Consider the following 144179-nt stretch of genomic DNA (forward strand, 5'->3'; position numbering starts at 1 on the left):
CGGATAATATCCAACACCTTCAAGGCCACGCTTACTAGCAGAAGCGGCAAAAATAGCAAAAGCAGGGTTTTCACCCCACTCTGCCTTCCAAAGCTCTAGGGAATGTGTTTGATTATAAGTTAACTTGCTGAATTCCCTCCAGTACCCAAGGGACTGTTTTCACCTCCTAGCCTCTGCACACAGGAAAAAGAGTGGGAAGGATGCTGAGTGCTAATCCATAGGAATCTTTCCTTATTGCTAAGAATTAGGAACCTGCCCTCTAAAGGAGCAAAAACATTGGAGAGTTAAGACTCATGAAAATATACCATCAGTTACGGAGTAAAGCAATGCTTAGAGATCTCAGCCTTAAAAACAGTCGCTTATTTGGAATAACTTGCATAGAAAGTGTTCCATATATTTAACTGAAAACAAAGTTTCCATTTGTAGGCATATGAAGATTTTACCTTTTAATCTTATTGTAATTATTACTCTATAATAAATGTGTGAATTTGGAAAAACAGAAAAAAGCGGGGGGGGGGGACCTGTATGGACCTGAAGTTTTATGAATTAAAGTTGTTTAAAACTCTTAGTTTATTTTTATAGGAAAGGCTTGGACTCAAGAAGAAATACCTTTGGAGCTGATAAGAACTGATTATAAACAATGAAACAGATACAACAGGCTTAATTTTTTTTCAAAGGCTGCAATTTAAAGCAAGGGGGGGAGCAGTTTTGAAGCCCAATTTTGAGTCCTAGCTTTTGAATAGCCCCAAAAGGGAGGATGGTAAACCCCCTCTCCTCTCAAGTTAAAACATTTATTTTTAAAAGAGTATTTTTAATTTGGGGCCTCCTATATTAACCATCATTCAATTCAAAAGGGGATTAAAAAAAATAGATGATCTAATAGAATGGAGAAATTTAATATTTGCATTGAAGTTTTTGAGTATTTTCTTTAAAACTATATCATGGTAATCCCATTCCTGCAGAGCTCATTGAATGCAAGCTTGGGAATTTCAGACACAGCACATTTTTATTTCAGTTAAGGGGTTGGCTTTCAGTACCCAAGATGGGGGGAAGACTTGAGGTAACTACAAAGTGAACATGAGACGACAGTTAAAAGATGTTACAACTAACATTTACTACAAGTGTAAAACAAGCGTCTTCCATAAATTGTTTCACCTGAAATCTGAAGAACTTTTTGAAATTCTGTTTTCTCTTTCCTAGAGACAGCAAGCTGTTTCCTGTCTTCAGGGTGCTGTGAGGAGCTGAGTTACTGTGAGGCCACCCGAGGGAACAGGACAGGGGTGGCTGGGCAACCCCTCTAATTAGATTGGGCTCACCTCTGGCCAGCCAAACCTCAAACTTCTGGGAGGCCACGTCAAGTGGCCAAAGTCTTTGATCTTGTCAGTATTTGGTCTGGGAAGGGATTGGAGCAGTGTCAGCATTTCGGTTCACTTTTGGCACCAACCACTGGGCAAACGAATGCTCCAGAAAGCTTCCCAGTACTTCTCCTCTGCCCTTTCTCAGCACAATTCTGGGCGTGAGGCAGCAATCGCCGGGCTACATGATTTGTTAATTTTTAAATTTGGGGCTCTTCCAGATTCCAGTACAGCCTGCCAGCCCACACTGGAAACTATAAAAGCTTGGCTGTTTGTCCTAGCCCCCTCCCCCAAGTGGCCTTACAGTGCCAGGCAAGGCCCCTCCTCTGCCCTCCCACCCAGCTCAGACACTTGTCCAGGAATGCGAGCTGCTATGCCTGGCTGCTCATCCCTGACAGAGGCACGTCCCTCTCTGGAATTCCCTCTATCACCAGGGCTTCCCTGCGGTCACCACTCCTGGATAGCACCACAGGATGAATTTGGTTTGTGCACGCACCGTCATGTGCGACAGGATTTAGTATGTATGGGGACTTTAGAGTGTCCCAACGTGCTATGGCCGGATCCAGAATCCTCAGACTCATTCTGTGTCAGAAGCAGAGCCAGAGTCTCCTGTGGAGGAAGCGTTAAAGCTCCGGGATACCTAATGTTTAAAAGAATTAACAGAATAATTGAATTATCTCATATTTGGTTACATTTATTCAAAAGCCACTGAAGACTTGCAAAATGACTGAGCTATTTGCACTTAATACCAAGAATAGAAAACAGTATATGTGTACAGAAATAAGGTCAGAATTATGGCCTTATAAGTTAAAAGAATTTTTCTGACAAAACCTAAAAAATCTGCATTGGTATATATCCTTCCTTGCCAACAGTATTTCATTTTCATACATATATGTATATATATGCATATTCTAATACATAGAATATGTATACATATATATAGAATACATATAGAATACATACATACAATCTATACATATATATGTATATGTGTGTGTGTGTGTGTAAATCCCACACATGTAACAATGCTATGAGTCATTGTAGGTGAGCCAGACAGTGACCAAATGAAAGGTTCAGTACGGTTTGAAGATTGAACCGTTACAGTATCTCTATTTACCTTGATGAAGAGAACTAGCAAAGCTGACTTAACCTTTGGCCAGGGGCTGAATACAGCCGCAAAGTAGAAAGTAGAAGTTAAAATCCTAAGCACTCAAAATGGTCAAATGCTGACCCCTTTCAAACTGAAAATGAACGGAAACATTTGGACAAAATCTCCATAACCCACAGAGTGAGAAATTATTTCAGAGTTTTCTAGAGCCAAGTAATTTTCTGCTCTGGCCTAGGTGTACCCTAAGGACAAAAGCATGTACAAATAAAAATTTGAATTTCATTTGCTTCATAATTAGTTAGTACTGGTATCACTATTTTGAATCTGTTTCTTTTACTGGCAAGTAAAATAAATAAGCTATTATGGTAGCTTTGTTATAAATTAAGAGCTTCAGAGTGACAATTATATGAATTATTTATTACAAAAAGAGGTATAATTATAGTTTGAATATAGGATTAAGAACTTAAATATTGGGGTTGTGAAGTCATCTTAGGACTACAATGAAAATGGCTATGAAGTTATTACATAAGTGTGTGTGTATATGTACATATTGTTCCATCTCTGTCCACTGAAATAGCCTACAAGTCACATTACCCCAGTAGTACCAAGTCAGATAAGCACCCTTAGTGTTCACAGTTTGGTCTCTAATATCAATTTCCCCTGAAAGGAATTGGGGCTTAGAATATAAGCTGGGCCTGGGATGTCATTACCAGAAAGCAAAGACACTTTTAAAAATTTATGTATTTTTTGGCGAAAGGCTATATGGGCCCGTTAAAGGATTCCTTTGGCTAAATTGTGACATTTTGATCACCAGAAAAGAACTAAAGACCACAAATAATGGAAACAAATTAAGTCAATGAAAAGCCATTGGTCCATCACAGTATTCAAACAGAAAATAAAAAAACATATGCTATAAAAAGAATATGCCTATGAAAAACTATATTATTTTTAATATCATTTTAATATCTCTCGGCCCTGTTAGATTTACACAATATGAAAAGAAGGTAGGATTCCACCAAGTTCCAGAAACTTTAGGAAAGCATTACATTTGGATATGAGGGATCCAACGGAATGGAATTAGGTGCCTTTGTAGCCAGAGGGAAAGACATTTACATAACCCAAGAGAATCAAAAATTTGCAAAATCCAACTTAAGTAGTGAAGGACGTGAGCCTCAAATTCGTGACTAGGGAGAAGAAACAAGACAAGCTACTCATTACATCTAGGGGATGTGTGGGCCAGAGACCAAGCACTTTGTGGGGGGAGGGAGGGTCACTGGGGTGTGTGTTGTGTAGACAGGTTTGTAGGTTCCAATCTTTGTGGGTGGTAGCCTGGGAGCATTGCATCCTGGACAGCGTTTTTCTCTGACCTCTAGTGGTTCTGTCTGGTAATAACTGGAACTAACAACAATTTCAATGTGTCCAAAGTTTAAAACAAATGGTGTGGCCTTTCTGTGCTTTTGGCTGGAATTCTAACCAATCTGGTAGCAGGACTGTCTCACACGGACCAGAATCTATCATTGATGAAGGCATTATGACTTAAGGGCAGCTCGACAGACCAAAGTTCTAAAATTGAGGCCACAAAGAGAAAGGTAAAAGGGATTGTTTTTGATGACTACATAGCATGGAAAATACTAGCTGCTGGGGTTCCAGAACCTTCCTGGGCCAGACTTTGGACCAAATCACTTACATCTTTGAATCCAGTTTCCTCAGTAAAGAAATGAGGGTGTGAATGAAATATGGTTTCTCAGGCCACATCTGTTCTTGATTTTCTGAAAAGACAAAGTGTAGAATAGTTTAAAGATGTGAACCGATTTCTGTCTGGATTCATTTCTTCCCATACTCAGGTAACAAACAGGGTTACACTTTTAAAAGAAAGAAAACATTACTGCTCATGTTTGAGAACCCATTTTGCACTTACCCTCTGAAACAAAGGGCTTGCATCAGTGCACCCTTTCTAGCCCCTTTACAAACAGCTGAGGGGAAAAAAACAAACGTCTGCTGTATGCCTATTTTGCGGCCATTTAATGTTCAAATAATAATAATAATAAAAATGCATTTTTCATTTGATGGGAAGAAGGGCTGCAAGAAAGCAGTAGGAAAAATGAAAAGGGGAACTGTCTTTTTACAGCAAGAACTGAGGTGACATTGATGCTAGATACCAAAATGCCATCAGGAAAGACATCTCCAGCTTCGTGCTTCCTAGTAGTACTTGTCAGGTATTCTTTCCCCAAATGAGTTCACTCTAAATGGAGAGAAACAGGAGCCAGTGAGATTCCAAGTCACCCAAAAGCATACACATCTGGAATCGCCCATCTTGCAAGGAGAACAGCGGGTGAGTCCCACTAAATGAATAGGTACTGAGTTTTATGTGCTGATTCTAGAAAACAATAGTGATTCGGAAGAACGTGTGTCTACCTAGGGCATGACTCCTGGGAGCTGGGGTTCCTTCTGCCTTTGCTGTTTTGTTTTTTTCTTTAAACTGTGGTAAAGTATACATACAAAATTAACCATCTTAACCGTTTATAAGTCAATGCACAGTTCAGTGCTGTTGAGTATATTCACACTATTGTGCAACCCATCTCCAGAATTTTTTTCATCTTATAAAACTGAAACTCTGTACCCAGGAAACAACTCTCCATTTCCTCTGCCTTCAGCCCCTGGCAACCACCATTCTTTCTGTCTCTATGAAACTGGCTGCTACTTAGCTACCTCATACAGCATTTTTCTTTTCGTGACTGACTGGCTGCATTTGGCATAATATCCTTCCAGGTTCATCCATGTTGTAGTATGTTCGAATTTTCCTGTTGAAGGTTGAATATTGTTCCATTATATATCCACTCCATTTTATTTATCCATTCATCTGCCAAGGGACACTTGGGTTGCTTCCAACTTTGGGCTCTTGTAAATAATGCTGCAGTGAACGTGTGTGCGAATATCCATTTGAGTCCATTTTCAATTCTTTTGAGTATATACCTAGGAGTGGCATTGCTGGATCATATGGTAATTCCATTTTTTTTTTATTTTTTCCCCCAGCTTTTTGAGGTATAATTGACAAAATTGTAACATTTTAAGTGTACATGATTTGATATATGTATAAGGATTCCCACCACCAAGTCGATTAACATATCCATTACCTCACATACATTTTTTTGATGAGAATACTTAAGATCTACTCACTTAGCAAATTTCAATCACATAACACAGTATCGTCAATTATAGTCACCATGCTATACATTAGATCCTCAGATGTTATTCATCTTATAAATCAAAGTTCGTACCTTTTTACCAACTGCTCCCCATTTTTCCCACCTCCCAGGCCCTGGCCACCACCGTTTCACTTTGTTTCTATGAGTTTGGCTTTTTTTCTTTTTTTTCTTTCCAATTTCACATATAAGTGGTAATATGCAGCATTTGTCTTTCTCTGTCTGGCTTATTTCATTTAGCATCATGCTCTCCAGATTCATTTATATTGTCACAAATGGCAAGATGTCTTTTAAGGCTGAATAATATTCCATTGTATATATAAATACCACATTTCCTTCATTTATTGATTCCTACTTGTACACTTGTTTCCATATCTTGGCTGTTGTGAATAATGCTGCAATGAATGTAGGAAAGCAGCAGGTCTCTGTTCAAAATAGCGATTTCATTTCCTTTGGAAATAGAACCAGAAGTGGGATTGCTGGGTCATAGGTAGTTTGATTTTTAATTTGTTCCTGAGGAATCTCCACACTGTTTTCCATAGTGGCTGCACCAATTTACATTCCCACCAAGAGGGCGCAAGGCTTTCCTTTCTCCAAATCCTCACTAGCATTTGTTCTCTCTCATCTTCTTGGTGATAGGTCATTGTGACAGATGTGAGGTGGTATCTCATTGGTGTTTTGATGTGCATTTCCCTGATTAGTGATGTTGAGTGCCTGTTCATTTACCTGTTATCCACCCATATGTCTTCTTTGGAAAAATGTCTATTCAAGTCCTTAGCTCATTTTTAAATTGCGTTATTTTATTTGCTATTGATTTGCATGAGTTTCTTGTATATTTTGGATATTAACCTCTTACATATGGTTTGCAATATTGCTCCCATCTATAGGTTGCCATTTCATATTGTTGATGGCTTCCTTCGCTGTGCAGAAAGTTTTCAGTTTGATGTATTTATTTTGGCTTTTGTTTCCTTTGCTTTTGGTGTCAAATCCAAAATATCATTGCCAAGACTGACGTTAAGGAACTTACCTCTAATGTTTTCTTCAGATGTTTTACAGTTTCAGGTCTTACGTTCAAGTCCTTAACCCACTTTGAGTTGATTTTCTGTATGGCGTAAGATACGGGTCTAGTGCCATGCTTTTGCATGTGGATATCGTTTTCACACCACCATTTACTGAAGAGAGTATCCTCTCTCCATTGGGTTCTTGTCAAAAATTGACCATATATGCATGGGATTATTACTGGGCTCCACATTCTGTTTCATTGGTCTACATACCTGTTTTTATTCCAGTATCATACTGTTTTGATTACTATAGCTTTGTAATATAGCTTGAAGTCAGAAAGCACGTTGCCTCTAGCCCTGTTCTTTTTTCTGAAGGTTGCTTCAGTTATTCAGGTCTTTTGTGGTTCTATACTAAGTTCAGGCTTGTTCTATTAATATGCAAATTGCCGTTGGAATTTTAATCGGGATTGCATTGAATCTGTAGTACGGATAGTTTAGTTGGGTAGTACGGATACCATATGAATTGTTCCAATCCACGAGCATGGAATACCTTACCTTTCCATTTATTTGTGCCTCCTAATTGCTCCCCTCTAACCACAGATGAAGTCTGCGCTCAGGCTGCCAATCGGTGCTTTACATAATCTGCTCTTCATTAACCTGTGTGAACCCTGCCATCCCCTAAAACAAGTGGTTCATTTTCAACACGTATCTTACAACCATGACTACTTCAGGCCTTTCTCACGTATTCCCTCCATCTACAGGGTCTTTCCCATTCTGCCTCTTAAACTTTATCCACCTTCAAATCACTCAGAAGGCCTTCCTTTCTCATGCTCACACAGAACTAACTCTTCTCTGAAGTCCTCTACCACTTACCTGTCGCCTGTGCTTGAACACATTCGTCCCTTCCTATTTGGATGTGGTTTTTGTTATTGTGTTTATGCTTTGTCTTCCCAAATCTTGGAGAAGAAGGAACCACCTTTGACAACTCCTGTATATGTCTTAAGCTGCAGTAGGCATCTCAACAGGTGTTTTAAAAATGAAGTTCATCTTGATTTAAAACAGACCATCTAGATTAATTTACATACGCTGATGGAATCACTTATTTACAGTAAATTGGTGTCTCACTCATCACAAATTTTTTGTTGCCCACATTGTAAAATGGTACTGTTGGTGAAAATCACTTCAGAATAAAGCCTTTTGGATTTTACATCAAATTCTACCTTAGAGAATATACAGGGCCAAGGTTCTGGAATATATTTCATATTATTTATCAAATTTTAATTTTTCATATTAGTACTGTGCCCCAGTCTCTACATGGTAATTAATTTAACATTAGGCATGTCCTATCAAATAATATTTAAACAGAAACCAAGGAAATCTGATCTCATATAGCCAACGAACATAAACTGGTATTTATTTATGCAAATACTGTAAAACTCCTTTAAATCTTCAAGTATTATGTTTTTATGAATATATGAAATGGGAAATCTAAAGTGACTCTCAAGATTTCATTTGTAGTTCATAAAAAATATTGAAGTAAAATTCCTTGCTACAAACACAGAAGAGTAGATCAGAGTGAGACAATGTAAAAAAAAAAAAAATCAGTTTCTACCTTGGAAAAGACATGATGTCTGTTTTCTTCAAAAAGTATTTCAATAGTAGGAATTTCTATAAAAAGATTAAGTCTTTCTTGTCATAATGACATCTTGAAAGCCTACATAGCTTCATCCCCTGCCATCTATATTTAGAACACATGAAATAACCTCCCCGTACAGAATACTTTTGTTCTAGAAAACAGATACTGCACATTCTGATAAAGAGCAAAAGACAAGGGCTTTATTATGAGAACTGTTCAAGTAAAATTTCCGTGTGCACCAGTGGAAGTGAAAAGATTTGCATCAATTTTCTTTGAATGAACACTAGGTTAAAAAGGGGCTACACAGCTGTTGTTTTCACCCCAAACACCACCCTTTGCTAAGGCAAACATACACTTCATTTTAGAACAGAATTGGTACAGAAGAAAGCTACACGACAGTACAGCACAGAATGGAAAAGTCCTCCTAGCCTGGAAGCCATTATGAAATGGCATCCCCTACACGTCGAGCGTTCTAATGTAGGTAGGAATTACAGTCTTTATCACAGCTTTTTCTTTAAACTGACAAAATTTGAATATACTTTCTATTTCTCAGGAGTGTGCAGATGGGGCCCATATGTAGATATTACAGTAATTACAACATTCAATAACATTGCACAGTCACCCTCCAAGGCTAATTCAGTATAAAATAACAAGTATTAAAGTGTACCTTTACTAGTGGTTTTACATCGCCTATGTCACTAGTTATGAAAGGAAAGTAGGCAAATGCCCAGTTTTACAAAGCCGCACATTACAGGCATAACGATGTGGAATAAATACAAGAAATCTGGCAAAATAGTAAAAACAAACAGGTTACAGGGGAACAAACCGAACAACCACGTAAGCGTAAATCAATAATATACTGTTATAAACAGGATGTTTTGCTCAAAAGTCTCTTAAGTGCTTACAGATATTACTGGGTTGGGGGTGGGGGAAGTGGAGGGGAGGAGAGCGAGGCAGACGTTCCCAGCGCCAGTTAATTCCTGAGTGGCATTATTTCTTAACTGACGCATTGATCAACACTGGAAAGATGACTCTGTGCTATGAGACACTCCGGATGTTCTTATATTCCCGCAATGACACTGGGAGTCGGAAGCCAGCAAACCTAAGTGACAGTTTACATTATAACAGCCGGACAAAGTATTGATTATTTTTCATTGTGCTGCTACAATTAGCAGTGGGCCAGAAAACACTCGAAAGTCCAAAAGAAATTTGGTGTAGGTTTTACTTTCCCCCAGGATTTCTTAGGAAGCTCAAGGCAAAGCTATTATTTATTTTCATGGACTTTATTTTAAAAACTCTAAGTGCCGACACTGTAAACATTGTGTATCTTCTCAACTTAACCTCCTCTGGTAACCAGGGTAAGAGCAAAGATAAACAGGTATAATTCTATGTATAATAAAGCTGATCTGTGGGTCAGCTTCTGCTTTAAATTTAAATACGACTTTCAAATAACTTGTAAAAGTCCATGCTACAATCATAAAGACGATTTCTGTGCACTTTTAATTCTGGACAGTTTTCAAAATTGCAGGATGGAGGTAAGAATTTAAAAAACCCACCAGAATGTAAATAACAGCGAAGAATATTTTCAACTCAAAGACTCAAACGTACATTTATGTGCAGAAATCTAGACAACTATACAAGTTTTTGAGCAATCATCTGTTTTATTATACAACTCGAAAATGAACAGAAATACACAATATACTTACCTGTACATGTGAACCTACTTTTTTAGCTACAGATATTTATTATAGTTCACACTGACTTTAATTTTACAGTTCATAACTATGTATAACCTTATTGCATTAAGGGCAAATTCTACATGGGGAGATTCACAGGCCAATCACATTAGGCATTACCAGTACATTCAAAAACTGTACCCCATACTATGGTTATATCTTCCCTGATCCTGTAAATTTGAGTTTCTTTACAGTTTAAGCTCATTTGCTATTTTAGATGCAATGTTCTTAAAGGCAATAGACGTTCCAGATATTCGCTTGAAGCGGACCCCATTGAGTGACAGCCGCGGCAACTTGCAGACTTCCATCTCCCACTGCACGAGGCTGTCCTGTCTGGCATCTCCGTGGACACAGAAAAGCAAAAACCTCTCTTTCTGTTCATAATCACAGTTATTCGCATCTAGCACTTTCCGGATTTCTCTCATCATGTCATTGGGGTCCATGGAACTAGTGGTCTTCATACTCCAGGTGAACCGCAGAGAACGGGGTTTGGAGTCTCTACTCTCTTCCTTGTCTCTTTCTTTTGGTTCCCCGGATGTACTTCTGAAAGAAGAGGGCAAAGGGAAAGGATGGAAACAAAAATTCCATTCAGCTAGGAAATCAAGACACACATAAAATCTAAGTGCTTAATAAAACTACCTACTCTGCAGACTACCTGCAGGGTAGATGCAACGATTTATGCCATTTGCTGTTACAAAAACAGACCCCAGGTGGCCATCTGTTTTGACTATTAATATCTTGAATCTAAAACAGCATATTTTCTTAAATATATTTGTTTGTGGGAAACAAGTTTGCAGCTGGAAGTGAAGAACTTAGTACTTTTTCAGTTCCTTCCGGATTTTTCTGTTTAAGCTTGCAAAAGCAGATTCTCGACTTTCTGGGCATTTGGACAAAAAAAGAAACCACTAGCATTCTGCTTGTAAATACACATTTTTGAAATACAAAGAAAATGCTACCTTTCTTGGGGTAGGAGAGACTGGGGACACGGATAGCAGTAATGGCTGCAGAGGGCTATTTACCCCTGAAAGTGCTGAGTGAGGATGTGGTTCAGCAATGAGGGGAAGATATCAGGCGACGCCACACACCACAGTGCAGACACCGGGACCTCTAACGGTGTCAGCGTTTTGCTGAAACGTCCTTAAATAGTCTACACTCCAACTCCTCCCCCCAACCCCGCATCACCTATTACTGTCCCCCTCACTCACTCCTCTTGAGACACACTGGCCTCCACACTATTCCTCGAACACACAGGGTACGGTCTGGCCTTAAGGCTTTTGCACAGGCTGTTCCCTTTGCCAGGAATGCTTTTCCCTCTGACGGCGGCATGACTAACTCCCTTACATCTTTCAAATCTTTGCTCACTTTCTCCACGTGATGTACACTGACCTTCCGATTGTTCCCTTTACTCCTACCCTGGCATGGCCAGCCTCCCTCACCCTGCTCCACTTTTACCTCCATAGCATTTATCCCATTCTAATAAATTATTTAATTCTTTTATTTATTACGTTTATTAGTCATCGGAATCTACCATGGGACTGTACATTGTGGGAGGCCCAGGAGCTTTGCCTGTCATGTTCCCTGCCGTTCGCAGGCCTCTAGACCTGTGCTGGGCACACAGCAGATGAGTAACACATATCTGTTAAGTGCATCATCAGCCGTACGGAACTTTCCTGACTGCAGGCCTCCCATAAATAATAGAGAGCCAGAAAACGTAGTTCACACAATCAGAGGAAGATGAAATTAGTAGATTATTTGTGATTCAGAAGACGCTGTAATTAAAGTTATTGAGCAATTATCCAGATATAGGTTAACTTGTTAACCTATCTCACATACTTTGAAAGTTCATAATCTACTATATATTTCATATCAATATTATCATATACTGTACATTCCTGTATACATTTACATATATGAATTTTTATGTATACATGTGTATTTGTTTCCCCCTCATTCCCAAGTATCTGAGCCTCCAAAGCTGTATAAACTATGCAAACTTGAGAAAATAAGGAAAGAAATAAGTAGAGAAAATAAATTTCCAAAGACTATTAAATAAGTATGGGGAGTGTTTCTTCCAATGTTTTCTCTTTCTTTTTCTTTTTCCTCATCACTCTAAGCCACAGGCCTCTCTGGGTGTGTAGATCGGACCAGGGTCATTTATCAGGACCACATGTGCAACTCAGGTTATGGAATGAGCATGCTGGGGCTGCGAGGGACCTAAGAGACCACTGGCTCAAGCACTCATTTTAAAAACAGAACTGACGGCTAGGAAACTTAAATCACTCTTTTAAAGGGCGTAGAGCTAATGAGTTGAAAAGTGAAGACTAGAAATTGGGTGTCTTTATTCCAAGTCTACTTTTCCGTGCATCCCAAGGAAACCTGGTGACTTAAGACAACGGGCACATACGAGACGTTTTGCTACAAGTATCTCAGAGGCATCAGCAATGGTAAGATTAACTGTAGAAAGGCCCTGGGAATGCCGATGCTAATAGCAACAGCTAACATCTGCTAAGCACTTAGTAGGTGCCAGAAACTGTTCGAAGCACCCAGCCTGTGTCACTTCCTCTTCACTGACCCTTCACAACAATCCCAGGAGAGAGTCAGAGTGAGGAACTGGGGACCCGAAGAGTGAAAGTAACTGTCCCACAGTCACCCAGTTACGTAAGCGGTAGAACACAGCTGAAACCAGGGTGGGGGGGGTCTGGCTCCAGAGCCCATGCTTTCCCCCATCATGTCCCATCATCTCTCTGGAAAGACAGAACCTCATTAGAATTGGTTTGGCCCTACATATGTTCCTTATTGTTTCTTCTTCTCTAAGATGGATGCTTTTCACCTGGTTGTGAGGATGAAACGGCCAGCAAGTACCTTCTAGGTAGTAGGTATTCAATAAGTTTGTTCAAAAGCCAAAAAAAAAAAAAGGCCCGACAAGGACCAAACAAAAAGGACAGGTAGTCACCTTAAAAGGATGAAATGCATGCAGATTAACTGTGGTGTTAGCAGCCACTAGTGACACGGCACACTGTTAAGTGTCCCAGGGAGAAATTTAGTAGGAAGGATGAGATGCAAGAAGGGGGCTCAAGAATGATGACCCAGTGAGGGAGGGGCTTAAAACAAAAGTCCCTCATGTTCATTTCACAGGCAGAAGTGCGTTCAAAACATTTGTCCTGCCTGCTTGGCTCCCTACCATGGTGACTCAGGAACCGACCTCAATAAGCAAACATTTCAGCTATTATGATTAAACATAAACACAGCACAGTCTGTAGAAAGGACTGCACGGGAATGCTTAATGAACTTTTCCCAAAGCTCTTCATGTTTTATATTTCAAATGATTTTAAAAACTAGAAATTAGACTGAGGCTCGTGCTGAGCTGAAGGGAGTGGGGGTATTTGTCCTGAGGAGCGAGCTGCTTGTCAAGGTTCCGAGGTTTATAGGGGCTTTAATGCCTGTTCTTAGACTTCCCATTTATAAATAGGAACACAAGTACTAGCTCGTCATTAACGTGGTTGCTAGATGTCCAAGCGCCCCCAATCACAGGCCCTGAGGGCGGGGCTCAGCCATCTCTTTGCTCTACCCACCCCCCGCCCTCCTCGCGCCCCCCCCCCCACTTACTCTGACTGTGCTCAAGTTTGAGCCCCATCGCCAGAACAAGTCCACAACCAGTGCTAAATGTCAAAACCATAAAGTACGGCAGGGCGAGAGTTACCGAATTTCCCTCCACACTCGGTTATCTGTGGTTATCAGGTGTTTTGTGTCATCTGACTAAGACTAATTTTAGTTACATCATTTTAGTGAGAAAAGGATCAGGCCGTTTAATCTATTAATTCTTCTGCTAAGACATATTGGATAGGACAGACAGGTGATTTCTCTACAAAGCATACAGTGCAAAATAATGTTTAGAAAACACAACCTTACAGTGAAGGTAATTAAATGCTAGGCAACACTAGGAAAACCCATCCCAATATAAAAATGTAAAACACACAATACTATCTACTGATTAGTTCTACTCGTGTCTATTAAGAGCTGTCAGGATTTCAAAAGCATGTTTGCATCACAGGGTCCTGGCAGCGAAGTATTAATAGTGGCTCCTCACCTTGAGGTGTCGGTTCTGCCACTGGCTTCGCCTTCACTTGGATCCCTCAAAACAAAGTGAAGGTTGAGATTTAATGATAAGAGTGAAAAATATATCAAGAAAATCTACATCTGAAATGATTTTAAAATTAACTCAAGCAAACTTTTAGCATGACAGTTTTCTACTACTAGGCAGTCTAGTACTATTTCTCATGTTTTTCAACATAACCACACTTAACTGTCATTTATTTATTGAGCGTCTACTGGGTATTGTCATAGAGGAGAGGCCAGGTGACAGTTTAGGATTATTTTTTTTTTTTATGTGATCTTCCAATTTTCAGACATGTTTTTAAAGTTACCGTTTTGGTTGAGTTTAGTTCAATCTAAAGTTAAAACTGTTTAATAATTATCAACAGCAAGATTCAACTTTATACTTGTTATTAAACAGAATTCTAGTAGTCGCTCAATTTAGAAAATATACAAATTAACCTTGCAATTAGAAATAAAGCTCAACACATACAACTATTTCTAAAAATAAATATCGATTTTTAAATAAGCAATTAACTTATTTCATAAGTTATGCTAATGAGTCATGAACATGACAAAACGTTAACAGCAAACCAACAGCCTATCCAAGCAGGTGAGTCTAAAAACATGAATTCACTCTTAAACAGAAATAGTGATCTTACCTGGATATCCACCTGTGAAATAAAACCAGGAAAACTACTAACTGTCCTTTTGTTGAATGTAATTAATATTTTTTAAGTCTACCAAGATTTTAAGTTTGTCATTTTCAAAGGTAATTTTAAATATCTATATAGGAGTATCAAGTTATAAACCAGTTTAAATATATGAAGAGATGGCTTGTGATAGCCAAACACTGTTAAATAGTTGGGAAACATTAACAACTTGAACCCTTCTGTCAATGTTTTCTTACTGTTTTAGCCACACCAGATACACATATTATTTATGTAAAATGACAGCAACAGAAATAAAATCGGTGCCACTTTCCTCATCCCACAAATTAATAAGACACATCCATCCACTAAGCTCTAAAACTCGAAGGCATTTTAACCGGGTGGTTAAAAATAGGGACGTCTTATGCTTCTCAGGGTCTCTAACTACAGGCCTTTCTTGACTAACACATTGTGTAACAATTATTTTCCTATCTGAGTTAAAAAGGATAATAAGAGACATTCTCACATTCAATGGGGGTTTCTTAAATTTCTATGTTTAATCACTGGCATTTTCACTGGGAAGCATAACGAAAATTCAATTTCATCTACACAAACCTATTTTTATTACAGCACGCTGAAGTAACTAAAACATGATTTGAGGAAGTGCAAAGGGAAACGCACAAGCTCAGGTGCACGTGGATGAACGGGTAAGTGCTGAAGGGCACGTCTGTCAGCTGAGCAACAAAGGCCGTCAAGCTGTGGGTTCCTGCCGCGAGGACACAGCTCCTTTAGGAGGAAAGCGCATGCGTCTCCCTGGATTTTTCGGTCCTGTTTATGCTTTGCCTCATAAATTGCTGCGAGCAGGCAGACACCTGCCCCCACCGCCGAACTTTCAGCGTTAGGAATGAAACGCCCCTTCAATGGTACTTCCCCTGCTACAACTGTGGAAATAGCAACCGACTTGTCGCATCGTTTCCCATACCCTGCTCCTGCCTTCCTGGGTACCACTAGGAACAGGGCTGGAAGAATTTCCGTGCTTGGCAATGATTTTAAATAGTCCAGTAAGCCAGCCGTAGGCACCCACATGGGAGGCAGGTGGGGGTATAGAGAGCACAGTGGGCAGTAACAGCATATGCCGTGAAGCATGGCTCTCCAACACTTAAATGTTTAAAAACAAGCCAAATATCTTATATATAGCAACATAATCAAGTAACTAATTAGGTTATTCCCTATATAAGAGTCAGCTAGGGTTAAAAAAATCATCGGGTTTGATATAATCCCCAGAGGAGAGACCAGTTACATGGAACTTACCCAGAGCAAATGGGTATAAAAGCTATTTAATAAAGACTTTTGAAAGAGTGCGTCTACAGCCTCCCTCGATAGATGGTCCTAGTGTAAATCGCTTTCCTAATTGGTAAACAACCCTCTCACATGGTCACTTTAGTGTACAGTCTTCTTACTGGCCAAGAACTAACTGGCTTCCTCGCCGTAATAATGGTTTTCAAGTACATGAATGATTAAGTCATTCTCTATCCTGCCCTTCGTAAAGCTTTACAACCCAAATGCCTTTACTTTTTTCCCCCTATAAAATCATATTCTGAAGCGTTTAGTGCCATATCCACTTGACTGGTCTCAAAGTTTGTAAGGTGTCTTGGCTCCCAAGTTGTAAAGTCAGCCCTGCCCCTGAGCACACTCAGGTCCAGGGCTGGGCACACGGGGTGTCAGCGTGTGGGTTCCACTTCTCCAGGCTTTAGGTACATGAAGTGAAGAAGGCAAAGGGGACAGAGAGGAAAGGCCGGGCCTGAGCCCCGGATGGACTGAAGAAGAGACAAGTGAGAAGAACGGATAACCTGAGAAATGAGTGGAGAATAGTAAATAATAAGGCTCTAGTTTGTCTCCAAGCCTCCAACCATCCCCAAAGTTCAATATGCTGTGAATACAGAAAGAGCAACTGTTATTTCCAGTCTGGCACTTGCTAAAGAACTTAGCAGGTTCATTCCTGGGACTGAAACCAATGCTTTGCTTGTCTCCCTGCATTAAATCATTTGTGGTACATTATACAGCCCAACCTCAAGCTACAAAATGCTACGTAAGGGCAGACCTCATGCCCTGTAGTGAACGCAGACACAGTTGTAAAGCCAAAGCTGTTCACATGGTGACAAGTGACCTTGGAGGAGAATTGAGATTTTTTTGTTCTCTTCTCCAACCAATCCAGAATTAATTAAAATGTGTTAAAAATCAAGACATTGAAAAACCTTACCAAATTGCTGATGACAAAGGATCGCACACGACCTCCCTACTCCCCCTGCCCAAAAATCCCTCTCCTAAAGGACATTGTTCAAAATTTAATCAGAGCATTGGTGAAACAGGAAGTTTCCTGCCAGCTCCCCACAGAGGCTAGTTCTGAACACCCCGATCCCCCCAACTCATTCTCTACTTCAGGACCTGCTTTCTTCACAGCACTTACCAGAATTAATTATAACCTTATTTCTTTGTTTGCTTTTTACATTGTCTTCCACACGATTCATACATTCATTCAATAATGTTTACTGAATGCCTCTTTGTGTATCATAGTCGGCACTCAATAGTCGGCAGAAGATTCAGCACAGAACAAAGCAAACAAACAAACAAGTGCCTATTCTCATGGAGATCACCTCCTAGGGGGGAGAGACAGGCAACTAACAACGAACCTGGAAACTTATACATTATGTCAGGGAGCATTAGTGCCGTGGAGAAAAATAAAGCAGGGAAGTGGGCGTCGGGAGGAAGAGGCTACGATTCTAAATGGGGGGCCGGGGAAGGCCTCGCTGAGGAGGACACTGAGCAGAGCTCTGAGGGACGCGTAGAAGTTGCCCTGCAGGCGCCGGGTGCAGGACTGCAGGCAGAAGGAATGCTGACCAGGTGGTGAGGACACACGGCAGGTGCCCTTGGGGCTGGTGTGGAATTAGCAAGGGAAGAGTGGGAGCAGATGAGGTCGGAGCAGAAATGGGCGCCGCGCCAGATGACAGAGGGCCTCGGAGGCTACCGTCAGGGCTCTGAGTGGTATTCTGAGCAAGTCGGAAGCAAGCTGAGGGCTTTAAATCGAGGACTTACATCGTTGGAAACAGGAGGATAAGAACAGAAGCTAGGAGACCTGTGAGGAGTTAGGAAGCGGCAGATTAATAGTGGTTTAGATTATGAAGGCAGAGGCGGGACTGAGGAAGCAGCTAAATTCTGGAAGAACTGTGAAGGCAGAGCCAACACAACGTGCTAATGGAACTGATGTGCGGAATGAGAAAAGGAGGCGTCAAGGATAAGTCAAGGGTCATGGTCTGAGCAACGAGAAGAATGGTGTTGCCATTACCCACAATGGTGGAGAATGAGGGTCGGGTTTGTGGAAGAGGAGAGGGAGGAGAATTCTGACACTCTCTGTTTGAGAGTCCATGACAGATCCAAGTGGAGAGGCTAAGCAGCTATTGGACATATGGGTCTGCAGTTCAGAGGAGAGATCTGGGCTAAAGACATACATTTGGGATTTGCTAATGGAAGATGGAATTCAATGTCATGGGCCTGAATGGGATCACCCAGAGAGCGAGGACGAGCAGAGAAGACGTGTCCAGACTGAGCCCTGGGCCAGTCTGATGTGTAGAGGTCAGGGGGAAAGGCAAAGGGATCTGAAAAGAACCAGCAACGGAGCCTGGGAAGGGACAGCTAGTTTGAGCGGCAGGAGGAAAACCAGAAGCCAAGTGAGGATAGTCCCGGCTGTGTCGAACATTGTAAGAGAGTAAGGTGCACACAGGAAGAGAGTGGCCCCGGTCAGTCTCATTGCTGATCAACAGCACCTAGCAAAGTGCCAAGCACGTAGTAGGTCTTCACGTATTTGTGAAATGACTATATGGCACTCCTTTATCCTAACCTACAAGACTATCTCTATAGCACTTTCTCACTCTAATAGTCTGTGCTGACTTCTTTCTTGTCTCTTGCTCCTAATTTCCCTCTGGAATCTACATATTCATTGCAAAGAGAAATATTGTGCACAATGTTTAATGCACAATTAGTAATCACGCATTAAACTCAAAAGCTTTTTTATCTTCAATTTAAAATTAATCATCACATAACCATGAGCTAGTACTGGCTTTTAAAAATGGCTTTACATTAGGAATAGAGACAGTGGAAATGTAATGGCTGTGTGTGATGCCAGAGGGGTAGTGGATGGGGGGAGGGGGGTTGTCACTGTGTGAGGGATATAATATAAATGATAAATGTCTAACTATTGCATTGTTTTGTGCACCTGAAATTAATAAAAAAATGTTAAAAAAAAATCACATACTGAAAAAAAAAACCCACATAAAACCCCATTGGGCTTGGAGACATCACCTTAGATTCAAACTGTTTTCCTACACTAGGACTTTGGCGGTGGGGGTAATGGGCAGGGGATATTGTCAATGTTTCTGTCTTTTGGGGGCTTTATTATAAACCCAGTTACCATAAAAAAAATGGCTTTAAATAGTCAGCCCAATTCCAACAGCAGGAATTCCTAGTAATCTCACTAGTGCCCAGCAGATAGTCAGCCAGCAGCACCGTCTCACTGTCATGCTGACTCTGTTGGGAGCTTCTAGGTCTTTCTCTAGCAAGGTGTCATGCTGCCTGGTAATTGCCCAAAGGGTACGAAATCGTTGAGTGATCTGGTTAGAAAGCGATGTTACATTTGAGTATTTCAAGTTTTAAATCCAGCTGTGTGATCCTGGACAAACTGGTCCATGAGCTGAGTCCATAAAGAGCTCCGTGAAAAGGGCGAGAGACAGGAGCTGCCTATTCTCTTTTCCACATCCCTTGTTTGAAATGCTGGGGACACTAATAACACTGGAAATCAAGTATTTAATTAATATTTTTTGAAAGCGAGCATAATGATTTCTTACCCGTATTTTCTTGTCTGCTCAAGTAACTACATGGTCAGGAGTCTTAAGTTTCTTCCCAGATGGGAACAGTGTGCCTTCTTCTGGACGCCCAGCACGCTGCCCACGTGACTTGTTCAGAACATACTCGGTTTTACACCGCGGCTGGCTGTTTACAGGCCTGCTTCTTTCAGGACTGTGTGACTCTGGAGGACAGAGATGCTGCCTCCTTCGTCTTTGCACCCAGCCTAGCACCTAGCACAGCGCTCTGTACATGCAGGACTTCAGGAGGCTTTTGGTGGGACCTGGTAACAAGACCAAGTTCACATCCACCTGCATTGTGTTCAGCAACTTGTACCATCATTGTGTATCGATATATGCGTATGTTTTAGAAAAGAGTGCAATCTTACTATTTTGTTACATTAGTTTACTATACCTGTATTCATTTTGTGTTTACTATGCTTTGCTGTTAAGATTTTATGATGTTAAATTATAGAAGTAATCTATATGATGCAGTATATAGGCTTTTTACAAGAAAGAAAAAAGGAAAACTATATATTATTAGTGAGCAATTTAAAGGTATTCTTAAGAAATATTATTTGAAAGATACATGTAAACTAGTTTATTCCTTTTTCTAAATCAAGGCTTTTAAGTCGGGGTGAAACTTTTTATTAAAACACATTTCTGATGTCAAGTTTTGCTCTTTCCACTCTATTTTATAGAATTTTTAAATTCTCATGCTGTCCATTTTCCCCCCCCTTTCTCTTGAGGAGAAAGACTTTGTCTTCCTTGGTTTTTCCTTCAAACTTCTATAAAACATACAGCTCTAATAAAAGGTCATGAAACCATTTTGGAAAAAATCACTGTCAAGATTAAAGAAAAAAACCCAGTTGCCTTTATAATTCCCAGAGGACACCAAACACCACTGTATATTGGAACTGACCTGCGAACGAATCTGGATGTAATTTTGCTTATGATGCCAGTTGACGTCCCCCTTCTGGCATGTGCAAATGCACCTGTTTCATGGGACGGTGACGCGGGGGGCCCATTGTAAGCCGCGCTGCGTCGCTCCCGGAGCTGTTCCCCATGGAAAGTGCTTCGGCTTGAACTTCCCCGGGGGAAGCGGGTCCGGTCTGGAGTGGTGGCACTAATACTGTGAGCAGATGGGGAAGCAGCAGGCACTCTCTGGGTTGTACTGTGGGGACAAATGAAGATGCATTATTCAGGATAATGATGGGGAGAGCTGTCACTCAGGCTAAACACGAGAATCACATCACACAGTGGGCAACGTGGAACATGAATTGCACGGCTTGTCCAAAAGCCTTTCCATGGGACCGTTTCCCATGTATAATTTCCACCTCAGTGACAACACAATGCTCCACCAATGTGATTAACAAACCTAACAATCAAAGATGTTCCTGAAGTCGAGAAACCCTAACATAGGCAAATACTAGAAAAATAGTCATATAATTTTATACCTGAAAGGGCTCTTTGGAAGCATCTGCTTCATCGACAGGGAAACGAAAAGGCCACTTTTATTAAGAACAAGTACCTGGCAGGAGCCAGGACGACTGCACAGAGGGCTCAACTCCCAGTGTCATTTTCTTTTTCCTTTTTAAACCATAAGAAACTCAATTTACCTAAATGACAAATTAGGCAGTAATACTTCACTTTTAAGAATGGGTTTAAAATAAAATCCTTCAAGAAAGTTACTCTAGAAAATGATTTAAGTCATAAACAATATTTTTGACAACAGCTAGGAGATATAGTAAGTTTATGTTACAATCCAACTTTTCCCCTGCCACAAACACTGCATTTTTTCACAAAGCTCTAAATGGCATATGGCCTAGCGTTGTCTTTTCACACAGTGCCATATTTTTTAACAACTCCTAACAACAAACAAAACGAAATGCAACCAGCATGTTACCCGGGTCGGTAAGCTTCAGAGCTGTCTTTAATGGTTGGCAGTGTAACTTTTATAGGGTGACCAGAAGTGGACAGGGATTTCTGGTGGCGGGGTCGCGCTGAGGGGACAGCAGGAGCCACAGCAGAGCCAGCAGAAGATAAGCTACTCGCGGACATCTCCGTAAGGCTTTCGACACAACACGGTTGAGAAGACCATGGAAATGCAAGACAGAAGAAGAGATGCAGTTCACTAAAGTTTCAGGACTAGATTTTTAAGAATCTAAGTTGACTAACACCTCTCATGATGGAAACACAAGAAATTAACCTCAGTGGCACTGTTAGTGATTAACAAAACAATGTTCTTGTTAAAAACATACACGGTAAATGTACCACCACCTTCCGTGGAAAGGATGTCACACACACTTGTCCTCTCTGTGTGAACCTGAGAGGGTTTTTGTGGATCAATGATTATGACTGGAGACATTGGTCACTTTCCAAAAAATAACAGTTTGTTGTGACGTGTTGCTGTGGTTCATTGTTCATGATACAATAATTCACAACTATAGCAAAAATACCATCACTGGAAACATTATTAAAACACTTTTAGCTCATATCATTAATCGATGGGTTAACCGTTTCAGATGAAAGGAATTGCAGCTTAGGAATTGCAGTATAGGAAAAATAGCAAATTGGAAATCAATTTCCAATTATTTTTCTAGCCTAAAGGATCTTATGTGCAAGGAAGATACTGTTCTAGCCTTGTAATAACACTTATTTTACGTGTCTATTAATGGAGAGGAAATAAATGGAAGAATGGTCTGTCCAGTCTACTGACAGGACTAGGGATGGACCTAAGAATAGACTTTTATTAGAATTCTATTTTATTAGAATTCTAGGCCCCCTGTTCTTTTGTACTATATTGATAAGTAGTCCTGTGTTACAAGTCATGATGAAAAAAAGCTCAAATTTTAAAATCATAAAAATAATATAGTTTAACATTGTTTAAAATGAAATACTTTTGATAACTTTATCGTTCTCAAGGGTCACCTGAGCTGGCCTCGTTTCTTTAGGGGAAGAAAAATCAAACCTTTGCTATTTGGATACAGTAATGAGTTGGTGGGAGGGGGAAAGGAAAGCAGGTAAGAAGGAAGTAGCAGGTAGTTAAGAGAGTGAGATTCAAATTACGAAGATCAGACTAGGATGGTATGATCTGCTTTGTTATAGGGAAAGAAGAAAGAACTGCACAAAAAAGCTTTTATTTGGAACTTCTCAGGTTAAGACATTTGCCTCCTGCTTTCCCTAGATATTTTCCCACCCATCCCCTCTGGTACAGAAGGAGACGCCCCAGTAAGAAGGTTGGCTGCATCTTACTCCTTTGTGTTTCCTTTCCTCCTGACCCATCAGCACAGGAGTTTTAACAAGAGCACTCAGCAGGACGAGAACAGAGGCAGGGCTTGCTGGCGCTCCCACGTTTACCTGCTGTCCTTCCCATTCTGCAGCGCCGTGTACCGATCTGTGGTCCGTTCACAGACATACGTATTCCTTCTTGCCATGCTACCTCCAGCGTACACATTGTTCTTTAAGAAGGAAAAAAAAAGCCATTTTCAAACTCTAACTGTAGTTATGAAAGTCAAAGAAATGAATTTAAGCTGCAAGTGAATGAAAAAACCCCTGGTAGCATTCTACTTTACCAACCAGAATCTTATTGCTAACTAGCTCTCTTAGCACTTGTCTCCGAGTGTAGGAGTGACAGGCAGAGCACAACAAGGTCACGACACTTTAGCTCCCTGTCTCCCAGCAGCTCAATGTCCTACCTCAGCAGCGAACAGTGGTTTGAAAGAAAGCTGAAAGCTGCGTTTTTTATTCTCTCCTTTGTAAGCTGGGGCGAAGAGCAGGCGAGTTGTACGGGTGGCTTTTACGGGACTAGGAGCGAGAGACCACGCCACAGAAATATTATCACAAACAGAAAACCCGGGGCGGTGAGGATGGTGGGTGCTTCGGGAAGACCCTGCTTCCCTTGCTTGGGAAGTGCCACAGCCAAGGGTAACACTAAGGAGAATAAAGGTTCAGGGTCAAAGGCATGAGGCCATCAACAGAGGTGCAAGCACTGCACTCTGAGAGTATTTCCTCATTTCGGGTTTTAGCCAGGAGGCAAGCCAAGTCAGAGAAGCTCTGGAGAAAAGAGAAACAATAAGCCAAAGGGGGTCAATTCTTACCATGGGTCAGGCTCTCCTTACCAAACGCCGACCCCTGCTGTGTGCCTCCACAATCTTGACTAGTTGTTAGTAAGTACTAAACTATGCAGGAATGGTTTTCAGAAGGGATAAGGTACTCTTCTGCTCAATCCTTACTCCAACAGACAAAAATTTCCCCTTTTCACTAACCCAGCTTTCTCAATGCTTTAAGATACGTAATTAAAGTCTATTTAATCACAAGGGTTAGACAGTTAACACTATGTTTCCCCAAAACTAAGACCTAGCCAGACAATCAGCGCTAATGCGTCTTTTGGAGCAAAAAATTAACATAAGACCTGGTCTTATTTTACAACAATATAAGACTGGGTCTTATCTAACATAAGAACAGATCTTGTATTAATTTTTGCTCCAAAAGATGCATTAGAGCTGATTGTCCGGCTAGGTCTTATTTTCAGGGAAACACGGTAGATAATATGCCTGAATTAAGTTTGGAGAAGGCAAAAAGCCTCATCTATACAAAATGTGTAAGGCAGGTTCCAAATCTTTCATTAGTTCAGGATCCTAGGTGGAAAGAATTTTGTCACCAGCTACAAACAAAACATAAATTAAAAACTATAGAAGTATGGTAGCAAAACAGGCTAAGATTATTAAAAACATTTTTCAGGTAAGACTTGGCCCAGGCTGAGTTGAACGACAGGTTAATTTGAGGGTGTGGCAGAAACTAAGGGACTAAATTATTTCTTCCTGTTATATACTGGTAGGTGATGATGCTCTGGAATCTGTCCTCTAGCTGATATTTAGATGAGGGAAAATGATGGCTGACCTAGGAAAATTACTTTTAAAAACAAGGTACTAAGCCCTATTATAGTTACATCACTTCCAAACACATCAGTTGAAAAGGTAAGTGCTTATGTCCACTAATTCTCGAAGAGGTTATGCCCATGTATTCCATAGTCTAGGAGGTGATCATCGAATCGCATTTTAAAAAGCTGTGATTCCCATAAACTATACAAAACAATGGGTACAGGGGCTATAACCCACCTGCAATTAAGGTTATGTGGGGCTTTTTGGTATCTTATTTCATGTTTCTATTTTAAATACTTTAAAATTTTTTTTCTCTCTTTTCCTACATTCCACAGGCTAGATCAATTTCTTTTGCCTTTGTTAGTTTAAAAGTCATAAATTCTATTTCTGTTCTTATATTGTTTGCCCTGAAGTTTCTGAACTCATGTTTGCTTACTACTATTGCTTTCTTAAACTCATCCCTATTTCCTGTCTTCTGCAGACAAATGCATGTTTCCATTTTCCTTTAATCTCCACCCCATCCTCACCTCCTGGGTATCGTCCAGAACTTTGGTTCTGGATTTTCATTTGTTTGTTTTTGGATGTTACCACATGTACGCATACACTTTAATAAGCTAGTTGATCATTTTCAACTCCCATACATTACGCAGCAAATTTCTAGATACGGCTCTTACACTTCCTCTAATGGTACAGAGTTTTCAAATGGGGTCACTCACTGGGTAGCAAGAGAGTTGAGATATTTTATGCCTAAGAACTTGCCTACCATACCTTCACATTTAAATGACAATTCAGCTAGATATAAATTTCTGGGTCAATGTGCTTTTCTTTCAATATTTAAAAAAAAAAAGTATTTTAAAAAGATCTATTTATCTTCCTGCATCCATGTAACTATTGAGAAATCTGATGTCAGTCTCAATCTTATTCCTTTTGAGGTTATCTGCTGCCTCATTTTGGGACCTTGTAAACATTCTGCATTTTGTTTTTGGTTCTATACATTGCACATTCCTGAGTCCAAGAGTAGGTTTTTCCTTCTGGCCTCTCTTTGCTTTTCTGAGTCCTTTTAATATGGAGTTTTCTTTCTTCCTTTAGTCTTTATTATTTCTTCAAATATTTCTTACGCTCATTTTACTCCCTTTCCTTTCTAAACTCCTCTTATCTATATGTCACCAATTCTACTTTTACCCTGTGTATATCTTAGTTTTCTTCTATATTTTCTATCCCTTTCTTCTTTCCTGCTACCTTACAGGAGAACGTCTCAATCTCTCTTCTAGCTCCCATTATATAATTTTTTTTTTTATTGCTGTTTTAAGTGAATTATGGGAGCTAATTTTATAAAGTAAGTAGTAACAGTCTGCCTTCATCAGACAGCTTATTTGTAAATGTAAAATTAAATGCACCAATATAATAATAAGTAAATATTAGAAACAGAAAAAATGAGGCGGTCAAGTTTAATGTACGATTCTGTGGTGAAGTTAAGTGTGATTTAAAGAATTCTTAGTTTATTTTTTGTTCTTAAACTGCATTGATGAGAAGCTTGGCCCCTTTGGCAGGTTCTTTAAATGTATGAGTCACTTTAAAATTTTGAAACTTTTCTTTAAAAAGATAAAGATTTTTTAAAAAAACTTCTCAGAACAAATACCCACCCCAAATGGCAGTAGACCAGAATATTTACTCACACTTGGGATAGTTGAAGACTTCTTCCTTTCTGGCCCTACAAGAGGGCTGGCAGTCATCTCGCTTTTTGATCCAACTGTCGTGCTGCCAAGTTTACGAGCTGTGACATCTTTGTCCCATTCCTCTTTCTGTTCACTTTCCACGCTGTTAGCCTGAGGCCTTTTTGTATATGATACGGCAGGGGGAATGGATGGACCAGCTATGATAATAATGAAAAAAGCACAATTAGCTACAAAACAACCGAAATATTTTCTCCTTACAAGCAAACACTGTACTAAAACATCTCTTTACTTGCATATGGTACACTCTGAAGTAAGATTAAACTGTTTAATCACACAAATTAGGTCAGTCCCTGTAAAAGGGATTATAGTTATCATTCAGCAATAGAAATCTGTGGTAACTGGCATGACACAAGCACATAACGATGTGAATGGATAACGCTTAAAAAAAAAAACACAAGTGTGGGCAGACTCGGTCCGTCTTTTCACTTATTTGACTTTCCCCCACCATGATCACTAAAACGCCGCTGCTTCTGATTTGCTGAGATGCTTCGCTGAACCTTCAGGTGAGCAGGGGACTGGAGAGTGCTGTTGTTTAAGTCACTACTGGGCCGTGACCTCTGACTCAAGTTTCCGCTGGATAATGACTCACCGCCTTCAAACTGTAAGAAGAAGAAAGACGACCCGGATTGGAAACCCGAAAATGTTTATGCAAACAATAGGCACTCTTGATTTTCCAACCTATTCCAAGCCATACAAGGAATAATCAGAACTTAAAAAAAGTTTAGATACAGAACTGCAAGCTGGCAAACAGGATGGGAAGGGACAGGACAATGTACATCGGTGAGCACGTGTGACCTTCTGTTACCTTGTCCACAGGCTCTGCAGCCTTGGTTTTGTCCAAACACCAAAGAACTGGTACGATTATTGAATGGTTATTATGTCCTTGGCACTGTGCTAAGCTCTTTCTACAAATTACTTATTTAGTCATTATAGAAGCCTGTGCTTTATTAACCTGCACTTGCTAGATGGAAAAACTGAGGAGTCATGGGACATCTCTGGATTCAAACTCAAGATAAAACCTAAAGTTTTAACTTTGGACACACACGTATGTGCACATATTTTTTGTTTTGTTTTGTTTCCTCCACCATATTTACAGAACGATATTTGGTTTATTGGCTCTGATTGAGAAACTGCACCGACTTAGAACTAAGCAGGGTACATTGGGAATGGGTGCACCGTCATTCCGTCTGTGATATAAAAGGTGTTTGCTGCCCGCAAGCTTTTGACTGAATCACTGGCATCCCAATGGGAAACCCAAATTCATATGTAAGATGTTAATGGCAAATAGCAGAATAATACAGATGGTGAAAATTATAACAGACAATAGCTAACACAGAGCACATAGGAACTGTTCCAAGAACCTTAGAAGTATTAATTCATTCAACCCTCAGTGACCCTAAGAGGTAGGTACTATTATTCTCATTTTCTAGACCAGGAGGCACAGAGAAATTAAGTAAATTGCCTAAGTCACACAGTTAGTGGCTGGCTGGGTTCGGGGAGGGAGGGAGAGGGGATTGCGATCCATTGAACGTGGCTCCGAAGTTCAGGCCCTTACTACGTACAGTAACCTCCTTAGTTTATATTCAGGATGGTTCAAACTTCATTTTAATTCATGCAGGGGCTGGATAATATACTTGTAAAATCAGTGCTTCCTTTATATTTAAATTAATAGGAAAACTAAAGATCTCAGGAAACCCAAAATCTCAGCAGAAACACTTCAAAGACTTGGGAGATAACTGTTTGTACAATTTCCCACTTCTTGTAATTCTCTTGACTCGGCTTCTCTGATGCCACTTCTCCAGTGAGTCTCCTCGCCTCCACTATAATAAGAGCACCTGCTAGCAGGGTGGTGGAGGGAACTAGATGAGTTAATACTCGTGAAGTCCTTAGAACAGTTCCTGGCACATGACTGTGTGCTCCATTGATGGTAACTCCCAAATCTACTAATGTTATTCAAATCACTCCCTCAAGACCCAGCTCTTTATATCCAAATGTCTACCAGACCACTCCATCCAACAGCAATCTCAAATTCAACCACCCCAAACTGAACAAACTTCCTATTTTACCCCTGAAATCCACTCTTTTCCTGTCTTGGCAGTGGACCTTACAAAACCAGCCACCTAAGCTAGAAATCTGAGGGTCTCTTACCCTCATTTCCGACAGGGGCCCAAGTGCTGTTAATTCTGCCTCTAACAAGTCTTAACCTGTTGTAGCTACCCATCCTTCTCTGAGCTCCCAGATTCCCTGTACCCTCCCCCAATCACACACACACCACATTGCTCCCTGCTTATCTTCCCACTTGACTCAGGGCTCCTGTGAAAGCAGATACTTTCTCATCTTTCTATTCATAGCACCAAGCATAGCTTCTGGTCCCGAGTGGGTTCAACAAATGTCAGCTGAATGTACTGCTTCACTAAGAGTTACTATCTAATTATAAATAATTTCAGCGTATTCTATAAAATGCTTCCCACAGATGTCAAATTTTCAACAAGTTGTCAGTGTGCTGGGCTCTGTTCTTGACTCTCAATTTATACCTTTGTATTTGCTGTCCCAAAGGATCATTAGCTTTTATGGTTCAATCACCATTTGCATCCAGTTATTTCCTGAATCGATCTCCTTATTACAGATTTGTCCTGGCCTTGAGAATTCCCCACTGAACGTATCAAAGCCACTAGACACTGTATAAGGTAAAATATCACCAATCTTTTCCTGGCTTCCCACCTATATAAATCACTTGAGACATACACTTTCTTGTAAACGCTGTCACTTCCTATTGTTTCGGACACTGTCTTTCCTGCAAACCCAGAATAACCCAATTTCCTTGGGCAGCACTGCTACATTTGGACACACAACTCCGGGGGACGCCATCCTCAAAGACTAGACTGAATGGCGCCTTCTCAGAGCTAAGGCACGACCGTGGCACAGCTCTTTCATGACAAACCCTCTTCTAGTGGTCGGAAATGAAGTCCGTTCACAACTTAGCATCCGGAGCTTTGAATTCTAGTAAGTGAGAATGTTTGGGTTTTTATATTATTTTTGCTTCCATGTAGAATACGTTTGCTAACATTGCCTCTTGCACTTAGCAATCACCAGCATAAGAAATGATTTACATTAATCTGAAAAGGTGAACACTTACTTCAGGTGATTTTCTACCTAGAAGAATATAAGTAGCCATAACTTCATCATACTTCTGATTTATTAAGGCGTCATTTATCTCATCTCGTGCAAAACCCATGGTGACCATGACATCTAGAAATAAAAAATAAATAAAATGCAAATTTTCTGCAAATGGGTTTATTTTAGTAAACAAACCAACAAAAATGGGCAAGTTTGCCAACATTAGATATGAAAACTAAGTTCTTAAGTTTTAAAGTGTAACTAATTATATAACTTCTGGATTATTGACATACCATAATATACCATATATTCAGATACTGTACATTCACAATTTTCCTACAGAAAGTTCATAAGTTATTATTATATATTCATGGACTCACTCCATTTCTCATTGCCTAGCACATTCCTGCGCTGAGTTCCTATGTGCAGCCAGAGACACAATATCTGTCTCTCTGTGACACACACAAAATCCCTTCTCTCTCCCTCTCTCTCTCTGTCTGTCTGTCTCTCAACACACCCTCAGCCACTCATAGAGTGGTTTCTCTCATCTCAACCACCTCTGCTTTCTGATCTGAGGGCAGCTTGGTTCTTCCCTGGGAGGCTTGAATGCCACAGTTGTCCTGACCAGATTCCTAACACCCTAGAATGCGCCTCCCTCTGCCTTCAGCCTGGGAGGAGCAGAGTTGAGATGACTCAGTTGTGCGTTTCTGATGGCTTTGGGAAGGAAGAGGGACATGTGAAGGGAACAGGTGGGAAGCAGAGCGCTGGATGGGCCTGGGAGGATGGGCCCTGCTGAGGAACAGAAAGTGGAAAACAGAGAGAACTAATGCGTTCCTCCCTATGAACTCAGGGCCTCTCCATTTCTGGTTGAAATACATGCTATTTCGCTGGTAATTATCAGTCTATCAGTGTGGATACCTAAATCAATCATTGCCCCGTTACAAATTGCTAAAAGGAAAGAATGAGTTCTATACATAATTTTAATTTTTAGACCACTGTTGTCAACAGTTGAATTAGATAAGAATATATAATACATGAGAACAATCTAAGGAACTTGAAATTTGTAATGTTCAGTGTGTATTCAGAGAAAGAAAAGATGAGAATGCAAGTATTTTTCAATTGTTTCCTATGTATGCTTTGAAACTCTACTTTGTAGAATAAAGGACTTGTATACCTAGGGACAGCACCTCTCACAATGTTTAAATACTTACCTATTCTTTTCGTGTCATTGAAATCTGGCTCAGGCTCAGTGTATGGCTTTAGTTCTTCTTCTTCATGACCAACATTCATCCACCGATCTTTCATTATTTGCTAGGAAATAAATTCTACATTATGTTCGGCCTACCAGAACGTTCAAACACTTAAGTGAGCTCTATTTTAGTAAATGTGACATTTATTGGTTCACTCATCAAGAATCACATGACGTTTTCAAACTAAAGTTACTGTTTCCAGCTTGATTAGCAAGCCAATAAGAGGTGCAGGACTTTGGGACACACTTACATATCCTATGACAATAATGACTACTGTCTCACACACTCACCAAACCTATTGATTCAAAATAGCCAGGTGTCCATGTTCCTCCAAAGGTACTATTTTCACACTTGAAAGTTTTAATGTGAGAACCTACTGATTTTAACCTCCGCTTCATATTTTTACATTTAAGGTTAATGAAGAGATTATCATTTTTTTCCTGGTGTTCCACCAAAAATACACCTGCATTTTAAAACCACCACTACTAAAACGTTAGAAGAGATCATGGAGAATGAAAATCAGCATAAGTCAGGAAAGGTAGTTCAGAGAGCATGGGATGAGAGAGTGACCAACATTTAAGTCTGGAGTCAGGAATTGGTAAGAATCAGAGTGAAACGGGTTGGTATGAATTACCAGAGTCAAATGTCAGCTGAGGCTGTGAAATAGCTGTCAGTGCTGGGCTGTTAAAGGGCAGCCTGGTGGGGGCATCTTACGGCATGAGGGAAATAGCTGCCAACTGTACATCAGATAGAAGATTAATATCCAGAACACATGAAGCACTCCTACAACTCAATAACAGCAAAAGCTGCCTGATTTTAAAATGGGCAAGGGACTTGAATAGCTATTTCTTCAAAGAATATCTACAAACAGCCAACAAGCCTCTGGAAAGATGCTCAACATCACTGATCATCAGGGAGATCAAACCCACAGCGAGATATCACTTCACATCTGTTACGATGGCCACATTGAAAAACATGAAAACGACAAGTGTTGGCGAGGATGTGGAGAAACTGGAACCCTTGTGCACTGTTGGTAGGAACGTAAAATGGTGTCGCTGCTGTGGAAAACAGTACGCAGGTTCCTCCAAAAATTAAAAATAGAACTACCATGTGACCCAGCAATCCCTCTTCTGGGTATTTATCCCAAAGAATTGAAAACAGGATTTTGAAGAGATATCTGTGCCCCAGGGTCACTGCAGCATTATTGACAAGAGTCAAGACATGGAAGCAGCCGGATGTCCATCGGCAGATGAATGGATAAGGGAGACGTGCTGTACATATACGTACAATGGAATATTATGCAGCCGTAACTTATTTCTTATAACCGCTTTGAGCAATGGTAATTTAAGTACATTATCCAACTAATTTAAGTAAAAGTAGACCCACTACAAATTTAAACGAGAAGAATGCTGCTGCTAAGTCTTGAGTGATTATTCATCAATAAAGAAAAAGTGCTGAGGAAAGTCCGCAGCAGAATAAAAAAAAACAAAGGACAAAGGAGAGCTGCACATTCCCACCACATGAGTTTCCAGAATTGGAAGGTTCTTCCTGCCCTTCATCTCCTCCTTCTCACACAGGACGCCTGGCAGAAGCCTAGACAACAGCCAGGCGCCAACATCTGCAGAAGCAAAATTTTGTTGTTGGCAGAATTTCCTGGTTGGAAGGTAAATAAAAATCTTCAAAGAATAGAATGTACTCCATAAGGACAGCTACACAGCACCTATAATCCGTCCTGTACTTGTCAAGCTTTAATCTAGCCCATCTGCTCCTTGGACCTTAATTTACCTCCTTTTCCACCTGGACTGCACAGATGCTGCAACCAAGGGAGGCGTACGGAGAGGGCAGCTCAGGTGCTTAAAAACGAAAGCCTTTACACATGTTTAAAATAAATGTGTGACAAATCCCAGCTCTCCACACACATGCATCAGTGCCAACAAAGGAATCTGGTTTTTTACCAACGTGTTACTTTTTCATGGGAGCTCGTTGGATGTTTGTTGTTATGATGATGAGTGAGATGGGGCAAACAAGAAAACTAACAAACATAAGCTAGACATAAATACGTCTGGTTTTTCAAATTAAGTCCTTAGTGATGTTCTCAAATTTAAGATTACAAACCTAAGAGTTTGAAAATAATAACTAAGGGAATGAGATTTCTAAATAGTAGAATCCTAAGTGAAAGTTGATTCTGGAAGAGTCATTAAGAGTTAATCACGCAACAAAGATTTGGGAGGGAGGCAAAAAAACCGGTGAGGACCCAGGTAGAGGCAATGGCAGGTGTGGAGGCCACGCGCAAACCACAGCAGGCCACGTGTGGGGGGTTCAGTCTGACTAGACAGCAGAGTATGACATGCGCTGTGGAGCAAGACTCGGGTGGAAAAGCAACAGGGACCAAATCCTGAAGGTTTCTTTCAATCATGTAAGGGATAGCTTGGAAGAGTGTGATTTTGAAAAGCCTCCCTGGCCAGTGTGTGGAGAGTGGATTGAGGGGCTAGAGGCACAGAACCAACTAAGAGGCATTATTAGCTGGAATCCAGAAGAGAGATGATGCCAGTCTGAATTAAAGGTAGGCAGTGGCAACAGAAGAAAAAGAAATTGTCAATATATGGCTGGTAAAAACCAACAAAATTTCATGATTGGATATGGGGCGTGGGGTGGGGGGAGGTGAAAGAGCTCAGAGAAATCGATGATCCCGGTTTCTGGATTCGACACCTGAGTTGAGGCTGCTAGCATTTCCTGAGAAATGAAATTCAGGAAGAGAAGCAGCCCGGATGGGGGAAGATGGAGCTCAGTTTCAGACAAGGTGAGTTTGAGGTGCTATGGGAGGGTCAGGCAGCCATTTTCTGGAAACACTCCTGAAGCTCAAGAGAAATCTGGGCTAGGGATGGAGACTTAGGAATCAGCCGGCAAATGATGACAGACGCTGAGGGAGCGGTGGGATTCTCCAAGAGGAAAGAATAAAGAAGGAAGAGAAAAGTGCTCAGGGGAGAGCCTCAAGGAACACCAGCATTGAAGGGTTAGAAATACAAGTAACCCAAAAAGTAAAGGGAGGCGGAAAATCTGCACAGAGTGACATTGACGGTGGCAAGGCAAGAGTTTTTCAAAGAGGAGACAGTGGTGTCCTGTCCGTCAAATAAGGTGATAACTAAAAAAGTAACTTATTGTTACTTTGGTGTTTAGCAACCAAGGACAGGTGACTCCACTGAGGGCAGTTTCAGTGGAGTTGGGAGCCAGAGGCAATGCTTGGAGTCACATGGATAGGCAAAGAATTGGTGACTACGTGGAGATGCCTTTTAAAATGTCTGGCCAGAAAGGGAGGCACGAGAAGGCAATACTGGACGAGGACAGTGAGGTGGAAGATGCCTTTTTTCCAACGGGAGATATTTCAGCACGTGTGAAGGTGGAGGGAAAGAAGTCAGGAGAGGGGAGGTTGGGATGGCACAGGAGAGAAAGCTTTACTGAAGGAGTGAGGTACCCAGCACAGGAAGGAATGGGTGGGTCCTGGACAAGAGAAAAGTCCCCTCTCCACTGTGACAAGGGACCCAAGGAGATGGGGGGAGGGGACGTCCAGACAGCCACGTTCGGAGTATGGCAGCGGGCGATGAAGAGGTCATGACTCCTGGTTGGGATTTCTTAGTGGCGAAAAGGACAAGGGTGTCTGTCTGGAAGGTTTCCCCGTATTTTTTCCATCTAAGTTCCTTTTTACCTTACAAGGGCCACACCAACTCGGGCCCCTTCTGCTACCACTCTCTTTCATGGCACTCTGATCTTTATCGACAATGAATGCAACATGTCATGAGGTAAATATTTTGGGTTTACCTGTTAATTATCTATCTTCACTATTAGACCATAAACCCAAACAAAGAATGACCTAGGTCTGATTTGTTCAGTCATGCATACCCACTCCTTAAGTGCTCGATATATATTTATAGACTCAATGAATAAAGCCTCTTGTCTGCATTACTCATCCGTCCTTCCTCTGTGTCCCCTGGAACTGTTTATGTCCTATTGTCACTATTATTACATTCTCCCTTTTATTCCAGTTAGTCGTGTACAGCTATCTCCCTCACTGGATTTAAGGACCTTGAGGATAAAAAGTGTGCTTTGTACTATCTTCCTCAGCACAATTGCTTGTTGTTACTTTTGAACCAGGTAGTATTTTAAAATGAGGCCTGCGTAAAATAAAACACAGAGAAGAGACTGACAATAAGAAGACAGCTTAGGAGGCTGGTAAAATGTCCAGGAGACAGACAACAAAGGACTGAACTGGACATGGGGAAATGGATGGAAAAAAACCTGCAGAGGTGACAAAATTCATTCTGGGAAGGAAGGAAAAGATGAAATCTGGGTGGGTTTTGAGGATTTTACCTCAGGGGCCTGGCAGACTAGGGTAACCATGAATTAAGTAAGAAATACAGGAACAATAATTGCAGATTAGCTGGAAGGTAAGCAATTAAAAGCACACTTAAGATAATCCAAAACTCCTGATGTTTCTAAGACTGTTTATTTGGTGCTCATCTCAAAATCACTATGTATTTGTCCACTTCAAGGGAAAACTATACACGTGGACCAAACCCTCACGTGGTTTGTCTTTTATATGGGTTATAAGATTCACTCATGAAACCTGAAAATATTTGAATACACGATAGAATTAACTACTGGAAATGGAGCTCTTAACAGTGAGTTTTACTCAAGACCAAAAGGAACAACTTGCAGTGTGGAATGGAGCTTTCAGGAAGGAACCCCATGGAGATAGGACTTGAACAGACTAGTGAACTGTAAGCAGTATGTGGGCTGGTGCAAAAGTCAAGGCAGAGGGATGTGACGGGGAACGGGGAGGGTATGCTCCACGCTGACTTGGGACAAACGCAATGGAAGAATGGGAGATACAGTTGTCCGCACATAAGGAACGCACATGTGATCTGACAGGCAGTGGAGAAGCGCTGTATTTCATCAACAAGGACAATCAGCGACATTTTAGAAACAGCCCTGGGAAAGGAACACTCTGAGGACACACAGAAGGAGCCCTGACTCTGCTGGTCCTCACACAAAATGAGATTTGAGGCAAGGCTGATTCAGGGAAAGTGGAAAATCAGTGATACTGAAAGGCTATCGGGTACAAGCAGAGAAAAACACGGCTTTGCTTTGCTTTCTTATTATTTTCGTCATTGGGGAGCTCCAAGAGTCCACTCAGCGAAGTTGGTCTCTCAAAAACAGCTGTATGTCAAAGCAAAGTAAAGTTAATCTGAGAAAAATTTTCCTTTGATGAAAGGAATGGAAGGTAAAGGTGGGAAGAAAGATCTGCTTAAGGGAACATGTAGGGGAGTTAATTCTATTAACTCTGAATTCAAAGGTCTTTTCCTTTGAACTTAGAATAAGGCACAGAAAGCAACACAAATATGGATAAAGGAAAGAGAAGAAGGTGGAAGTACCCGTCCCTCAGCTGTGTGAACCTCATGCTGATACAAAATTCTTCGATGGGAACCCGAGTTCATTAAAAGCCCAGGAGAAATGTCCGCAGGAAACGGAGGTGCTGTGTGACAGCAGAGTGATTAGGGAACCCTAGCTGGGTGGTTTCAGGCAGGGTATAAATCACCGGGCCAAAAACTGCACTAGACCAGTTAAATGAATCCATTTCTGATTTCTTTTAGGTATCTCAAAACAAGAAGCAAGAGGTCAAACAAGATTCCAAACTTAACAAAAGAAAGTTTACTCTAGCCATCACTCCAGCCAATGAACACAAATGACTACTTGCTGAGAAATTCAAACAAAATAATTGACTCAGATGGACTATAAGGAATTAAACAAATTAACACTGGAAATACACACCCTACACTTAGAGGTGCACGTAAAAACATTATGGATTATAGAATGGGCAGATGGAAATAATTTTTCTTAAATGGTTTCAACCTTTGTAAAGTACACCATACGCTTCTGAGTTTGCACTTAGAAATCTTTCATTTTTTAAATAAAAGGTTATTATTATTTGTTTTGCTTTACTCTCACTTGTAGTGGCCGGACTTCAACAAGATATTTAAGAGTATCTTAGCAGCAGCTGAAAAGTAAAAATAAATACTTTTTGAGGAGGACCAAAGATGACAGACAAAGGTCAATAAGAAGGAGCTTTGCTTTAGCTCAAATTTTGCATTATTTTGAAAGGTAACACTGCCCATCCTGGTTAAGCACTGGAAAAATGAAAGAAGATATATGTAGAGGGGCTAGCAGAAAAGTTTTTGAGTTTCTTTCTAATAAAAAAAAAAAAAATCTACACATAGCAATAGTCCAATACATAGGAAAAAATATTAGTTTCATTATTAGTGCAATTAGGAAGAGCATTTACAGTATATAGATATTTATATAGGTATATAGACTGAAAAAATTATAAAACTGCTTAGATCTAGAAAGAACTATACATCAAGCAAGTTGAACGTGAAATTAATCTCATTAGTTTTTATGGGAAGATAAATAAGGTAGTTTATTGATAAGGCTTTAAGAAATACTTGAATAAAGTATGCAGTCATATCTGAGAAGCAACAGGAAGGTGTTACAAAAGTGAAATAAGTTTAGTAAAACAATAAATAGCCATACCAGATTCTCTAAATCGATTTCAATATTAACAAATTACATAGTGAAGAAAGACTAGTATTTTATTCTATTCAATAACTCATGATCCTCAAGTAACACCTGAAAAAAATAAAGTTCCATTTTTTTTAAATATGAGAATTACCAGCAAATACTTCATATGAACATGCACAGAGGTGATACAAACACACAAGGCTGATTAACCAGCCCCCTTTGGACAAGCAGTTAAGGGGCACAGAGAGCGTGTACGTTAAGAAGTACTGTTAACCTATTCATTAAAAATATCTAGCATTATCTCTACTGCAATAAATACAAATTAGAGAAATTATGGCAAACTATATACTTTTATTTTTGACTACTATTTTTATCATAGTTGACTATCATACAGGTATCCAATACTAGAAATTATTATATCCAACACTGAATCAAGCTGTGGAGAATGCTTTATTTTCAAAGGCCTTGGGTCACACACGACAATGATGCACAAGGACCTATCAGACTGTTTGTACCCTCTGAGCCAGTGATTACGTTCTGGTGAATTTGTCTAACCACATATCCCAAAAGGAAAAAAGTATATCACATTACTTATTGCAAAAACAATGAAAACAACTTAAATGTACAATAAGTAGGGAATACTTAAATCAATTATGACATGACCCAAGGACGACAACCTTGCTATTGATTAGGAAGGCGCTCACTCGTACAACAAAGCAAAAAGTACATACTAAAACTTTGATGTTAAAAAAATAAACAACTTACTGGGGGATAAAATAACACAGAAACACTACTGTATAAAATTTTATGTTTATACACTAATGATCGGTGTTTAGAAAACAGCTATTTTTTTAATAGTTCATGAATTTTTTTGTTGTAAAATTGATAATAAAGTTGGTATGAATAATAAAAGTGAAGACTAATATAAATTTCAACATATTTCAAGGGCAATGTCTTAAGTGCTAGAGTAAGAAATCTTTCTTTCTTTTTTTTTTTTTAAGGGTGTCAGGTTCCTCTGGAAAGTCATTTCTGGGAACTATGAAGCAGACCAGCCTTTGTATGGTAATATCTGCAATATTATGATAATATTTCCAATGCAGACTCATGGTTCCACGGCTGAAAAACTTAGTTTTGATAAGCTGGAACAGGAGGTTCCACACTATATTCAAATATATCAAGTTGAGCTTCTGATGACCAAATGTTTTCATAATAACCATTTGGCTTTTAAATTAAGCTCAGAATTCTAATACTTTAATCATTCAAATTTTAATGCTAAGGATGAAAGACTTAAATATTTGGCTACTGTCAATGAATCATCTTTAAGAGGCTAAGCACATCTTATCCCCTGTCCATAGAGATTTGTAACATCCTATACAATAATTTTTGTATGGTCTTTTTGCTCTGCTTATTAGCTGAGTTGATGCCTCAACTCTGGACATTTTATTAAGTGACATTCAGGTAAACCAGGCTCCCATGATAAAAGTGAGTCATAAAGCAGGATTAAAACTTTAGAACTGATATGAGAGTCAACAATTTTAACTTCACAGAAGTTTCTATGAATAATGGTTGAAAGTAAGTTTAGAAAAACAAAAGTGGGCTTCTCTATTGCACAGGTTTCTCTTTTAAAACATTATTAACATATCCTTTGCCACCCCAGAGGAAAATGAAAAATACAAAAATCATAGGAAGGAACTAACCACATTTAAACAAATAATTCAGTAAAAAAATATCTGATAATTGATTCAGTGATATAAAGCATTTAAAATAATTTCCCAGTGGAAGTCACCATCCCTTAACTTCCATCAAAACATACTTTTCGTGAAAAATACTTGTGGAAATAAAATGACAAAGCCCAAACTAACCTGAGAGCTCTGTACACAGGGATGGTTCACTATAAGGCGGCCTCCTAACCAGCATGGAGTCCGTGCCAGAAAGCCTCATTGCTACACTAAAAAAGTACAGTTTAAATGAGGTTAATGCTCTGAGTTTTTCTATCCTAGCTATTCAGGCAAATAAATAAAGACAAAAAAGTACTAGTGAACAATGCACGCTGAATCTCTGAAATTACGTTAGCACAGGCTGAAATATCACCTGTCAAAAAGAGATGGGCAAAAATAAGTGGTACTCATTGCAGTATCAGGATGTTATTCTGCTGTAATATACTTTGTACATTTATAATAGTGTCTATTATGAAAAATAACCTCACATATGGAACTTAAGGAAGCAATCCAACAGTGTTTTAAATGAAATACCTGCTTCCAATATGTTCAACATTTTTAAATATTTGTAAATTTTCTGTACTGATGTTGAGAGATTTCTATTGATTTTCTTTTTTTTACATCAGATACTAACTTCAGATACAGACATGAAGTACTTATTGGATTAGAATTTTCATTGTCTTCTTTTATCTTTGAAATATGTGTACTTCCTAAATACAAGGTTTCTGTATTGGATCAAGCAATTCTGCCAGAGGCTAGTTTTCCTCCTTTGCTAACTAAAAGTCAACTTTATCCCTATTTTTATGTTGTTTGAATTCCATACTTCACTCACTTCAGGACAAAGAAGAAACAGCAGTATTTAGAGGAACCTTTCTGCGAGAACTTTTTGAGTAGTGAAAGAATCATGTTACTTTTCTTTAGCTGTCAACACAGACAAATTGGATGATTTGGCAATTTCTCTAAAAACACAGAAGGGAAAAAAAATAGTAAAAATGCTCTTCGGTTCCTGGAATATTTTAATTGTGAAACTTTAAACCTGGAGAACAGGACACTACTTACTTCCAAGCTGCCTCTCTTAATCGGATTCAGCACTAATAATTTCTTCAGCAGATTTTCACAGTCGGTGGACATGTAGAAGGGAATACGATACTTCCCTCGTAAGACTCGCTCCCGCAGTTCCTTAGAAAAGCAAAAGAAAGCACGGATAACTGGCTTTCAAAACGACTGTGCTTGTGGATAAATCCTGAGTATCAAATGTAGCTGATACCTTCAAATTCTGGCCATCGAACGGCAGGGAGCCACTGACCAGTGTGTACAGAATGACGCCCAGGCTCCACACATCCACCTCGGGGCCGTCGTACTTCTTTCCTTGGAAAAGCTCAGGAGCAGCGTAGGGGGGGCTTCCACAAAATGTGTCCAATTTGTTCCCGACTGTAAATTCATTACTAAAACCAAAGTCAGCAATTTTAATATTCATATCAGCATCAAGGAGAAGGTTTTCAGCCTAAGAGGAAAATCATAAAAAGGACAATGTAAAGAACCTACATACCGGAAAATATTCATTATAATTGTTTCAGATCCCAAACGTGTGTTTCTTGCCCCTCATTTTTAAAGGTAATACCAAGTTTAGAGGGCCAGCATGGTACTTCAGCACATACCCATTCAGAATTACATCTACAGAAGATTAAATGTTAACACTGCAAAAACTCTCATTTAGATGCATAGCTGCAACTGTTTAAGAAAAGTTATTTAAAACTCATTTTGTTCCATAGGTTATTTTAAACCCACGTTTTTCTTCAATGTAAGAAACATCCTGGAACTGTATGTTTTGTGTTTTCTTTTAATTTTTATTGGGGAATTTTGGGGAACAGTGTGTTTCTCCAGGCCCATCAGCTCCAAGTCATTGTCTTTCAATCTAGTTGTGGAGGGAGCAGCTCACTGGCCCATGCGGGAATCGAACCAGCAACCCTGCTGTTCAGAACTCTCACTCTAACCAACTGAGTCATCTGGCCACTCCCTGGAACTGTATCTTAATATGACCTATTCTGAAGAACAGAAGTCAACATAACACTAATCTGTCTTGGGCTTAAAACTACCAAGTTTACCCAAAGGTGCTCTATTTATTTTAATAGAGTATCATTGGTGAATGCAAGGCTAAAGTAACTGCCAGTCAGGGCTTCTGTGACCCCTGAATTCAATCCTTTGTCCTCTCTTACAGAATGCTTCCTCGTGCTCTGTTCTTTCAATAAAACAATACACCGTAATACAGACTCCCTTAGATCTTGTCTGTTTTAAGCTTCCTTTTGCTGTTCTAAAACTAGATATTCTTCTGGTGGTATATGGTAGGAAGCAGTGTGACCCCCACCACCCCCATGTTTTGAAATGCTGGTTTTCCAAAATCCTAAATCAGGATCATTCGAAGAAAAAATTGTTCATGTGCCTTTTGTAAATGCAAGCAATTCAATAAAGGATTTGCTTTTGTACATGTTTTGTTTCAAACTGTTAACAACTGATAGATTAACAAAGTTACAGGTTACGTTGTAGATGTGTTTTATCAGGTTCCAAGAAAGAGTACAATTGGACCAAAATGAACATCAGAGTTCTGTGTCACTGGACCGTCCAATGGTCACCAGTCAGGCACTCTGCACATCAGGGCGTCCCCCCACCCCTTCTTCTTTTCTTTCCTTAAGGTATCCTAGTTTAGGATATTTGTTTTGGAAAATGGAGATATATCGAGCACCCAAAAATATATAAAAATGTGGTGTGATTTATGACATACTTATGATACCAGCAAATAAATTTGGGAGATTTAGATTAAATCATAACATATCCGGACTGCATGACAAAACCAGGTTATTCTGATGTCTTGGTGTAAGGGCTTGGTCATTGTAAACGTCCAAGGCCATCTGGGAGCAAGCTGGACTTTTCTTGGTCTGTTGAAAGATGTCTGGATGGACATCAAAGTACCCAGGCTGCCTTAGAAGGGCAGAGCGGGTGGGGGGCTTCTGAGAGCTGGGGGGTTTCTGCTCCTTCCAGGAGCACACGGAAACTCCCTGCACTGAACTAGAGGGAGGACACAGGGTGTTGAACATGATTTTTTGCATATTTTTTGTTTTCAAATAAGAAATGAGGTGATAAACTGGAAGTCAAACACACAGGCAAGAGAATAGTCCTTTCTCCTCCTCTGTAGAAGTGATTTCCCCTTAAAATAGCTGAAGGAGGACAGAACTAGAAAAATCTGGAGAACTGGAAAATCCAAGTTCAGAAAAATGGAGCCAAAATACAGGAGTAGACGTACTGTCTAAAACAGAATTTTCAATAAAACACAAACTAGTGCTAGTAATTAATAGAAACCGTTGGAAAAGAAGCAAAAAGAAGAACAGACTCCTAGGTAAGGGACAATTTGGGAGAAAGGAAAAAAAGACAAATGTTTTAGCCCAGAGACTTTCTACCTTTATAGTTACCTGTGTGTGTGTGTGTGTGTGTGTGTGTGTGTGTGTGTGTGTGTGTGGAGAGCTTCTGAAATTTCCAGTGTTCAACACAATACTATAAACTTTTTGGATATGGTATCAAAAGCTCAGGCAATCAAAGTGAAAATAAACAAGTGGACTTCATCCAACTAAAAAGCTTCTGTACAGCAAAGGAAACCATCAACAAAATAAGAAGGGAACATATGGATTGGGAGAAGATATTTGCGAACCATGGGTCTGATAAAGGGCTACTATCCAAACTATACAAGGAACTCATACAACTCAATAGCAACAATAAAACAACTCAAGAAGCTGAACAATAATGTCAACTACAATTTTATATATATATATATATATAAAACATTGTTTTGTGTACCTGATCTAATAAAAAAAATGTTTAAAAAAATGGCCAAAGCCATTTTTCCAAAGAGGACATACAAATGGTCAACAGGTACATGAGAAGGGGCTCAAAATCACTAATTATCAGGGAAGGGCACATCAAAATCATAGTATCACCTACTACCTGTTAGGATAACTATCATCCAAAACATAAAAGTGTTGGCGAGGTTGTAGAGAAAAGGGAAACCTTGTACACCATTGATGGGAATGGAAATTGGTACAGACACTATGGAAAAGGGTATGGAGGTTCCTCAAAAATCTAAAAATAGAACTATCACATGATCCAGCAATCCCTCTTCTGGATTTATACCCAAAGGAAATGAAATCGGTACCTCAATGTGATATGTGTGCTTCCATGTTCATTACCACAAACATTTCTTGGCTATCATACATTTCTTATTCCAAAGTATGCTGGTTTATACTATTCACACACATTTGATGTTCATAAAAACATTTGAATAATTTCCTTATTACTTTGGGCTTTAATATAAACAATAAGCACTGACTCTTACATCAAACAAACCTGGATATGTGCCCTGACCTTGCTTCTGATTGAATGAAACCTCAGGCATTTTCAGTTTGAGACAAAGTCCCACATTTATCAATCAATATAAGCTTATTCATGGCAAATCAAATCCTCTAGCCTTTAATGCTAGATAACTTCCCAATTATCGTTTCTTCACTTTCTCAGTGAGACTATTGCTTTTTATAAAGTTGCTGTCAGGATTAAATAAAAAGTAATTTCCTTGTCTAATGCCTGACACAATTAGGCAGGCGATCAAAGATAGTTCTAATATTCTAAAATATCTGTTAATAATTAAGAATTTTATGTTATGAAATCAGTGGCTTACCTTAAGATCCCGGTGAACAATGCACTTTTGATGGCAATACTGTACAGCAGATACAATCTGAAATAGTGGATAAAAGAGTAAAAATTACTTTATGGTAAAAAAAAAAAAAAATCACAACTTTCTCCAATTATCACCTCTAATTTAGATAAATTACTAAGTTAGATTTCCAAGTAATATTCAATAATTTCACTGCTCCTTTTAGTTCAGGAATCTATATATATTAAAGTGATGAAACTTTCACTGTTAAATGTGGAAAAGTAGTATTCTCTTACTAAAATTCACTATTTTTTTGTCAGAGTCCATGAAGATTTTTATGCGTTGTTATATTTCTCTGTTTACATGATCAAATGTGTATGAGATATAGTTTTGGCCAAATGGTTTATTTATTCCAGTGTTGGAATAAGAGCTTTAGCAAATATGAATCAGTATTCCAAGATGGTTCAAGTTCAAAATGCAAAACTCTGTCTTAGGAATTACATCGAATGTATTCAAGGCATGTTTCTTTAATGAGGCCAATTTATAATACTAAGAACTTGTCAGTGGGGTATTTAGCAATATCTTATATTTGTCTGTTCATATACAAAGAAATGGGAAAATTTTTGTGCCTTAAAAAGAAAATCAATTATCAAAGAAAAGAAGGGAAAATGAAATTTAATCTTAAACCTGTGACTAATTCAGCTGGGCCAAGTAATTTACACCTGTAACTAGATTTCGTATGTCGTCAACCATTACAGAGGGCTCTTTGGCGACACAGGTTAAACAGGGAGGAAGTGAACAGATTAAGAGCCAAAGGTACAAATGAGAAATAGGTTATAAACTTAGATAGTTCTTTACTACCTTAAATACAGAAACGGAAAGATTCTGACAGCCTTCAATAAGAGCTATTTTTTACATATAATTCTATCTGACGTAAAGGAAGACGACCATTTCAATGCACAGCAGAACATCCAATTCTGTGGTTTCGGTTAAATGTAAATACAGTGTGCATGTTGAATATTGGTCAGGCATTTACCAATGGAAAGAGAAATGAGATATTTAAAAGTCTGAAGGTGATATGAAGTATGACTATGGTAATAGGAATATGAGTTAAAAAAACAACTTCCAAGTAGAAGTGAAACTAATAGTTTAATAGTATAAAATTATTCTAATGTATATAAATGGTTCAAAGACAGAGAAGACATGAATTCAAAACAAAATCAATACACAATGAATAAGATGTCCATCAATTAAATTTATTTTGATTCAACAGTCAGTTTATTGAGTACCTGCTATGTGCAAGAAAATGTGCTGGTTGTAGGGGAATGCAAAACCTAACACTACATGGACCCTGCCCTTAAGGAGCTCAAAGTTGATCAGGAGGAAAAAACAAGTACATAAGTAACTATAATACGAGGCAGAATCATAGAAGCAGAAGTGCAAAGAAGTAAGGGCATCATAAAAACCAGAGAATCAATTCAGTCAGAAATGCTTCCCGGAGTTGGTGCAATTTGATCTAAGCCATCCCTGAAGGATGGTAATGTTTTGAAACGCAAAGATCTGGTGATGGGGAGGTAGGAGGTAAGGTGGATTGAAATGTGTTCATGTCGAGGCAACACAAGGTATTTGAAAAGTGGGTGGGAAAACGGTAATGGTAAACCTTGACAGACAGATTGGCAAGTCTGAATTCTCAGCTAAGAAGGTACCACAGAACCACTCCATGTTTCTGAGCAGAGTGATTGTGAAGAATTATGATCAATATATAGCAGAATCTTACAATGAATATTTGTAGTATTCGTCTTCTTAAATAATATGCTTCAAAATTCTCATATCCAATTTTCATTAAAGTATGTTTATTGGCCAATAAACAAATTTATTTATATGTAAATATTAATATCTTATTGAACATAATATATGGGCTATAGATGTTCACATTATAAGGCTATTTTTGTATCATGGATGACAGAAATTTGCTGATAATGACATTCTCTTTGTCTTGATACAATGAAGAAGGCACTTTATAGATAATGATTTGGTTACCAAACATGCATTTCGCATTAGACAGAACGACTTCTGTGAAAGCAGCGCTACAAGCACTGCTGGAATAAAACCCCCTTGAGCCTTAAGAATGCAAAGATAATTAAAGAGAATGTTCCGTATTAAAAGCATTCATGTTCCCCAAATTCTACGACCTCTGACCTCTAGCAGTCAAACGTGGTGGTTTATAATATTACCAGACTTACGTAGCAGGGTACCAACCATTCCTGCTCTGGAAGAGAACTTCTGGTTTCTGACTCACTTCAAGATTCCTCACCCACCAGCCCAGGATTTACTGTGTTATTCTATGGCAGCCTCTCCCATCTCAAAACATTCTGCACCTCCATAAACAGGATGTAGGAACTTTCCTATGGTCCTTCTGTTATGCATCTTGAAACCATCATTTACAATCAGCCCTGCACTGCCCCTAAGACCAGACATGTCAGTGTTTTGGTGTGAGGTGCAATTGTTGGGGTTGCTTTGTAGTTACTTATAGGTGAGTCAGGAATTCCCAAGCTTGAAGTTGTAGCCTTGATATTGGAAAAGTTGAGTTAGTTTTGTAATTTTCTTGCACATCCTCAAATCCTAAGGAATGCAGAAGCATTGCATGTTCAGTGGCTGCTGAAGTGGTCTTACACTGTCCTAGTATCTAAGAGGAGGTATATATGTAAGACGTATATACATATAACCTTGCTAATATAGTACATTCTTGCACTGTTAAACATTTTTAAATAATTTCAGGGGTGGCCGGTTAGCTCAGCTGGTTAGAGTATGGTGCTGATAACACCAAGGTGGCCGGTTCGATCCCAGCATGGGCCACTGTGCAGTGCACCCTCCCAAAATAAATAAATAAATAAATAAATAAATAAATAAATAAATAAATAGTTAAAAAAAGTAATTTCATAAAATACGGAACAAAAAAAATAAAAGAAAATGTACATTTATTAATTCTTTAAGAGTTTTAATTTAATTTTATAAAGAAAAATAAGCTCCTCAAAAAAAATTTACAAACAAATATAACCTTTTGTGAAATAACTACAAAATGGTGTGTGTATGATCTGTATCCCTGGTTTTAAAACAAATGTTAGTTGGTTACCTTTTTTTTATTTGGGGGGAACATCGATAGACAGTAAATACATTTAATATTTATAATAAATAATAATTAGAAAATATTTCCCATTGTTTCACATTTTAAATAGCACACATTTGACACTCAACCTGTACAACGTAAAGAACATGAAGCTGATTTCAAAATAATTCCGACTTTATTTTTTTAAAAAGCCAATTCATGATTATTTGAATCTTTTTGAAAATATCTGTGCCCCAGCCTTATTCTGCTCCAACCCATCAGTAAAGACGTGCAGGCACCTTCACCTTCTCTAATTCAATATACTATAGTTTCTATACATTTTTCAATCAATAAATACAACCAGCTGACTAAAAAGAATAGAGTGACTGGGAACAGTCTTTAAAATATCCATTAAGATCCCAATGGGGATATTTAATGCCAACTGGAACTTTCTTGCTGGCCAGCTACTAACTAAAACTACCCTGACTGACAGTGAGACAATAATGATATTTAAGGTGATGTCGGCAGTGCTTTCCTTAAGGTAAGCCTGGCCATGGACGTCCATCCCAGGATGGGAAAGAATTTAACAGTATGTGGCTCAACACCATTCAGTTTCTCAACGTTTCCTCCTTATTACCGGTTGTGTTCAGATTCAGCTATTTTAAGATGAATGCTTCTAGGGATTTATTTGGACTAAAAGGGCTACGCATGTCTTTGGTATAAAGCATTTTGCAAATTGTGTTCCAAAAGTCACGAGTCTGTAAGATATTAACAGAGGTTTCACAACACAAAGTCACTCCATGATCAATTTGGAGAAGGCGATAACAAAAAAAAAAATTAAACAGGTTTTTTCTTCCCCTTCTTCAGGGCTTCTGCAGCTGTTTATATGTTAACATGCATGTAAAATCTCTTAGAGGAAAATCTGGTATCAGTGTTTCCCAAACTTACTGATTACAGGACCCTTTTAATTGTAGAATCAGTGTTCATGCTTATAGAATAGGTATTGGGCTATTTTTAAATGAAATATTTTAAATTCCAAATAATTAAAATCCCAAAGTTTTGGGTATAGTGAAGTTGTCTGCTGAAACTTGACCTCAATCAATTTTATAAACAATTTACAAGTCATTAACTTGTCATTTCTACAGTAATCTATATAGCATGCTAATTTTAATCCCTTTATTCCTAAAAATTAAAAATAAAATCCTAGCTAAACTTAAATTACTTTTTCTTGTTTTATCATGTCTGTAACAAATCACATTCAGGTTGACCTGCAAATATAAACATCTTACCACATTCTTCTGCTACATTTGCAAGGTTCCTTGCCTACCTGACTAAATAAAATTGACCATAGTCTTTACATCTACAAAAATATCAGTTCTAACACAAAGACATCTTTAATTATGAAAGAAAATAATACAATAACCTCTTTAAACAGTACACATACATGCTGTGTACACATAAAGCTAACAATACTTGATTACCATTATTGGATAAAGGATTAAGTATTTCTTTTCTATTGTAGTCTAGCCTATATTTCCAAGACTATCAAAGAGTTAATGAGTCTCACCTATCCACATTTCACTATTTATGGTCATCTAAAAATAACCATTTGCAACTCTTTTAAATTTAAATTCAGGAAGAACAGATTTCCTTTTCAATTTTCCATTCTTAAAAAGTATAAGAAAGCAGGAATTTTTCTTTTTAAAATACCATGTACCCTGAAGCCCAGATTGTGACACTGTCCATTGTACATCACTAAAAAAAAAAATCAGCAAAACAAAGTTGAAAACTACTTTCCATACCTGCCTAAATTTTGCACGGGCCTCTTTTTCTTTCATTCTTCCATGGGCAACTAAGTAATCAAATACTTCACCTGAATCAGAAAGGTAAAGCAGGCAGTAAAATATACATAGATTTTCAATTAACAATATACGCAATGTCGAGTTTTTGCCTTGTTTTTAAAGAAGCTTTGGCCCACAATTTTCTGATAGTTCTATATAAATCATAAACTATTACATGAATAGGGAAAAAAAAGAATTATACACAGAATTGAGTATCTATAGCACCTTTATGATTTAGCAAATCTCTTTAAAAAGAAGTCATAAAACATAACCAAGAAAACTTGCTTTCTGCTTTCAACTATTACGTTAAAAAAAAAAAAATACAGTCAACTCTTTATTATCCGTTCTAATAAAGGGAAGCCACAGCATGGGCAATCAAAAATTGTATTTGGTTTTGTATTTGGGGGTCTACATTTCAAATAATATAACAAAAGTCATATTATGTTGGCTCTCTCTCCTTTAAATGCTCCTGGTTATGGGTCTTAGTCAAATTCCATCTCACTACTTCCATACACATTGATTTCTTTCTTTTCCTTCTGATTCTCACCAGACTCACTACATCTATTCTGTACTTAATTATTTATTATACAGAATTAAATCGTCATTATGCTCATCTCCTGTTGCCCTCAACAAACTGCGAACTACTGGAACACCATTACCACAGCCATACTTGCTTTGTTGCCCCGTCCTCACGACAGAACACAAAGTGGACAGACAATACGTATTTGCTGAAATAATTTAAAGACAACTAGAAATGGTAGAAACTTTCCTCCACTAGATCCATTACTTCATGTGCCTGTAAGTGTCTTCATTTTTCTCTAGTCAAAAATAGTAAGAAAACCAAATTAATGTTTAGTTACAACATCAAAAATGAAATCTCTCAGTGTGAGGGAGAAATTTGTTTCTTGTGTTCTTACCATTACAATTTGCACCATATAGATATACATGCATATTTAAAAAAACTCACAAAATGGCTTAGAGGGTTCTTGTAAAGTACAGCACAGTGATTAAAAACTCAGGCTTTAGAATCAGACCGATTTGGGTATGAATCCTGGTTTAGCCATAAGTAGCTACTGGGAGACACTAGGAAGATTTCTTAATTTCATTAAGACCCAGTTTCTATCTATTGTCTATCTCACATGGCTTTTGTGAGGATTAAATGAAATAATGCACGTGCTTATTAGCACAGTGACTGGCATATAGTAAGCACTCAATAAATGGTACATTTGAATCTAGATATACAGATATGTTACATATACATATATGCAGTATCAATCTTAGAATATAAATATTAAAAATCGAATATCTTATGGTATATGTCAGATGAAACTAATACATCTACAATGTCAGATGGCATGTTATATCAGGCATATTCAAATGATTTAATGGGATGATGAAAACAGAGAAATGAATGCATGCTCTAGATGACCCAAGAGAGTAGTTAATTCTAGATATGTGTGGTTAGGCTGGGAAAGATATACACGACAGTTAAAAAATTTGGACTACTCTTAAGTTCTGCCTGGAACGCTCAGACCCCAAATGTTGACATGACTCAGTCCTTCACTTACTATGTATCGTTTGTTTATGGTTTGCGTCCCCAACTAAAACGTAACCTCTTGAGGGCAGGGACTTTCTTTGTTCACCCATGTGTTCCTAGAACCCAGAATATTAACTAGTACACAGGAAACATTTAGTAAATACTGTTTGCATGAACGAAAGAAGGAATAAACACACCAATCCAGAGCAGCCCTCGCACCTTCTTTTCATAGACTCTCAGACAAAACGTGGTTCAAAATGAAGAAGGAGTTCCTTGCCTTCCCATCACTGGGAATCTTTTGTCCCATTAAAGAACCAGAATCAACTGATCCACGCCTGGCAAAGAGGCCGTTTTGTGTGACCCCTCTTTGTTCATGCTAGATTTCTCTGTGCATGTCAGATTCAAACCTAAACTATCTAGAAACTTCGAAGGAAAAATATTCAGTGTTTTATTTTCCAGAGTCATCTTGCCATTTATAGATTAAAAGGGCAAGAAAATGATTCTAGATTTACTGCCAAAACCATGATGGTTTTGATACAGGACCGTTGACTGACAAGACGAAAGAAAACGTTATTAGTAGGAATCAGGATTGAATGAGAGACCATTCGGTTCAGGTTTGGGCTGAATTCCAGGACACGTCTCTCTCCAGTCCACTGCCCCTCCCAACTAGCTACTGAAGGAGAGCAGTGAGGACACCGGTGGTCTCTATTCCTGCAGCATTGCTCCCCTTCATTAGCACCAATAGAGAGTTGACTGTACTTACCATTCATTGTTAAAACCGGAGATGTATTCACACATACGTATTATGTGTGGTGGACGTTCATAAAAACAGAATGGTGTCCACAGATTTTTAGCAGTCTATAATTTCTCATATCAAAACATGTCTAGCCCCTTTCTCTAGACTTCAGATGACTAAAATGAAAAAAAGTCTAACTAAACTAAAAATAACACTCAGGGTTCCCACGCTGACAAACTGTTATATCAATCTAACTAAGGGATAGAAAAATAGAGTAATAGTTCATTATGTGGTATTTGTAGGTTCATTCGTATTATTATAGACCTACATTTTATATACATTTGCATGGCTGAGTAATTTTTTTAATCCAATAATAATAAACATTAATAACATAGGTTTTCAGGTTGAGCCAAAAAACCTACATTGAAATATTTTCAGGATGGAATAAAGCTTTGCAAAAATCTACTAAATCTACTAAAGCTTTTAATCTGCATAAAAATTGAAAAAGCAATGAAAACATATTAAATATTTGTAGTAAAAACTTTCTGAAATCTAAGAGTATAAAAATATGTAATTTAGATGCTATGGACTAGAATAAATCCTCTTTATTCTAGTTACACCAAATCTGAATCACCAGAAAAATCTATAAACTTTATCAGCCTAAAGGATACAACACTAAGTTTTTCTATTGATTAGCAAAAAAGTTAATTAGCCAAAGTGGTTTAAATAATTATAGCTGCCCTCCCTCTTTTTCAATTCCTTAAATTATCTGACCCTTTAAATTTTTCAAGTATTTCTTTTTTTACTTATTGAATGATTTAAATCCATGAGTTTTAAACCTGTTTCTAAGAAAATTAAGCCCTATCTCTGTCTGACAGAACTGTGATGTTTTAGCTGATGTATCTGTCATTTGAGGGAAAGTGCAGATGAAAATAACCAGTTTCTCTCTATGTATCAATGTTTAAAAATCATTCCTATTTTTGACACTATGTAGCCAAAACATATACTACATTCTAGTACAAATGCATCTTACTATTAACCTGTCAACTCAGTCTTCTAACTTAGAAAATATATAAATCAATACTTGCTTAAATTGAAACATTTCATGGATGATCTTGAAAATGCATGTATATTGAGAATCTGTCATATATGAACAATCAGTGAAATAAATATCTGACTTAGAATATGCTATTACCATACACTTTATTACATTCTGAATTTGAGATGTCCCGCCTACAGCCAAGAGCTTCTAGTCATCCTCACAATATGGTATGTTGCAATATTTAGATAACAGAATCGAAACATTCGTAGGTAGCAGTGCAAATTTAATTTTGAAAAATGTCCCTAAGTAATTTTTAAATAAGCCCCACATCCAACTTTTAAATATAGGATCATTAGGTCTTGAAAGCAAACACTGATTTTTCCTTAAGATATCGTTTAAAGGCATTTTAATAAAACTATAGATTCACTGACAACAATAAAGACATAAGTGTTAGGATGAACCTTTAGGTGTTGACAATTCTGTATGTCTCATCACAGATAGCTTTTCAATCCCCCTTATCCTTACCCCCACTTGCGTATTCCATGACTAAATAGAGGGTCTTCTCTGTTTCAATAACTTCAAACAATTTTACTGAAAAAGAAATCAGAGATACAACTCTGTAACTGTTAACACATATTGCATATGTTTTAATAAAATTTAAGGTAACACTAAACCAGTGGAAAACCTGAGTATTTATTACAGATTATTAACGATAATTTGAAATTTAAAAATTTTCCCAGGGATTATTACTACTGTGGAAGAAAACTACTTACCATGAAGTGAACCAATTGCTGGGTTAAAAGAGAGTTAGGTTTCTGGGATTGAAAAAACCATTACTTTTTCTAATTAGAATAAGGTAATAAAAGGAAAATCTTAAAAATCAGAAAAAAATTATTTTAAAATAAAATTTTAACTACAGCTTTAAAAGACACTATATTATCATCAGATTATCATAAAATGTTAAAAAATAGCACAGACACAAAAAATTCTATAATTATGTGACATTATAAAAGTTTCTGATTAAAAACTATTAAATCATCAGGCTGATACAGTTGAAATGATACACCACAAATGATCACATTAGTAATATTTCTAATAAACAAAAGATTTTTAAATGTGCAAGAAAGAAGTGTTTCAAAAATAAACAGATTAAAAGAAGAATTGCTCTCCCCTTCTTATAATCAAATGACTTCATATAACATATGTAATCAATAAATGTATTGGTAAATATGGGGGGAAACCAGAATTTATGGAAATAAATTCACTAAAATTGAAATCAGCTCTTTATTTTCTTAAATTTAAATTAGTTATTTTGCCTATAAACTATGATCAAACCACAATGCATAGTATTAAATTATCTAGAATTCATTTTTTAAGAAATACCTAAATGGCATGAACTCTCTTTTTAGAGAGAATGAGTAAGGAGATACAAAAAACATTTATATGCATAAACGTCAAGTCACATCCATCATTTTAGTGGAGAGAAGATAACAAACTAGTAGAAAACAGCAATTTGTAGCCTTCAGTTAACTTCTTTATAGTCTATTTTTACCCAAAGTATCAGTTTCTCATGTTACCACTTTTCTATTTCTATGAAAATCTTTAAAATTGTGACTTCAAATTCTCTCAGATGAAGGAAAATCATTAATTTACTTCATTAATTTACATATAAATTTCATACCTATGTTAGGATGATTCAGTATCTTCATTATTCGTACTTCTCGAAACAACTGTTAAAGAAAACAGGTAGACATACTTCTGTTAAAAAAGAACATTATACGCAATGGAATACTATTCGGCGGTAAGAAAAGATGATATAGGAACACTGGTGACAACATGGATGGATCTTGAGAGTGTAATGCTGAGCGAAATAAGTCAGACAGAAAAAGCAGAGAACCATGTGATTTCACTGATATGTGGTATATAAACCAAAAACAACAAAAGAACAAGACAAACAAATGAGAAACAGAAACTCATAGACACAAACAATAGTTTAGTGGTTACCAGAGGGTAAGGGGTTGGGGGGTGGGAGATGAGGGTAAGGGGGATCAAATATATGGTGATGGAAGGAGAACTGACTCTGGGTGGTGAACACACAATGGGATTTATAGATGATGTAATACAGAATTGTACACCTGAAATCTATGTAATTTTACTAACAATTGTCACCCCAATAAATTTAAAAAATAAATAAATAAAAAATAAAGAATAGCTGTAATGCAAAACTATGAAAAAAAAAGAACATTAAGCAGAGAACAAACAAAAACATCCATTTGAAGAAATTAATCTGCTTGTAATACACTACAGGATGAACTCGACACTGGTAGATGAATTCGAATGGGTGTGAGTGTGTGTGTGTGTGTGTGTGTGTGTGTGTGTGTGAAAAATACATACAATAAAACAATAAAATATATACAATAACTTCTTTCTGACTGCTCTTCATTAACTAGGAATAAAAGGAAAATACTGTGGAAATGATACTAAATGATCCTTCACATGATTTTTATCTAAAAACAACCTTCCTTAGGGGGTCTGACTCTCGTCACATCTATTGGTTGAGCAAATATTTTATGAAAGATCAAATGATATAAACCTATGTTTAAATACAACTTGACAAGGAAACGAACTATTTTCAGTAGCATTTTTAGGGAGATTTGTGCAATAATATTAAAGAATAAAAATATACTTACCACTTTATATAAAACCAAAATGAAATGAAAATAAGCCACTTGAAATATGAATGTTAAAATTGCCCTTCCTTTTCTTTTACTTTTAAACTATATAAGGCTCATTTTTAAAAGCATGATTTGGCGTTTCTGTCCTATACATTGCCTTTGAGTATGTGTTAAGATTCGAAATCAAGCAACTAATTCTAGAAAATAGAACCACTAACTGATATTCCAAAAGAAAAAGCGTAGATGCTACTGGAGGTGATGAGGGTGTTTTAACGGGTACACTGACTCAGGGTAATGAAATGCCAGAATCCTGACCCGTCCTCTCAAAAAAGCACTGAATTGTTAGCTAGATTTGTTTGGGTCACTGACGCTCCAAATCTAGAGAATTTGGGCCAACTGAACAGTAGCATGTGGATTCAGTAAAGGCCGAAGATGTCTCTTCCTCTCCATGTCTCCCCTTAACCCTTGCCCAAACTCTAGTATTCGAGTTGGCTATACAGAGGTGAGACTGGACTACTACCAGAGTTTTCTGCAACAGCTGCTTGCGTCAAAGGGAGCAGGGAGAGGGCGCAACAGTGACACACACACACACACACACACACACACACACACACACACACACACACGTGATCTTTTAACCCAGTGCAGACCTTTAGCAGCCAGGGGGCCAATCTTATCCATGTCTGCTCTTCCTTAGGGAAGGTGGAGCGGGTTGAGGGGAGCAGGAGAGCTGAACATTTAGACCATGATAAAAAGTCTACCCTGAAATGGAGTTATGATTTAAAAAGTCAATTACTGTATGGATCATATGTCCAGGCACAAGGAAGAAAAATAGAGGTTTGCAAATATGTTGATTTTCTAATTTTCTACTTTTCGTTTCTCATTTTCAAACGGTGACATCGTGATGTTTCTAGCATCCATAAATTTAAGAAGATATCTGAATTCATTTGTGCCCTTCAAACTTATGGTTTCAACTTTGTTGAGGGCTGGACAAAGAGTCTGCGTTTGTTGAACTTGTATGTTGAATTAGAGAAGTAAGTGTTGAGTGAAGACTTGAGACGGGTCGCCTATGACTGAAAGGCAGGTTCTGTACTGTTCGGACCTGGTGACAGCTTTGCTGGTTGTTCAGAGGCCTTTTTTCCTTCTTGGTCCTTGGCCTGGTTCCAGATAATGGAAGTCAGTAAACAACCCTCAGTTCTGTGCAGAGGTATTTTCTTTTCAATTCCTGCTTAGAGCTTAGGGTCAGGATTAGCCAAACTGCATCAGTGTTAATCAACATTTGCCTCGACTTTGAGCATTTTCCTTTTCTCCTCTCAACTACTGCTCCTTCCATGCCTTGGGCCTAAGGAGGCAAGTGAACACGATTTAGACCATCACCCATTGCATCATAGCCAGGGGCCGGTCGAACGTACATCATCTCTCCCCCAGGCCTGCTCGCTGTATTGCCCTTGGGCTCGTCAGTGTCACAGGGCTTCTTCCGCTGCTGGCTTGATCTGGATGCAGAAAACAACGTTGTGGCCATTCAGAACTTGACAAAGGCAGTGAGCAAGCTGGTTCCTACAGAGAGAGCTCGTCCAGGCCATCAGCAGAGTCACAGTAAACTGGGCTCAGAAGGAGGATGACATCCAGACCTCCTTGCGCCTTTCAACACAATCTCATCGGCCTTGCAAGTATTTGCTCTGATTTGGGTTTGCCTTCATTGTGAGCTTTGCAAAAATTCTGTCTGTATCTTCGACAGCACCTTACTGGCCTGTTAATGTAAAGTGTGGGTGCTGCTTTACCCTGCACGTGACATTCAGTTCCAAGAGACTGTTAGGACCTTGTTTAAACTCTCTCGGAAGTACCTTTCAATCAGGGATTTTAATATGTGATTTGCCTATATTAACATATCCCTTGAGATTAAAGTTTCTGCTTTTTAGTTTTTGGGATCATACTGCTCCTTTTTCAGCCTTCAGACATCTTATTCGGATATCAAATATTTTATAAAGTTATTGCTCATAGCAGTATAACAACTTAGGCTAACTTTTCCCATGAAATAGTAGTTCAGAAAAAGAGACCTGAATATATTAAATGAATCTATATGATTTCTAACTAAAACAAAATGATTGTTCAGTCGTACTTCCCACACTTGACAACCTGTAGTCAATTATACATTGCAAAGTAGTAGAAGAAAATACTCTTTAAATGATAGGCTGTTCTACTTTCCCAAAGTTTTATCTTCATAGACTATAAGATTCTAATTTTTTATGAACTAGTACCTGCTTTATATTGCTTAAGTCATTTCCAATGCCTTACACAACTATGGGCTCAAACTGGTGCTAAGTAAATGTAATTGTTTGAGATATCAAATCAAATAACTTCAGAGAGATGATATTAAACATAAAATAGGATTACATTTAAAATATGGCCAACCTCACTAGAAATCATAGAAATGAAAAAAAAGATACCATTTTGCGTCCACCAGGTTGGCAAAAATTAGTAATAGTGGAGCAAGAAAGTGGAGTAACAGTAATTCTCAGACGGTGTTAGCAGAAGTATAAATTGGTTCAACCACTTTGTAGAGCAGTATGACAATATCTAGCTAAGTTGAGAATATGCATACCCTTCAACTTGGCAACTCCACTTGAAGAGATATATTCTTCTATACATCTTCACAGAAACATGTACATAATAATGATAATTGCAGCATTGTAATAGCAAAAAACAAAATCTAACTAACTAGAATAAAAACCAAAATAAAACACAAAAAACACCAGGAACAATCTAAATATCCACTAACAGAAAAAGGGACAAACTGTAGTATATATATTAAAAGGAGAATGGGTAAATTGTGGCGTATTCACACAATAATAGTAGTAAAAATAAATGAGCTAAACTATATAGACTAACATGAATAAAACTGTAAGACAGTGTTATATGAAAAAAGCAAGTTGCAGAAGGATAGGAAGTTTAAAAATAAATGATATGTAGTATTTTATGTACGGATCCACGTGTAAAAAAAATTTTAAAGTTTAATGAGAATAAGAAAGATCAAATTTAGAATAGTACTTTTTCCTAGGGAGGAAAAGATAGAAATAGAACCAAGAAATGACACATATGTTTCAACTGTATGTGTAATGTTTTATTTCTCAAAAAAAAAAAAAAAAATCAGAAATGAAACATTTTAGTCCAAAAAAAAAAATCATGAGAAAGCAACTTTTTTAAAAATGGGAAAGACATTTTGAAGTCCCCATAGAAAAATTAAAAATAGACTAGTTTACTATGTCAACAAACTGCCCAACTTAGAAAAAAAATGTAACTATGACTCTTCAAATAACCATATGAGAACGTGACTTTTAGAACAGCCAGATGGTTAGTCTAAAATTCTTAGGTGATTTAAAGATTCCTAGCTTCCTCCATTTCCAAGAAAAAGATTCTTCCATATCTATTTCAGTAAATCTTATATAGTTTCTGGAGACTATAGAAATAGATGCATACTTTATAGCCAATAAAAGGTCAAGCAATTAGAGCAGAGGTTTTAAACATCAGAGGTAGAATACAAGTATCAAAAACAAAAACCAACAACACTACTACCAAACCCCAAACAAACCAAAGTGCTTCTTTATGTATAATTTTTGGTCATGAGTGCTTAATTTTAAGGAGGACAGAGGAATTTAACGTTGTAGAGGCAGGAAGGGTTTCCCTAAAGGAATGACTCCAATAACTAAAGAGGGCCAACAAGGTTTTAAAAAGTCAGATTTTTCGTCAGTAAACTGCTTAAAACACAGTTTGGTCTTTTCAGAAAATCTGGTTATCTTATCTTACATTTAAACTGCTGATATTTTAGCTAGACACCAACATTACTGGTGTCACCTTTTAAAAGAAACTTGTTTTAACACCTTTTCCCTCAAAATCTGTCATATTTCAGTGTGAAAGTTACACTTCCTGCCAATTCTTCACACTGTATGCTAAAGAGACACATCTTTCAATAGCTATGATTTTACGATAATCTCTGTTTTCAGCATTTCCCTCAAAATCAAGATCAGAGGCATGTTGCTGACCACTAACTTCATGCAGAATGAAGCAATGAGTGACTGGGCATTCGGTATCACCTTATTTATTCACATGGCAGTATGACTTCTTGCAGAGTACAAAACAGGGCCTCCTGATATTTCGTCATTACTGATTCAAAGACAGCTCTTACAGTCTACAGCCCAGCTCACAAAATGCTAACTCTTCTTTTATCACGTAGCTTTTCATTTGACCCATAAAAGAACTGGTCAAGACTATTCCTTCAAATGAGTTACACACATGAAAAGAGCTATATGGAAGGAGAGCTCGGCACATAAATGGTTTTGTTCCGCTGTAAAGTGAAACATGCTATAAAGCATGCACACGTGAGAGTAACTGATATTTTAACATATGTCCAACAGAGATATTGGTAAAGGAATATTGCCAGAGAGCCTTTTCTGCTTTCTCCTTGATCAAAATATTTGTCAATTTTGTGATTGGTTTTATATATTTGGTGTCTTGATAATTTGCTAAATTATTAATTTGAATATTGCTTTCAGTTCTCTCCTCTTCCTCTACCTTTAATGACCAAATTTATCAACATGACAAAGATGATTTTGCAGATGTTCTAGAAAACTTAACCAGCTTACTAGAGAGGCCTATTGGTTTTATCTGAAAATTCACCCAAGTTTAAGTGGCGTAGGTCACCACTTGACAACATTTTATGCAACAGGAAACACCAGATACTAGCAGTAAATGTCAATTATTGACATTTTTGATACTTTCCTGCTTATGCAAAATCACTATCCTAGTGCAGAGACTGACATTCTCTATGACTTCAACGCAATAGTCCTCTTTTATTTAACAACATAATTCTGAGTTGTCTCAATCTTGTTTCTATTTTCATTATGGTTTTACTACTCAGTAAATCATTTCTGAACCACTGAGCCATTTTTGTGAATTGGGAATATAACGTACATAGTAAAATAATAGAAAGTGCAAATTAATGAACAGTATACAGACAATAGATACACTGCACCTGGTGAGACAGGCTGAGCTGTCTGAGCTGAGACCGGCTGACACAAACTCTGTCATCTGTGTACACATTAAATGTGTCCAAGTTTCAAAACCTGGTGAAGTTTCTGAGAAAATGATAATGAATCTTACATTTCAAGTGTCTGAATTATGAATAAAAGTGCTTCATTGTTTTGCTTTTCCTCCAACATCACTAGGCGGCTTAAAAGATCCCCAGGAACCATTAGTAAAGTTGATAGCCTGCTCTAAAAAATACTAATATGTGAGGTGGGACCAGGGCTCCAAAGAGGAAGAAGCAAGAAGAGCATCTATGCAAATACTTTGAAAACGATGAAAACTTTTCAAGTCGGATTCCATGAAATCAAAATATGGAATACGAATGACAGCATATTAGGTGAACAATGTTGAAGACAAAGGTGCCTAACAATTCCAAAGACCAAACTGTTTTTAAGAACTTGACAGTTTAGAAGTTTTGAACAGTTGAGGTATCAACTTTAGATTACTCTCATCTATCATTGATGTTGGCAAAGAAAGTAATATTTCCTATAAATATGTTATACACAGAGGCCGATAAAGGAAAAACAGCTTAAATTCAGATCAAGTCCAGGACAAGATTTAACCAAACACTTGTGGGTGTAAGATGAAAATGAATCCTTAGTTCAAATATATGTGCTGGCATGATCGCCCTTTTAACCAGCATACCTAAGACCTGGGGAGCGCATTTTGCTATATTTTACGTATAGGACTTAAATGTCAATGCTAAGGAAAACAAGTGAGTTACTTTTCGTTCCATTATTTATTTTTAGATCTTTTATTTATTTTTAGATTTTTAGATCTGACTGACCGGGAAATGCTACTGGCATTTAACGGGTAAGGCCAAATGTTGCATGTTCCACAGTGCATGAGAACTAATCAAGCCTTTAGCTGTTTTTTTCCCAAAACTTTTAACGGAAACGAAATCGATGGACATAAATGAAAATTATTTAAAAGACAACATACACACAGTGGACTGGTTACATTTAGTGAATTTCCATGTTAGCTTTTATTTTCACAGATTAAAGAAAACAAAAATTTCATTCTTTATATGCCTGTTTAGAAAAGCAACACTATATCAGCAAGACTAGCACATTTGTAACAGAAATTTCTTGTCACCAATAAGAACATTTTTTAGTCATTCAGATAAATAAAGCACTGTTCAGCTTCATGTTTGCATGTTTCAACAAGCACTTGGGTTCTATGATCTCCCCTGGGCCCTCTTGGGAAAGACAGAGTGGGAGTTACATTACTGTGTATCCAACTAGCACAACAGGCCTGGAATCGTTCTAAACTTAAAATCCCTCAATTTAGCACAGTAAACCACAGCTTAATCCAGGAAGAGAGGAAAAGCTAAATGCACCATGGACAGGGCCACTGGGCAGAGTTCTGCAGTTCATGCCTTTAAAAGGATTCCTAGCAGAGGGGCTAGCAAAAATTAGCCCCACTGTGGCTCCAGCCTAGGAAAGAACAGTATCTTTGGAGAATTCATTCACCAAGGGAGCATGCCTGTTTATAACTGTTTCTACCGCATCGTGGTGAGCTGAAAGACTGGTGCTAGAAGGTTCTCCCTCAAGACATCCCTGAGGTATATTATCTCACACTCACAGAGAAACAAGAATCCAGCAAACCTTTTGCGTTCTCACTGACCAGAAATATCAATGCTATGAAGAGTTACATTGGTTGTCAAACTTAAAAGGAATCTCAGTTAAGTGCAAAGCCAGATATCTAAGGAGAAATATAAAACAAACTAAGCTATCTGGCACTAAACCAAGCGGAAAGCCTTGATATCACAGATACAAATTTTTAATTTAAATGTTAGAATCACAGCAGGTGTAGTTAAACACACGATACTAAAAATTTCTTATAAGGTTCGCTGTGTTTTAGGAATCCAAAGTTATTTATGTAACACTGACATACTCGTATGTGACTATCATCCTTTTATATTCTAAAACAATCACAATGTATATTATCTCACTATACACAAACTTAACATATATGGCAGAAATGTTAACATATCTGCTTCATTTATAAACAACTAAAATGTCTATCTGAGAAAATTTTCCCACATAAGCAATTAATAAAGCAACATGAAACACTTTACCAGGTTTACCAGGGCAACCCCCATTCTAACTGCTTTATATTCTCTCCCCCTGTTGTTTTATATTTTTATACTTTGAAGAAATGTTCATATCTTTTACTGTAAGTTAGCTGAAAGACTAGATCTTATGGGAGAAGGACAAAAAGCCAGTGAAGTAATTAAAAGGAAACCCATCTATGAACAATATTAACTTATAAATAGATTTTTAACAAAGCAGAATCCTGAATGCTTCAAAATATGACACAAAGTTTTATTCTACTGAATTGAAATACATGAACTCCTTTCATATCGTCCATGCATTTTAGTAGTAGATATTTTTCAGCCACTTGATAAATGTTAAATAGCAAATATAAATATTATGTTTTATCTCATGTCTTTTTTTCATATATTGATGAAGTATAGTAATGTACCTAATCAGAAATTTAGGATAAATGGCTTTATAGAACTCATACATTAATAAACTTACATTCTAATTACTTACTATTAAAAAAATTAAATACCTTTTGTAGACTGGTGGGATTTAGCTGAGTTTTATCTATTATTTTCACAGCAACCTGAAAAAGAGAATCATTAAACTATATTTCCAAATATATATATTTTAATGAACAAAAACTTATACAGAAAACGTCTTTTGTTTCATTCCTAACTGGGATGTAATGAAGCTACATTTGGTTCACATGATTGGATGGTAAAGTCTTGGTAATTTGGCAGCCTCAGAATATACTCCACTGATCCAAGTTTTTTACCTACTTCTTTCTGAGTCAAGGAAAATATGCTTCTGTTCTCTCTTCCAAGTTTCCCCTTGTAAAGTAAAAATCATTTGTATCTTCATCTTTTACTCATGATCCTGATAAGTTACAATTATCAAATGGTAGGGGCTTATACATTTTCAGTAACTTAAGTATTAAGTGAATAAAATGATTACATGAGTAGAAAAATTGGACACCCAAGCTTACTTACAGCAGACTAACAAAATGGATTTGAATGTCCTCTAAGTCTTTGCCTAATATAGCCTGTATTTGAACAGCTCCTGAGGTTAGAATGGAAGAGAGGATTCAATGTAACTGGAAGTGACAGTAATATTATGTAAAAAGCAAAATGAGAACCTCCTAAAAACATTTATGACAGATTTTTCATAATGTCCTAACTGGATCCAGTAAACATTATGTAATATAGAGCATTAGATTTCAACTATTTGTAATCTTTAACATATAATTTATGAAATATATCAATAATTATTCAACATATAAAATTTTGCTACATTACACAACTTAAAACACATGGGATTTTAGAAACCCAATTCTCTTATTACCTGAGAAAAACAACACTTGCTCAATGTGGTCTATAACTGGATAAAAATTAGTGGGTTACTTTCTACATATTTATATCTAATTTATCTTCTGCAGTAATTAATAAGAACTTACCCTAGCCCTGATCTTGGGGCTGGGTAGCAAAGGTAACCAGAAATATTTACAGAAACCATATAATTAAAGACAAGTCTGAGAAAAGCTCACTTGCATCAGACCTGATCTTTGAGACGCTGCTATGTACGGATGTTTCTTTTCTGCACGTTAAAAAGTCAATTTTTTATGCTATGATATAGCTCTGTGTGTGTGTTCCACTCACACATACTCCATTATTTACCATATTGAAACTGTCATCTATTTCCAGCATCAGCTATTGGAAAGGTTGTTAACAAGACTCTGGAAAGGTAGATATTCAATATTCAAGTAAATATTAAAACGCATCATAAAAACTTACCTCTCTACCAGTTAGAACATGTCTCGCCAATTTCACTTTGGCAAAATTTCCCTTCCCTATTGTTTTTTGTAAACGATAATTTCCAATGTGCGGCTGTTCGTCTGTAGCTGATGTAATGGAGTTTCTACACCGAGGGATGTTCTGTCTGCTACTCGATTTGGTAGACGGGATATGTGGTTCAGTATATCCATCCACAGATGTATGCTAAGAAAAAGGTTACAAGGTTTCATTGTTAGTTCAATTATAAAAGAACAGTTAAAAAGACTACAAATCATTTTCATTACTAATTCATCGTCAATGAAAATACATTGCACTACACAATTTTTAAATTTGAGCATTCTATTTATAATTTCTACTGGACTTTAGCTCTGTTTGCCAGGGGGAATATAACTATTTAAAATGAAATGCTCTGCATAGCTTTAGGTACATGCTTTGGATTACAAATGGTTAGACAGATAGAAGCCCCGTAGGCCATCACTCCTCTAAGGCTGTTGTTAGCCCTTCAGGTTGAAGGGGTAACAACCACAGTCCAGGATTTCTTCATTAAAACGTCTTTGATGCCAAGACAAAAACCTCCTGAGTACAGTTCTGTTTCTCGAAACTAGACCAAATCCTGGTCATGTCCACTCTTTCATTTACTGGCCATATAACTCGGCCATTGACCAACCAGCTGCCCACGTCAGCTGTGTGTCGAATCAGTTCCTGCTGACCCCCTCTCTCAGCCTCCTGTGCCCAAACAAGAGCCACTGACAGCCTTGGCTCCGTGACCAGATGGATGCCCACTGCACAGCTCCTCAGTGCGGTTCTGGCGCCGGTGTCGCTGTGTCTGTCGCACACTAGCCCACAAGGGCGACGGCCAGCATGGCCTCTCCCCCTGCAGGTCCAGCACCTAACCGCCCAGGGAAGCATTTCACCAGCTCCTGCTCACATCAGTTTTAGCTACATTCCTACATGCATAGCAGTTCTAGCTGCTTTTGTGAAAACAGAATCACATGTAACCAGAACGTCTTCCTCTAACTGGTACCTTTTTTTATTTTTTTTTTTAGTTTCAGGTGTACAAAACAACAGACATTTATACCCCTCACAAAGTGATAACCCTCCCCCTCCCAATCTACGACCCCTCTGACATCGTATACAGCTGTTACTGTTCCATTGACTCTACTCCCTATGCTCTATTCCACATCTCAATCATAAAGAAGAACGAAATGTCTTACCACTTGCAACAACATGGGTGGACCTAGAGAAAACAGTCTGCTAAGGGAAGTAAGCCAGATGGAGAAAGACAAATACCATATGATCTCACTTATACGTGGGATCAGAATAAGAATAAACGAACAAACAAAACAGAAACAGACTCAGAGATATAGTGGGGGAACCTGATGGTTGCTAGATGGGAGGGCGGCGGGGATGAGGACGACGGTAAAGCGATTAGAAAGGACAAATCAGTAGTCACAGTATAGCCACGGGATATGAAAGACAGTTTGGGGAATATAATTAATAATGTTGTAAAGATTATGCCGGGTGTCAGACGAGCACTTGTCTTGTTAAGGAGACCACTTCATAGCCTGTGTAGACGCCTGACCACTGCGCTGTGAATCGAAATGGCTTCTTAAAAAGAGCTGAAGGCGAGTAGAACAAATTAGCAAAAGAGGGGAATATCTTTGATTTGCAAAGTAACTAATTCTGACTCATGTTGTCCTATCTACACGACCAAAGCTTGCCTAAAAATTTGTGATCAGGAATTTCTTAAAGCCACTATAAAGATGACGATTCCATTACCAGTCTCATGCAAAGCATGGCTCACGTTCAGCCATTTTCCTATATGTCACTACTTTCTAATTTTTTAAACACTCAGCTCAGGATAAAATTAAGTACATGACCAGAAGGCAAAGTTAACTCTATACAAGAAAAATATTAGTTTATCACCTCAATTTGAAAATCATAGAGTAGCACTCAGTGATAAGCCATAAAAACAGAAACAAGATGAGAATAACCTATTAAACACTCTCATTCAATGTTATTGTAGTGCTAGATAGACCAGCAGTGCTTTATAAGAAGAAAAATAGACAGGGGAAAGATTTATTTGTATCATCTTTCCACCACTGGCATGAATATAAACCTAGAAAATGCAAGTACATCAATACAATCTTTTGGAAGCACTACTTGAGATCTACAAAGTTATAAGAGGGAAGAAACAGCATTATTAGTCAATTACATTCATAAAGAATAATTTGGTGAACTCTGAACTCACCCTTTCATATTCAGCTGAGACGTCACCACCCAGTAAAAGCCACACATATTATCAGTGCGTCTATTCCCCTCACCTAAGTTGGGTTCGGTGCCCATTTTTGGTTTTGCTATAGTTATTTCTAGCAATTCATTACCCCCAATTTTTAAATTAATTTTTATTAAAATGATATACACACATGGTCAATAGTATCAAGTAACTCTAACAGATTACTAAGAAAAAATGTCAGCCCCCTGGACCACCCTTCAGACTTCAAGCCTGCTCCCAGAGCCTTTTCCCTTCCTTTTGTTCTTCTAGCATTTGCTTAGATGTTTCTAAACAAAATGCTTTCATTGCTAATTCTTGGTTCACCGCTCTTAGACATTCTCTCAATTTCCTACGAGGGTCGACTAAGATTAAGATCTTTTAGCCCCCTTCCCTCTTCTCATCTTCCTAATGTAATTAAAACTTCAGTTAAAAAGTATCGTGTTTACATGATGACTTGTAAATACTAACTCACTGGAAGCCAAATAGTATAGTATGATGCTTCTATTAAACTTTGTCAGCTTCACTGTGGTATAAATAACACAAAATGAAATTCACCGGATTTCAGGATACAAACACATAAAGTCATGAAACACCATAACGACGTAAATGCGTGAAACGTTTCATGTCGCCAAAACGCTCCCTGTGCCCCTTTGTTGTTGATGCCCTCCTTTCACTAATCTGCTTTCTGAAACTACTGCTTTTCTAGAATGTTACATAACTAGATCACATCATATAGAGTTTAACCTGTTATGTTCATTGTAATCCCTGACATATGCGGTCTTATTTCTGCATTTTGTTTTGTGTTTTGTGTTTTCTGCTTTATTTTTCCTATATTTATCAGATTTTCTTTGTTCCTTTTTTTCTCCTATAGCAATTTAGGAGCTCCACCCCAAGGGTCTAACCTACTGGTGGTTATTTAAACAATTTTAAGGGTAAAAGTCAAGTGCAGTAGGTGGGGGAAAAGTGGAAAATGAGGAAATGGAGGTAGCGAGGGCAGATAATGCCCCTGGGAAGTCAGACTTTGAATAAGAGGCAACAGGTTGACAGGGGTACAGTGGGGAGGTTATTGTTCATTTGCTTGTTTTAAGATGGGTGAGACTTGAGCATGTTTAAATGCCAAGAGAAGGATCCAGTGGAGAGAGAGAAGCTATGGCGACAAGAGCGGCAAAAGTTGAGTACGTTTCCTGGGAAGGTAGAAAGTGAGAAGGTGCAGAGGAAAGATGGAGAGATTGTCCTAATGCAAGAAGAAAGACATCTCTTCTATAACAAACAGAAAGGAACAGAAATCAGGTCTAGATGTAGAAAGGTGCGTACATTTGACAGTAGGAAGCCCAGGTAGCTCCAATCTGATGGCTCGTACTTTCTCTACGTGGTTGGAAGGAAGGGCACCTGCTAAGAGTGAAGAGAGGCCACTGGTTTGCAGAGAGGAGCAGAGACCTGAAATGACTTCTGTAAAGGGAAAATGAGTTAACCGAAAAAGCCCAGAGGGCTACTGGGCAGTACTGGAAGTCTAGTTGAGGTTCGTGACCACGAATTTATTGTGGATCTAATCTGTCCAATCGCATCATTTTCCTCAGTAATACGCAAGCGCCCAGGGACAGATCTGAGGAAGCAGGTATATGAGTTTTTCCTGGTCTGAAGTTTGCCAAACAGGTGTACCCAACAACGAGAAAGTAGCAAAACATGTTAGTTTATTGGTGAGTTACTGAAATGATGGATCATAAAGTCTAATCTGGATAGTGAAAGAAATGAAGACAAAAAAAGCGTGGACGGATGGGGAGCAGTAAAGGCCCATATACTGGAGGGCCCGATGAGATGCAAGAATAATCCCAGCAAAACTAGCTGAGAAAGCTGCTAGACGGCGAAGTACTGGTAGTCAGAGATACGGGTGACACTACAAGACACGCACCAGATGCTACCAGTACTGGAGGCTTTGTTAAAACCACCAGACATTGTTCTGCATTTCCTCAGATTTTTTTAAACAAGCGCCTATTCTACTCTTAAAACTTTTTAAAGAATTGCATTAAACCTCATAGCCACATTAGAAATTATTTTTAATTAGCAATAATTTTCACTGGTTACATTATTCATGGTAGTTTCTTATATCCCTGCATTTCCCTTTCTTAGATTCACTTTTTCCAGTTTGCAAAAATGTTTCAGATAGGTATATGGTGTAGGTAATATACTGTCTGAATCACTGCAGCTAATTTTTCTTTATTTTAACTTCACATATAAACAATAATTCAGTTGGATATAGGAGAGGTACAAAGGAACATTTTCCCACTTATTTTTGGATTTGTTCCAGAAGGTTGAATTTTTTAGAATCATGACTTACTGAAAACCAGAAAATCATTACAATTAAATTGTGACTCATGAATGACAAAACAATAAAGGAAGAGGAAATTCTATGGAATTTCCAGGTGACGACAGTTTTATAAAATTTTATCTAAGGAATAGATGCAAATACAGGGAGAATTAGTGATATGCCAATATCAATGTTGTTAGTATCTCATATCAATGGGGAAATAATAGATTATTCAACAAATGGTATAATAACAACTAGAAAAAAAATTAAGTTAGATCTCTAAAAGTGATGTATCACTCCTTACACCAATATTAATTCTCAATGGATTAAGGACATAAACGTAAAAAAAAAAAAAAAAGACTAAGAAGCCATAAAAGTAAGGACTAGAAAAAATAAACAACAGGCTAGCAACTGTTTTTATAGTCTCAGCATGGGAAATGCTTTCCTAACTGTGACACACAACAAAAGCCATAAAAAATTTTGACATCATAAAAACAAACAAACACTGGATGTTTTTATAAAACTGCCCTTAAATCAAAGAAGATAAATAATAAACTGACAAAAATATCTGTAACAGGTAGCAAACGGTTGATTTTTTTAATATGCAAACCTTTGACAAATCAATAAAAAACTCTCAATGAGAAAGTAAGAACAAGCAAAGGTTAGGTACAGATAGTTCACAGAAAAGGACGTATCCATGACTTTGAAACATACAAAAGGATAGTCAATCATAATAAATTAAATACAAATTAAAGCTACACTGAAATGAATTTATCAGATTAGCAAAGATTAGAGTTTGACAGCATTAGTCGGTAAAGCTATCACAGAAACAGGCACACTCATATTATCATCAAGGGATCTTACAATATCTATCAAAGAAACTCCTATAGTCATTGGACTAGAAATTTTACTTCTAGTCATTTATTTTACAGACATAGTCACAAATGAGCTAAAACAATAATGGCATGCAGAGATAATTATTGCAGTCTTTTCTATAATAGCAAAAAATAAAACAAGCATAAATGTCCATCAACAGGAAATGGGTTACATGCAAGGTATATGTGTGTGTGCGCATGCTTTGATAAGCACAGACTATCTCCAGAAGATTACACCAGAGATAAAAAGTAAGTTCTCTCTAGGAACAGGAACTAAGGGGCTGGAAAATGGGAGCAGAGGGAACACTTTCTTCTTCTAATGTATTTTTATTAATATTGGGCCTGGTGCTCTAGATGCACATGTATTAACTCTTCAATATAATGTTTCATTATATTGAAGAGTTAATACATGAAGAGTTAACATAATGTTTCATTATATTGAAGAGTTAATACATGTTAAGATCATCTTAACTTTCTCCAGCTCAACTTCCTAACTAGTAAGAACTGTCAATCTGCTCATTCTGGAAAGGCAGGACAAAATCCAAGGTGCATTCCGCTATGGGCTAGATGGGCAAAACCCTTAATATTCAGTGAAACTGTTCTAAGAAAATGCACCTTACGTGAGGTTACCTGCACACCTTTACCTGAGGTCACCCGATCCCTTCTGCCCTAATCTCCCCTCACCACTCACCATTTACCTCAAGCTGAAGCTGCTGAGGAACTGAAAAGAGACTACAAACCTATGAACACTTATACCCACCGTCAGCTCAAGTTCTATTTCCACTGAATGGGGAGGTGAATCAAGGAGCATCCACCTACATTATCCTTGAGCAAAGAGCAAGTCTAGAGGAAACTCCCCATTCAGAGGATGAGCTATACGTAAGGGATTCCAACACGGCACATATGCTGCCACACTGGATGGTGGAGGGAGGGAGAACCAGATGAAGAAATCATGAATAAGAGCTACTCCAGGAAACAGGAAAGAAAAAAAACACTTTAGATGAATGTATTCTATAACATATATACATGTTGGCTTATATTTGCAACCCCCCCACCGCCCAACACACACACATTGTCTGGGGTAAACTGAAAACTAATGAAAATGGCTACGCGGATGGGAGGGAAGGAACAGGAATGAGAGACAGGCAGGGAAGTAAGACATCTCTGAATATACCTTGTTATATAGCTTCAATTTAAAATCATGTAAATAGTCTAAACATTCAAAACCTAAAATCAAAACTGAAAGAAAAAAGTAATCTTGAAATATTTAAAACAAAATGAAACAAATGAACTTAATTATATGCTAAATTAGTAACATAACCAGAAAATTATTTTAAGTGACATTAGAACTGTATTTTGCCTGTGTATCCTTAATGGAATATACTTATAGACAAAAACAAAGAACTCTTCAATATCATTCAGTAATCTGATCAACAGTGATATTATTTGGAGACTATTTTATATACGTATATAAGATAACGCAAATAATTATATATTAATGTTATTTAAAATTTTCAACATAAAATCAAAGCAAAAATCATACAATATTAAATTTGAAGGAAAAATATTAATATGAACTGGTGTTTTTTTACTTTAACAAAATGCCCATTTCCTGACTCTGTCCACAAAAAAGGCCTAGAAATACTAATAACCCAGTTACAATGGCACCCTCTTGAGAAAAATGGCTGATTCCAGGTCTGAGGGGGCAGAAGATTTACCAGACAAACCTGGGACATCCGGTGTGAGAAGCAAGAGAGTAGGCAATTATTAATGAAGTTGTGTCAAAAGGACACGGGAGCCAGCCTGACAGAGCTGCCAGTGCTCCTCAGCTACCTACTCAACAGCAGAGCTGGGATTGAATCCCCGGCAGTGTGAGTCCAACGTCTGTTAACAACGTCTGTTCCAGACGATGTCTCAAACAAGAGAGTGAAAATGGGGGGTGAGGAGGGGATGAAAACCAGAGACCAGAACAGAGGAAAAATATCTTACTTGACATACAAGCATCTTTTGAAATAGTTGATCCATTGTTCCTTCTTTAAACACTTTCTTTACTTGCCTCTCACATTCTCCTCCTGCGGATTGTACCTTCCCAGACCTTGTTGCTGGTTCCCCTTCTCCCTGACTTCCTAACAGTGAAGGGCCCCAGGAAGTCAGACTTGGTATTCCGCCTTCTCTGAGTACACTGTATTAACTCCCTTGGTGGTCCCATCGAGCCTCAGAGCTTTAAGTAATATGCACATGCGGACGGCTGCAAATTTCCTATCTCCGCCACCTTTCCCAAACTCCAGACGGCCACCTCAACATGTCACTTAGATGCCGCCTGTTGATCTCTCGGCCTCCACATGTCCCTACTTGATCTCCATCCCCAACTCCTGCAAAACCTGCTCCACCAGTCTCCTCCATCTCAGTTGACAGCAAATCCATCCTTCCAGGAGCTCAGACCAAACCCTGTGGGGTCATCCTTAACTCAGGCCCTTCCACCCCCCACCTCATCTCACATTCCATCTGTCAGGAAATCCTATTGGCTCTACCTTAAAAATATATCCGGAATCCAGCTACTCTCACCCTCCCTTTTGCTACCACCCAAGTCTGAACTACCTGGATTATTGCATTAGCCTCCGAACAGCCTCGTTTCATGTCTCCCTGATCTAACCTTGCCCTATTGTACTCAGGGTAAAAATCGAAGTCCTCATAAAGGCCTGTTAGGTAGGCCCGGCAAAATCTAGCCCGCTATTCTCTCAGGGAGGTTTAGTGTGACCTATTTGATACACATTCCCCTTTGCTCTACACATATACATACATATGTATCTCAAGATGAAATAGCCTCTATTTATGTCTTAAATGGTGGTTCTCTCATCTCGCCCCTCCTCCCTCATTTTCTCTTGCTATGACCAGAATACACGGACCATTAGCTGTACTCCTCGAAAACAGGAATAATGTTACCCACCAGTCCAATAATGATAATAATAGCAGCCATCATTTACTCAACACTGACAGTGTCCTCCATGGTAAGTGTTTTTTCAGACATGACTTTATTTAATCCTCAGTGTAAACTTGAGAAGCTATAACACTATTCATCTTATAGATGAGAAATCAGAGCTTGGCAAGTAAAACAAATTGCCAGTGGCCACACAACCAGTCAAGGTCAGTTCCAGGAGTCAAAGCCAGGTCTGTCTTATGCTAAAGCCTATGCTCTTCAGTAAATGTTACATTACCTCCCTAACCCTCCCTCCTCCCCAACATTCACCGGGTCTGGAAACACCGGAAGCCGTCTCCCTTTGGGAGCTGACTGTCCACAGGGAACATGTGCCCTCATCGGCTCTCATTCATGTGACGGGTGGGGCTCTGTTGTAACCAGAGGCCTGTAGTTGTCCACCCAGGTCTGCATATAACTGAAAACAAGATGGTAGAGGAGAGATCAAAGGTCTGATGAGAGAGTTCTCAGGTCACGGACAAGGAGAAACCCCCTGGCATCTCTCACCGGCCACCATGACACTGGCAGTCTCCGGCTGAGTCCATGGCCAGAGCTTCTGGGCTGGGAAGGCCTCTGCCTCCACCCACTCCCACTCATGCTCTGTGGCTCCTTAGATCCAGGATGAGGAGCTCACCACGTAGCCCACCTCCCAGAATCGTGCAAGCACAGCACACTCGCATCTCTTAGTGTTTCCTGCTCTTCCTCTAAAACATGGAAGACAACTTCAACAAGTCGGGATTATGGACCAGTTTACCCGAGCAAGTGTTAAAAAAGAATTCTCTGGATATTACCACTCCCAGAAGGACCTCACAGTATTGGCATCATCAGAATCAGTGGTTAGCTCGTGACAGACGTTCACCGGCCTCAAGCAATGGTCACTGCTGAGAGAAACGATCATCCAGCACGACTCTGAGCTAGAGTAAATGCTCAGTGAGAACAGAGTGGAAAAATATCTGATGGATGTGATTAAGTGTACCAATTTCCCCCCTAAATTTGACTCATGCAAGAGCTAGTGCAAGCACTGCCTTACTGAAACAGAAAAGCAGAACCCTTGGTACACACACTTGGTACACACAGACTTTTACATAAAATACGTAGCTTTGTGCGCTCTAAATTATGAGCAGAATTTTCCTCATCAAAAGAAAAAGAAAAAAGAAAAAAATGTGATTTACTAAAGAAGAAGTTGAAAATAAAGAGGAAATTATTTTGAACAATTTCCTCTTTGGTAACTGAATAAACTCTCTTGGGTGAAAAAAAAAAAGTATTATTTCAGGAATAAGATGAAACCACTTCAACATCACACTGTTTAGTTTAACTTAACAAATATTCATGGAGAATCAGCAATTGCTGAGGAATAAACAGAATGATAAGAAATGACCCTAAATATTAAAAGTTAGTGAGAAAAACGAATACAGTTTTGATATGAAATGGTAATTAATAAGATAGGTACACAGAGTGCTGTTTTTCTGTCCACTAGAACTGTTTGCAAACATTAAGCAGTTATTCTCAGGTCGCCAGACCTGTGATGCAGTAGATCTCCTTTCACCCACCTGTACCATGTGGAACCTATGTGGATAAAGCATATAGGAAACAACCTGTATATTCATCTGGTTTTTCACCTTTCTAGTGATTATCAATATAATTTAATAATAATTAATCATCCATCTCCAGAGGGCAGATAAAAAGTGCTGCCTTGCTTGTTTCACACTAAGCAGAACACCTTGTACAAGATACCTGGCTTACGACAGGCTCTCGTGTGTGGCATGAACGCGTGATCATTGCACAGATCTGTGAATGGGTATCCTTGATACAGTCAGTCTCTAATACTCATCAGAGAAGAAACAGCCTTTAGTTAAATACAGCTTCACTCCAACCCAGAAAAAGAAGTTATAGACCAATCATAAAACAAGAAACTCTGAAGTATTTGTATTAAATGAAAATCACAGAGAACAGGGAGAAATTAAATCCACGGGCTATTTACGAGCCATTTAATGCAATGCTTTCTACTTTGTCCTTCACCAAACTAAGGTTTTTAATAAATAAGTATGCAATCCATTTTAACTTGGCAACCTTTCTCTTCTCTACTTCTGTCCTCTAATGTGCTGATTTACAAGGAAATGGCCAAAAGGAAGTCAACACACTGAAGGAATACGTTCAGTCTGTATAAACATGATTATCTGTTTTTTTATTTTTAAAGAAAAAAAAAAAAGGCTGGGTTCAAATAAAACATTTCCATTGAAAACATGATTTAATTATTCATTTCCATGCGCTTCACCATAGTGATTAAGAGAAATGGGTCTGGAGTCAGGCTGCCTGGCTTGAATCCTGGCACTGCAACTTATTAGCTGTGTGACCTTGGACAGGATATTTATCTTGGGTATTCCCAGGTTACCACAGTAGAAAATGGTGTGATAATAGTACCTACTTAAAAAACTACTGTGTTTCCCCAAAAATAAGACCTAGCAGGACCATCAGCTCTAATGCGTCTTTTGGAGTAAAAATTAATATAAGACCTAGTATTTTATATTATATCATATTATATCATAATATCATATCATATCATATTATACCCCGTCTTATACTAAAATAAGACCGGGTATTATATTAATTTTTGCTCCAAAAGATGCATTCGAGCTGATGGTCCAGCTAAGTCTTATTTTTGGGGAAACATGGTAGGTTCAACTGTCACTTGACTGCACAGAGGGACCTTCTCCGACCACCATTTCTAAGATCCTTCCGCCTGTTCCTCTCCATCCTTTAACTCTCCTTCATTTTCTTCATATCACTTCACTACGATCTGACATTGGTAGTTTTAAAAACTGCCTGTTTTCCTATGGCCTCCCCTGCAAGAGCAAAATTTTTGACTGTCTTATTTACTTCTATATCCCGGGTGCCTAGACTCAGTGCCCGATACACACAAGTAGGAACACAACACATATTTGTTCAGTAAAAAGATGAATAATACACAATAGAGTGGGAGGTACTTTGTAGCCATTCAATAAATGCTAGCCATTATTATTCAGGTGATTATCAGGTAAATAACTCAAGCTTTTGTGTTATCTCCTCAAATAATTTTCTTCATTGTCTTTGCAGGTTTTACTTACTATTCACCAAAATCAAGAATTACATTAATTTACTGCTTACAAGAATTTTTCCTTCTACTGTTAGAAATTGCCAGTCCCAGTTAGCCAAGTAATTTGTGCCGTATTTTCCTGTCTGCCTCTAGCCAAGTTACCTGCTTACACTTGTATGAGGAGAGGTACGGATATGCACAAAATGCAATTGGGTTAGGAGAGGTGGGAGTTTGGAAAGGGTCCTGACCATTTAACGGAAATCCTCACATGGTTCTATGTGGACCTTCAAATTACTTAATTCCTTATGGCTAACATTCTACCTTGGCTACTGGTTTTGTCGATAATTGTATCACCAAGAGGCAAACTAGGTTACTGCCCAGGTTTTCCATAATCAAGTTAGGGGTTTCCGAAATAGTCCCAAATAGACACAAGTTTCCAGAGGTCCTCAGGAAAGTAAGGAAAATATATTTGGGTGTGTATGTAAATGCATAGGCATATGCTGGGATAAGATTGCCAAATGCTCTTTGGTGATGGGCCATCCTTTATTCGGAGGTCATGTCCTGCTACTTGCTGGCCTTTCTTTGAAATAATTATGTTGATAGCTCATGGTGAGTTTTCCCACTTACTGGACAAGAAGTTGGCAACCTCCTTCCATTTCCAAAAGGTTTTAACTTTTGTTTATTTGTTTATTTACTTTTTATTTTATCAGTGAAATTCTGAAATCTAGAACATTAGAAGTGAACAGAGCACAATTAACAGCTGCCTAGCAAACTCCAAATGCAGAATACTTGACCTGTTACTCACTGACACATTGGGTTCACTCAAACCCAATTTATCATTCCAGCAGCTCTTAATTATAACTGAGACAACAATAACCAAATTGACCATGTGTTTGAGAATAGTAAGAACCCTTCCAGAAAATGCTTACATCTTGTCATGCACTGATAGAAATAATCTATCATCAAACTGTGCTCTTGACTTTGTGACATTTTTACTTTTCATGTATCCTCTCTGAGTAAGTCTTGTCATAGAGAAGCTGAGAGCATTTGTTTGATGCAGTTAACTCTTGTGCCCAATACCTCGCACTGGAATGTTCAAGCGTTCTTCAACCTCAAAATCTCTAATCCACTGACCCTTCCCCGTTCTCACTAGTGGTCACCCCTGTCCCGTCTCACTTATCTCCTGACCCGGGGGCCATGCCATGATCCTTTGCTATAACCACTCCTTTGCAAATGCTTTCCCTCTTTCAAATTTATCTGGTAAACCCTCACCATTGTGCAACTCAATCATGCTCTTCCACACCTGCCCCTAAACAGCTCAACACCCCCAGAGACACATATACCTCATTTCACTTCCATTTTTGCCCATCAATTCCAAATGAAGACTCAATACCACCTGACAACCCTCTCTACTGTGAGTATACTCATGTACCCTTCTCTAAAACTTCCAGGTCATGCCTTCTCCTCCCTCTTCCTATATCCTCACTTGCCAACTGATGTTTTCCTTTATCGTTTACTAATAATAAGAAATAGTCAGAGAGCCAATCAGTGTTCCACTCACAGCAGAACAACAGGCTACCCACAACCTTCATGAAATGCCCCTGCTGTTATCAAAAGTGAAAAACCACCTCCCATGCTCCCATTCAGTTTCACCTTTTCAAGGGCTTTTCTCCTGGACTTACTCTTGCTCACCCACATCATCAATTAGTCCTCTCAAATGGACTCCATCCAGTAGCACCTGAGATACATACCCTTGTATCTCATCTGAAGAGAAAAAAATTCTCCCACAGCCAAATATGCCCTCCCAACTACAGGTCTATTTCTATGCATCCCTACACATAAAAAGTTCTTAAAATAAGTTTTTGTGGGTGTTTGTAAGGCACTGTTGTCACTTCTCAATCTTGCTTCAACCCACCCCAACCATGTTTGTCTCCACCAACCCGAGACGAGTCTTGTCAAGCTCAGCAGTTACGTCAACGTTGAAAAATCCAACAGTTGCATTTGACACAGTTGACCTCCCTTTCTTTACTCTCTTGGCTTCTGCAACACAACTCTCCAGATTTTCCTCCTGACCTCACAGTTATTCAGTGCTCCTTGCTCCTCTTCTCTGGTGCCACACGCTGGGGCACTCGGGCCCTGTCCTTTCCACCTCTTGCTCTTTTATTCATCCTTCCAAAGAGCCAGCTTTTGGGGTTACTGATTTCTCTCTTTTTTCTTTGTTTTTCTGTCTCATTAAAGTCTACTCGATTTTTCATTATTTCCGTCCTTCTACTTTCCTTATGTTTAACTTGTTCTTCACATTGCAAAACTAACTTGAACCTATTTAGTTTTATTTCTAAAACTAGCTAATTAATCCCTTATTTTCTAATATGTGCAGTCAGGATAATTCATCTTAATTGTACATTAGCTGAAATATTTTATATATGTTCAAAGAAAAGAGTATATTGTTTTGAGTATATAATTCTATACATGTCAATTGAATAAAACTTATTTTGCTTGTCCAAATTTCGTTTATTCTTATTATTTTTGTTTGGTTCATCATTAAAAGATTTTTTTAAACTATTTGTTCATTTCTTTAATATATCACATTTTTTTGTTTTATATATTTGGGGACCATGTTGTTATATACTTAGAGATTTATTAATATAGCTCCTTGTGAATATCTTTGATTATTTGGGTTAATGACCTTCTTTATCTCTAATAACGCCCTTTATCTTACTGGTCTGATATTAATACTAATATACTTGATATTTATCACCTTTTCCAACCTCTCATTGCCATCATGCTTTAGTCACTTAAACAGTTAGAGTTGGGTTTCATTAGTTTTTTTACAAGCTGAGAAACCCTTTCTTTAAACGGGAGAGTTTAATCCTCTTATATTTATTTTGTGATTATTTTACTTAGATTGTTTGTCTTTTTCTTCCTTCCACTGGATATGATTTAATTTTCCTCCCCACTCCAAGCTGATATGCATTGTATTTCTTTTGGTTAAAATTGAAACTGCACACTATACCTTAAATGTAAAAATAATCAATTTTCCATCCTTCTCCCATAACCCCAACACCCTGAATGAGCACAGTATGTAGGGACAGTTGTGTCCCTTGTGAACGCTCACCACAGGGCACTCGTGATGTAGATACCAGTCACCTCGATTCTCCAGCCACCCATCTTCCTAGCAACACGGACCAAGGCTAAACTGCCAATTGCATAGAATAATACTGAGCTCCCCAAACAGCACCATGATTCCCGGGAGGAAGAGGAGAGGATAGTCAGTTACCTGGTGGCAGGTTGATTAAACTGAACTACTTTCATCACAGAAGGGGCAGTGTTTTGATCTCACAGGAATACACACTTGCTGTAAACATAAATTTGCCTTCCCTGTCCATAAGACTTATCCCAAAACCGCCACGGGCAGACTTACAGAATATATTTTTCACCATCATGCTATTCCACACAGCACTGCTTCTAAGAAAAAAACTGATTTTATAGCAAATGAAGCAGGGCCATGGACTCATGCTTGAAGAATTCACTGGTCTTATTATATTCCCCAACACCCTGAAGCAGTGTAATCGCCTTTTGAGGATTCTGTTACGAGGCCAGCTGGGTGATGACACCTTGCAGAGCTGGGGTAACATCTCCCAGAAAGCGATACACACTCGGAATCAGTGCCTAGTATATGGTGCCATTTCCCGCACAGCCAGGATACATTGGTCCAGGAATCAAGAGTTGGAAATGGGAGTGGCTCCTATCACTATTACCCTTACTGATCCACCAGTGATTTTTTTTCTTCCTAGTCTCTGCAACTTTGGGTTTTACAAGCACAGAAGTCTCAGTACCTGACGGAGGAATGCTTCACCAGGTGTGACCGCGATGTTCCATTGAATGGCAAGTTGAGACTGCTTCACCGCAGTGAAGCAATAGGCAAAGAAGGGGGCCATTATACTGGCCAGGGTGACAGATCCCGACTGTCAAGAGGAAACTGGGTTGCTGTTACATAACGGCGGAAGGAGGAGCATGTCTGAATGCAGGGTCCTCTGGGGCACCTCTTATTACTCTCATGTCCTGAGGGAAGTCCACGGAAAATTACAATAACCCAACACAGGCAAGACTTCTGATGGCCCCGACTCTTCAGGAATGAAGGTGTGGGTTACCTCAACAGGCAAGGCATGAAAATCAGCTCAAGTGTTTGCTGAGGGCAGAGGACACGGAATTAGCAGCAGAAGAAGGTAATTATAAGTGCCGTCTACGGCCATATGACGAGTTGCAGAAACAAGGACAGTAATAGTTGTATTTCTGCCTTATGAGTCCATTTTAACCAATGATTTCTTGCTTTTTATTCCTCTTCCCCATTTCCCTATCACCCGATATTAAAGTGTTAGCATTAGCTAATCTTTTATGTTAATATTGAAGTTATAAGGTATAAAAAGGAGGGTCTGACTAAGAAGAGAAATGAACCGCATCCAAAGATGAATAAAGGGGATTCATGTCTTCTTTTGAGGAGAGGGTTAATATGGTTTTGGTCTACCTAATATGTTTTGGTAGTTGAATCATATTAGGCAAAAGCATAATTTTTCTATTTTTATCTTTATTTGGAAGTTATGTACGGTTAACAGAAGTATGGCCACATCCCATACTTAAACGGGGTGGCCAAGGTGACAGGAGATGATGGCCAAAGGCTTCTAGCATGGTAACTCAGCTAAGCTGGAACTGGACTTCCCAGAATTCCCTTCTCTCTATGGCCCTGGGTGAGTATTGGCCAACGAGAAACTGGCATCAGTGGCTTTTTGTGTGCTCTGAAGGTCAGACACACTTGCATCTCACACCTGACATAGAAGACAGGCTGGCACGTCTTGTGGGCATGGAGCAGCAGCCAGGCTCCGCAGATCCTTCAGCGGTCACGGGGTCACCTGCTCGAGCTGCTCTGAATCCTGGTCCAGCTGCTTGTGCAGCTCTGTGGTGAAGGGCGTCGGCCTACCCTGCAGGTCAGCCACCTTAGAGGTGGGAACGCAGTGAGAGATAGACACGGGAGGCCACTTTGTCCTCAGAGGTTCCAATGTCTTGTTCTCTCCCTCTTCCCATTCATCTTTCCTTCCGGCCTGATGGCCCGGGGGATTTCAGCCTCTTCATACCAGACTCCAAAGCAGCAACCACATACAGAGCACATGACCAGTCCCCACAACTGTGTAACTTTCACCCCACAGCGAAAGCCTTCATGTGTATGGCTCACAGGATCCTGCTTCCAGGATTGAACTCCGATGGAACAATACAGCAAAATTGCAATATTCTTACTCTTAAAAGGTAGTGGAACATGGGACTGTATTTCTAATTTAAGTCACTATTATATAAACTTGACTGTGGTGAAGTTAATTCCTCTGAATATAAAAAGAAAAACCTATCAAGCATTATTTTTAGTAAAATGACGAGAAGTGTATTTCCTTAACAGAGAAGAACAAAGGCAGAATTAGAAGAGCTTTTCCTAACTGCACCAAAACCGTGCTCATCAAGCCATTATCTGTCATTTCTAAGGGGCAAAAATATAAGCATTGTGATTCCAAACAGTCAACAGAAAAACGTTATTTTCCACTATACACAATGACATTATCAAAACTATCTTCAACTTGTAAATGCCTGACAAGACTAGGTTTACATTTGGGGTAAGATCAATGCAGTCTCGAGAGAGATTCTATGAGCATGTTTAATGCAGTAATCATGTCCAACCATATCTATACTCAGTCTGAAGAATGAATGTACTGACATGAAGAAAATGGTTAGCCTGGGGAATAGGGAAGCCCGAAGAACGTGAGTTTAGCTGAGTACTTTCATCGCCGTGGACAGGACCAAGACCATATCCTGCTGAACAACTGTGAATTTCCTCATCACCTTCGTTTTGACTCTTTGTTTCTTTGGTACCATTACCGGACACCTACCATTGCCAAGTATGTAATACACACCTAATAACTTGAAACTGACAACCCCTCCGACCAGGTTATTTTATACGTCAAGAACGATGCCTAATGGCATACACCTTGCAAATGACCAAAGCTGGGAATAAACCAAGCCCAGGGACGTCACAAACCACGATGTTTGTGCTCTTTAGTACACAACGTTACGGGAATGTCCCCTGCCACTGAGAACACCGATGCCACCTGTAGATAACTCAGCTTCTCACTTGGCTTTCTTACACCCAGTGGGAACATTTCAGCAAACCAGAAAGTTCTCTTTACATTGTAAATTTAATACAATTTTTGGTATTAAAATTTAATACAATTAAGAAGATTTTTTTTTTTTTTTGGTATAAAAAGGAACATAAACCCAAGATGTAGAATACAGACATCTTTAAAAATTAAAGTCATGAAAGTCATGTATAATCCAGTAACCCTGAGGTAAGCACTTAAAACTCCGGCATACTTACTTCCTCTATCTAAATGGAGCAACGACAATAATAACAGCAGCTGCTAACACTCATACAGCTCTCGCCAGGCACCAGGTACTATTCCAAGGGCACTGTCTGTGTTCCATCACTTAAACCTTACGACAACCCTACCCTGTCAGGTGGGCACGACTGTTATTCCATTTTGCAGACATAGAACCTGAGGCATAAAGAAATGACATGGCTTTCCAAGGTCACAGAGCTAACAACTGGCAGAGCTGGGATTTGAATGCACATAGTGGCCCTTCAGAGCACATGCCTTAACCATGAAGTTACGCTGCCTCTGTGACTGAACTGGCGTGTACAAAGGGCAGTCACCCCTCTTCAGGAGACAGACAGAGTGGGGGAGCTTGCATTTTATTTTTAGAGGCACTCTTCCCTAAAATACTCTCTTGTACACCCCTCCACCCCCCGCCAAAATCCTCTGGGAGGTCTTTCACTACTGCTTGCCAGAAGTCATCAACTGAGTCCCCAGGGGATAAAAGAAAACTTTGGTCTAAATTATATCTAAAAATATGGTATTCAATTCTTTTAGAAACCTCCTAGTTCTTTCACTGCCACAAGTACAAAAGCACGCCAGAAATTACAATGTTTGTTCCTTAAATCATTAAATTTGATTTAACACTCTTGTAGTCAAAGTTCTATTCTAAGCCTTTCAGTTGGGGTATGTTGACATATCCATAAACGTAACAAAATCTAGTAATTATTCCCTAATAAAAGCTAATAATCATCTCAACATAATGTCAAAGCGCTTGCTAGATACAGTTTTTGGAGTGCAGTAACATTTTAAATGATGACTTTAACTTATGAACATGAATGTGAGGGGTTTGAGGAAAATCTCTCTGGAAAACAGGTCAGAAGTTCATTTAAAAAAAAAAAGACCAGAATTTAAAAAGCAGATTTTGTGTCTTCATAGCACCCCCTCAGATTTTTAAATTACTTCAAAATTTTGCAGAGAACGAGTGAATCTTAACTATATATTTACTAAACATTCATCAAGCAGCTACTTTGCACACAGCACTTTCTAAAGTACTTTGGGGGGGGGGCGGATTTATTTTGCTGACGTATTCTTACTGTTTTTAATACAAGACAGCAGGCAATTCTGAAAATTTCTGAAAGCCAGTCATGCCAGGCACCACTGCTTGGCTGATACGGGAAGGAGTAATGGCGTTCTTGCCCTCAAGGAGTTTGCAGCATTCAATGCGGGACAGGTTTAAGAAACCTGCAGTACAGTTTGAAAGTACTGTCACAAAATGCATACCTGGTAGAATCAGCAGTGTGACAAATATTCAATTCCAGCAGAAAGGAGAGTAGAATCACCTCTTTGACTTGCCCTTCCCTCCCCTTGGTTTTTCTCCCCTCCTGGAGAGGAAGGTAGAAGAAAAGGTGGAAGTAATCAACCAAGCTCCTTCCAGTCTTCTCTATTCCAAGGCTTTGCTCATTAGCGTGTCTTTTAGGCACTAGCAGGTAAGGATTTACTGGGAAGTCTATTCCCTGGGTTTAAACAAGTGGCCACTGGTGCATAATTTCTTTCCCTCTCGTTTTTGATATTTAAACAGTAAAGAGAAAGAATCTAGACTGGCCAGAAGGATCGGTGACATGGTTTAGCAGTGCTATTCAGTCAATAAATAATTTCTATAGAGCAAAGTATGCAAGACAGTTTATAGACAGGTACCAAAATGAGACATACCAGTAAGTGCCAAAAGGAAGAAGGGTTTAATGACTTCCCCAAGTCATTTAATAATAAACAGCTAGTGACAACAAACTAGCTAGTGACTCCACAGCTAAATAACCTTCCCCCTAGGTCAACTGTATTCACCACTGATACAAAACACAAAGACAGGATGTCATAAAAGGATAATGAATTGCCAGTCCTAGCATTTGCCAAATCCTTGTCATTAAAGTCCGGAGAGGCTCTAATGTTTTTATGGTTACTATGGTCTTCTCTAACTTTCTCCCAATACATACTATACCATGTGTATGGGATCTCATCAAAAACTGTGGCTCTTTTCTTAACTGGTATTAAAGAAATAATTATTCTGACACTTATTAAAATGGTAAGGAAGACTTTATTCAAGACTACTGCAAAAGGGGTATTACGATAGGGCAGAGAGATTAAGTTCTGAATACGGCAATGACAGCCGGAGATTTATAGCCAAAGTGCAGAATAAGGGGGTCAGTGGATGGAAGACATGGAGAGGGGGGCAGGGGGGGTTCTTGCTAAACTAGGGCAACAGGATTCTTGCTGAAGGCAGGCCAAGAACTAAGAGATCAAAGGAATGGGCTGAGGAACTTGACTAGGTATCCAGGGTGGTCAGGTATCCAGGGTGAGGCATCCCAGCTAAACTGACTCGCAGAATTCCTTGCTAAGACTGGGCTATGCAGGCCCCTGCACGGGTAAGACAGCCAGGAAGGCCAAGGTGAAAGAAAGCCTGGCTGAGAAGATGGCTCCGAGGAGCCTAAATGAAGTTTAGTCCAGGCATCTTGGTCACTAGCATTGCCACCTCCCCTCCAGCAAACCCTTCTCCCAAGGTGTCAAATAAAGTTTTCATAAATACTGTGTTAAAGGCTCTTTCATGGACCATGAGAAAGCAGGCCACTCAATTTGGAAACTGGAGTGTTTCTAAAACACATTGGCATCCAGAGAACCCAACTCTAATCATGATGGACCCTCTACGTAAATGGTGACCACTGCTTCCAGGACCGATTCTTGCTAAGGCGTGCCAGGCCCTGCCCAGTCTCCAGCCCTGGTCCTCTCACTAAATGTTGCCCTCCCCCTCCACCCCCACCCCCACCCCAGCTCCCCTCCTCAGAACTTGACACTCAGGGCCTGTGCTTCCTGCTCCTTCAGCCCCGTACTCTCCTCTTCCCGCCAACTCAATTTTCCACACGACCACTTGGCAAGGAGAGCTTATCTTTCAGGCCTTACTATGAACCTGTCCTGAGCACTCCCTCCCGCCTCCCCCTTCCTTCTTTATTCTGTGTCCTGATCACTCAGATGACAAGGCACTGGGACTTTCTACTGCACTCGTCTGTCTCTCTGTCTGTCTCCGTCTTCAGGCGTTGATCCCTCCAGAGCAGGGAACAGGTTTCATTTGCCTTTGTATCCCTATCATCTCCCATTGAGATGAAACAAATAGAAAAGGAAATAAAAGCAAACCCTCTTTTGAAATTGTGAAAGCAGCACTGTTGATCCCAAAAAGAAAGGCAGTCATGCTTTAAAGTAAACCTGTTACTATATCCTTTACAGGGAGTTCATTAAAACTTGGGGTGCTTCTCAGCTTTTGGTTTGTTTACAACCTGAACTACACTGCTACAGTGATCAAAACGGTACGAAATAATACTCTGCTGCCACCCACCACTCCCAACATGGTTAACCAGATAATGCTGGGAGAATGTGGGAAAGAACATGAAATTGCTTATCACCCCTTCCTCAATAACAGACCCACAAACACCACACACATCTACCTGATTCTCTCCAAGCCAGACAATTCACTGTTATTTTCTACTGCTCTCATCACCTACTAAAAGGACTGACTCATCGTCTTTCCCACCTCACTTTCTATAATAAACATCAGCCACAATTCTTTTTTCATTTTAATCAAAAGATGAGATTCAGTACAACGTAATCATCATCATCACATAACTCACTGTTTTTCAATCCTAGCCAGTGCGTATCAGCATCAGAATTACCTCGGGTTTATGAAAATAGAGACTCCTGGACCCCACCCTAGAGAAATTGAGGAAAACACAGAGTGGGAGAGAGCAGGGGTTAGGGAACGTGAATTTGAAATGATCTCCCCAGCTGGTTATAAACTCACTCTACTTGAGAATAAATCACCTTGATTTATGAAATTGTTGAGTGCCTGCAAATACATAGGATATATAGAAGTAATGTTGGAAGTAACCCCTGACCCCAAAGTACTTTCAATTGAGTTAGGAAGATAAAGTTTACACACATTGGAATTACAGCACAGTGCTAAACTCTACGGTGTAGAATGGTCTTCAAACTTTATATCAAGTACCCCTACCTTTAACAATTTTTACGTATGGACCACTTTAGAAATGCTGACATAAAAAATTACATATATATTGATTTACTAACAGATTATGCACATCAAAAAATACAAAAAAGACAAAAAGATTTGGAAATGTTAAATTTTAATGATACAAACTTTTCAGTGACTTATAAAACATTACTAATATTATGCAATATAAGTGTGTTTCTTGATTTTTTTCAAATCATGTCACCAGGTTTAACAGAGATTTGAAGGACTGATGGTAAGTCCAGTTTATATTGGTACTTGATTTCAATGACTATCATAGCTAAAGATAGTACCTCACACAAATAAAAGTAGTATACTATTGGTTTCATTTCTTTAATTACGATGCTCATATTTCAAACTATCCACCAATTATGTGGAAATTTTTTATAAAAGCAATGCTTATAGATACCCTCCCTGATGACAATTAGCTGTTCTTGAAAACTAATCATTTTAATACTTACAACAAATGACTTCTAAAATGTACTAAGGTGTTTTTTTTAACCTGGAAGTTTTATAAACAGGTTAGAAAATTATCCACCTAAAACTCCCTCACTGAGACAGGATCCCTAAAGGAGACTAAAGTGTCCCAGGTCAGTAGGGACTCCCAGTAGGGACAAACAAACCTTCTCTAGAAGAAGTCATCCTTAATTTAGCCTCCCAAGTTTCACACAGATAAAAATCAGGCAAATAAGAATTTATCAGCAAAGACCAGCAAACACAAAAAGAAACAATGAACAAGAATCACTAGATACAAACAATAAAGCTAAATCCCCAGGGACTTCAGATAATGGATTTTCCGAGTACACAATGTAAATAACTATATATTAAATGTTTAAGAAAATAAGGATGAAATCACAAAAATAAGCGAGGAACAAGAGACTATAAAAAAGGCCAGACTGATTTGAGAGAAAACCTTAGAACTTTTAGAAATGAAAAACAAGAAAATTAAAAATTCAAAAGATGGATAAAGACAAGAGTGGCACATACATCCAACACTCTGGCTTTTCTGGGAACTGCCCAAGGACTGGTTTCTATACAATTCTACTCAGGGTGCTGGTGGGAATCAGCAAATGCTAGATGCCTGGGGGCTGCTGAGAACAAAAAGCTGCTCAGTGCGCTGCTGCTTCAGAGGAACTACAGTACAGCAGACACCAGAGGGAGCAAGAGATTCAAAGCTCCCAAGAAAAAGAAACCACAGATCCCTCTAGTCAGGAATCTATGCACACAAGTTGAGAAGACACATCTACAGAAAAGATTTGAGAATCCTGAGTATCTCCAGCTGGACTGAATGGTGAAGATCTTTCCATGTATCAAGCCAGTCTAAAAAGACTGGGATAGGTAGCCAATTTTTCAAATGCATGGATACTAATACAAACTTACAAGAAGCACAAAGAAACAGCAAAATGGCTCAATCACAGAAAAAAATAAATCTCCATAAGCCAACCCTAAGGAAACAAAGGTATGTGTTAGGGTTTCCAGGTGGAAATTCCCACCCGTTCTCAGGAATTTTTTTCACTTTCCCGTTCCCGAATCCCGAGATATAAACTGTTTTCTGTTCTCCATGATGAATCGTTTCCACAAAGTGACAGCCAATACTACCAACCACTTGGGTTCAAGGAGCCAATTTTCCTGATTTCCCAACCAACTTTTCTGAGGATTTGGGAACGGAGAAGTGAAAAAATTCCCAAGAACAGGAGGGAATTCCCACCTGGAAACCCTACCGATAAATAGGAAAAATGTCTAAGAGATACATTGTGAGTAGTAAGTTTATTTCCCATCGTGGGTATTACTGGGTTCAAGGAGCCGATTTTCCCAATTTCCCAACCAACTTTTCTTGGGATTTGGGAACGGGAAAGAGAAAAAAATTCATGAGAACAAGCAGGAATTCCCACCTGGAAGCCCTAGTATGTGTATTACCTGACAAAGAATTCAAAATAACTGACATAAAGGTGCTCAATGAGTTCATGCAAATGATGCAAGAAAATGAGAATTTCAACAAAGAGATAGAAAACATATATTTAAAAAACCCAGAAATTTTGGAGCTAAAGAATGCAATAACTGAACTGAAAAATACATTAAAGGGGTTCAACCACAGACTTGATCAAGAAGAGAATCAGTGAATTTGAAGACAGGTTGTTTGAAATGATCTAGTCAGAAGAGCAAAAATAAATAAATAATGAAAAAGAGTAAAGAAAGCCTAAGGGACTTATGGGATACCATAAAATGAACCAATATACACATTATGGGAGTCCTAGAAGGAGAAGAGAGAAAGGACAGAAAGCTTATTTAAAGAAAAAATGGCTGATAGTTCTCAAATATCGGCAAGGAAATGAACATCCAGATTCAAGAAATCCAAGAGAACTTAATTAGGATGACTGCAAAGATGTCTACGAGTACTTGTCAAAAATCAAGACAGGATTTTGAAAGCAGCAAAAAAGCGCAACTTGTTAACACATACAAAGGAAACCCCATAAGCCTAACAGCAGATTTCTCAGCAGAAAACTTGGAGACCAGGAAAGAATGCGATAATACATTCAAATGGCCGAAAGAAAGAAAAAACTGCCAACCAAGACACTATATCCGGTAAAACAGTCCTTCAGAAATGAAGGAGAGATACAAAAACTTTCACAGATAAACAAAAGCTGAGGGAGTTCATCACCACCAGAACTGCCTTATAAGAAATGCTATAGGAAGTCATTCAAGTTGAAACAAAAAGATGCTAAACAGCAACAGGAAACCACATGGAAATATAAAGTTTGCAGGTAAAGGGGAATATATAAACAAATACAGAATACTATACTACTGTAATGACAGTGCATTTTAATGCTAGTTTAGATGTTAAAAGACATAAGCATTTAAAAAATAACAAAAATATGTTCATGGTTACACATACAAAAAGATTCAATTTGTGGCATCAATAATATAAAATGTATGGGAGGGAGTAGTAAAACTGCAGAATTTTTGTATGAGATTGAAGTAGTTATGAGTTTAAAATAGACTGTTATAACTATAAGGTGTTTTAGGTAAGCCGCATGGTAATGACAAAGAAAATACCTACAGAAGATACACAAAAGAAAATGAGAAAGGAATCATAGTATGCAACTACAAAAAATCAACAAAATACATAGAAAGAGAGCAAGAGATGTTAAGAGGGACAAAAAAAACCCTACAAAACAGACAGAAACCAATTAAAATAGCAAAGGTTAAATCCTTCCTTATCATAACTACTTTAAATAAAAATGGATTAAATTCCCCAATCAAAAGACATAGAGTGGCTGAACAGATTTTTAAAAAAAATTCCAACTATATGCTGCCTAAGGACACATATACGCTGAAAGTGAAAGGATGTAAAAAGATATCCATTCAAATGGTAACCAAAACAGCACAGGTGGTCATACTTACAGCAGACAAAATAGACTCTAAGTAAAAAACTGTCAAAAGAGACAAGAAAGGATATTATATAATGATTAAAGGGTAAATTCACAGAAAGATATAGCAGTTATAAATATTTATAGACTCAACATCAGAGCACACAAATATATGAAGCAAACATTTTCAGAGCTGAAGGAAGAAATAGACAGTAACTCAATAACAGATTTCACCACCCGACTTTCAATAATGGATAGAATATCCAGACAGAAAATCAAGAAGGAAACAGGACTTGAACAATACTATAGACTAAATGGAAATATACAGAATATTTAACTTAACAGCAGCAGAAAACACACTCTGCTCAAACACAAACGGCACATTCTCCATTATAGATCACATTACATCAAAAAACAAATTAACAAATTTAATTATACTGCAATCATACAAAGTTTCTTATCCAAACTGATAATATGAAACTATAAATGAATAACAGAAAGAAAACTGGAAAATTCACAAATATGTGGAAATTCAATAACGCATTCTTAAACAACCAATGGGGCAAGGAGGAAATCAAAGGGGAGATTAGAAATTTCTTAAGACAAATGAAAACACAATATGTAAAAATTTATGGGATGTAGCAAAAGCAGTAGTAAGAGGGAAGTTTATAACAATAAATTCCTATAAATTAAAAAAAAGAGATATCTCAAATAACCTAATTCTGCCCCTCAAGGAACTAGAAAAAGAAGAAAAACCAAAGTCCAATGCTAGCTGTAGGAAGAAAGTTATAATGAAGATTATAGTAAAAATAAATGAGATAGAGAACAGAAAAATAATAGGAAAGTCAACAGAGTTGGTTTTTTGAAAAGATCAACAAAAGACAAATACTTAGACAAACTGAAAAAGAAAAGAGAAGACTTAAAAAAAATCAGAAATGAGAGGAGATATCACAACCAATGCCACAGAAATAAAAAGACTCATAAGAGACTACTATGAACAATTATATGCCAACAAATTGGATAATCTACAAGAAATGGAGAAATTCCTACAAACATACAATATGCTAAGACTGAACCATGAAGAAATAGAAAATATGAACAGATCTATAACTAGTAAGGAGATGAACGATGAAGAAATAGAAAATATGAACAGATCTATAACTAGTAAGGAGATTAAATCAGCAATTTTAAAACTTTCAACAAAGAAATGCCCAGTACCAGATGGCTTAACTGGTGAATTCCACCCAACATTTAAAGACAATCCTTCTCAAACTATTCCAAAAATTGAAGAGTACACTTCCTAACTCATTGTATGATGCCAGCATTACTCTAATAGCAAAGCCAGAAAAAAAAGACATTACAAGAAAACTACAGGCCAATAATCCTAATGGATATAGATGTAAAATCCTAAACAAAATATTAGCAAACCAAATTTAAAAGCGTATTAAAGGATCATACCCCAAGACCAAGTGGTATTCATCCCTGGGATATAAAGATGGTTCAACATACAATAATCACTGTGACACACCACATTAACAGAGCAAAGATAAAATCACATGATTGTCTCTACTAATGCAGAAAAGGCATTAGACAAAAAATCAAACACGCTTTCATGATAAAAATTCTCAACTCTCTAGGAATAGAAGAATTACGTGAACACAACAAAGGCCATATATGAAAAGCCCACAGCTAACATCATATTCAATAATGAGAAACTGAATGTCCACTCTTGCCACTTACATTCAACATAGTACTCTAAGTCCTAGCCAGAGCAATTAGGCAAGAAAAATAAATAAAAGACATCCAAATTGGAGAGGAAGAAGTAAAAGTATCTCTGTTCTCAGATGACATGATCTTATATATAGAAAACACTACAGATTACATATACACACACACACACACACACACACACACACACACACACACACATACACACAAACTGTTAGAACTATAAATGAATTCAGGTAAGTTGCAGGATACAAAATCAACAAACAAAAATAATTTGTGTTTCTACACTATAACAATAAATAACGCAAATAGGAAATTAAGAAAACAATCTCATTTACAATAGCCTCAAAATCAATAAAATACTTAGGAATAAGCTTAAGCAAGGAGAGGAAAGGTTTGTATACTGAAAACTACAAAATGTTGCTAAGAGAAACTAAAAAAGATACAAATTAATGGAAAGACATCCTGTGTTCATTGATTGGAAGACTTATTGATAAAATGGCCATACTATCTAAAGAGACATACAGGTTCAAAATAATCCCTATAAAAACCCCAACAGCATTTTTTTACAGAAACAGAAAAACTAATCCCAAAATTCATATAGGACCACAAGGACCCTAAATTGTTTAAACAATCTTGAGAAAGAACCAAAAAGCTGGAGGCCTCACAATTTCTGACTTCAAAACACATTACGAAGGTAAAGTAATCAAAACAATATGATACTGACATAAAGACCAGACATAGACCAACGGAATAGAATCCAGAGCACCGAAATTAACCTATGCATGCACATATGGTCAACTGATCTTTGACAAGAGTGCCAAGAATATACAAGGGGGAATGACAGTCTTTTCAACAAATGGTGCGGGAAAACCTAGATATCCAGAAACTGGACCTCTCTCTTATACACAAAAATCAACTCAAAATGGATGAAAAACTTAAATGTAATACCAGAAACTATACAACTCCTAGAAGAAAACACAGGGAAAAAATTTTATTATGTTGTCCTTGGAAATGATTTTATGGACACCAAAACCAAAGGCAGCCAAGGCAAAAATAGGTGGGACTACATCAAACTAAAAAACTTCTGCACATGCTAATACAGAATAATATCGAATGTCCACTATAATTGAAAATTAATTAATTTTTTAAAAAGCTCTGTACAGCAAAGGAAATAACTAATAGGGTGAAAAGGCAACCTGTGTATGAAGAAAATATCTGCAAACCATATACCTGAATAGTTAATATGTAAAATATGTAATTCCTACAATTCAACAGCAGACAACAAAACCTGATTTTTATAAAAGGACAAAGGACTTGAACAGACGCTTCTCTAAAGAAGTTGTATAAGTGGCCAATAGACATATGAACATCACTAATATCAGGGAAATGCAGAACCACAATGAGATATCATTTCACACCTCTTAGGATGGCCATTATCAAAAAACAAAACAAAACAAAACAGACAACAACAAATGTTGGTGAGGATGTGGAGAAATTGGATCAATGGTGCAGTGTTAGTGGGAAGGAAGGTAAGCTGGTACGGCCGTATGGAAAACAGTATGGAGTTCCTCAAAAAGTTAAAAATAGACCCAGCCATCCCACTTCTAGGTATTTATTGAAAAAAACAGAAATCAAGATTTCAAAGAGGTATTTGCACTCCATGTTCACTGCAGCATTATTCACAACAGCCAAAAAAGGAAAACGACTCCAATGTCCCACAGCAGGTGAACGGGTGAAGAAAATCTGCTATACACACATTCAATGGCATATGTCTTCTACCATAAAAAAATAAGGAATTCTGGTATATGCTACATGAATGCATCTTGAGGACATTATGCTAAGTGAAATTAGCCAGCCATAGAATGACTAATACGGCGTGATTCCTCTAAAACAAAGTACTAAAGTCATCAAACTTATAGAAGCAGGAAGTTAGAACTGTGGTTGCCAGGGGCTGGGGAGAAAGAAAAATGGAACTTGTAGTTCAGTTCAACGGGCATAAAGCTTCAGTCACGCAAGACGACAAAGTTCTAGAGATCTGATGTAAACATCGTGCCGACCATTCACAGTACTGTACTGTACACTTAGAAATCTGGTAAGAGCACAGATCTCATGTTATATGCTTTTTTACCACATAAAAAACAAATTCAACAGAGGGGTTAACAGTGATTTAAATGCAGCCAAAGAGATTTAGCTAACTGAAACAGATCTAAACGTATTATATGCAGTAACAGTACTGTGGATTTTACTATAGATTGTAAGGCAGAGAAACAATAAAACAGGGGAAAAATGAATAAGAGTTCAATTAATACATAGGGAGGATAGACTAAGAAATTTTAGCGTATCTAATCGGAGCACTAGAGATAAGAGAGGTAAGACAATATTCAAAGATATAATAGTTGCCACATTTCCAAAATTAATGGAAGATATAAATCCACAGAGTTTAGATCTAAATAAATCATACAGCTCATAGAACAGGAGGCAACGAACTCATGGGAAAAAATGTATGAGAAGTTAAGACATATGGAAGAGTTAAGGTCTAACATGATCTAATCAGAATCCCAAAATGAAACTCTAAAGAGACCAACAGCCAGGCACCAATGTGTTTTGATGACAAATGAAAAATTCAAACAGGGAAAGTTACAGCACTGATCTCTTGTATATTATTCCTAGTCACTGGGCTGACCACTGGCAAATACAGAACAAAGAAGCCAAATAAATCAGCAATTAGAACGCAGCGTGACAGGTACTGTGACGTGAGGCTGCACAGGGCACTGAACAAACCCAAGGGTAGTAGTTATTAACCATGATTCCCAGAGGACAAACTACTGATGGCCACCTCAGTGACGTCCATTACTTGTTACAGTCATCACAGTGAGTTTGTTACAGTCATCACAGTGAGTTTCACGTCTACGAAAAGAATCACCAGCAAGAGTTTTGTTAGTATTAGAAGTTTCAAAATAACTTGAACCAAGATCCATTTTAAAACAACCCCGAAAGGAAGCAAATCGATTTTTTTTCATACTCATCAAAATTTCATCACAGAAAGCCAGTCTGGACATTTTAGATCCATAAAAATTAGCATCATCGGAGGTTTTCCAAAACATGAAAAAAACTTTTTTCTTGCTTCATTTAAAAGCGCATGAGAATAAGGGTAATATATCTGATCTATATCCATACTGGAATTATCCAACTATCATCTAACAGAAGGAAGCACTATTTCAAATATCCATTCTTTTTCTGGACTTACTCTTCACAACCTAAAATCAAAACCTTTTTGCATAAATTTAATTATATCATTTGCAACATGGCTTTTCTACTTCACTATGAAGTGTTTGTTGCTTTTAAAGTGAATCATTGGTTGTTCTGTTGTATTTAGCTATTTGAGGCCTGTTCATAATGCACACACAATAACGCATATCGAAGAAAATACTTCTGAAAAAGTACACACAGTATGTTCTCAAAGAAATCAATTCTTTCTCACTCTACTATGTACAGTAGTGGTATATCAGAGACCAGCACTGTAACATCCCTCTTTTGAATTTTTAAATTTATCCTCAACATTTGTTAGTGACATGGAGAAGGGCACATATTATGAGACAAAATCCAAATACGTTCCTGTATGACTAAACAAATTTGCATATAAACTATAAATGATGTCAATAAAATACCAAGATGGTTTTTTAAATTACCACATTTATTTTAATTCACACTCATACGAATGTAACTTTTCACAACCATTTTTTAACTGGAAACGACCGCAAACAAATGTACATTTTGACTGCAATACTGGCATTAATCTATTAGCTAACAAGCAGGTATGTTACTTTATTTCATTAATGAGAGGTAAGTAAGACCAGATAATGACATTTACTACCAACCAGAGAATAAAGAGAGACAGACCAATTGGTGATTTAAATAACCATCACCGACGGTCCCTTCGCTCAATACCTATAGCACTTATAAACCAACTTAGCCCTATTTACATAGTGTTTCCTACTGTACACTGTTTGTTTGGGATTATATGTATTTACCTTTTCTGTAAGCTTCTTGAGGGGAGAGGCCTTGTCTTAAATACTACTTTTGTATCCCATCCAGCTCAAAAACCAAGCTAAGTGTATACTTTTATTGATAAATTAACAGCTGTAGTATAATAAATATTTTCCACAACAATTAGGAAAAAATCAGGATGTGAGTAAAGTTAATTATAGGTATAGTTACATACAACATAAGGGCAACAAGGGACAGGACCACAAAAGTCTTGTTCAGAAATAACATGTTCAGAAATTGAGCAAACACCTTTTATACAGCATAATCATTTTCAGAAGGTACAACAAAATTTATCACATGATTATTGCTCAGCTTAAATATGCTTTTTTGTCTTACATATGATGCTGCATTTTACACTATTCCTTGCTGCATATTTCTATAATGCTATCTCATGTCTGAATAAAGTACCTAATTCATATAAGCATGGAAAGAGCTATACATACTATTCAAAATGCAAAACAAAATAAAAGCAATGTATTTTTCCACCCTTCCAAGGTTAATTAACACACACAGTGTTTTGCTGATAAAAACGAAGGTCTTACTTTTCATTCACACTGAAATGACACACTGAATGACAGGAGTCTTTTTAGAGTTCCTGTAGGAAAAATTCTGCACCAACTTGGCTTTAAAATCAACTTTAATCGGAATGTTCACCTTTTTCCCTGACCTTCTTCAATCTCTCAATCAAAGTTATATATCAATTATGTTTTTTAAGACAACAGTTACGATGCAAATTAAGTGATAATGTATGATATCAGCAGACTTACATTATCTTTACCATTTCAGTAATGGTACCACACTAGAGAGGACAAAAGCACACCCTGACATATCTTCCTAGGTCTTCTAACAATAGCCTCTTCCTAGAATTTCTTCTCCCTTTATATAATTATATTAAGTCACTGCGCTCCACTACTCCCTAAGATCAAATAATCTGTTCACACTTCCCTCCAAGGTGAGTTTGTGTGTCTTCTCCCTCCTACCTTTTGTCTAAGAACGCCAAAGGACTTCATTATTTTATTTTACCAACCCTATGAAGGCACCGGTACAGCAAGAGCTGGAGAGTCCAGGAGTTAACTAGACCACTAGAGAAGACAGCGACCAAAACTTGTCACCCCCGCAAGCTCCTTAAAAGAAGTCTGAAAATCAGCCAAGACCGTATTTACAGGTCATGAGAGTTTTTGTTGTTGTTTTTAAAAAACCTTTTTTCACAAAAGAAAACACACACACACTTGTACTTTTCAGAAGGTGGAAATACACACACTTGTACTTTTCCGAAGGTGGAAATACACACACTTGTACTTTTCACAAGGTGGAAATACAACTGACCTTGTTCCCTTGGTTTTCAAGAGTTTAAACACCAGGGACGTCTGCATCTAGATAAAAACTCTTGAGGGCAAGTTGATCAAAAACACAGAAAATCGTTCCTTCAAAGACATGCACCTTGTGACGCTCCAAGGAGGAGGAGAGATAAAGGAAAACCTGCCCTGATTTATTATCACTGACTTGAGGAAGAGAAGGCAAGCCCTTGGCTTCCTTGGGCTTTTAAACATTTTGCTGTAACCCCAGGGCCCCAGAAGAAGCTGTTGGTGAAATTCTTCTCCTCATCACTACTGAAGAGTATCACAGCACTGCAAACTCCTGTGCACAAACACACATCCATCTCTACTACCATTCTCGTCCCTTCCAGCCTGACCTTCCCTCTCGGTGCCCACGACCCCAAATGTGGACACAATGCCACAAAAAGCAAAGTCATGGGGCAATGCGGAGGGGAGGGGGTGTGCAAAGGATTGAAAGAGACAGAAAAGCAAAGAAATAGTCAGCGGGCTCGTCTGCGATCCGAAAGCCGGCTTTCGGGTGGGGATGCGGAATGCCGAGGAGCAGTCAAGCAAGCCGGGATGCCCACTGTGCCATCGCCCGCCTCTGTGCCCTCCATCACCCTGTCCTCTCCGGGAGGACCCCTCCGAGCAGAGGGCGCCACATACCGCCCGCCACCCTCGCCCTGGAGGGGAAAGAAGCGGAATGGGATGGGGTGAAGAACGGGCTGAGCAGCGGGCGAAGGTCAGGCGGGCTCCAGGCGGAGACCCTGCCGCGCGCGGGTGTCCCAGCGGGGACCGGGGCGGCGGGGGCAGCGGGGGTCGGAGGAGGGTCTCGCCCCGGCCGCTCCGGGGGGCGGCTCCGGCTACTCACATTCTCCGTGTCCCGCTCGTTCACCGTCGGCAATGGCGTCCGGGCCGACATTTTGTGCGGGCGGCGGGGTCGGGCCGGGGTCTCGCCGGCCGGGCTGAGGTGCGGGCTCCGGGGATCGGAGGAACGGGGTGGCCGAGGCCGGGCCGAGCGCTCCCACAGGCCGCGAGGAGGTGCAACAAGCGGCCCCGGCGCGGAGAGGGGAAGAGGCCGCGGAGGAAGGGGAGGGGGACCGCTGCCCGCGGCGGCGCCGGGGACGCGGGCGGCAGCGAGGGAGGGCTCCGGGCGAGGGCGGTTGCCGGCGCGGGCCGGGCGGCGCCGCGGGGTGGAGGAGCCGGGGGCGGCGTCCGGGACCCGCTAGGCTCCCGGGGCCGTGGCTGAAGGTGAACTCGCGCCTCCAATCACGGCCCGGCGAGCGCGGCCCTGACAGCGCCCCCCGCCCCGCCTCAGGTGAGCGGCGCTCGCGGGCCCAGCCGCAGCCACGCGCGCGGGGCCCAGCGGCGGCGGCGCCCGGTCCCCGGCGCCCCGTCCCGGCTCGGTCCGCGCGCTCGCCCCCGCCGCTCAGCCGGGAGGAGCGGCGGGCGCGGCACGCAGCGCCCAGAGGCACTTGGCGGCGGCCGGCGGGTGGGCGGGCGCCAACCGCGGGGCCTCTCCATTCATTCCCTCATTAGGGATGCGGGGCCGCCTCCTCCTCCCTCCCGCTCTTGCTCGCGCTCCCGTCCCTGTTTATTTTTGTCCGGCGCCCCACCCGCGGAGTACGGTCGTCTAGGAGCCTCGGGTGCTTTTGCTTTTTCTCGGTGTTTGGGTTTTGCCGGCTGGAGGTGGGAGGGCGCTGATGCAACGAAGCGGCCCTTGTATTGTCCGTTTCGTTAGGAAGCACTGGGTGCGATCCGACACTGGGTCCTGCGCCGCCGATTTGCTACCCTGGGACGTCTCGCGTTCTTCAGTTCTCCTCCTCCGCCCCGGTCGCCAAGCTTTCTCAATTCCTGCCCTTCCTGGAGCCCTCTCTCAGTCCCCTCCTGCAGGGAAACCTTGGGGTCAGGGTCACCCTAATAGTTGGGCAAACGGCACAAAAGCCCCGAGACGCGCCAGCAGGGGGCTCAGGACTGGCAGCTAGCCCCGGTGCTCCGGGCGGCGAGGCCTCTTGGCAATGGGGCCCATGAAAGAGGTCGCCCAGCGCCCACCGCAGCACCCCGGAGTGGATGAGACCCGGGAGTGACAACGTCTACCCTGGCTGATCGTCACTTCCTGGGACACAAGGAAGCGTCACTTAAGCGAGCTCGTTTAGGGAGGGAGAAGAGCAGTCTCTGATCTTGGCCCTGTCCTACCTCCTCCAGGTGGCTTTTTCACCCTTCCACCCACCTGCCACTTCTCACATCCTGCGGACATCCCTAAATAAGGGGCCCATTAGCCTCTTAGAAAGCAGTGCTGCTGCTTACTATCTTATTCGAGAGCTTGCATTTTGTGCACTCAGCCTCGAGGACAAAAGCCTTACCATCTCTCTGTTCCTCTTACCAAGATTTCTTTTTCACTTCCTTTCACGCGTGGGCAGGAAGATAAAAGGAGCAACGATGGAAGGTTATAGATCCAATTTTTGAGTCACTTCCATAAGCCTCCAATGGGAATCTCAAGATGCTGGGCAATTCCTCCTCTCACCTGAAGTTCATACACTGGAAAAAAGAGCCCCTGCACCAGATGGTTTTCATCCTGATTCATTAGAGGTAGTTTCCGGAAAGTTAACACTTGACCCTTACAACATGTTCCCAAAGACCTAAAAATAGCAAATACAGAGATCCTCAGAAAAAAATTCTCACCCAGTGTGTCTTCATTTCTAGAACACCATCTATGTATTTGTTTCTTTAGCATTTTATCTTGCAAACACTTGCCAGTTTCACAAAGCAAATGAAAATCACAAGATCCCTTTGGTGTTGCCGAACCGAATTCAGGCTTTGGAACTGCACAGCTGCATCCTGAATTACAGTGTGCAGCCTGGAATGCCAACTTGTACAGTCTCTCTGTGGACATCCTGAATCACCAAGGTGCGCGGAAGTTGCCAGGGCAGAAGCTTGCACTTTTCTGTTCAGCCAGAGCCAGGGCTGCCTACAGGGGCTGCTAACGCAGGGTCAGCGCCACCACCGACCGTCACACTCCAGTGTCTTGCGTTACAATAGTGCTCGTGTTAACCTGGGAATAAACAAGTATCTGTGAAAAGGTGTTCAACCCCTTTGGACTATCAATCATTTGCTTTTCAGTGCCCACTCACATATCATCCTATAGGCCTTTAACCCTTGTGTTGACAAAGACAATCATATTTCCATTTTACAAAATCCCCTCAACTGACTTATTACACCAAGTTAATATTGTACAGAAGAGGGTAACTGGGCTATGGGTATTGTTAATCTTGCACCAGTCACAAAACCTACAGGTTCACCCCATAAGGCTCATCATACCTGAAAGGTATAACAGCTAATTAGAGACCGAGCTCAAAGGAGAGCCCAAGATTCGAGCACAGTGGCTTGCTTCCAAGACTCTAGAGTGTACATTAAAAATCATGGGCACATCCCTTAGCTATATTTGCTCCACCATGTTCACATATTGACACTAAACTGAAAATTGCGTAACAATAGTAAGGGATACTTACCTTTTTAATTCTATTAAATGTATTGGGGTGACATTGGTTAATAAAATTATATAGGTTTCAAGTGTGCAGTTCTATCATACATCATCCATATTGCATTATGTGTTCACCACCCAAAGTCAAATCTCCTTCTGTCATCATATATTTGACTCCCTTTACCCTTTTCTATCTCCCCCCACTCCCCTTGAGATACTTATTTTTTTTAAATCAACCCATAAATACAGTTTTGTAACAGTGGAGCTAAATTCAAAGGGAGTCTTCATTGGGTGGGTACCTCTCAAGTGCATAATTCTGGTTAACAAAATAGACTAGAAACAACTCTGTTCAAAAAATGGCATTCAAATAATACATGCCTACCATTTTAGGCTTGTTATATAATGAAAATTCACACGGCATAGGTTATAAAAAGTCATTATGTTGGTTAAAAGGAGTGTGTACCCCTACGTAAGCTCTTACCCCCTTTAAATGGCATGAGGCACTGTTGTGATTAAATCAAAATGTTTAGCCATAGCCTTAATAAAGAATGTTCATGAGCAAAATATTCTGGTGTCACTATATATAGCTTCTTGTGCCTGTGACTACAAAAAAATGACCAAAAGAATATTTTAAGGCTTTGAGTAATTTTCTTTAGGATTATTAACCAAATGTGGCATGTTTAATTTAGAGGTTTCTAACTTAAGGTATTAGGGTAAGAAAGGCTTCAGAAAGAAATTGAAGTACTGAGAAAACAAAAGAAAAATAAGATCTACAGGTGCCAAACCCACGCTGAAATGTGCTAAAAGAGCATTGCCCACCAGCAGCCTTATGGAGAAGAATTCTCTAGAACTATACTGTCCTATACACTACATATGAACTACATGTGGCTGTTGAGCTCTTGACATGTTACTAGTGTGACTAAGAGACTGAATTTTTTATTTGATTTCATTTAAAATAATTTATAAACTGATATTCAGTTATTCAAAAATTTTAAATTATGTTGGAAAAGAACTTTGGTACATGAACCTACCTTCTCAACTATAAATATTCTGAATTATAAAAGCAGATCAAGTATTTCTGATGAAACATTTGTCATCTGAATTGAGACATGCTGTTATAAAATGTACACCAGAATTTTAAAGACTTAGTAGGAAAGAAGAGTGTAAAATATCTCTTTAATAAATATTACATTGATTATATATTGAAATGCTAATATTTTGACATGTTAGGTTAAATGAAATATTCAAGTAATTTCAACTGTTTCTTTTTACTTTTCCAAATGCGGATATACTGACAGATATAAAATTACATATGTGACTTAAATGATATCTATTGCACAGCACTTCTCTATAAGGTAACAATTGAGAATAAAGAGGTTTAGTTGCTGAGGAATCAAAGACCTTGATTAGAAGCTATTAATACTTCATCCTCTGACTCAACATTTATTGAGTACCGCTCTACCACATGCCAAGCACTGTAGTTTTCAAAGGAAATATTCTTTACCTGATAGTTACCAGCAGTTAGCAGGATAATTTTCTTTTTTACAGAGCTAAATGCAAACCATGGTGAATTCACACAAATGAGTGTCAACAGATAGCACTCATTTGTAAACAGAATTTCTCAAATGTGACAGGTTCAGCGGAGTTCATCATAAACTCATAAAACTGAACACTTCTTATAACTCAAGCTGGTGCTTTAAGTGTACTAAATGTCTGATAGACTTGGCCAGTCAGTAACTATTTCTTTTCTTTCTTTTTTTTTTTAATTAAAGTTTATTGGGGTGACAATTGTTAGTAAAGTTAGTAAAGATTTCAGGTGTACAATTCTGTAATACATCATCTATATATCACATTGTGTGTTCACCACCCAGAGTCAGTTCTCTTTCTATCACCATATATTTGATCCCAGCAACTGTTTCTTGAGGGCATACTTTGTTTCAGTAGGATACAAGGCTATCTGCAAGCTTTTATTTAACCCACACAAGAAAACTACAAGATGGGCCGTTCTGTAAGGTAACAAAGAGTTGTCCCCTCTGAAGAGAAGCGTGATTAATGGCCATCAGGAAAAGAACAATCTGTTGTTTTTGTAACATAAACTGGGTTCCAGTTGCTCTCTGGTGGTTAAGAAGGTAAATTTTTTTGCATATCAACAGTCACTACCTAAAATGTAGAATTACTGAAATGGCAAAGGGTCTCAAGAGAAAAGATATATTTTATCTTAAAGACTGGAGTAAGGCTGTTGCCTCTTACATTGTATATGTGATCCTAGGACTAAAAAGCTTTGTGCTGATACACACTGCACTTGTCTTCATAGCTTTGTAGCTGTCAGTGTCAGCCCAGAAGTCAGCTCAGTGGGGTTGTTCAGGTGGGGTTACCCCGCACCTCACAAACACAATCTATGTCTAAGTGACATGTAATCTCCTCCCGCTGTCCTCAAGCTCCCTAGACTCAGCGATGTCACCCTGTTTGGAATCCCCCAGTCACACCACCCGGCTGACTCCTCTGCGCCATTGTGTTATCCGTTCTCTCTTCCTGGAGTATCCTCCCCTCCTCTCTGCCTGATGGACTCAGAGCTGGTCTTTCGAAAGCTTCTCTTGGAAAGCCTCCCTGACACCCCTATGCCTCCCCGACACCCTTACAGAGTTAATTCGTCACTGTGGGCACCACCTCCGCACCCTGGACATTCTTTTGCTGTGGCTCTCCTGGCTCTGTGTAACTGGCTGGTCACCTGCCCAACTGAGAGCTGGCTCAAGGAAGGGAACATGTCTTATTAATATTTAACCCTTTTTGCCCAGAACCTAACGCCGTGCCTAGCAATTAGTAGATATCCACAATTTCCTAAATGACCTTCATTGACTTGTCCCATGTAAATCTTCCTGCACCTCCACATTCTTTTGAATTTCTAAGAAGCATCATATGGGAATTAAATATATATTATAGAAACATCATTAAAGTTTGCAATAGGGACTATAGAAGTAGATGAGAGTTCATTTGGGATTCCAAACACCTTCCCAATAAATGTCATTGATGGGGTAGCAAAGTGACCCTGTTCTGTTTCCTATAGAGTAGTTGCATAACAGTGCTGCTAAATTTTACTGCTCTGTGATTTTATGGTGATCAGTCATTTTTGTCCACACATAGGAGTTGCTCATCACTGATATTTCATAAAACTGTCTTTTAAATGGGCATCTCCATATACCAAGGTATACTGCCAGCAAGTACTTCCTTGGTCAGGAGGAAGTGCTTCAAAGGTCGGATGAAAAACTAAAAGTGCAATGATGTGATGATGGAGTGCTGAAATCAACAGCTGGCAGATCTGCCATGGGGGAGTCATCAGGAATTGGGTGGCTCTCCCCAAGCAAAAGATTTTCAGCAGACTGAGTGTCACAGCATCACTTGTCAGTGCAAATCGGGACAGCAAAACAAAGGGCAAAATATGTGGAAGTGACTATTGGTAGTATTACACACTGGTCTTTGGCAACATGGAAAACATGCAGGTGAAAATCAGCATCAATAGCTTCATCTTCAAACAAAGGGACATTGGTTACGTAAGACTCATATAGTATGAATACACCCATATTATTGTTCCTTCCGAACTGCGTTCTGGGAATGTCACATAGAAAGCAAAACAATCCTTTGAAAGTCTTATGGTAGCCATTCCACAGTAAGAGTTTAGTTTCTTTCACTTGGCATTTGCACTACAAATTGAACATAATGCAATTCAATACCCTTTTAAACAACCTTGTAATTTGATTACCTGATTTCATGGACGGCATTCTGGGTGAACTGTTCCTTTATATTTTTATACTAATTTTGTTAGTATAAAAATATCAGTTTTGTAGTTTCTATCCATAAACTCCATTTAATTTATTCAATCCCTTCCAATTGTTTTTTTCTATGTTAAATGTTACATTACTTGCATTTTGATGATTTTCTTTCTTTGCTACATAAATATTGACACCATTCGTTACTTTGTTATTCATTCATTCATTCATTTGAAAACATTGAGCCCTGCTGATGCCAGGCACTAATCTAAGATCTTCAGAAAAAGCAGTAGACAAGATAGATAAAAATCCCACCCACATGAAGTTTATAGTTTGATAGGCACTTTCAATGTCTAGACAGTTCCAAACCAGAGGCTCCCATAATACAAATAAACTTTTATGTTATTCATTGGTTATTTTTTCTTTGAACAAACAGAAACAAACAGGTTTCTTTTTTGTTTTGTTTTTTAAGTAATGAATTGCAGTAGCTAGATCTTCTCTCCCATCCAAAGGTAATTGCTTTCTCTCTTAATATTTTGGCCTTTTTCCAATAAGATTTTGTATAAACGGCTTCAACTGGTTCCCCGAGTAGCTTGGGTACTTTAAAGCCATAATAAAGATGGCTTCCTGACCAAGTGACTTGTATTTGATCTACCTTTTGTAATATTATGTCAGCTTTTATTATCTTGACACCAGTAGACTTCCATATTTCATCATTATGAACTGCTTTATCTTCAATCACTGGTCGTTTTCTTCCTGTTTCCATTAGCCCCAGATAAACTGTCAATAGTTTAGTAGTTCTGCAAGAGTCGTGTAATAAATACGACTCTACATTTATAGCCATTTTAGCAGCACTTTTTTTCAGATGAAGAAACAGCTTCAGAAAGTTCTTCTCTGTCCTATAAAACTTAAGCCCCCTGACTCACTTTGGTGGTATAGTCCACTTTTCTTTCATAGCTCTTACAGGAATGACTAACAGGGAGACACTGTGAGCATTCTTTCTAGTGCTATGCTTCTGGGGCCTAGTACAGTGCCTGGAATATGGAAGTTACTCGGTTAACCTTTGAATCATAAATCAAATAATTTCTCTGAGTTTGAACATATGTTTTTCGATCCCAGATTTCTTCAGACAACATTAGTATCCTGACACTCATAAGTGAAGGATTCAGTTTAAGTGACCCCATAATCTTTCCAAACTGGGTCTCCATAGTCACCCCCTGGGCAAGTGCCACCCATTGCTTAATAGCTCAATTGACAAAGCTCCAGATTAACTTTTTCCACTATTTGCCTTATCTTCTTTTTCTAGTTGTAAAACAAGTATCCAAATTCCTAAATTTATAAATGCCCCTTTTTAAAAGCATTAAAATCTTGGAATATGCATCTCAGAATATTACTATGGCTAGAATCCAGGTTGACTTATATGTGAAAAAATGTATTTCCTTTGTGATATTTTTAACCATTCTTTTGCTATCTACTGGTCTCAGATCAAACCTTAATTCCACCTTAGCCACAAATCAATTGCATACTATTGAGCACCTATTACGTGCTTTGTACTATACTAAGAGGACTTGTGCACAAGATTTGACTCTAGCCTGTCGCAACTCATTTTTACACAAATATGGCAAGACTTATGTAACAAAAGTAGAGTTGAACCTTCACTCCAAAAAGGAACTCCCCTTTTGTAACTGCCTCTGGAGCACGTGGCATGAGCTTTTGTGTACTCTCACAGGTGGTAAGTCTTTGTCATTCAAGGTTTTTTTTAGTGCAGAGTCATGTAGAACCAACTTTGATGAGTAGCATGGATGATTAAATTGCATAATCTCACATTTGATCAAATATTAGAAGTGTAATACTTTCAACAATATTTTCCTGTATTCATCAAGTTGTATCATGCTTTAAAGAAGCACTTATAACACACTGAAAGATTTAAAAAAAACAGAAAACACGGAAAGATGACAGCCATTTTGGAATAAGCATAAAACCTTGAAAACTGACTATTTTAAGAGATGTTCTCATTGTTTTATAACCACTTCTACACGTGGTCACATGGCTCATGCAGTTAAGAAACATGAAATCTTGATAGAAAGATATGAAAAGTTAAAGAACAAAATAGAGTGTTAATTGCTAAGTGTCAATGGGTTCTAGAGGCAGACAAAAGTGAAGAGACTTGGGGCCGGCCCGGTGGCCCAGGCGGTTAGAGCTCCGTGCTCCAGGCGGTTAGAGCTCCGTGCTCCTAACTCCGAAGGCTGCCGGTTTGATTCCCACATGGGCCAGTGGGCTCTCAACCACAAGGTTGCTGGTTCAACAACTCGAGTCCTGCAAGGGATGGTGGGCTCTGCCCCCTGCAACTAAGATTGAACACGGCACCTTGAGCTGAGCTGCCGCTGAACTCCTGGATGGCTCAGTTGCTGGTTCGACTCCTGCAAGGGATGGTGGGCTGTGTCCCCTGCAACTAGAAAATGGCAACTGGACCTGGAGCTGAGCCGCACCCTCCACAACTAAGATTGAAGGACAACAACTTGACTTGGAAAAAAGTCCTGGAAGTACACACTGTTCCCCAATAAAGTCCTGCTACCCTTCCCCAATAAAAATCTTAAAAAAAAAAAAAAAGAAAAAAAAGCGAAGAGACTTAATATAAGAGCATCAGTACTATCATAATCAATACTTATCATCATCGTCTTCATTACAGATGACCAATAGGTACATGAAAAGATGCTCAATATCACTAATCACCATGCAAATGCAAATAAAATCCACAATGAGCTATCACCTTACACCTATGAGAATGGCTATTATCAACAAGAAGAAATAACAAGTGTTGGCGAGGATTTGGAGAAAAGGCAATCCTTGTGCATTGTTGGTGGGAATGTAAATTGGTGCAGCCACTATGGAAAATAGTATGGAAGATCCTCAAAAAATTGAAAACAGAATGACCATAGGATCTAGCAATTCCACTTCTGGGAATATATCCAAAGAAAATGAAAATACTAATTTGGAAAGGTATCTGCACCTCCATGTTCATTGAAGCATTGTTTACAATAGCCAACCCATGGAAACAATCTAAATGTCCACCAAAAGATGAATGGATAAAGAAAGAAAAATACACACACACACACACACACACACACACACACACGATTTATCATTCATCCATTAAAAAGAATGAAATCTTGCCATTTGTGACAGCATGGATGGACCTCGAGGGCATTATGCTAAGTGAAATAAGTCAGAGAGAGAAACACAATTACTGTATGATCTCATTTACATGTGGAGTCTAAAAAAACCAACAAGCTGCTCAGAGATAAGAGAACAGATTGGTGGTTGCCAGAGGCAGGGGGTTGGAAGCGGGTAAGTGGAGTGGGTGACAGGGCCTAAAAGGTACAAATTTCCAGGTGTAAAATAAATAAATCGTGGGGATATAATGCATTGCATGGTGACTATAGTTAATAATAGTACTAGATCAACTATTTAAAAGTTGCTAAGAGAGTAGATCTTAAAAGGTCTCATCATAAGAAAAAAGATTTGCAACTATGCGTGGTGACCAATGTTAACTAAACTTGTGGTGATCATTTGACAACATATACAAATATCAAGGCATTAAATTTTACACCTGAAACTAATATAACGTTACATGTCAATTATACCTCAATAAAAATAAAACAAAAAGAGCTAATGTTTAGGTTTATTTTCTAAAGCCTTTGTGTATATTACCTCTGGTAATCCACACTAAAATTCTGGTAAGCAGACAAATACTCTTAGTTCATTCCCCAAGGAAAAAACGAAGCATCAAAAGCGGAAATGATTGCTGAGTAGCATACATTTCGTGATAAACTGATCTGGAAACACCGGCCCTCCAGGCCAGAACCCAGGCCTCTTTTCATGTATTTCTGGGTCTCTGGCCTGGATGCCTGGAAATCTACGGAATCCCATATCCTTATTTCTCTTTTCCACTTACTCTTCCTAAAAACCATTGTCAGCCTCCTGCATGTGAGAACATAAGTGCAACTGAAACATGGCATTGAGGATTAAGGGCAGAAAACTATGTAAATAACTGCTGTGAACTTATCTGGTACAAATGTGAAATAAAATCAGGTCTGGCCCCAGAGGCAGGATCCAGGCCAAACTGCATTATGTAGCTTGTTTGATGTTTTTATCCGGATGAAATCAGATTAGAATTATAATCAAGAGCAAACTAAAATTAAGAAAGAAATCATGAAAAGATGTAACACGCATCCTGGAGAGTATGTGTTTGTGTGTGAGAGGGCGGGTAGGGAGGGGAGCACACTTACATGCAGGAATGGAGAGAAATGTTGCCTGAATGATGGTTGGGAGAGAGCTTGTGGCCTAATTATGCTGCTAAAGGATTTAGGTCTTTTCTTTTAGTGAGTGCAGGTCAAATTGCTCAAGTAACTATCATGCTAGAAATGACTATAAGGGTCTTCCATCAGTGCACACTTAAGAATAGACAGGCCACCACTGAGCAAAGGTATTGATTAGAAAGTGCCATCTAGATTTGCATAACGGTGTGTGGAAGTTTGAGAAAATGCCTGAGCTGGTGCACTGAGGAAAGGCCGGACAGGGTGGGCTGACCCTCGGAAGATTTAGAAATGCTCTAGGACTCTGTCAACTGGACAAAAAGAAATAAACTGCCCCAAGTGGGAATAACAGTACCTTTCCTCGAATAGAAGCATGAGCTTCTGAAACCAAGATGGCTTTAAAATAATGCTGGGAACCACTGCTTGCTCTTTTCAACTCCTTAATAGTTTGCTCCCACTGGGGCCATTCAACTCTTCTTGGATTTGGGCGACACTAAATTCTAGCAGCACTCACTCCCTTGGGTCTACAGACTCCCAAAATAGAAGAATCACGAAAGTTTCGAATTCCCTACGTGCAGAACGCAATTTTAATTTAGAGTTGAAATGTATTGTTGTGCGTTTGCTGACTTTCTTTCCCAAAATAAGACCACAACTATTTGTACTGCAAGAATAGTTTGCTGTTCAACATGTGGAAACTCATTCTGGTAAGATGCTTGAATGCATTACTGGAGAAATATGTTTGTTTTGCTTTGCTGTCTGTTATTTTTATAGACCATGTATTTGTGATAGCAAGAGCTTTCAACAATAAACAATACATGAACATAACCCTAACCCCCCCCAGCATCTCCTCTGGGGAGGAAGTGGGCTCTGGATGTTAAACCATACCAGATGGATGGAATGACAGGAACTCTGGGTCTGATGGCCGGTTTCCACATGGCTCGTGATGTTTATTCTTGGTGCCTCAGTTTCTCTATCTGGTAAATGAAGACAGCCATTTTCACTTCTCAGTCAATGCACCGAAAGGAGGTTCAAAGTCCTAATGAAGTTCAAATGTAAGCAAATAATGTAAATAAATAGATGTGTAAATATAGGCTTAAAAGTACTCTCTTCTGTTAATGGTGAAAATACAAAAATCTCTGTGATGTCAGAGGGAAAGTCCCCAGAATAGAGTACTGCTCATTCATTCACCTGAGCCCTCACAGGTGAACGACCGAAATAAAACTGAAAATTCCACTCATTTCCATGTGGCCCAGTTCTGAGGGTGGGGTGCCTAACAGACTCTGGTCTTTGGATTACGCCCCTAGGCTTCTGACCATGCATCTGTTGCTCTATCTGTGCCAAAAAGCCAGGTTCCCACAACCCCACACACCAAATTTCAAATCTGTCAAAAATTGGCACTTTTGTAAAATGCAATAAGAGTGAATTCATAGAAAAACTTAAAAATGTTAAATGTAGACATACAAAAGCTTACATGTATTATTAATTTCAACAGACATAAAATCACTCTGCCGAATTCTATATGCTTCTAAACACTCTCCATTTGTATGGAGCTTATCGCCGAATGACAATGAACAATGTGGGGTTCAGCACTGGTGAGGAGATGACCATCCTTTGAGCAGCTCTAAAGCATCCTTTCCAACTCTCCATCACGCCTTCCTGTGCCCTCCCCCAAACTCTTCCCAATGCTGACCACAGGCTTATGCAAGTAGGCGCTTGCAGTCAGGGCTGGGGGTGGGGGGCAGTTACAGACAGCATCTTCTCAGCTTTTTTCTCCACCTCAAGGTCAGAGCTGCATCTGAGGACCTCTTGAATCCCTGGGAATAGAGATGGCCTTCTTGTAAAGAAAGCTAACTATTCTAGGCTTGCCCAAACAACTCCAAGGTTGCACACCACTCCTGGGCAATCTCGGGGATTCCTGAGACGTGCTATGGCTGTGCTTAGTCAGAGCGGAACACGTCCCGTCCCGGGGGGACTGCTCTGTCCTCCTTGCCCCAGTTCCTGTGCTGAGTCAGTGGGGCCCAAGTGAGTCAGGGACCATCCGTGTCCTTTCTCTTTCCCACCCTTTGTTTTTAGTGACCTCTGCCACCTCGGCTAACGACCTCTGCCTCCTTTAGATTGGGGAGGGGCGTTGTCACTTTGTGAGGGGTGTAAATGTCTAGTACATTGTTTTGTACACCTGAAACTAATAATAAAATGAAAAATGAAAAAACAAATGCTTCCTATCAGCTATGCTTATCCTTTGGCAACATTTTTCTGTAATGACTACATTCCTGTGAGATCAGATAACTAGAAAATAAAGACCAGCCAATGGGTATCAGGCTTTATACTTTAAGACGAAAAGGAAATAAACTCCTGGAACTTCACGCCCCCACCCCCCTGGACCCCCCGAGGACAGAATGATGGGAAGCTGCCCACTCTTTACTCTTGCTTCTGCATAGAGCTCCAGTTAAATGAAGAAATATTTATCTGCAGTCTGAGAAAGAGGGGGACCCAAAAACTGCCTGAAAAGACATGAGAAAGTCTGTGTGCATGTGAATTCTACTGTAAAATGGGGCTTTCGTTTTAATCAGATTTTTAAGAGTTGCATTAAAAACGTTTAAAACTTCTCATTGGTGCAATTCTAAATGGAATGGTAGCTTTCTTTCTACCTCGGTTCTCTGCAGTGTTAGATTCAAGCCTTAGGTAATATTCCCTGTTCCTCTAGACACTGTGTTTTCCAAATTACAAGTTGTGATCTGTACCATGAATCATTATGGGCATTAAAAACCAAATCAGAATAGAAAGAAATGATCAATGCCTCACGTGTAGTAAGGGCAAGTACCATTTCATGACACTTAGGTCATATGTGTGTATACTGGGTCTTGATGTAACATGTATTTCTTACATGGGTGGGGCCAAAAAGGCTGGAAAGCCACAGAGGTAGAGATTTGTTCCCAGATTTGAGTGCAGACGCATCACCTAGGCAGTGAATGCAATGCGTATTCCCAGGCCCTGCTTATTAGAAATCTGCACGTGACAAGCTCCTCAGGTGAACCTGATGGAGGGAGGCTGTGACTCACTCGGATACACACACATCTGGCAGCACAGACTGAGAACACAGGCTTGGGAGTAACGCAGGCCAGAGTGGAAAGACCAGCTAGTTCAGCGGGGTTGAAGATCGTGGAAAATTACTGCATGAGCGCCAGTTGCCTTACTGTGAAATGGCATTGGATGTCCTATCACACAGAGTAGTTGTGAGGAGTACAGAAAACAGCGTGTATACAGGATCAGCTACATAGTATGCGAGGCCCAGTGTTAAATGAAAATGTGGGGTCCCTCGTTCAAAAATTATGAAGAATTTCAAGATGGTGACGGCAGAGCAATAAGCCAAATGGGGGGCCTTTGTTTCTGAGCCCAGGTCTCATGCAATTGTGCAAATGCACACCTGTGAAGCCAGGCTTCTGGGTGCAAAGAATCTAATACAGTGTTTAACATGGAGAAAGCAAGCATAAAGGGGCAGCTCGATCTAGTTAGAACATACACGAGTGTAAACATAAGGTATTTTACAGAAAGGCGTTTCAAACAGCACTCCACTATAAACAGACCAAGGCATCATTAACTGTGCTTAAGCTAAGTATTTCCATGCTGAGACGAGTTGATTGGAATTTTCTTAATTTGGTTCCAGGATGCTTTGTTGTACAGTTTGGTTGCTGAAGAGCCATTGCATAAGTACAGCTGTTTGGGACCTGTCCTAGATGTGCCACCTCTAGCAGTGCCCTCCAGCGGTGGTCACAGTCAGACAAGATGCCACCTCCTTTCCATGCCCTGCGGGTGAGGGGAAAGTAGCTTCCTGTCCCCTCCCCTCTACTGAAACCTCCCAGGAACTTCTCAGCAGCCAGAGGAAAGCTCACTTCCTTTGATCAGTCAGGACAAGTTAAATAAAGCACTTTCAAGATCTAAGAATAATTCTCAGAACTTCACGTGAAGTGGAAATCAAGTATTATCAACATTGGTTTACAGATGAGAAAATAACATGTAGGAAAAGTCACTCACAGCCTCTGGGTAACTTATCTCCCTGCTTCAGTAGTTATCTTTATGCCCTGCAACTGGCCAAGTTACATTCCCACCAAGGGCACTCATTTCTGATCTACCTCCAGTGAAACTGAATGCCTTACCCTCAAATGGCCTCAAAACCAAATTTGGCATCTTTGTTCCTCCTCATGGCTTCTTTTCCTGACTTTCCATTTTGTTTCAGTATCCCAGACCGAAACCTTGGAACGTTCTGGCCTGCATCCCTACACACACCTATCGCACCTGACATATTCGTGCATTGGGTATGTGTGTGCTCCTGTACCGCCCCTATGGGATTTAAGTGCTCCAGGGGCAGGCACAGTGATTCATTCTTTCACACATGCTCTGTCAGCACAAAAACAAGTCCATCATTCATTTCTTTACTGACAGAGGGTGGAGGGCTCTTACAGCAGGCCCTGGCTGTATTTCAGTTGGTATTGTCACCTCTCCTTGCTTGCTGCTGGTTTGGGTTGCCAAGTACAGCTCCAGTTGTCGGCTGGCTGTGACATCAAATGCCCCCCGATTCTTGGGACCCATGACAAATGTCACAATTTGTAATCCTATGTTCCCATTAAGGAAGATTTGCCTGGAATGGAGTTGAGGTGTATAGGACTTCTACTTACTCTATTGGATAACAAGGTAACACTTAATTTAAAAGAACTTAAATTTAAGTACCTTATACCATTCTTGTATGACTTTTTTGGATATCCATCAGTCAACTGGCTTAAGAACATCATATCATATCAATCAACCTAACATGCTAGGTCAGGTTCGGATACACTATTTCAAGGCATAATCCCTGACTTCAAGCATCTTAAAATTGAGTTGAGGAAATTGTCTATGAAATTAGAAATAAATGAGCGAGTGCGAATGTTTTATAACTGGCTATAAATTTCAGAGATGGTTATAAGATTAATGCATGCATGAATGACTAAAAGAAGGACTCATAGAAATGGGCTTGAGCTTTGAAGGATGCGAGGGTGTGGAAAGATAGAAGGGGGACCAGAGAAGAAGTTGGGGGAACAACAGAGAGTAAATGAGGCAAGCCTGATTTTAGCACGTATGGGAGACTAGCAAGGACAGCGACTAGATAGTAGCCTGTCCCAAGGGACAGGTGTTTATGTTTGGGAATAGAAGGTACCCGAGTTTGTCTATTCAGGTAAGCCTGGAACATTAAAGTCTTGGGATGATGAAAGGACGCTGAGCTTAGTCTGATAGGCAATTGGAAAACAATCACAAACTCTTCAAGGAAGTGACAGGAAGAATATGGGCGTAACAATCGGTCATTGGTGCATATGATGATTTGGGAGGATGAGGATTACGGGGTGGGGAGGGGCCTGGAGGTTTTGCCATAATCCATATGTGAGATGATGAGAGGCTGGGCAGTGGTAGACAGTAAGTGGAGGGGGGGTAAAAGGGAAGGAAGCGAGAGTTGTTGAAAAGACTTGATTCTTAGTTGCAGAATCTGAAAAAAAAAAAAAAAAAAAAGAAAAGAATTCAATTCACAAGTATCCACTGAGTGCCTGCTAAGTACAAGAGCTTCTGCTGTGTCCTAGGAGATCAATGGTGAACAAAACACCCACAGCCCTGCCGTCCCAGAGTTTATCTTCCAACGAGGGAGGCAGAGAATTAAAGAAGCCAGCCATCACAGTACGACATTTTAGGGATTCTGATGGGAAAAGTGGAGCATAATCTCTGTAGACACATATGGAATGACTTTCCACCCTGACAGGTCAAGGGCAATGGCAGAGAGTTAGGGAAGACATCTAAGTAACATATTAGGTTGGCGCAAAAGTCATTGCAGTTTTTGCAACTATTTTCAACCTTGTAAGCTGCAATGACTTTTGCACCAACCTAATAACATCTGATATTGGAGCATAGAGTTACAAGAAAGAAAAATATTCCAAGCAAAGGAAATCATATGCAGTAAAATGGAAAATAATGTCATGCCTCCAAAACAATACACACAGAAAACAAACATACCTTAGAAGCATCTCTCAGTCTTCAAATCATTCCTCCTCGACCAATAACAGCACTCCTAGATTTAAGTCTTCTTTTGGGATTGAAAATAATGGAGACTGATACATTCGTACTCCCGCCTTTTTCTCTGGAAATGTAGACTATCAAAGTATAGCAGAAAGGTGTCAAGATGCTTGCTCTGGGCAGCCGATGGCTGAAACAACAAATGGTACACGTCACGATATATAAGGACGAACACGGCTTTGGAGAATAATACATGCCTGGTTTTATATCTACAGCGATACTTCATTATATGCCAAAGGCTGGATACCAAAATACTTATCCAGACCTGAGCCGTTAAATCAATTTATCCAGAAACCACAAAGGCCAGCAGACGAAAAATCCACTCATTTTCTTCTCTCCCATCTCTTGCCCCATCCTTTCTCCCTGGTCCGCTCTCTCCTCCTTCCCATTTTGTCATGCCCCTCCCTCTAGCGTACCTTCCCTCTTCTCTTGACCATCCGTCATCATCTCTGTCTGGTATAGACCTTACAAGATGTTACCTTTCCTTTTAACAAGATTAAGTTCACCACAGCTTCCTGGCATCACCCCAGCTTTCCACAGCCCATGATGGGCACTGAGAAAAGGATGGTGACTGACCTGCACAGCGCTCATCTCCCCAGATGCTTCCTTCTTTCTACCCTAAAGCGCTCCAGCCTCTAAAAACAACTTGTGAATACCAGCCATTGTCCCATTAGAAAACACTGCACTTGGGTCAAATACCAGGGGTGCCAAAAAAATGTATACAAGTGGACAATTTGGTCAACGTTGCTCAAGCAGTAGTTCGCCGTCATTCAGAAGTGTCTGGAAGCTGATGGTAACCACTCTGAGCACCTCTTGTCATTGCAGAAATCAAACGTGACTTGTATTTGTCTTTTGTTATCTGTATATAGTATTACAATTTTAGTAGTGTTTTTCCTTTCTTAAAATGTATACATTTTTTTGACACCCTCTATATATGGTGATGGAAGGAGAACTGACTTTGGGTGGTGAAACACAATGTGATATTACAGAATTGTACACTTGAAACCTATGTGATTTTACTAACCATTGTCACCCCCAATAAATTTTAATTAAAAAAAAGAAAAGAAAAAGAAAAACACTGCACTCCAGACCAACCAAGTGCCATTCTGTCGCTGTGTTGCCATGTTCTTCATACCGATCTTGCTCTCAAACTTCTGCTCACCTCCTAATTTCCTCCTTAGCTTCAAAGATGAATTGAAGTCATTCACTGTGGTCCTAAAAGACCAAACATTATTGTCAATGCTGGACCCCTCGGCATCTAAAACTCGGGGATAAATATTTTAATCCCCCTCGCCCATGAATACCGTGATCCATTTGGAGGTCTCCATTTTTAATCCCTGTTCACCTTTTAAATCTTTTTTTTCCTGACTCTCCAATCCTCATTACCTTAATACCTAAATATCCAACTCTTGCCTGAAATTAATGAAGTAATATAATCTTGCCCTTGCTTGTATTGTGATAAAGTTAATTCACCTGAGACTTTTGCTTCCCTTCCATGTCCTAGAACAGTGTTTATCAAGTTTGTTTGGTTGAAATATACATTAATCCATCCTCATCTCTATCTTGGGAGTCGGGGGGGAGGTATGATAAATGCCAGCAAATTTTTATGGGAGCATTGGGGAGTGACAAGTGCTACGTCCCCATCAGCCTGCCCATGTATTGCACTGCTGCCACATAGCTTGGAACGTCAAGGGCCTACATCTCCTGGGTCATTTAGTCCTTGGAAAGAACATAGAGAGGGACACAAAAGGGCAGGACAGACACCGACCCTGCAGTTTCCTCATAGATTTAATGTTCCCAGTGTTACATCTCCCAAGAGGCACTCGTTTCTCATATCATAAATTGTTATAAAACACGCAAGCAGCCATTTTTTTTCTAATGAAATTTATTTTTATGCTTCCTCTGAAATTTCATGATGACTTCAGTGAGAGTAAATGTGAATTCAAGTGTAAACTGTAGATGGTCCAACTGCCTATTTAGGACGGAGGCTTATTTATTTAAGAGGTGGGGGCTTATTTAGGTAGACTAGATGATAGATAGATAGATAGATAGATAGATAGATAGATAGATAGAGAATATAATTTATTGAGCACTTATCTGTACCATGTGCTGTGCAAAATCTACTTCACAGATTATCTCATGGGGTGAATATGTCATTACTATTTTAGAGGTGATGAAACTGAGAATAATAGAGGCTAAGCAATGTGCTCAAGGTAACATCTAGAAAGTCAGAGGGTCAGGATTCAATACCAGATGGTCTGGTTCCTGAGTGCAAGTTCTTAATCCTTTACACTTAATGTTCTTTTGAGTATAAAGAAGAAGTTCAAGTCTACCAAGTTCTCTCTATATTTTCACTTTATTATCGGTGAAATACCTGAGACGACTAGAAAAGTTCTTTCTCAAGGACGTTGCATAGGAAATTTGGGCACTGGAGAGGCCCATGACAGCTCTAATATCTCCTCCAACAATAAGAGTTATCCTCACAACTTATTACATGAGGAGACCAAGTTTCATGAGTATTAAAACTGAGAGATCGATATAATCCCTCGGGAATTATTTTTAAAGTACTAAGGAGTTAGAATTGTATTCGAAGTCTTTGAAGACATGGCATGGCAAAATTGAAGTATTTAAGAAAACTGCTTTAACCATATCCTTTCCCACACACCGTAACACCCCCATGCACATATTCGTCCAGCTATTTTCTCTTTCTCCTTCAAAAATCTCTGTTCAAGGATTGTCTTTTCCAGGAATCCTTCTCTGACCTCTTCCACCCAGCAGGCTCTCATCCATGTCCATTCGATGAATGCCTTTTTCATAGCATTTATGACACTGTCCTGTAGTCACTGATTTGCTTGTTATTCTCTTCTGCACGTATTTCAGGGTACTGTAACTGTGTCATGTTTGTAGAGTAGTTTCTAGTTTAGTAGTGCATGGCACTGAAAAAACACACAGTATGTGCGAATAATGAATTAATACATAAGCATGAACAATATGGAGCCTGAGCAAAGGACTGGTGTTGCTGGAAAGAACTACTGGCTGAAGCATATTCACAGCGTTTCCAAAGTGTGGACAGGGGCAGCCTGTGCAAGACCTCAGTGCAATCAGAGAAATCCCCAATTTGCACATTCTTATGGTTTTCACGGTAGCAGACCTCAGACAGCAGCTGTTCTCACTTGTCACTTCAAATACAAAAAGAACGGATCACCAGATTCCCAGGGCCTGCTGCTGTTGACAAGCACCGTGGACAGTCGTTCCTCTGAGTTTTCTCACCTGCTAAAGGTGTCCAAGGACAGAAATGTTCGAGAAAGGAACACGGCTTTGCTTTACCCTGTGTTCTTACATAGAATTTTCTTGCCACGTGTTTTTTTAGAGAGAGATTTTTTTCAAGGTCATATGCGTGACATTGCTGGATACAGAAGTCAGTTTTCCGGAGCCCCCATGCACTCCCCCCCCCCCGCCACCTATCTTCCTACCAACTGTTTCGAACCCATCCTTCAAAATGAGCTCAGCCTTACCTCCTCCAAGGAGCATTCAGTGACCTGCTACACAGTCACATTTCAATGCCCTCCTCTCTGCTCTCCGTGCCCCAGGAAAGCTTCTAGAATAGCACTCATTACCCTGGTCAGAAGAGGGGCAGGTTGTCTTGTCAGTTTTCCTCACCAGAAGGGCCAGAACCACGTCCCATTGCCCAGTGCCCGGTGCTGTGCCGCACAAACAGACCTGGCGTCACTCCCTCCCTGTTTCTTCCTGGTAGCGGGGTGGGCAGAGAGTAGATATCCTCTGAGGTCCCTCCTGGTTCTAATGGTCTGTGCTTTGGTCAGGTCCGTCTTTGTATGTCCCATAGCTGCATGCAGCAGAGAGAAAGATTTTAGTGTCACGTTACCATGGGAAGATGAAGACTGGTGCTGAAGATAGCCTAAATGAACTCCAAGAGCTCTGCCAGCGCCAACAATCTAAAACGCCATTTCATTAGATGCCACGTTTCTGTGGTCTCCCTCCTGCACAGTCCCACTTCCCTGCCCAACCTACGTTAGAGAAAACAGAGCTGCTTTGTGCGGAGCGGCCATCTGAAAGCTGGGGTTATGAACACTCCCTGGGATTCCTAACAGTGGGAGGGCTGCACTGCTGTTGATTCCAAGATGAGGCCAGCTGCTATCCTGGGATGAAGGATCACAGGGAGAAGATGCTGAGGCAACTGTTACAGATTTTACCGGCAGTGGCTTTCGACAGACTGGAATCGAAACGATAATAGGTGGAGACGTCTTAGAGGTCACCAGTGAATAGAAGAAAGCTCTCTGGCTTTCTATTCTGCCTGAGCTGGATAATAACCTTGAGGAAGGTAGTTTGAAAGATGAATTCATGTGGGGAGAAAGTCTGGGAATACCTCTAAATGGCAAGGCTATAGCCTTTCAGAAACAAGGGCTGTAATGAGAGTGAAGTATTTCTCTTTGAAAGACTTTTTGGTGCCAATTAAGGTAGCCAAATAACTGCATTCTTGTTTTATCAGGAAATAAACCTCCTAAATTAACAAATAAGCTGAAGTCATTATTGGGTATTTTCGGTAATGAACATATGTTTCTCGGTGAAGTAGAGACGACAGAGAAGTTAGCTTCTCCGTCCTGGCTGCAAATGACCTAAAAGGCACTGCTAAATAATAAATGTCCATTAACTAGTCTTAAAATAATTGCATTTAAACCAATCTTATGATCACGTAGAACCACATTTTACATCACAGTGCAGCAAGATAAAAGGGCACTGTATTGCAGGTATTAGCCAATAACAGAGGCAGTCTGGTGAGAAGGATTAACATTCAGGGCATTGAAACACCCCAAGTGTCCCCCGAATACAGCCTCACTAGCCTGTGCATCAGTCTTTTCGTCTCCCATCAAGAGAAGAACTAGGAACCAGATCATAGAGGTGAGAAAGTTGTTCAAAATGTCACTCTTAAAAAGTATATATGTGACTCCACAGAGAAGGCAGGCTCTTTTTCTAGCCTTCACCACAAACGCAGGTTGTTTTTTTCAATTAGCTGTTCATCACCTGAGACAGTAGTGGAAATCTGCTAATATTTATCGACACCCTCGCACATCGAGGAAGCAAGCTATAGAAATACAGGATGTCATTTTATCCTTGGTAGTCTCTTAGCATCTTCTCTTTGCACATTGATTACAATGTTACCTGAGTTTTTACATACATATCAACGTGGACGTACATTTCGATGTACTTATCTAATAAAGTGATGGTACTTGCAATGAAAAACTAGATGGAGAAAGCTGACCCCCTTCACCTCTATACTCCAAGCTGAGAGAGAGAAACAGGGTGGGGGAGGTATTGTGATTTCCGTCTCAAAGTAAGACATTCTAATTGACGTTATTGGTAGTCAGTAAGAGTATTCTTAGGCTTCTTGGGAGATACAGGAAAAAAAATCTTTAGGGATAAAACTAGCATGTTGTGAAACTATACACAGTCCTGCAAAGAGTTCGAAGTGTGAAACCTGTGGCAGGTATAACCAAAGAGAACACAACTGCAAATATATCAGTTGCCTTGGTGGTAGGTCAGGTGGGTATAGAGTATGCCTGCCTGCTAAGTGATGCCCTGCCTTAATGGGTTAGCACTAGGCTAGGTGCTCTCCCTGTGCCTGTTATGCCATGCGACATAAAAGTATGTTTTGAAAGAAAATATGCCTCGTGCTTTAATGAGGATAATTTTCCCCCCTTGGTCAATCAATCTGGACCTCTGCTACACAGTTATGGTTCCTGTGTCATGGGGTTGCTATGAGCATTAAATGAATAAATCAATGTACAGCATGTAATACAGTGCCTGGCACTTGTATATTCTTGATAAATATTAGCTGTTGTTGCCTTTTGTCTGGATCTGAAGCTGCCTAAGTAGAAACTAAAGAATGCAGCAAGGCTGTTTGACTGGGATCTGCCTGAAAAGGGGCTGGGGAAAAGTCCAGAGAAGAGCTGGACATTCTCCTACAGTCAGTCTCTGAGGATTTCTATTTTATTCACTCATTTTAAAAGGGTGAACTGAAAGCCGGATCATTTAACAACCATAACATATCAATTTATGTCATCCAAAGGAACCAGCAGTTGCTCAAAGAGAAAATACCTTCCCTGTAATTCAGATTTTACTTGGAAGTCCCTGGCTTCATGAACATTCTTCATAAAACCCGAAAAGTTCTTGGTATTAATATTTAAATTCTGACTTAGAACTCAGGTCAGGGCAGTGTTTTTTTGTGTTTTTTTTTTTTAATCTATTACTGTGTAATAACCACAACATTAGTTGCTTAAAACAGCATGCATCTATTATCTCATGTTTTCTACGGGCGGAGAATTCAGGCACTGGGTGCTCTGGTTTCTAATCTCTCCCTCTAAGAATGACTGAGATGCCTGCCATTTGGGGTTGCATATGAAGGCTTGCCTGGGGAAGGAGCTGCTTCCAAGCTCACTTGGATGTTGACAGAATTCAATTTCTGGTTAGCTTAGGCCAAGGCCACTCTGCCGTACTTTGCCATTTGGGCTCCTTCAACATGGCAGCCTTCTTCATCAAAGCTAACAAAGGAGAGAGTCTGCTAAAAAGGCAGAAGTCACTATGTTACGTGACCTAATCATAGAAGGGACATCTCATCACCTTTGCTGTTCCCTGTTGGGTAGAAGTAGGTCACAAGTCCCATCCACACTCAAGGGGAGGGGATTACACAAGAGTATGAATACCCGGAAGCAAGAATCCTTAAGCTCGATCTTAGACTTGGCCCGAAACACTATCATGTCTCAAGACATTCACTGGTGTTCTAGAAAACAAAGTAAATTGGACCAATCTAGTGATTGTTTTTCATCTAGATGTTCTTAGAAAGAGAAATGCAAAATATACTTTAATATAGTGACCGCAAATATTATGTAATAATCTGCCATATCCAAGAAGACTTTCCTTGAAAGATTAATACTTGATATAAGAATACAAAAATGTTCACCTTCTCTATGATGCATAAGCAGCATCGATTTCAGGTTAATCCATGTCATTTATTTAATGCCGCTGCTGTGTGTTATGTATCTTATCTTACAATTTCAACATAAATTAATATTTAATGTTTCTTATATATTAAATATTTATGCTACACAAACTCATTCTCCACAGATCTGTGGCTAAAAGAAGCATATTTTCAAAGAGTACTGAGATTCCCAAACTGCGCCACAATCAAATAATCAAAAGCTAGAACACATCAAAATGGTTACACCTTTGCTGTCTAAAAAGGCCTGGAAGCAAGCTGTCCACAGTAAAACAATGAATTATACGGGAACAATGTTAGTCAAGAGCACCAAGATTTCGTAAAACATGCAATTTGGGTTCTTCCTTTCTCTATCACACACATGTACAACATAGATTTTTTGCAATGAAAGGAAAATATAATTTTAATGCTGCACTTAACATTTGGATTTTGATTCAACAATATCATTATCACAATTAAGACAAACTGCAAAAAAAATTAAAAACACGAAAACACTGTGTTCATTGAAAATGTATTTTTGATGTCATTTTATATTAACATGTAAAATAAGATTTTTATGTTTCCTTTCAAAGTATTTTATTTTTCCAAATTTTGTTGTGACAGTTTTATAAAAAGGACAAAAATATTAAACTTTCAATACCTTTTTCCTTGTCCTATGTTCTAAAGACTAGTATATGTTTTATGTTAGTTCCTTGTACTTTTGTTGCGCTGATGGCATAGAAAGGTGGAAGAAACAATGAGAGAGTCAATGAGTTAATAGAAAATCACAAAGAAAAGAAATTTAGAGACAGAGATCGGTCTTCAGAATTTTTGAAAGACAGAGAACAGAGCTGGAAGCAGCGTCAGTGAATAAGGTAGCTTGTATATCAAGAAGGACGGACAAAACCTTCCTAGTTTTTCTCCGTGCTTTGCAGTATATTTCTCCTGCTTACCCCCTCAAGATAACCTTCAATAATAATCATTATTAGTCTTTCAGGCTTTTGAAGCCAGATATATTTATTTTAGATGCGGCACTGTGTTGAGTTGGCCCTTCCAGTGAACACTCAGAAAGTTGCCTGTTTTCCCAGCATCTTTGTTTTTTTCCTGTGCCATTACTGACAGCTCTTCTCCCAGTTTCTGTAACTGAAAATCCACTCAACAGGGCCTTGGTGTGCAAGGTACATTTGACCGAAGATTTCATGGCGGAGGCCATGACATGGAAATGTTTCCTTCCCGTTATGGGTAACGTCGTTACAAAACATCTCCTGGGACCTCACTCTCCAAGACTGTTTTCCAGTCTGCCAGCTGCCAGATCTGCTTATCTTTGTTTCTCTATCTGCTTTCCATCCTTCCCTCACTAGTAGACCCCTCTGGACCTCAAGGTCTTCCAGACCTGCCTAACTATAACCTACATGGCCAACAAAATATCCTCCCTAGAAACCCATGTAGGATTATGTATAAATGTTTTTCACTGTCTCATAATATTTAAAAACAAAAATTCAATGGACTACATTTTAATCATCTATTACAGAAATTGTGTCATCAGTCGTTTTTCTGACATGAATATAAACCAAGTCCTCAACACATCTTTTGACCTCCTGTCAATGTCTTATCAACACGTTGTAATTTTAAAGGAGTTTTGATGTCTAAATGGTTTGGGGACTTTTACACTAGGATGTATGGCCGGGAGTGACACTCTTCAATTCAAGTCAGACAAGAGGGGCCAGGCAAAACTTGGCTGACGTTGTTAGGTCAGAAGGGTAAGTTACCTGTGGAGGGAGAGGCTGAAAGTCCATGCCTTCCCTAAGCGTCAGTGCTACACCTGCCATGAGTGAGATGTGAGCTGCGTACTGGGGCTGCGATGAGGAACGAGATGGACGTGGTCCCTGCCCTGGAAAAGTCTGTGGTCTGGTGAGGGAGATGCAGTTAAACAAGCAAGAGGGAGCGGGAGTACAGAGTGAAATGGAGCAGTATTCCCAACCCCCAAGCCCATTCATATGTTTCGTCAGGACATATAGAGCAGGGGTGAGGGAAGGTCTTTTGAGCAGAGGTAGCAGCTTGTACGGAGGTAAGGAAGTAGAGAAAGCATGGGCAGCTTGCGAGGTGCCGAGAAAGGAGCTCACGTGAGCTGTGACGTGGGGTGTGCGTGGGGCAGGACTGGTACAGCCAAGGAGAGGCTGGAGAGACAACTTCCAGGTTTGGCTCTGACATCCTCAGGTCTCTAACCTTTCACGATGCCTCTGTTTCTTTCCTTTCCCTTGTGCTCGACTGAACCTTAAGCTGAAATCTATGCTTGTACTTTGCATCCCTTTCTCCCTGGAGGAACCCAGGGTTTCTGAGACAGAGAGGAATCTGAAAGGGTCCGATGCACCCTGGGCATCAGACGTCAATGCTCCAAAGTCGGGACATGTGATCAAACTATGGTTTCACTTGATGTTCCTCACCTTGATCACATGCCTATCAGGGGGAAAAAAGGAGAGTGTCACAAAATACATGTATTTTATTGATACCAAATAAGTTACTTGAAGAATTTTTCTTAGAATTTCTTGACCAGCCTTCAACATCCTGGCAAAATGCAGGCGTATTATAAATTGGGTTTGAAAATCCTTTTCCTTGCTCTGAATATTACGCAGTTTGGAGAAGAAGATAATGGATTAACACACTTGGTTGAATAACTAGGAATAACCACCTCCTGGGGTTACACAAGAAAATATCCAAGGTGCCCACAGCCTAGGCAACGTCCAAAGAAACATGGTCTATTCCCATGACAGGAGACCTGAAAAAGGGGTTATCATCTAAGCCAGGCATCGGGTTCCAATGGTCAGTGGCCGCCTGAGGCTCACTGAGGACACCGGGGTTCAGACCAGTGGAAGCTGCTTCTCTTTGCCCTTTCTCCCTTTTCCCCTATTGCCTGGTTACTGCTCTTCACGCTGGCTTTCTGGGACCACGTGCTCAGTTACCACACAGATGTAGTAATTAGGTAAAAAGACTCCGAAATGAAAGTGTTCTGGGCAGAGAAGCCTGAAGTTTGAAGGAAGGGCTCTTGCTCTCTATTACCGTCGCCTTCTCGGTCTCAAGCTCCTGCTCACTGCTATGACGTACCCCCAACATGTTGGCTCCTTTGGCCAGGGAGGTCTCCTCCAACCAACAGGCCACTGGATGGTAATCTAGACGCTTCCTAGATACTCCAGCACTTCCCAATCCAGGAGTAACTGTCCAGAGCAGACAGAGAGCAGCTGACCAGAAAAGACCTTTGGAAAGACATGGAGGCAGAGACCAAAGGAGACACATGTAGCAGACGTGAACAGGGCAGCCCAGGTAAATTATAGCAGGATAAATGTCCTATCCACACTCCAGCCTCAACTTCTCCACACATTTTTATAAACTTGGTGTCCAAATGGAGAAGGACATAAACCCCTGGGACAGTGAAGCAAAGCCAAATGATCTTTTTTTCCTCTCTAGTACGTTGTAGTCACACTGAGAACAGATGACCCTTTGAGCGTTGACTAGGAAAACGTGGATATTGTAGGTCGGCTTCGTTATTTGCAGAAGTTAGCTTTTGCATTAATTTGTTCCACGAATCAATTTCATTAACTTGTACAACAAAAATATACAGAACGCCTACTATATGCCATACATATATTTCGGATCCAAAATATAAATAAGATGAGGCCAGTCTAATAATGGAGACAGCCAAGTACAGTACAATGATTCGAGTACAATAGAAGTGTCACAAAGAACTGGGACCATATTTATCATTCAGAACTCCATCCCTAACAATGTCTGACCTATAGTAGGTGCTCACTAAATACGTGTTGAATGTGTACATGTGTTGAATGTGTACGGTGCTATGATAGCATGGAAGTAGGACACATGGTCAGGCAGGGTTGGGGGGTGAAGAGCGTCCAGCTGAGTGTGGACACCATATCTAGAGTGGAACCATTCTGCCTGATAAGTGTGACTTTGTGCAGCAGTGATTACAAATAGACTCACTGGATGATAAATAATAAAGTAATAAGTTCCAGAAGGCAAACTAGACAGAAAGGCAAAAGCCCTCATGGAGAGGGATGGACATAATGAAGCAGAAAGTCTAGAACGGGTAGAGAAGGGACTGAAGCTCAAAGAGAAAGAAAACAGACTGGGGAAAGAACCAGCGACTTCCAAGAGGTTTACAGATTGGAGAACAGGGCAAGAGTGAGGAAACGACAAAGAGAGGGTAAAGATGGGATTCTGATGTTTTTTCGTTAATAACTTTTATTTTTAATTACAGTTGACATGCAATGTTATATTAGTTTCAGGTGTACAACATAGTGATTAGACATGTATCTAACTTACGAAGTGATTCCCCCAATAAATCTAGTACCCACCTGACACCATACGTAGTGATTACATTATTATTGGCCATATGCCCTTTGCTGTGCTTTCCATCCCTGTGACTATTTTGTAACGACCAGTTTGTACTTGTTAATCCCTTCCCCACTCCACCCATTCCCCAACCCCCAGGGTACTGATGTTTAAGATTTCAGAAATGGAGCCACAAGGGTTAATGTCAATTTCCAGTGGGGACACCGAAGTGGCGCTGAGGCCATTTAAGCAGAGAAGGTCAAAGAACACGTAATGCCTGGGCGGTAGACAGGTCACCCTTGCTGCGGAGGACGATGGCAGTAGTAGCAGTAGAGGGGAACAGCCGGAGGCCAGCGAGGCCAGCGGAGCATAGACAGGGAAGTCAGGAAGTGATGGCATCCAAGAGCGAGAGTCCAGATGGAATGAGGCTCTGGGGTGATTCTCAGCCAGCGTCCCCCAAAAAGGAAAGCAGAGCCTGAGTTAAAGGTTTGCATGCAGTTAGTTGCTTTTGGGAAGCAATCCAAGCAAACAGGAGTAGGGGGATGGGGAGGGGAAACCCATGCCAGGGTATGCTTTCGAGTGATCACCACCGTGGGCGAGTAAGGATGGATCCTGCCTCAGGAACTTCTCAGGAGCCCTCTAGCATGAACTTCAGAGTTGATCACTGGCATCTTCCAGTTGCCTGGTAGGGTTTACACTCCCCATCGTCACGCCTGCACCAGGCTGCCAAGCAGACTCCTGCAGTTGTCCGACGCGAAAGCCTCCCATAGGTGCCAGGGAGAAACGGAAAGACGACCAAGTGCAGCTGAAGAAGCTCTGTGCCGTCAGGTGTACGCGCGCCTAACGCTGGTTGTCACAGCAGTGGCTGGCGTGAAAGGTGGACGGAGAGAATGTGGAGTGGGGCACAGGAAGGGCCTGCTGCAATGGGTAAGCAGCAGATGGGAACAGAAAGCCAGTGCCGGCATAGGCGCCATGGGTGGCAGAGATGATGGCATCAGTGGCACCAGTGCAGTCAGCACTCGGCAGCTTTGGCCCCAGGACTCAGAAGGAATGTGGATGAAAAGTCATCCTGTGCCTGAACGGGGCTCAGCCCTAAGGAAGAAAGCCAGGTGGGAAGACCCATGCTCGTTTGGGCTTTCAGGCGTCTACTAGGACCAAGCAGGTTGAACCAGATCTAGAAATCTAATCAAGCCACAGCTGGTTGTGAAAGCAAGCTGGGGCCTAATCAATGGCAGCGTGAGCTCACAGAAGGCTGTCTGAAAGTGGAAATGTATGAGATCTCTCTCTCTCTCCCATATCTGTATCTGTAGCTATAATCCATAGATATATGTATATAGGTGTGTGTGTTTGTTTATTTGAGATTTTTGGAGGGAGACACTAGAAGGAGAAAAAAGGCAGCGAGCCTTGAAAACCTCCAACTTATAAAGATACATCTGACCCACTTGGCAGTTTTATTCCTCAGGGTAAATGAACAAATTAGCATTCAGATTTAGATAGCACTCTCTTGGGAGTTTGTTTAGCCAGTTAAGCTCCCCTGCGCCTGCACAACTCTGGGCTTACTAATAAATCCAGAGGCTCCGCCTTGGACCCCCACAACCACACTGAAGGACGGATGCCCCGTGAGGTCCCATGTGACCACCTAGCTCACCTCCTTCTCGGATATTTTACTGCAAGTGTTCTTACTTCAACGAACAGTGGTGGCATACCATTGTACAATTCTGATATTAAGGAAAAGCATGTCTACACGGCATTAGCTAACTACTGCTGTAAACCACATTAACCGAAAACTTAAAACCACCCACATTTACTGCCTCAGAGCTCCTGTGGGTCTGGAACCTGGGCGTGGCTCAGCTAGTTCAAGCATTTTGGGGGCTCTCACAGACTACATGTGAAGTGTCACCTGGAAACCACACGTCCAGGGAAAGGCAGAACCCATGCAAAAGACTCTTGCCCGCGTTAACTGCATCGCAGAGGGTGTGAAAAGGGAACTGTCACAGGCTGTAATCGCAGTGAAAAGGGAACTCTGTTCTTCCTCAGCGGTGACATCATCGCACATAGAATGGAAACCATGGCAATGGGTTAATAATGAGAAACAGTCACCTGAATGCCGCAACTAAGGGAAAGGTAGGACAATGGAAGGTGGCTGGAAGGAACAATGTCATCCAGGATAAGTGTGAAACACTGGATCCTGGTGTAATTAAAACTGGGCCCTGGGGAACATGGCCGAGGGTTACAATGGTGCCACTGCCCAGGGCCTTACTCACCTGCTGCCTGTCAGGTGAGTAGGAACATTGTCTGACACCATAGAAACTCTGTCCTCGGGTTCAGTTTCATCAATGGGGAAGTTAAAAATTAACCATGGCCTTTACACCACCACCACACCTTCAGACTTCAGAAATGTTTCCCAGCAGAGGCCTCTTTGGCCTGGCATTTCATCCTTCGTGTAGTTGTTTTTCATTGTTTCATAGCAAACAACAACACTAGTTCTGAACCATTACTGTTCCTATGGAAAGACCAAAGCTGTCTTCTCCCAGTGTCATGGGGCCCTGGAGGGTCGTGACAGTACTGGGAAGTGAGCAGTTGGTTCTTCAGTGACCTGACTTCTGGAATTTGCCTCAAATGCCCTCCAGCTTCCCGGGGCCTCTTCTGACTAGGGTTCGGGGACACGTTTACCTCAAAGTGAGTGCGTGGATGTGGGGAGTGCCTGGAAATTCTCTCCAATTCTTCAAACACTTCAGCCATGAATTAACTCAGGCCTGAAATTCCATAATTAGTGTCATTCCTATCCTTTACCACAGTTCAAATTCAAATAACTCTACAAGTAGAGCACAAAAAGAGTGAGTGAAGGCAATCCAGGCCCTGCCCCTTATTATGGAACTCTCCAGATCTCTTAGGCCACCATGGTTTCCCCCACTTCTAACTCCTACGTGGTCTATCTTTGCACACTCAGCACCCCCGTGTCTCCGGATACTCCATACTGGATTGTTCTCCAGCTCAGTGATTCTCAAATTAGGGCAAGTCAGTCCTCCGGGAGCTATTCATCAATGTCTGGAGACATTTTTGGTTGTCACAACACGGGAGAGTGCTAGTATCATCTAGTGGGCAGAGGCTAGGGAGGCTGTTAAACATCCTATGATACCCAGTATGGCCCCTACAACAAAGCATCTTCCAGCCCAGCCTGTCAACAGGGTTGAGGTGCAGAGACACGTCACCCTGGCATTTTCAGCTACTTTAATACTAGTTCAAAGAAAAATAAATTCAGTTAGCCCTAAATTGGAATAAGTATTAAGTCTTATCAGGGATCTACTCTGTAGTGTGAACGGCTTTAACAGATCCTTTATGAGAGCAGTTTGAATGGGTGGAAACTGGACTATGGATACTGGCGCCGGTAAGGAGTAGTGAGGGTGGGAAGAGGTCTTTCAAAATGGCAACTCCAGAGGAAATTTCACCTTCCCTGGGGTAGGTGCTGAAGGGTTACTCTCTGATAATTTGGTATTTTTTTCTTTTTTAATGGATTTAGTTAATCAGAATATATATCAAACTTCCCATGGGGAGCTTTTTCAGAATAAATATGCTGAGCCCCTCATCTTTGAATTATGTGCAGAGTTGGCTTTGGACATGTATGCTTAAAGGACTCCTCAGGTGATTTTGATGTGCACTCCTGGTTTCCAGCCAGTAAAGAAAGACCATTAACCAGTACGGCCCCCGCCCCCGTGCCAGAGTTTCTTTTCCAAACATGAAGGTGCCCCTTTACAAGAACTAACTGTGATATTGTTCTGGTTTATGGCCCCTGTCAGATTAAGATAGAAAGGCCCTTCCTGCCTGGGCTTGAATCTGCTGTCTTGAGAGATAACAGCCGCCCCCGGGCTATCTCCCTTGGTTCCATTGCCAAATCCTGGAGCAGAGGTGGTGTTACCTGAAACACGCCTTGACTTCTACTCTAAATGATTCCTGAATCCTGAAGATGAGACAGAGGTGGAGCAGCCACACTGAGCAATTGGAACTTTCTCATTATGTCGGGAATCAGAATTTCAAGACAACTAGCTTGCCCTTCAAAAAAACATATTGTATTTATTTGCGTATTCATTCCATCAGTCAGCCAATCGCTAGCTGTGTTTCAGCCTGCCTGTTCATGAAATTAGGCCACGTGTACTTGAGATGGTGATATGACAAGGATAGCTTCCTCAGGGAGCTTACAATCTTTTTAGGGCATAGAACAAAACAGAAGCCGTGGAAAGAGGAAAAAACAATCAGGATAAAAGAGAAAATACTTTGGACTCTGGCCAAACAAGTCTTATCTTCCTTTCAGTCCCAATTTCCTTGACTGTATCACAAGGAGGTCAGATTAAATGGCCTTCAAAACCCCTTCCAGCTTTCGAATTCTCTTACATCTGTCATGCTGTAAGTGTACAACCTGACTACTTGTCCTCTATGATAGAGCCACTATCACAAAGAGATATGATCTAAGGGAATGACCTACTTCAGGGAAATCACCTTGGAGGCTCCCCTGAAGACGCCAACCTTTATCAGCCCTGGAGGGTGGGGTTCCAGGTGCCCTCTTCTAACTAAAGGCCTTTCCCCTGGCAGTTCCTGAGTCAGTCATGTCACAGACAGGATATAGTCCATCAAGCTCAGCCCATCCACTGGTGGGGTTTGGACCTAACTGGTTGGGCTGCCTCGGACCTATTGTTATGCTATGCACCTGCACACCTCCCAAACCCAGACCTACCTGCCCAGCCAGTATTAGCTCAGTCTGGATGACGTGGCTTGGATGTCGCTTTGTTTTCTTCCACTTGTTCATTCAACAAATATTTCCTAGTGCATGTTCATATCAGGCACTGTCCCTGGCGTCCAGGCACAGATGGAGACAAAAAAAAGGCAGGTCCTGCTCAGAGAATCCACAGTCCAACTCTGCCTGGCTCTGCGCTTTGAATCCTGCCCTGAGCCCATTTTGTTGACTGGGGTCCTGACCTCATCTCTGCCTCTTTTATACCCTGTTGTTCATACCCCTACCTTCTGGCTGGGATCCTGCAGTGAAGAAAATGAACATCCAGAACCTCATGGCGTGGGCTCTGACACCCTCACCTCATCTGTGAATTGGATCCCAGCTGATATGACTGCCTGCCCACATCTCCTGCCAATGTGTCCTTCTCTTTTCCTCTGAGCCCTCTGCATGGGTCTCACCATCTCCACGGGCTGGCTAACCTCTCCCCACTCTGGGTCCTCCCTTCCTCCACCAACTCATCACTCTGTTCTTGAGGTGCCATCATCGATGGCCAGTTCCACCTGAGTCCTGACAAAATGGAAGAATCAAGTCACCCTCGCTGCCATGGTAAGAGTCAGGCACATTTTTTATTCAATAAGTTCTTACAGCATCAAAGGGAGAAAGCTCACAAAAATAGGAGACTTTTAAACAGATGGCTCTATGGCTGATACATGAAGGGAGCACAAATGGCACTGAAGTGATAGCTAAGAGTTTCCTACCAAACAATGGCACCTAGAGCCGTAGTTCGCAAAACTGGGGAATGGGAAGTGTCCCGTCACGACTCCTCACTGGTTTGCTCTTTCTCTTCAGTCCTGCTGCCAGTGCAAGGATAATGCGGTGACAGGTAAAGCCAGCTTTCCTTGGACACATCAATCCAAGGTTTCCTGTTATCTGTCTCTCTGGGCTCCCCTCCTTCACCCTGCCATCCCAGTAGGAGTGCATTATGCAGGACGTATGTGTTCTCTTTGGCCGGGGCTGGGACTTGGCTCTGGAACCTATAAGATACTGCAGACATATGGGCAAATCCTCCCTCTCTAGCCTCCTCTAAGCCCAGCATCCCCTACAGCAAGACAACTCAAGCCCACGCCATCATATGGAATGTTTATCCCAAGTCAGCCATCCAGCCACCACCCTAACCTGCCAAACACAGTCAGCAAAAGCCCAGTGTCAGTTTCCTTTAAGAAAGGAGACTGAAGCTGCTGTTACCCAGCCCCAGGAATTCCACAGGAAAGTTGCAATGGAAATTGCTGTGACCAACGCAGTGGGCTATAAATAACATGTTAAAGTCAACAAGCACGTCGTCACCTGTTCTCAATATCATGTCTTTCAATCTCCGAGCCCCTCCCCCCACCCATGGGTAGAAGCTCAAGCAACTGGCTGATAACACGTTTTCTTCCTCATCACTGAAGGTTACTACAAAGACACCAGGAACTGTTAGAGATGCTTTACATAATCACTTCCCTCCAGCTCCCAAAGGATAGTCTAAATTCCAAGTCATCTGTAGTGAGGAAAGTAAGCTGTAGCTATAGCTACATAACTAGCTTCCTAAATAGCCTTCAGCCAGTTGTGCCTTTCCCTCTCCCTACCCCACCCCACCCCTCCCCATTGACAAAAAGTGAAGATCACACTTTACCTTCCATTTGCATGTAAATAACTAAGTGCTCCGAGATCACAGATAACACTTACGAGGGCCCCCAGGGGCTGGGACTTCTCCACTGACACAGACACAGCCCAGGTACCTTCCCTCCATGACCTACAGCGTGCTTCTACCTGTCTAGTGAATCAGATATCAATCCCACTTATCAAATGAGGAAATTGCATTTCAAAGAGACAGAATTTGCTCTGGGTCACACAGTTAATAAACTGAGATTGAATTCTAACAGAATCTAGTGACTTCAAAGGCAATAGCTAAAACGGTTTCGTTCTCTCCAAAAATTGGATATGTACATCTAGAGATTTATTTGTTCAATAAATAATTCTTGAGCACCTACTATGTATCAGATGTTAGTGATAAGTCAATGAACATATTTAACAAAACTTCTTGGAATCATGGAGGTTATACTCTAGTGAGAAGGGTGGGCAAAGAGAAGATATTTCATAGTTCTTTTTGCCTGAAATTCCAAAATGTGTATTGTTGAAAACATGAAAAGCCCCTACGAAAAATATTGCACGAAGAATGCAATATGCCCAAATCAAGCTGAATTGATTACAATGATCAAAGCTAGGAGAGTCAACTGTTAAGATAAAAAAAAAAACAAAAACAACAACAAAAAAAAAAAACAAAAAAACCAACCACATGAGCAAAGTAGTAGATTTCCATTCCTGAGGGCATTTGTTGAAAATCTGTATCATCAGCCAGCTGTGGAATGCTGTTCATACCTAAAAGCTTATGAAAAGGATTAGATGTCTGTCAGTTGATGATTTGTTTTGCCATAACGTTCAAAAGGCTACATTCCTATACCCATTTCATAGGTAAGGAAACTAATTCTCCGGGGGATGAGTTGCTCAAAGCCATTCAAAGGTAATTACTGTAATGGCACACTGCAGTCCTGAGTGCAAAACAAAACAATTGATTTATTAACAGATGAGTAAGAGACCTTCAATGAATGGTGCAGGAGATGCTCTTAACTTTCTATGCCTCAAGTAAGAGGAGTCACCATCAGTGGCATCTATGGGAAGATACTAAAAAGCCAGACTTTCCCTCTTAAAACCATGACTTTCCCAATGGAAAGGATCCTTCTGATGACAGGACTCCTAAAAGGTGGGTGACCTAGTGTTTCCCCACTGCTCAGCATAGAAAAGACGAAAGACTCAGCACCTGGAATATAAAGTTATGACTACACATGTGGGGTGAAATGAAGCACTCGCCCCCTTACTTGGGCCACGTAGCTTTATTTGAGCAGAGTATGTAGGGATCCCAAAAGCGTGAAGTGATTGTTTTGATGACCACTTCACTCTGAGATGTTGAGATGAGTGTTTCCAGACAAGTGGTGCCATGACTGGTTCACACCGTGACTCTGCCACTTACCAGCTGTGCGATTTGGGATAATTGATTTAACTTCTGTATGTGTTGGTTTCCCCATCTGCAAAGTAGGGATAAAAATGGTACCTACTTCAGAGAGTCAATGTAAGGGTTCACTAAGTTAATACATGAGAGGTACTGAGTTGATTCATGTTTGCCACTTGAATAAGTACTCCAAATTGAGAGCTGTTATTATTTAGGATTGTGTGTCTACATGAACTAATGGTATAGTAGACTGACACTGACCATTTGTTTTAATAGCACTGGAGATTTCTTTTTCTTCAATGATGGTTGAAACCATGTAGAAGCAACTTCCTGCCATGCCTGAAAGATCATGACATAGCTGACAAAGCATCTTGGTCTGTCTGAACAACAAAATCTGAATCAACCACTCAAATGACTGACTATCCAATTTACCTTGGTCAGTTTGATTGCCCTGTCTAGACCTAATCTAAGAATGGCTAACACCCCATCTCAGTGCAGACCAACAAGTCATGATGCTTCAAAAGGGGCAATCGAACTAAATATTAATGAGAGGAACTCTATAGCAACATGAACAACTGGTAAAAACTCTTTGCTACTAAGGAGAAGTTGAGTTAAGGGAGGATATTACATTGAATTGTCATGATCTAGTTTCAGTCTGGGAGAAAAGCCATAATACAAAATATTTATTTCCTCAAGGGAGATGGTTATCTCTGGCAGCCTTCTGAGTGATTTGTCAAAATGGAACACAAACCAAAACATGAATCCAATGAGACTTCACGGTTGTTACAAATGGGGCAGGTTATAAATTATGAGGCTGACTGGTGCTTTTCACATGTACTCGGGCAATAGTGTGGTGTCTTCAGGGCAAAGAAGGAAATATATTGCTGTTGTTGAACGGATATCTATTTTTTTAATGTCGTAGCCTGGGTTCCAAATAACGACCTTGATGTTCTCCTGCCATGAGGAGGAAAAAATAACTTGAGCATCTTCCCCTTGAACTATAGAACCAAACCTTTACCTGGCTCTGAGAAAGAGCTGCTTTCTTCAGCTAGAAATCCATGTGGGCAACTAGTTGGCCAAGTGCTTTCTCCTGACGTTAAATTAGGAGTGGAGCACAATCGGAAGAATAGTTAGGCTACCCCCACTGTCTCCAGAGATGAAAAGAAAGCAAATTTTTCCTTCCTTGAGCCATCAATAAATAAGTATCTGCAAGAGGTTATGGAAGACTGGGGAAGTGGGCTAATGGTCCCGCAGTAGAACTGAGTAGACAACAAAACGTCATGTACATGTTACTGGGTCAGTTAAAACTGAAAACCACCTCTTAATTCAGCAGAACAAATAGTTTTTTCTTAGTCACCAGAACGTTTGAGTTCAAAATATTTTGGGGCCTGTGAGGACTTTAATTTGCTAAGAGAGAGCCTTGTTTTAAAACATCTAGGAAAATTAACTTTCTGCTGTTTATTTGTCCACAACTTGCTGGGATACTTACAGAAACTTAAGCCACCTTATGGGCTTTGGATTAATTTAATAATCAAAAGCCCTTGTAGATTTTATTAAATGTCTGACTTAATACTATTTGACCATAGCTTTTAAATACAAGAAGTCTGGGTATAATAATTAAAATTATTATGATTACTGGGGAGGGGGGTTGACACAGTGCGAGGGATATAAATGATAAATGTCTAACTATTACATTGTTTTGTGCACCGGAAACTAATAAAAAAAATAAAAAAATCTTAAAAAAATTATTATGATTACTACTAGACTAATATTACTAATAGGAAAGCTTTTATATTTATTTAGCCAAATGTATTGTGCGGGACTAAAATTTTGAACCTAAAAACAACTGAGTCGTGTCTTGAATGGTGTGATCCTATTATAAGGCATGAATGAAGTTCACTGCTGAGCCATGGCTGGAACTGAGAGAATGGCAGGACGAAGGCTAGGCGAGGAGGGGTATAAGAACAGACCATGGAGCAAAAGGACACAGAGCAGGAGTAAAGGAAGATGCAAACCTACGTATACCTCCTTGGGACACTGTCAGCCCCTGCCCAAGTGCTTCGTAGAACGCACAGTTGGAGACGTGGGCCCACACAGGTCCATATTTGGAACTTGACTCTTGGAGACCTAGGGGCTGAACATGGCTGAAGTAAGGCATCGACTGGCCAACACCGTCTCAGGAGGTATCTGCTTGTCACCAGGACGACGGGTCAAATCAGTTGGTTCGGCCAAATAACCAGGTAATTTGGTCTAAACATCAAATTGGTCATTGGAAATTCATAAATCAATCCATTCAAAGGGAAGAAAACTATAGCCTGTATAAACTGTTATAAACGGGTTTTAGGCCTAGCAATCTGGATTTTAAAAAGCTGTAAAATTTATTTGAAAAGTAATAAGCATATATAAATGTCAGGTATTGTTACTATGCCATTGGTCTCTTGCACTTCTGTTATCAGATTCATTTATGTTAGTATCACATTTCCAGTTGGGGCATGAAAGCTAAACTATATTCTAGAAAATGCCAAAATGTATACCAAAATACATTTTGGTATACATGTTTAATTTTTATTTATTTATTTATTTTAGCATATAATTGTCCTTGTTGGTACTCATTGATTTCTTAGGACCTTTTATCTGCAACCAGACTAATTGGCCTTGAATCCATTCTGACAACATTTTAATTATTCACTAGTTAGTAATTCTTAAAAGCAACTTCAACATTAAAATGTCTCTAAAGCATGTACTGAGCTGTTCAATCCCACATAACAATTTCATACAATATTCATATCAACCTGAATTTTCTCTGAGGTCTTCATAAATGGGTATATTTTTGTATTTAGAAAATAACTTTAAAATTCTAATACTGTATATAACATTCTTTGCGTGACAGAGATGCACATTCTCCAAACACCTTGTATTTTCATATAGTTTGAGACTACCTGATATCAATTTTTTAGAACTAATTTAGAACGTAAAAAAAAAAAAAGAAAGAAAAATTTAGTCCCTAGCATGTGTAAAACTATACCACAGGAAATATAAAGAAGCGCCAGGATTGCACTCTCGGATCCCCATAGAACCTTTATTGCAACAATTGAACCCAGGAAAACAACTGAAAATAAAAACAAAACATGAACGGCACTAAACTATAATAGAATGGGTTTCTGCCTTAGGTTGGTCTCTGCAGGTGAGGAGCTGTGTGAAAGTGAAAGTGATTTAGGGAGTAGGGGAGTGGGGCCAGGAAGGGAAACTTTAGCTCAGTCTCGCAGGGGAGCTCTGAAGACAGTGTCCCCAGAAGAGGTGAGGGAGCTGGAGTATTTACACCTCTCACTCGTCAGTCACAAGTTATGAGGCACCTTGGATGGGGGGTTGGGAGGACTTGTAAGTTTCCAGGTTCTTCCTGCTGTCTACACTGGCAGGCAAGGCGGGTTACATCAGCTTGGGTGCAGCCTTCCCACAGAGAGGTGTAGGTGCTGGCTCTTGGAAGTAGAAGCACACCCGCCTTCCATCAGTGTGCACAGTGGGCCCGGAAATGGCCACATGCACTAACAGGATACAGCGGAGCACAGACAGCATCTGGCCTCTGCTATGGTGACATTGGGCTGCATGGAGTCCGTTGCGAAATGAACTATATAGGCAATAATTGCTGTAATACATCAGAGAAAGAAGAGAGGCCCTGACCTCAGAAGCATCTGTTCAGCTCCCTTTACTATAAATTTTATAAGGACAGACCTGCTCTGCTTCAATGCCAGCTGTGACTGGGTAAATCCCTCTGCTCCTGGGACGCTGCATAAGGGAGTCCTTTACCCAGAGATATGAGCCACACTCCACAATAGCATATTATCAGTAACAAAGGTAATATTGTCAGCTCCATCTATTTTACTCCATGCATGTATCTTAATTAGTTCAGCGCACAGGTGAGGAAGTGAGATATTATTTATCAGCCCTCCTCAAACCTCAAAAAAAAACAAGAGTTCACATTTATCGAGTCCTAAGTGGCAGGAAGAGGTCTAAGTATTTTTCAGCAATGATCTTGTTGCATCTTTTCAACAGCCTAGTGACGTAAGCCCTGTCCACACTTTCCAATCGTGGAAGCCGAAATAAAAAGCATTCAACTATGTGGCCCAAGGTCCCACTGCTATAAGTAATGGGGCCAGGATTTGAACACAAAGACAGTCTAGGTACAAAGTTTATGCCCTTAACCACTGGGTTAAAGAGAACTGAACATATCAAATGTTTGACCAGAAACTGATGGATAATGCAAAATGCAGGGAGGAGTCCATTTGAAAGAACAGTTTTTAAAAATGCATATACCCTCTGATTTAGCCATTTCTCTATCTAAAGAAATACTTGGATATGTTCACAAAGAGGAATATACAAAGATATTCACTATTGGTTGGTTACATTGTATCCATAACGTGAAATACTGGCAGCCATTAGAAGGAAGTAGAGCTACGCGTGGTGACGTGCAAAGCTCTACAAGACCTACTAAGTGCAAAAGCAAGGTGAAGGGTGGTCTGTCTGTATATTATGATCACGTGTGGGTAAAACAATCAAATAACAAATAAAACCATGTGGGATATGCGTTATGTATATATACATGCATTTAAAAAAGACCAGAAGGATATTCACCAAAATGACATTCTCCCCTCTAAGTAGATGAGTTGGGGGGTGGGGGGAATGAAGATATTGACATTTCTGTCCATAATTTTTCTGAAATTTATATTATTTAAATCATTTACCATAAAAAATGTGTTTAAATATTAGTAATATCATTTTTAAGGCACTAAAAGTAAAAAAAAAAAAAAAATACAACTGATAGTACAGACCTGCCTGAATATATATAGGGGGCTGGTACGGTGAGGACCAATTAGATAGGATTCATTTTCATTCAATCAGGAGACACTTCAGTGGAATACTTTGTAGTACAGAACAGGTCCTTCCATAAGAAACAAATATATGTAAATCCTTTCTGTCCGTCTTTATCTCACACACATATACACATAAAGACACATATTAATTTATTCCCTAAGTGTTTGTTGATTCCAGACCTAAATCTAATATGTCATTGTAAGTGTGAAGTGGTGACACTTTCTCATCACCCTGTACAGGGATAAATATGCATTTTCTCAAACTTTCTGGGTCATCATGCCAGCTTGTAAGACGTCACTGAGTTGCTGCTGTTAGTGATGACGTATGAGCTCAGGCAATTTTAGGTGAGTTGTTCTTCCCTACCCTACACCCACCTCAGGCTCCAACTGTCTAGGCAGAGCTGAAGGAAACAGTGAGGGAGAGTTTGGGAGTTATCTATACAAAGGTGTGTGCAGTATAGCCATCCCATTATAGCTGTAGAAAAGAGTTCCAAACCAGAGTCCCCGTAATATCATAAGAATTATGCACCAAGTAGTCAGTCCTGGCCCTTCTTGCTTAAATAGAAAGAAACAAGGACTCCAGTTTTATCTTAGGTATATATACTATGAAAAATCAGCGTGGAAGCAGATAGCCAAAATAAACATACAAAAACAGATGCTGGACATAGCACTGATAATTCACGGAACAGGAAAGAACTAACAATAAAAACAACAACAAAAATTTTCTACTTAATATATTCAGAGAGATTAGCAAAGATGTTATATAGTATCTATAAAATAATAAAATGACATGAAAAGGGGCAAATACGAAAAATTTGCCAAAAAAGAACTGCAAATAAAATCAAGAAAACCTCTCGGAACAAAAGGCAAAAGGACAAGCTAAAAGATCTGATTCGATGTCAGATTGATATGAATCTTAGGAAAAATAGACAGGAAAAAGAAGGGAAGGAAATCTTTGAAAGATAAAGATTTGATTCTTTAGAGAAGGCACACTGAATACCAGCTCAGCTAATGGGAACAATAAAAATCCTCATACCTCAACCCATTGACAGGAGGTTTCAGCACACCAAAGAAAAAAGAGAGATGTTAAAGCTTTCAGAGAAAATAAAACAAGTCATCTAGAAAGGTATGAGAATTGGTCAGCCACCAGGTTTCTCCAGCAACATTGGCTGTCCAAATATTTGTCTTCAAAATACTGTTTTTAACCTAGAATTCTATGCACAGTACATTATTAAGCATGTGTGAGGGCAGAATAAAGTATTTTCGAAGACACAAAATGTGATCCCTTCTTAGGATATTACTTGATGACAGGCACAGCGAATTAGAAGTAAACCAAGGAGGACATGGCATGGGATCCAGAGTTCCAACTCAGGCAAGCACAGAGGGGAATTCTCAGGCGTCAGCTGTGAAGCTAGCCTAAACTGGACCAAGGACTCCAGGAGGAAGTGGGTTTCTAGAAAAAGATACTGTAGAGGAGATAACATGATTTAAAGACTGGCAAAACTTGAAGATATGATAAATTACGAGAAAGGGGAACAGAAAATTAGCAACTCCAGGAAAAACAGAAAGCTATCCAAGAAAGACACAGATTAAATATTAAGCAAATAAAACCATCTTGAGATTTTAAGCAAATGATACAATGTAAAAAAGAATATCCTTTTGACCTTGAAGCTAGGAACATTTTATTTTAATTAGCCCGTGGATCTTTCCTGGACTGGACTCCCAGAAAGGTATGTAATCCTAGTCCTCAACATAGCATAGAACAATCCAAGTAGTGGGAAGTACAAACTGATTCTTAATGTTTAGAGTCAACTCTGGACGCAACACAGACTGGGTTAGTGTTGCAGGAGCAAAAGCAAGTGTTAAAATTTTGACATAATGTAAAAGTAGACAGATTTGGCTAGAATGTGGGATGAAATGGGGAGAGAGAAAAAAATAACAGAAAAGATAGAGAAGCAAATATCTTCCTTTTATGAAATGGATCATCAAGCAACTCTGTACAAAGTTGACATAACAAGAAATAGAAGAGTCTACTGAAGAGTCAAGGTTGGCAGTAACCAATAGACGAACTAACAATAAAACAATCAAACATTGGTAGGAAGCCCAGGGGAGAAGCCAGAGTAACGCTCGCAGTGAGTTAGATATTCCGCTTTCATATTGAGGAGTCAACAGCTATAATCTGTGGATAACTCAAGGAAAAGGAGCATAAAAACATTATTTAGATGTTTGGATGTATCCAGAGAACTAAAAATAGGAACAATTAAAAGAACTTGCTTCTGGAAAACAGGGTTGTGGAGGAAGAGAAACAGAAAAGGAGACTATTGCTTTTTACCAGAAGCTCTTTTGTCAGTTCTTCAGATGTGAAAATAGTTCTGGTCCAAAAATGATGGCTTCTCTGAAGGCTTTGCCCCCTTACCTAAAACATCTCTGGCTGTCATGCTTCCCAAGACGTCTCTGAGACTTTTAGCACTCCAAATTAACTCACCTGCCTGATGCAGGTGAGAAATGCTCCCCTTTGCAAATGGCCCACAAAAGGGATTAGTGAAGCAATCCACCCACCCCCTCTCCAAAAGCCAATTCTGTTTCTTTCAAACCAACCCACGCCCTGGCTTTTCTTTTCATTCAGGCTCTAGTTCCATTCCTCTTGGTTTCCTATCTTTTTAAATAGCTATTTCCCCAAGCATTTGACCCTAATCCATTTTCCTGGAACTGGCCCACTCAAATTACTTGGGTCCATAAATTTGGCCACCTAAATAAAGTAAAGAACCTGCTCAACCCCCTTCATCTTCAAGGAACACACTCACACATCAGCACTTTTCTCAGTACCATAGTTGCTTTTCTTCTGCAGAGGATAAAAGAAGATGCCCAACACCTTTTGGGCAGCTGTTTTACAGTATATCTTATTCTCCATGAACTGTTGCCCCCTTTTATCTCACTTGGTGTCTGGGTTACCCTCATAGCTTTCCTGGTGCCTGCCTGCCTTTCCCACACTGTACCTTCCGGATGTCATGTGAATTCTTCCTTGCTTTCTCCCTCCTGCATCTTAACATGTAGCTTGAGGGCAGCCCTAACCACTCTCCCACAGGCAGATCCTCTGCTTAATTCTTCTTTTCCTGCTTCCCTTTCTGCCTGGAATCCCCTTCTTTTTCTCCCACTGGTTGCCCCCCTGCTGGTCTCAATTCCTGTCTGGTTCTTAAGCATAAACCCGACAGAAATATGAATGTAGCATTCAGGCAAAGAGAGGACATGTCAAAAGACAAGGCATGATTAATCGCCAGATGTATTGTACAGACAGTAATTGCCATAGGAGTTCAGAGGAGGCACCGTGTAAGCACGCTCATGAATCATTTCTTTTTTTCACCAGCCCTTCTTTCACTGGATTGTTGTCTCTTCAATCATTGCAGAGGTTCTCAAAATATGGCCCCTGGACCAGTAGCATCAGCATCTCCTTGTTAGAATTGATTAGAAATGCAAATGATCGGGTCCCACCCCTGACCTGCTGAATTAGAATCTCTGGCCATCAAGTCCAACAGGGTGTGCTTTAACCAACTCTCTAGGTGATTCTCATAAACTCTGAAGTTTGAAAAGCACAGGCCTAAATTTGGAAACTCCAAACTCTATGGCAAAGAGTGGTCTGAGTTAAAAGAAATGACAATGACTTTTGTGAGGTAAGCCAAGCAGTAAATTGTTTAATAACTCACAGCTTAGGGGTCTGTAGTTCATATCTATCTCGACAAGCTTCTCTTGCCACTCAAAACCTACCACTTCTCAGAGACCTAAAGATACCCATTCCTCTTTCTCTGGCTACTTGCTGCAGGGAATTCCTTTCCCCTAACTCTCCCTGTTTGAAGACAAAATCAAACCCCATGTCAGAGCTCTTTAGACCATCAACATAAGCTAGAAGCCGGATTCCACCTCCTCTCAGCAATACTAGGGATTCTTTCATTCTTCACAGAGGACAGCAATTAGGGGCAGCATGAGCTGTGCCAGGGGTTTTATCCAGATTCTCACAGAATCCTACTAAGTGCCCTAGAGTGTAGATACTATTACCCTTCATCATGCAGAGGAAGAAACACACTCAAGTCTTTCATTCAAGGTCACTCAGCTCAGAAGTGGTAGATTTATGACCAGCCCTTTTCTCTACTGATAAACTGACATTTTGCCCTCATGCATTTAGTTACATGCTGCTTTGGTGCTCACTCTTTCTAGTATATAAAGAACTTGGTCTCTCTTCAAATAGATTTGTGGGCATTGAAGAGCAAAGCACACATCCCACTCCAGTTTGGGTTCTCTGCGTTCCCACAGGAGCTGTGCTTTCCGATAAATGTTTGAGGAATCGGCACGAACTGAGACCTGTTTTCCCTCTATCACTCACTGGGTTGGAGATAGGTTATTAGGAGTGATCTGTGTTTCCAGAGCTGTCAGGTGGAGCGGCGTCTTCTGCAGCCACCCCACCATATTACAGAATTGGGTTCACTGTCTTCCCCCTACGCTTAATACTTTAATGTTCTCTGCATACTCATTTTAGAGACTCCCAAGGGGAAAACAAAAGGTGCAGTTAAGCCCATTTAAAAACTTTTTTTTTTTTTTTTTTTTTTTTGCATCTACTCTTCCAGGTAAGCATGTAACTGCTATGGAGAATGTGACAAGAACCCTTCGGGTGGATGCTGGACTTGGCGACTAGGTTAGGGAACTGTAATATGAGAAACCCTGTTTCTCAGGGTTTTCCAGAGACACACACACAATAGAACGTATGTGTACAGAAAAGAGATTTACTAGAAAGAATTGGTTCACGTGATTATGGAGGCTAGCAAGTCCAAAATCTGCGGTGTGGGCCAGCAGCTTGGAGAACCACGAGGACCCATGTTCCACTTCCAGTCTGAAGCCAGCCTTCTTTTGAATCAGGAAGAACCAATATTGCAGGTAAAGTCCAAAGGCAGTCTTCTGGAGAATTCTGTCTTGTTTGTGGGAGGCTGGATATTTTACTCTAGTCAGGCTTTCGACGGATTGGATAAGGCTCACCCACACAAGGGAGGGAAATCTGCTTTACACAAACTCCACCAATTGAAACATTGTCATCCAGCAAAACACCCTCACAGAAACACGTCAAGTAACATTTGCCCAAATATCTGGACACCCTGTGACCCAGCCTCACTGACACATAAAAATAAACATCACAGGAACATCCAAGATTAGGCTGAAATAAGAAAGCAAGTCTGACAAGCAGGATCGAGAGCTGCTTTATCCTGAAGGACTGTGGCTGTCTTGTTCACTATGGTTTCTTCATTGTCTAGTCGGGCCCAGAGCGCATAACAAGTGAGAAATAAATATTGGTTAAGTGAATAAAATAAATGTTAGTCCAACATGAATGAAAGCTTCCTGACATCTGAGAGAGAGAAAGAGAGAGAGAGAGAGAGAGAGAGAGAGAGAGAGAGAGAGAGAGAGGTGAGAAGCATTTTTAATGCTTCTCCTTCCCTTGAATCAAGCTTTGTCTAAAGAACAGTAACTCTCTGCACCAGACATTCACTCGTATCTCTGTAAGCTCTAGCAAGACCAGGAGAAAAGGATGGGAAAGTCTAAGTGGTTGGTGTCAGGTTGCTCTTTGCAGAATGGAAGCAAGGAAATGTCCTACCCTCCTGTCCCTTTGTGACCAGTCACGTGCCATGACACACAACTGGTCATCAATTCAGAAAAGGTACTCATCACATCACCCCAGGCATAGCAAGAGAACTCAGAGAACTACTGGAGAATTCGGTCAGCTTGGAGATGTATTGATAGATGGAGAGACTGACTAGCTCCTCCTCCTGGGTCAAAGTACAACAATGTTTGATAACCAATTAGCCTCCAAACCTGGGGAGGCTGATTCCTAGAACCCCATTGCCTAAAGAAGTTCATCTCAAAAAAGATGCATGAGAGTCACTTGGGAAACCTGTTAAAATCACAGACTTTGGGGCCCTACCACCTGAGATTCAGTAAACCTGGGAAGAATCTGCATTTTTAACCAGGCAGCCCCAAGAAATACTAACATATGAGGTAAAAGGGACATGTATGCAGGTGCGTGTGCACACACACACACACACACACACACACCTTACATAAAGGAGAACACTAGCTTACTTCTTTAAGGATCAACTTAGTTCACAAAGAATGTATTCACATATCTTGGGAAACTTGTTATTACCTGACACTATATACATTTTTGTTAATATTGTTCACTCTGATATTACCTCTCATTTCAATAATCTTTACTATTTATATATGATTTTGTTTGATGCACCCAATCTCCCTTCATGAAGTAGGTAGAGAGATCTGTGATTATCCCCAATGGACTGATGAGAAACTGAGACTTGGAGAGATCAAGGTCGTCCTAGATTGCTCAGCTGGTGAGTGGCTGAATGCTGACAAATTATTTAAGAACACCAAACTTATTTTTGTGTGGTCCCAAGAGTGAATATGAATTAAACTCTGGTACTCGGTTTTGGCACTCAGATTGAGCATTACTTATATGTTGTAGGTGCTACCAGCTCCTAGAGGCTTCAAAAGGAGAGCCTGGAGCACAAAGAGCCTCCTTGGAAAATTAGTCAAATTGCTCCTCTGCCACCCG

General features: G+C 39.8%; 1 protein-coding gene across 2 annotated transcripts; it reads right to left on the reverse strand.

The window, feature by feature from the left end:
• Positions 1 to 8481: 8481 nt before the first annotated feature.
• Positions 8482 to 97344, reverse strand: MARK1 (microtubule affinity regulating kinase 1). 2 transcript variants are annotated; one of them, XM_074317006.2, is made up of 18 exons: positions 96818 to 97344; positions 63507 to 63710; positions 62246 to 62299; positions 53593 to 53641; positions 52437 to 52502; positions 48558 to 48628; positions 43674 to 43730; positions 40221 to 40457; positions 40013 to 40132; positions 30624 to 30723; positions 29432 to 29544; positions 26741 to 26894; positions 26236 to 26432; positions 23037 to 23137; positions 21583 to 21747; positions 20599 to 20850; positions 14127 to 14171; positions 8482 to 10582 (listed from the first exon to the last, which is right to left on the reverse strand). In XM_074317006.2, exons 1-18 carry the CDS (start codon positions 96866 to 96868, stop codon positions 10228 to 10230), a joined length of 2391 nt encoding a protein of 796 aa, XP_074173107.2. In that variant the 5' UTR covers positions 96869 to 97344; the 3' UTR covers positions 8482 to 10227. The 2 variants fall into 2 exon arrangements, with proteins under 2 accessions (XP_074173107.2, XP_074173108.2); XM_074317007.2 differs by lacking the exon at positions 14127 to 14171 and having other exon boundaries at positions 10093 to 10582.
• Between the last annotated feature and the right edge of the window lie 46835 nt (positions 97345 to 144179).

Source organism: Rhinolophus sinicus, chromosome 6 (assembly GCF_057876585.1).
Source record: "Rhinolophus sinicus isolate RSI-liver-muscle chromosome 6, RSI-T2T, whole genome shotgun sequence".
NCBI classification, from domain to species: Eukaryota; Metazoa; Chordata; class Mammalia; order Chiroptera; family Rhinolophidae; genus Rhinolophus; species Rhinolophus sinicus.

What these genes read in the sequence shown, in the direction of transcription:
- MARK1 (XM_074317006.2), bottom strand. Translation starts at nt 96,868, where the DNA reads ATGTCGGCCCGGACGCCATTGCCGACGGTGAACGAGCGGGACACGGAG. An exon ending in TAGGTAGAAAATCACCTGAA is followed by an intron (nt 26,895 to 29,431) that starts GTAAGTGTTCAC and finishes TTCTTCTTACAG; the next exon opens with TTTGAAGGCGGTGAGTCATT. An exon ending in TCTGAAGCTTACCGACCCGG is followed by an intron (nt 20,851 to 21,582) that starts GTAACATGCTGG and finishes TTGTCCCCACAG; the next exon opens with TACAACCCAGAGAGTGCCTG.